The 144,179-nt window shown below is 49.0% G+C and overlaps 5 protein-coding genes across 6 annotated transcripts; 2 read left to right on the forward strand and 3 right to left on the reverse strand.

Moving 5' to 3' along the window:
- The first annotated feature begins 9,849 nt into the window (after positions 1-9,849).
- LOC122385233 (DNA-directed RNA polymerase I subunit RPA43-like) lies at positions 9,850-13,407 on the forward strand. The gene is made up of 4 exons (XM_043373365.1): positions 9,850-10,460; positions 11,841-11,983; positions 12,388-12,583; positions 12,769-13,407. The coding sequence occupies exons 1-4, from the start codon at positions 10,228-10,230 to the stop codon at positions 13,220-13,222; spliced, it is 1,026 nt and encodes a 341-aa protein (XP_043229300.1). The 5' UTR covers positions 9,850-10,227; the 3' UTR covers positions 13,223-13,407.
- Positions 13,408-13,554: 147 nt separating this feature from the next.
- On the reverse strand, positions 13,555-27,103 carry LOC122385218 (protein cycle-like). Of its 2 annotated transcripts, none has more exons than XM_043373345.1 (12): positions 26,997-27,103; positions 25,244-25,326; positions 24,757-24,849; positions 23,780-24,399; positions 23,379-23,488; positions 22,991-23,112; positions 19,985-20,120; positions 19,600-19,724; positions 19,347-19,444; positions 19,035-19,114; positions 18,576-18,707; positions 13,555-17,059 (listed from the first exon to the last, which is right to left on the reverse strand). In XM_043373345.1, the coding sequence occupies exons 2-12, from the start codon at positions 25,318-25,320 to the stop codon at positions 16,742-16,744; spliced, it is 1,911 nt and encodes a 636-aa protein (XP_043229280.1). In that variant the 5' UTR covers positions 25,321-25,326; positions 26,997-27,103; the 3' UTR covers positions 13,555-16,741. The 2 variants fall into 2 exon arrangements, with proteins under 2 accessions (XP_043229280.1, XP_043229286.1); XM_043373351.1 differs by having other exon boundaries at positions 18,585-18,707; positions 26,997-27,099.
- Positions 27,104-40,535: 13,432 nt separating this feature from the next.
- On the forward strand, positions 40,536-69,195 carry LOC122385240 (mucin-5AC-like). Its single transcript, XM_043373375.1, has 4 exons — positions 40,536-40,856; positions 59,445-59,510; positions 64,368-64,543; positions 65,984-69,195. The coding sequence occupies exons 2-4, from the start codon at positions 59,492-59,494 to the stop codon at positions 68,819-68,821; spliced, it is 3,033 nt and encodes a 1,010-aa protein (XP_043229310.1). The 5' UTR covers positions 40,536-40,856; positions 59,445-59,491; the 3' UTR covers positions 68,822-69,195.
- Positions 69,196-69,535: 340 nt separating this feature from the next.
- Positions 69,536-79,217, reverse strand: LOC122385248 (ras-like protein). The gene is made up of 6 exons (XM_043373387.1): positions 78,897-79,217; positions 74,894-74,942; positions 74,582-74,695; positions 73,797-73,939; positions 70,884-71,044; positions 69,536-70,507 (listed from the first exon to the last, which is right to left on the reverse strand). The coding sequence occupies exons 1-6, from the start codon at positions 78,964-78,966 to the stop codon at positions 70,436-70,438; spliced, it is 609 nt and encodes a 202-aa protein (XP_043229322.1). The 5' UTR covers positions 78,967-79,217; the 3' UTR covers positions 69,536-70,435.
- A 60,651-nt stretch (positions 79,218-139,868) lies between these two features.
- LOC122385257 (UDP-glucuronosyltransferase 1A5-like) lies at positions 139,869-144,086 on the reverse strand. The gene is made up of 2 exons (XM_043373400.1): positions 143,472-144,086; positions 139,869-141,662 (listed from the first exon to the last, which is right to left on the reverse strand). Exons 1-2 carry the CDS (start codon positions 143,472-143,474, stop codon positions 140,076-140,078), a joined length of 1,590 nt encoding a protein of 529 aa, XP_043229335.1. The 5' UTR covers positions 143,475-144,086; the 3' UTR covers positions 139,869-140,075.
- Between the last annotated feature and the right edge of the window lie 93 nt (positions 144,087-144,179).

The following is a 144,179-nucleotide window of genomic DNA, read 5'->3' on the forward strand; positions in this document are numbered from 1 at the left end:
GGAACCAGCCAGAGAGATAGGATCGAGAAAAGTACACCGAGCCTGATACGAATAACGCAAACCAAGAACCAACAACTTCCGCCCCGAAGAACAGCTTGATCAATGTTTCTCACAAGACTACAAATGTGCTACCCCTGTCAGAGCTCGGAATATGGAGTGCCAGTCTGAGTGAAATCGCCTGTTACTGAACCCAGCAGCCTGTTCTGTAGCGTGTTCCAGCCAGCCCTTCCCTATTCTGTCGTTCTCACCGACCGACCAGCTGCTCTGGGCCAGGTGGGCAAGTGACGTCACTGTAGTTATTTACCGGCTGCATTATGGAGGGAGAGAGGCACATGGCCGGCCTTCCACCGGTGAACGGGGATGACGGCACGCAGGCCACCGATCGATACACAACTCGATGGAATTAATTACCTGCGGCACAGCATCGCCGGCGCGGCGCTATGGACGGAAATACGAGCAGTCGAGCACTTCCTCGTTACACGAATGTGGTGGGACGGAGCGGAGGGGAGATGGACAGAGAGATGGAGGGAGGGAAGGAGATGGGCAGAGGAACGGAGGGAGAGTGATGAACAGAGGGACGAAAGGCGACAGAGGTGGACAGACGTGGACAAAGCAGCACATCGGCTCTGCTGACAAAAGTTCACCGCGACCAAGTCACAGCAACCGGTGAGGACGCTTAGGCATACAGTTAGCATTTTTATTTTTTAAGGAATGAAAAACGTTATGAATTTCTGAAGCTTTTTCAGTCACGTAATAAGAAAAAAATCTAGTAAATATTTTACGCAACAACTTTGCTCTTCATTTGTCGTCTTGGAAAATACAGTGTCCCAAACGTGTAAAACCGGTTTTCAAGAGCTGCACACATCATCGAGTTAGGAAACATTTTTGTGTTTTGTCCTTACATGCGGGTATTACAACCGCTTAAACCACAGAAACACTTGCTTTCGTCCATGCTCTTGCAAGGGAATGTGCTTTTTGAGCAGGTGTTAAGGACCAATTAAGGCACCAATATCGGACAACACTTGATCCATTTCGCATATTTATTGGAGGCTTCCGGGTAATGATTCTAACTGCTTTCGTAGAAAACAGTGCAGTATCAGTCATCGATGGCTCACAAGCTGCAGTGTAGTGCTCTGGCTTCCGTCAGACTGCGGGAATCGGGAATTATATCCTCCACAGTCCACGTCAAACAGAATCGACTGTTCCATCACACCGGCTCTCACTCTGGCCTTCAAGCTCAGTGTGCGCCGTGCAGGGCGCGTCGTAACTAAGCGTGGAGCGTTTACCTCTGATGTTCGTCTGGCCCGGCCCGTCAGCCATTCTGGATTAGCTAAACCCACTCATTAGTGGAGCCGGGCTGCACGTGGCCGAGGGGAGACGTGCTGAGCGCCGCCGGCGGAGGCTGAGAGGAGCTGCACGGTTCACTCTGAACGCCCGGCACACCTGGCTGGAGTGGGCCGAGCGGACGGAGACGTGGACAGATAGCAGCGTGAGGCAGGGTAGGGGCGGGACGGGCAGACTTGCAACCGAGACAAACCCAAAAATACTTCACGGATTCTTTCAAAGTACCGAAGGTAGTTCCGAAGACAGAGGCACAGAAGAGATGAAAAGCTGTTCAATATTTTCATTTTACCTCTTGTGGTATATGACTAACTGGAATACTGAGGTCTGAGGGACGCCTTACCGCTAGGGGCGCGGCTTTGATGTTTTATGCCTGCTGCAGAGTGCACATTGCAAACTTCCAGAGCCAGCTGACTCTACCGTCACCGTCAGAGCCTCCACTCCACTGACGGAGCCTGCCTCTGGTGATGGACACCGGCGGAACGACCGGTATTTCCTGAGCCCTGCAGACTCCGCGGCGGGTGGAGACCGCCTGTACCATCCCGACACTGTGGAAGTCCGGACGCGCCAGCGTTGCCGGGCACACCCAGAAAATGTCCCGTCCTGGCTAACGAAGTGTCCATTTCCGGCATGGTCTACACTCTGTCTAACCTTATTGCCTGCCCGTCGTCCATCCACTGACCCAGCCCGTCCGTCCACCGTCCGTCCACTAGCGAGCCCGTCTCTCAACCGAGCCCCTCTGTCCACCGTCCGTCCACCGTCCGTCCACCGGAGAGTCCACGGGCGTCCGCCCGTCCCTCGACCTAGCGTCTCGCGGCGGGGCGCCGCCTTTGTTCGTCGCACCGCCGCCGGCTTTGTCTCGTTTCTCACGCACGCGGCGGACCCACCGCGGCCAGATTGCCGCCGGTGCGCCGCGGTTGTCGACATCAAGTCACTGGCCGCGCTGGGGTTCACACGTTTAATGGTGTAAAAATGATGGAGCAATTTAATATTAGCTAGGGTCGCGCACTGCTCTGCTCCGAAAAGGACCGGTCAAGTGGGGTTCTCCGCCCGTTGTACGAATAATCTGAGATGGGATCGAGCTTAGCTGGCTATTCCACATCTAAACGCCGTATCCGGTGCAGAAACTCGCCCTGGCAGCTGTGCAAAATCACACTGCAGCGGTCTGTGCACTTAGCTACACATTGTACAAAAATTACTAAATGAGAACGGTTACGCTGCACCGAAATTGGGGGAGTGAGTGTTTCTTTAAAGCCGGTATGAGTGGGACCGGATTTGGTCGACATTTTGGCGGCCGCCTGTGGCCATTTTCTGGCCGGGTCCAATCAGGCGGCGCACGAGAGGCCAATTCGCCGCGGTCGGCGCCGGCCCGATGGTCCGTATGCACGGCGCCGGGAAGGGCGGCCGGTGGTCGCCGCGGGTCGCCAGTCAAGGCTGCCGACGGCACGCTGGGAGAGCCTGCCCCGAATGGCTTCCTGTCAGTCAGCGCCGCGGCCGGCACGACAGCCGAGCGGCGGCACGGCTGACACGCCCCGGTCGACGGCGAGTGTCAGACGAATCATACCGCTAGAGACCATTAGTCCGCCGGGAGTGAGAGACTTCAACGCCCGTCAGTGCTATCTTTGAATCGTGATTCAACGCATCACAAGACGCTATCACGCGAGTTTAATTGGCCGCCTCTGTTTCATGACTCATGGTGCTCAGAAGCCGCTCGACATTGAACAGTAGGATACCTAGCACTGGTTTTCTTAGAAGTCCGGACAGCCTCGCCATTTCAGCGTGGAAACCGGACGTGCATCAAACATTCTCTGAAATATTACCCAGCTATAACTTCTCATTCACATCCCACAGCAATGATTTATAACTGCCGACGGCCATTCGGGGAACTCGTTGGAAAATATATCTGGGCTGGAGTCGCAGTTAATGGCATCAATTAAAATGAGCGACATCGATGATGAGCCCGTTCCCATGTCAAACGGCCAGGACAAGGCCAGCTCGCGGGAAGTTTCCCCAGACGATCAACACCGAACATGACCTTCGTTAAGGACAACACAACACCGTCTCAGCTCACAAGTGGTCTTTGTCCAAGACTTATCAAACCCCACACCGTATGATTAACATGTTCGTCTCCACATAACGTGAGATACTGTAGGCATTCTTTCATCAATGATGGTAGGATAGTAGGCATAAATGTAATGAGCAGGAATGCTTTCGCCGCCCATGATCCATACCTCGACACCTCAACTATTCAACTGACACAAGGAACGAATGATAGCTCTTTCCAGGCAATGTTTCAATCCTTCGATCCCTCCCTTTCTCTCCCTCTCCCTCGACCCCCCCCCCCCCCCTCTGCTCAACCCCACCCTCTCCCTGACAGCGCACTCACCGCCCGTAGTACGATAGTGCTATCAGCAGCGGCAGCGCGGACCGCGGGGAGACTCACCGGTCTGGACGGCCGCGTCCCTCCCCTGTCCCCAGCACCTCCTCTCCTCACCTGTACGGAGCTCCTGAGCCGGCCGGCCGGCCCGACCACCGACCGCACCGGACCGCATCTCGACACGGAGGGTGTCACCAGTCACAGACACCACCAGTCTCCGATCACCAGTTCACCACTCACTCACAGAGTCACCAGTCAACCTCTCCGCACAGGGCGGCGTGGGCGCTGCGCTCCGCACCACGGTCGCTCCCCGCACCGTTCGGGACGCTCCCACCGACTGGCTGGGCGGCTGGCGGCGGCAGCGGCGGCGGCGGCGGTCTGGGCGCACGCACCTCGGGGCCACGCCGCCGCGCTGCCGCCCAGCCGGAGCGGACGGCCGGGCCGGGCCCGGCGCGTTCCGGGGCTGAGGAATGTGCTGGCCGGCAGGGTCGCCGCTCACCTGGCCAGTGGGGAGGGGAGGGAGAGTGGGAGGGGAGGGCAGAGGGGCAGGGGTGGGGAGGTGTGAAAGAGCCGGACAGGAGGAAGGTAAGAATAATGGTATACTGGAGGAGATGAGTGGTAACACACAACAAATGTGAATAAAGGAATGGCGAAGGCAAAGGAGAGCGAAAAATCCAAGCAGTTTGTACAAATAATGCAATATTTTTAATGTACAACAAAAAACACCTGTCATCAGACGTGTTTAGCGAGGGACAAACGCCGCGGAGCGTCCCTCCTCCCCCTCCCCTCAGCATGACCATAAATAGACGACACTCCGAAAGGATCAATGCCGGAGCGACCAAGAAACCTCCACACTTACTATACAGTATGATAATAGGGGGACAGAGATCAGACAGGAGAGCCTGACGCTCCAGAGCAGAGTTTAACGGAGACGACGAGGCTGTAGAAGGGCATCTTATAAAACAGGACTTTCTTCACATCCGTTTAGAATCTCTGTTGAACTTGAAATAGTTAACTTAACCCGCGCCCCGTTGGGCTCTGCCGAGCAAAGCGCCCTGTTGGGGGGGGGGGGGGAATTTGGCCCCCGCTAAGATCTCGAGAACCACGCAACCTAGCGACAAGCGGCAAACGGTGTTGATCCCTATCAGTGAACTACCTTGTGACCCAATTTTATTGACCTAGGTCAAACCGATGACGTCACAGGTCACGTCAAAGGTCGAATTTTCACCGTTTACAGGCATTTCAAGAAATGCGTTGTAAAATCGAGTAAAATGCATTTCATTGAAAATCATCGATGAGGAAATGTTCTTCAAACACATATTTCGCTATTTGAGGTCACTGATACCAGGTCAGGTCACAGAGGTCAGGTCACTGACGGTCACATTATGAATTTTTCATGTGATGCATGTATTATGGTCCATTTTATATGTCAAATACGATTATGTGGGTCAGGCAGCCTTTGGGGTCAGTTAAGATTATGTTCTGGTGAAGGTCAGGTCAAGGTCAGGTCAAGGGCAGGTCAAATTAGGTCAAATTTCAAAGTTGATATTTTTGCATAAAATGGGTATCGATTCGATGCAGCTCGTCACGGGGAGTTCAATGGTGGTCTTTGTTTTGCCCTACGTGGTCTAGAATCACTAAAAATTGAGTTAAAAAATTGACGTCATCATTTTTGAGCAGTTTTTTTTCGCTATAACTTGGCCAAAAACGAGGTATTGATCTGAAATTTGGGATAATATAAAGAAGAGAGCAGGGACTATCACATACATTCCGTTATTTTTCGAAATTCGGAAATACTTTTTTTGATTTTTTTGAGTTTTTCTTAAAAAAATCAATTTTTTGAATTTTTGAGGGTCAAAAACCCAAAATTTTGAAAAACCGAGATAGCAGTTTTGTAGCGCCGCTTTTTGTCTACTAGACCATATCGACACCTTTTTTTAAACCCCACATTTGTTCTCCGGCGAATTTCAGACAAGTTGGTTAGAGACCTTCAAAAAAAGGTACAATCACTTGATTTTTCTCAAGTTTGTCTGTCTTGGCAGATAAAGCAATACCAGAACAAGCCTACGAACACACATATTTGATTAGGATCGGACGATTGGACACTTTTAAAAGGAGATCTTTCGTGCCTCCCGGAAATTCACGGGAGAGCAGATGTGGGGTTTAAAAAAAAGGTGTCGATATAAAGAACTTTGAAATTGCTTGGTAACTGTATGTAGATTCGGTGAGCGTTTCAAGATTGCATGTTTTTTGCTCATTTTTGCTCGAGCATGACCTCAGTTTGACCTCAATAACTCCTGACCTAAGGTGACCTAAGACTTGAAATTTGGTGTGAAGGTGTCAAATTGATGCCCGGGAAGGTGCTGAAAAATTTGGCCGCGCTGCACGCCGCTGTTTTCTTGCTATTCAGGAAAAAAACACAGGGGGGGGCAAATTGCCCCCCCCCCAACGGGGCGAGGGTTAAAAAGAAAAATGCGTTCTTGCCTTTATGGAAGAGTAATTTAACAGGATATAAATTATAAATTGACATCAAATGCAGTGGGATGGCGCTCGAGCAGCCAGACTCGGAGCTGTCAGTTTGTATACGTTAATGTTGCCCAAATGGTTGAGAGGGTGTTTGACTATGTGGGTGTGGACGGATGTCCCCAAACTCTGATAGTCATTTTTAACGGCTTTCGGGCGTTATTTACAGAGATTGTACTCAAAGTTTCAAGCCAAAAAATAAATCAAACAAATAGTACGGTCGCCAGATCACTCGCTCAAGGGCTAGTCCACCCATTCACTGACTGATCCAGGGGTAGGGGCATACAGACTACAGCGTCATGCTTCTCCCTTCCCCAAGCATTACTCGTAGTCGTAAGTCGGACGGACTGGCCTGTTTTCTCCTAAAACAATATTGATAAGCCGAGATGGGCCCCTCACCGCACCGCCCCACTTATCAACCTTTGGTAACAGTCAATCATCGGCTATGGTTAGTTGATCTCTTCCAAGCCCTCCTACCACCAAAGAAATGACTGGACCTATAGGGCCTAGGGGTCTGAAAGTGGTGACCCTACCTGGTATGGCAGCACCGTGCTATCTGCTTCACGGGAATGGGATCGCGCTGATAAGGCGTGAGAAATGACAAACAAAGCGACGCCCAGTCGAGGTAAGAGGTCAACTTGGCTCCGGAACAGGATCCTGGAGTATAACGACGTCTTACTCGACATTCTTACAAGAACGCACGAATGAGGCATGGGGGCATGCCATAGGGGAAGCCGGGGGAAGCCCGGGCGCGGGGGAAGCCCGGCCACCCCGTTTCCGGCTAAATTATTCACAATAAAATGCTCAACTGTTTGTCCTTTCAGCGTGGCAGCTAAGGTAACGCCAGCAAAAAAGTTAAGGCTAACAAAAATTGCATATTGTTAAAGTTATAGAGCAAAAATGATATTTTAAGGGTTTTTAGCTAAAAAGTAAGATATGTTGCACTGTTAATGTTATAACATACAGTCCTAATATTTATACGAATGTTATATAAGGACCGTTTAAGAGTTTGTAGTGAGGGGTGACGAGGCAGGCTTTCTTAAGTATGACATTTTTTCGAACATCGCTGTTCTAAAATAAAAATTAACACATTGGGGTAACCCCGGGCGAGTGGCCAAGCTTACCCCCAACCGAGAGCAATGCCACTAAACCACTGCTTTCCATGAGATAAAAGGTACTGAGCAGGTTTGGTTTACACCTAGATCAAAGATAAATTTCGAAAATAAACATGTTATCATAGACAAACCCAGTCATGTCACTTAAGGTCAACTAGGGTCAAACTACGTTTTTGCAGATAACGCGACAGACAATGAAGCTAGAGCTGCAAAAATGGTGTCGTTGTGTTCTTCTTCATCAGCCGAGTCGAATGATATGCAATATGATGCATTAAGGTAAAAAGAAAAATAAATTTTAAGGAATTTTGAAATACACATTTTTTGTCAATTTTGCATCACGATTTTCATCGACCTATACTGTATATGTGGTAGACGCTAGCTAAAATACCAGTAGTGACATAAACTCTAAGATGTCCAGAGCTAATCAGTACCTTAATGTTTCACTTTCCGTTAATATTTGGAAGACACATAATGGCTTCATCAACTCGTTGTAAAGCGCTGGGGAGGTGGCCGGCGTTACCCCTATGCCGGGCTTACCCCAGAAAAATCAACACTTTTTTAAAACTCGATTTTCTCAAACTTATACTTATTTCACGAAACCGAATTTTTGGGACGACACGACCAATGAACTTAGCTAGCTAACAGGATATCAACATTTTATACAGCACGTATGGTATGTAATAAAAATGAAAAAGAGCTTACTATGCCGGGCTTCCCCCGGCTTCCCCTATCTGACACAGTTTTTAATTAGACTTAATCAGACTTATGTGCATGGAAGAAATGAGCAACTGACAAAAAAAAATGTATTTAATATTTATGTTTATCTGTAATGAAAGATCATAATGAGGTGTAGGTAAAAAACTATAAATTGGGAATCCAAGGGATCCAATGTGCCCCCCCCCCGTCCCAAATCGTTCCGCCGCCCAGGGGGGCGACACGGCTATTCGCGCAATGTATTCATTTATGGGCCGCGCGGGGCCTCGCGATGACGCGGCTGGAGGCAACTGCTCAGCGCGCTAGGATACTTCTGGCGGGGCCAGGCGCTGAACGGTGTGCACTGTGCAATGAATGGGTTATGGTCGGGCAGACAGAGATGAGGTAGGTATTGAATTTGAATTGACATCAGCAATCGGGTGGGGAAGGAGAACGTTTCTAATCGAGCTTGGGATGGGGAAAGCCGAAAATATCACGATCGGCTCATAGCTCCGACAGGGCCGGGTGCCGTACCATGTGTAGTATATTTAGGCGGGCAGACACAGATGAGTTATTGGATTTAAATTCACCTTACCATCGTTTTCTGGTGGGGTTTGAAGACTTTTTATTAGTCAAGCTCGGAGTGGGGCAGCCCACTGGCGGATCCAGGGGAAGGTATTTGGAGCAAATGTCTTCCCCCACAACCAGGGCAGCGCCCGAAATCGCTTTTCGAGAATAAAAGAATCAACTTTTCTGAGGAAATGTTGGTTAATCACACTGCACAGCAGTGCGCAAGGAATCGAAATCCGAGTTTTTTTTAAAATTAATTCCGAGAAACCTTTTTGGGGTAAGCCCCCGCAGTGTCCAAGACCGCTTCCTGGATCCGCCAGTTGTGAATAAGTCACGGTCGATACCGAGCTTCGGCGGGACCAGGCGCTGTATACGTTGTTCTTTCAATGAAGAGGTGGACAGACACCTAGCCTCACATCCTACTGCTATGCCCGTGCTTCTGTGGGTGAAGCACTAAAGCATCACGGAATCCCACAGGACCTGCGAGTCGACGAGGTGGCCGCTTTGGCCGCCGGGTACTGCAGCTCCCTGGAGTTGCCTGGGACCGATGGCAAAACAACAGCTCCGGCGGTGCCCCTATGGGCCGTAGTAATTAGTGAATTCAGAATTCCCGTAATGTAGAGATCATATCTTCAATAATCTCCATTACCATTTTATATTCCTTAACAGTATGACAGACCAATTATGCTTGCCTACGTTCAGGCATTACCACTGATGGTCATACGCCCAACACAACATGTGTTGTTTGTCAAACAACAATCGACGACGGGATCCCTTATCATCATCTCTTAAGCCATCGGTTGTCGATTCACCCACCCCGTTTCCCTAAAAATAGACGGTCAGATTCGGCCTGGGTCCTTACGACCCCTTTAGACTCGCCAGAGACGGGATCGGATCGCCGTTATTGCACCCGTCTTAGTGTCTTTAATACTATGACAGCTTCGACCACGGACGTCGGACGGGTGATCGTTCCACGAATGTACCTACGCACCATCCAGGCCTAGGATGCATCGAGGTTTAAAAGAATGCAGTCTGTAGATCAATCAACATAACAGTGGTGGTATGCAACCACATTAAAATATCTCCCCGGCTCCCGCAACGTTCCAACGCCCCTCCGTTATGCATTCGCCTTGTGTGTCCGCCGAGCCGGCTTGCCTCCAATGACGTCATCGGCCGGCCGGCGGCGTTCAAGGTCAAACGGCTGGTGTCCTTACCTGGAGTTCTATAGCCTTGCCGCCGCCTATGTTTTCAACTGTTATAGTGCTGTACTGTGCCTTTACGAATTTCAATCGTGCTTTTATTTCCCTGAGAAACAGTGTAGGGTAGACCGGGTAGACTAAGCAGCGTTGGACACGAAACAAGTATTATAGCGTAGTCAAATGGTCTGCGTTTTAGTGGTTTTAACCAAGGGGCATATATGGCGCAGTTCATTCGTTTATGAACCGCACAGAAACATGTGGGAAGCTGTGTGTTTGTTGGGATCGTGATCGCGTGAACTCAGGAAATGTTCCATTATTATCGGTTATGACATCTCGTTCTTTGTGATTACTGAAACAAATTCTGCTTTTATCTATTTGCTATTGCTTTATCGATTGGGACCATAGAAACATGAGCTTTGATCGTCAAAACACAGCAAAAGTGCCGAAGATTGAGACAGTCCCGTGCCCGGTCAACAATGAAAGTAATATCCCTTTTCTTCGTGAACTGGCTGGCAAAAAGGGCACATTTATTGAGAAGATTACTGATACAATGCACATTGGACTGCTGCCAAGCATGCTGGGAAAACTGAGATCAGGAATTGCTGACAACTTAAACAGCATGCTTCCGAAATATGTTCCTCAGTAAGTATGTTATGCATTTGATTGGACAATTATCAGTTAATTCACTTGAATGTAAATGTGCATTCAACTCAAATCATAACTAATAATAAGGCATTGAGTGAAGATAGTATTTTGTGGTAACCTTTATCGTCAACGTCATGTAATCGCAGTGTTCTAAAATTGGATATTGGTTGGGTGTGCTGATGAAGAAAAAAATCCTAACATGAGAAAAAAGGGAGTAAATAACTGAAGTATTTTTGCAAAATGGTGTAAATGCCAATTTTTATGCCAACTGATAAACCAGGATTGCATGTCAGGATCTTGACAGGGTGTGAAACAAAAGGATGCGGGTGCATCAACTGTCAAGTGACATGTAAACTGGCTGTTGGGAATACATGAAACTTTTTTCAGAGATAAAGTGAAGTCGGTCATTTATAGTTTAGGGATGAAAATATTATCCCCATTAGGTGTAATTTGCCACCAAAAAGTCTGAAAAATGGAACACTGTGTAATTGAGTGATAAATGAGTGTGTGCTCACCTTTGTGCCAGGAAAATGGTGTTGTGTGTGAAAACCCACTGCTCTTGTCAAGTGATGATAATTGTACATATATAGGTAGGATTCTGAATAGCCTGGCTCTGGTCAAAAGTGGAATGATTAATTGCAATTTTTATTAGTAGGAATTAAATCAAAGCATGTGTGGTCAAATCATGAAGTTTTTCACGTAATATTGGGCTTTAAAAAAAATATTTATTGCCACCTCATTGAAGCATTTCTTTGAACCTCTTTTATTTTTGAAAATAAAGTTGCAATTTGTAATGTCAATCATGACTGGGTACCAAAACTCAAAAATTAAATACAAAATTTGATCCAAAACTATTCATGTGGCCAGTCACTAGAGGATATGACATACATCATTACTAAAACCTGAACAGTTGTGCTAGTTTTCCCTGGATCTTTCCTTTGACCACTAAAAACATTAATAATTTGGTAGGTATTTAAATGTTGTAAATTACTCACTGGCCTTGTCGCTGTTCTCAGATAGGCAATCAGTGAAATTATTGGTGTGGTTGGAGTTGTGAGCTGTGGAGGTGGTGGGTGTGAGTAGAGGAGGGAGGTTTGTAGTACTTTCAAGCTAAGAAGGCCACCATTCCTGTGGAAAGGGCTAGATATAGATAGTACATGACCTGGAACAGTTGACCCATGGACTGAAGATTTTTATCCATGGTAATTGTAACCAGATTTGAATGCATATTGCATACCTATTTTAATAATTGACCCAAATCCCCATGATTTTCCCCTTCCAGGCAGCTTTTGTGCATCTATGATCAGGGGACTTTGAAGAATGATTGCAAGAATCTTCAGCATGTACACCAACTGAGACTTGACCATATGTTCGCAGGCTGAATGGCATTATGGTTGGATATGAGAACCTGGCCATGCTGGGGAGCAAAGGCCACATGATCCCCGGCTACCACCACATCCACATCAACATCCGCGCAGAGTTCTACGTCTTCAAGCCGGTGATCGGCGGAACACTCACCGGTGAGAGCCGCAGTCCGACGCCGCTCGAGCGACGGTCTGGGGAGAGACGATCGACCGACACTTAGGTCATTGCTTCACAAAGCTTGCCCATGTTGTGAGCTATTGTCATCGACCCCAGACGATGTTTATCTGGAATAGGAGCTCCAGTCAATTATTTTGATTCACCCACAGGCCGCTCTCCTTCATGAGAATATCTGCAAAATATATAATTACGAGTACAGCGCCTGATGCTGCATAACTGCTGAATGTCAACTGAACTGTGAACCTCAGATAAAAAGTCCTCTGTAAACTTACGTCAATGCACGTCTCACAATTTTGTAAAAGCAATAATCACCGTTTATATGGAGTAGCTGCGTGTGTTGATCTGTCCCGTCCTGCTGACATCTCGACCGCATTTGTTGCAGGAACGGTTCTGAAAAAGTCCAGCTCTAGTGTCACCTGCCTGACCAACAAGGTCTTCACCGTGTTCGTGGTCCTGCCCGCGCACATTAAGCGCTCACTACATAAGATACAAATCCACGACGAGATATCATTCACGATCGAGAAGATCGACCTCCTCTCACAGATACCGTTCGTCAAGGGCATTCTGAATGATGACAGGCAAGTTGTATTCAATACACATGCTGATTTCCACCGTACTCGTGATGCGTAAAACGTACCAAAAAATTGTCAAAATACGAAATATTAAGTCTAGTGTCGTATTGTCGAACCGCCCTGGCCTGTTCACGGAAGCCACCGCCTGGTGCCGCCATCTGTTCCGCTGACCCTCCCCTTTCTCCCGACAGTTTGTCGTCGGGTAGCTCTTCGCACGTGCGGTTCGATTCGGAGTCGGCCGAGCCCGACTCTGGCCTGTCGTCGATCGAGGACGGCTCTTTGGGTCGCAGTCCGGCCGAGTCTGCCGAAACGCCACACAGCCGCAAGCACAAGAAGCGCCGCCGTGACCGCGAGGAGGCCGAGGGCGAGGAGCCACCGGTGGCGGAGGAGCCAGCGCCAGCGGAGGAGGAGCCAGCGCGGAGAAAATCGAAGAAACGGCGGCGGGAGGATGATGACCAGGTGAATGGGGAGGAGGCGTCCCCGCGGAAGGCGAAGAAGCGCCACCGGAGCGAGTCGGAACCAGAACCTGCGGTAGAGGAGCTCTATCTGGCCGACCCGGTACCGCCCACCAGCAGCCTCAAAAAGAAAAAGAAGAGGAGGGAGCAAGCCGACCTCAACGGCAGCATCAGTGGAATGTTGCGGTAACGGCCGGTGCTGTTACAGTGTTTTTCAAATGTGGGGGATCAGTGCCTTGCTATGTGTTTAGAACGTGTATGGAACCGGGAAGGGGACTTGTTTCGATGCTGTTGCTGCCACACGTGTTGGTTCCGGTGTGGCGAGAACGGAACGACAAATCAGAGATATTGCAATACAAAGTTGTTCGTGTCGCAGTTAAGGTTTTAAAAACTGTGATGAGCTTTGTGAGGGCTGTGATGAGCTGAGTGTAAGTGAATCTCCGGCTTTGAAAGTGTTTCCTTGTACGAACGAGGTCGACGGTTCAGTCCGCTACCGCAGCGCCACCAACCAAACACAGCCGCTCTCTGCACACAGCATGGCACGTATATTGGCCTCCCGACCACAGCTCACACCCTACCGGCAAGTGTCGTGCCGCGCTCCAGTCCCCTCCCCCAGGTCAGGTCACCAGGTCAGCGACTGCTCCGGAGACAGGTCAGATTATCCGGAGAGGACCCGGACGGCCGGATAACGGTACGCAGCATCGAACCCGACAAGGCAATCTTATGGATAGTCTGTGCGGTATTGGATAGTTTGGTATGAAGGTGTATGTGTCGGTATCAGAGGCGCGAGGAGGTGGAGTCCACAACGACCAGCTTGAAATAATTGAACGGAGGCGCCAGATCATCAAAAAGGCGGAAACAGTGGCGAAACTGGAGTGGAAACTGAAGGCTGGATTATAACGGTAGTTGCTGAAAAGGACAAGAATAGAAACAGCCTGACCATGACTCATTCGAGACAGACGTCACAAATGTACATCGACAGGGCACTCGGGGAAACGAGCAGCTGGATGCGACATTGGGGACGTTTAGAAGGAGTGGTGGCCGGAGCAGCGGGAGGGGTGATAAGTGGGACCAGGGAAAGTGAGCGATCGAGAGGGATAACGTAGGGAACAGACGACAGGAAAGACCAATGCTTACTTGGTGCGCCGGACTTGGGTCTTGGCCAGGACGTCGGAGTCGACACTGCCTCCCGGACTCCCTGGATCTGACAAGTCGGAGCTGAAGGAGAGGAAGTTGAAGCACCAGGTCGGTCCGGTAGCTGGTGGATGAAAAAGATGACAGGAAATCAGCATACTAAGAAGAGCATCCGGATCAGAGGAGCCCACCCACCCGTGGAAACTGGTGAGCACGCGCGGGGGCGCCGAACGCGCACCCGTCCCGGCAGGCGCGCAGACATCAACCAAATGCGACAAAATATTGCACACTCCACTGACCATGGCTAGCTCAAAATGCGCACATGAACAGCCAACAGCGACCGGTACGATTAACATGGCGTGTGTACGACACAGACAGACATACATACATTGCACGGTGGCCGCCCCGCCAGCATCAACGCAGAGTACATGGACATCGATCGGATGATAACAAGATAAAATATACGTCGCGCTGTGTCACTGCCGCGCGGCCCCGCTGCGGGAGTAGAACCCTCTGTGGCGTGCCCACGACTCTCACAGTCGGCTCGGCGCTCGCCACCGGCAGGTACGTTGGTATAGACACCCCGGCCACTCGTCCGCGCATTTCCCCAGCTGCCCGACACCGGTCGGCGCTACCCCGCGTCACCCTCCCCACACTGGATTGATCTGTTTACAAACAACAGAGGCTGTACGGACCCGCGGAGACAGTCTCTTGTCACTGCCACAGCAGTCCCCACAGTAACGATTCGCTTCACCTAGCTACCACCGCAAGTCTATCTATTGAGTCAGCTCTGCGAGTCCGGCGGTGCTCCCTCGAACGCAAAGCCGTCCCAGCCGATTTGATATAGCTTGTGACGAGTGTTACACCCATCTCTGAAAGGGTGTTCAATAACACCCGTCTACGAATGTATTAGGGAGGTCCACATGTCTTACCCCGTCTCGGAACCCGTCTGAAGAGACACAGCGCGTCCCTTCCGAAACTCCGGAGGGGAACTCCTAGTCAGGCTGCTATCCGAGCAGACCCGCGTCAAAGTTCCGGTGGCAATGCCCTCCGACCCGCACCGAGGCCTGCCAGTCTGAGCTCAGCCCGCGAACCTGGGAAGATTGACTTTCTGAGCACGGAGCGATCACATGTGGCGTTTTCCCAGCTGCCGGCAAAAATAGAATCTGGTTGGTTGCCCGACGACTGGCTGAGGTGCTCCGATGAGCCGGATTTGTCCGTGAGGACGGACCACTGGGACCCCTACGCGGAACTGCCGCCCGAGGCCCTGGCCACCGCGGACACTGCACTACAATGAAAGCGCGAGCACCCGCCCGAGTTTGAACTACAGACTACGTACCGCCCCAGCTGAGCAATGGCATCGGGCCCCGGCCCTGCGATCACGCCGTTCCAGTAGAGGACCGGGCGAAACGGCCGGCGAATCCTACCGTATCACTTCCTCAAAATGATGGACTAATAATGACCAGTCCATGTCTATCGAATGGCGACACCCTTCCCACGAATAGCCGAAACGGTGCCGACAGGTATAAAGTATCTTATGTTTCACATACGATTGACGACGCTAGAGTCGATTGCCTATGACCATGTGTGGTACAGATACATATAGCACGTTCTCCCCATATACTCGATTTGTTTTACGGAATATCTAAACCTGTTTGCAACTTGGCGGCGAAATGGACAAAGAAGAAAAGTTGACTAAAATGGCAGCACAATAAAAGGCTGCTTAATTAGAAGACCGAATAATTGAAGCGAAGTATGTATGCGTCCCGCATATGGATAAGCAGTAACAAATATGCACTGCAATATCTCAATAAATATTTGATTCCTCAATTTTCAAAAGGACGATATATTTATTATTTAATCCCGTAAAAACTGCTATGCAGCATCCTGTAGCAAATTGGATTTCAATTTAGTATCGGGTTCACTGCGTCTTTGTTTTGGCAATCCGACCAAACTAGAGTAACTCACCACGAGGTGAGGTATTAGTAATACCTCACCTCGTGGTGTAATACCGTATTACACCCCCTAAAAGCTGCTCAATAAATACTCTGATCATGATTGGACTGACGACACCATCCCCCGAATGCCACCATACATCACTACACGGACCTAAACCATAACCTATACGCTCCCACTAACCAGACCGGGCGCTATCCTCCAGTCACTGCGCACAGAATCACACCGTTAGCACACGACGCATGCCTATCGAAAGACAACAATACCGTCCCGGGCCCTGCTGGCAATAACCCAGGACTGCGAGGAACGCCAGATGAGGTCATCAGCCGCACCCTCTGACCACGAGCTCATAATAATAATCTGCGCGTGCGGCTGCACTACCGGCGACCGACGGACGGGCCATTTGATTGTCGTTTGCCGCCTGAGAGTGATTGAGTGTAACTCCAGAGTGCCGGTCCTGACCTCACGGCGAACTGCGGTGACTCGCGGGCAGGTAACGTCACGTGGTAACGACGTCACAATGCAACAGCTAGCGCGCTCACCGCCGGGGCGGATGGGCCGCTGTGGACTGACCCTCTGTCTCCAGAGCAGCTCGGTCGACCGACACCCTCCACTCCGTCTAGGGCAGCGGCCACGGCAGTCCGGTGAAGTCGACCGGTCCGCCGAGACCGGCGTCCGCCTCCAGCAGGGACATGATCACCGCCATGGCTGCCTCGTCCTCCTGTGCGTCGGCGGCCGCCGGGCTCTGCGCCGCCTCGCCAGGGCCCGGCAGCCCGTTCCGGCCGTGCAGCGCCGGCGGCAGCGGCTGCGGCGGCGGCGGGGGCGGGGCAGGCCGGCCGGCCGGCGACACGCCTCCGCCGGCGCCCTCCTCCGAGGCGGGGTCGCGGTCCTGCATCACCTCCGTCAGCAGCTGCTGGCTGCTCAGCAGCTCGTCGTCCTGCCGGCGCACGGACAGTGAGGTCAGGCGGGGTCACAGCGGTCAGACATCGCTGGCTCAGTACAACTCAACAGAGAAAAATGTCACATTGTGATGTCAGCAACAGACATGGGCACGGATCCCAGACAACCATTCACGGAAATCGAGATGGCCATTAGATTGACGGTCTTCAAACATGAAAGTATGGTGGAAAATATGGCTAATAAAAGCCTCTCAATGAACCAACTGTTTTGCACTCCTTCAAAGATAACAGTTTTGAGAAACTCCCTCAAGATCCATCTCGGATCCATGATTCGTGATCATGGATCCGAGATGGATCTTGAGGGAGTTTCTCAAAACTGTAAACTCTGAGGGAATGCAAAATAGTTGGTTCGTTGAGAGGCATCTATGTTGCAAAGTTTTCCCCAAAGGCTGCTACCGGCACCGCCCCGCCCCACAAAAATTTTCTGGGATACCGGCATGCTACCACGCCCCAAGCAAAAAACCGCCAAATTACCGGCATACTAAAAAAACCTGCATTCTTGATTCTAGCTTACCTCTGCAAGAGATGCCACATTTTGGCAGTTTCAGTACTCCTTGACATTGTGTTTTTTGGTGTTTTGATTCTGCCTTTTCCCCTAGGGAATGTTGTCATGAACATTTATTTATTTTATTGTGCTATACGTATTACCTACCATTAGACTTACTAGTTTATCGTGCTTTTGCAACATGAATGAGTATTCATCCTTTTATAGACCACAGTAGATTCTTGACCATTCTAATTATAACCAAGCCTGTGAATTGTGTGAAATGCTGAGGTCCATGTGTTACCCCTACACTTAGCAATGGAACATCTACCACAAAATGTATCTTGCAGTGGCTAATATTGCTGTTTCTACAATTTGAGAGCCTCTTAGTGTCCAAAGTTTGAATCATTTGCTGATAATTTTTTTTGCACAAAATCAAAAATACCGGCATGCTACCGGCAAGGCATGCCAGATACCACGAATAAACCTGCGGTAGTGAAAAATTACCGGCATGCCGGTAGTGCGATAGGGAAATTTTGCAACTCTAGTTTTCCACCATAATTCCACGCTTAAAGACCACTAATCTAGTGGTCATATTGATTTTCGTGTTTGGTCGTCTGGGATCCGTGCCCATGTCTGGTCAGCAAACTGTTAAAGAAAAGCAATGACCAACTGCTGCTGAAGTATATGCATAAAACACTGAACTAATTGCTATGCACTTACAAAAAAAAAAAAACAGGAATGAGCCGTACGTAAAAGCACTAAATCGGAAGCACACAGGAAGTTACTTTGGCTTACACCACGATGGTCACAACAGTTAAAGCGAAATCCAGATTGGTACGATTAGCATAGCAATGAGATGCAAATCAAAGATGTGCTACGGCGGAGTATGCAGGAAGTTACCAAGCAAAAATATAAGTTAGATACAGAGTGCAAAACTTAAGCACGATGCTTATATAAGCACCAGAATCTATAAACTAAGTGGAAAAGAAGAAAAGTGCGAGCCAGACCCGGCTTACGGTGTCGAAGAGCGTCGAACCCGAGTTGGAGTTTTCCCTGATGTTCTCCAGCAGCGTCTCGACGTTCGAGGCGGGGCTGGCGGAGGTCAGGGAGGGAGACGGCCGCCGACTACTGTCCAGCACCTGGCAAAGAGAAGACGTATGGTTAGAACAGAGAGAGGGACGGAGGAAGAGAGGAGAAACAGGAAAGGAGGAAAGACATCCGATTTGCAGCCTGTCCCGTGACAATTCCACCGTATCAATAGAAAGAAGGGAATGGGCACCAGAAGGACTAACAATTGAAAAAGGCATTCATAAAGAGCCGACATTCTTCTGCTAAAGTTCCCTAAAGCTGTTATCAAACCGTGTCAGCAGATCTCAAAGGTTCGTTCGAGTCACTATTGTCATATATAGCACGGTCCGTCGGCACGAATTGCTATTCGACAACACGCCACTGACATCAAACCGTACCTCGTCCGCGATCCGCCGTCCGATCTTGCTCGCGCTAATGCTGTCAAACTTGTAAGCCGTCTCCCCCGATATTGAGCCACCTGAAAACGCAACAGGAAGCACGCGACGTCAAAATAAAATATGCATAAATTCTAAATTAAAGTGTAGATTCCCGAACACAAAGCACATGAACAAATTGCATTGCCAACATGATTCACTCACCCAGCGGTAGCATTACGATTCACGAATCACGTCAGCTGCATGGAACGTCACTTCCTCCTCCCGTACTTTAAACCCATGACGCGAGCAGCTAAGTTTGACTGCGTCACGAACCTGTCTCGGAGCCGTCCAGGTTTAGAGGGGAGAATCCGCGCAGCAGATCGTCCTGGACGGGGTCCCGTGAGCTGCGGGAGCCGCCCGGCCGAGACGGACTGCGGACAGGGTCAGACCAGGTCAGGTCAGAGCGATAGGCAGGAGCAAACATGTGAGCCATGAACATTCGTTAGATGTCGGACCCTCGCATCAATAATTGTGGCATAAGTCGGAAGCATTGCAAGATGATTGTAGAAACGCACGCGTCGCTTACCTCGGGTTCATGATTTGATTTGATGCTGAAATATACTCCAGCTCCTTCGTCCACGGGTTTTTGAACGCTTTCCACTTTGTCCGGACTGTGACGAAGGAGTTGTTCTTCACTCGAAACTTGTATACCTATAAACAACACAGATCATTATTTCTTATTTCGTTTCAATATGCGGCAAAGCAGTGGACTACAGAGAATGCCATCGCAACAGTTTGAAAGATAGAGTACTTCTATGCACGGTACGCAGGTGCATCACCGTGATATGAAGTGTTTTTACAGGCCTCTTCAATGACCCGGCATGTGATGCTTTCAGATCCCGTGTACCTGCTCTGCTGCTCTTGTAGTGTGACCCCTCTGACCTTCAGTGACCCTCCCCCCCAGCACTGACCTGCGTCTCGTCGGCCGGCGACTGCAGGCAGTGGCGGTGCGTTTTGGCTATACGAGCGATGTCGTCCGGATGACACAGCTCGTATATACTGGTACCGACCAGTTCGTGGGGCAGGTATCCCAGTGCCAGGGTCACCCTGAGAGAGTTAGAGAGGTAGGTAAGCTCCGGGAGAGAGAGAGAGAGAGAGAGAGAGAGAGAGAGAGAGAGAGAGAGAGAGAGAGAGAAAGAGAGAAAGAGAGAAAGAGAGAAAGAAAGAGAGAAAGAGAGAGAGAGAGAGAGAGAGAGAGAGAGAGAGAGAGAGATACGAGGGTAGAGTGAGGGAGGCGGCCGACGACCGATGTCACAAAGTATTATGTGTCAGCCAGTCAGTGTCGCCTTCAAGGCGGAGAAGGTGTCTATTTTAGTCATCTGTTGCTTCCGCTTACTCCAACCAGTCACATCGACTGCGCCACTTTGTCAGGAATGTAGCCAATGACGTGCAGGCAGACTCCTCTACGGGGCTTACAGAAGAAGGAATGACATCACACGCCTATTGGCTTAGCATGTAAGCTAATTACGGGTGAGTTACTCTCAAAACGGGTTCGCATTACGTTCTAGCCTAGAGCTTCGTCGTGTTGCTCGCCAAAGCTCGCGTTATTGAGTATATAGTCTAGTCAGCATTGATGGTCGTTGCCATATTGTCTGCTTAGTCGCGACGTGACGTGATGATCAACAACTGATGACGTCAAACAGTTGGTAATTCATTGCAGAGTGACTCTCGCTGAATCAGACCCCAGTGATGAAAGTGATCTTCTCCTTTATCAAAGCGCACACAGAAATCAGAATGTTGTCGTATCTGGTAACTAATGGGATGTGCACTGTGAGTGTGCATCGCTCTCGCGACATCAAACAAACGTTAGTCTCTAGTTTCCAGAGGAAATGAAGACAGATCGTACCTTCGGAAATATCAGCTAATGAAAGGATGACTTAATATGCGGATCAGGTTGTCCTTCCCACAGCCAGAGCTGATGACAGTCGCAGTAGTGAACATTCTCCAGATGAATTATCTCGGGAAGGATAAATGATAACAATAACAAGTCAAATGTATATTTAGACACATAAAGCTTTCGGTACGAAAATACCTTGATCACTGTGTTACAGAAATGAGGACAGAAAAAACACAGTGTACATTTCTGTAACACAGAGATCAAGGTATTTCCGTACCGAAAGCTTTGTGTGTCTAAATATACATTTGACTTGTTATTGTTATCATTACGGAGCGAGCGAAGCGAGCGTAGTCTTTCCTTACATTAACGGAAATTTCTGAGTATGAGCGGCCGGCCGGCCGGCCGGCCGGCCGTGCGGACGCTTTTGCGAGGCTTATATCTCAGCAACCACTTGACCGATTTACACGGGGTAATTTTTGTAGGGTAGCTTCATTCCTTCTACCAAGTATTGGACTATTCCCGATGCATGTGGGTGACCCCTTATGCACGTGCCACGCGCAAAACGAAGAGGTGTCAGTTTTGTAATTGTTCCAATATCTCGGTAACTACTTGGCCGATTGCGCTGAAAGTTGGCATGTAGGTAGGCACTCACTAGGCAATGCATATCCATGTGCCAGAGTTGGGTTGCTGTTGCACGTGCGCACGTGCAGGGGTCGTTTCCAGATCTCGAGAACGGCTGGACCGATGGCGCTCAAATTTGGTACACGGTTAGGGACCAGTTAGTAGGGTGCCGTGCACAAGTCAGTTGGGACCCATTCTGCACGTGCGCACGTGCAGGGTGCCGCTTCCAGATCTCGCGAACGGCTGGGCCGATTGTGCTCAAATTTGGCACATCGCTAGAGACCGGTTAGTAGGGTGCCGTGCACAAGTCAGTTGGAGGTACCCCCTCAAAATTTCGCACGTGCAAGGCTCACCCTCTCGCTCGCTCCGTTAGTCGCCCCAAAAGGCGCTATACTGGTTTATTACGGAGCGAGCGAAGCGAGCGTAGTCTTTCCTTAACTAACGGAAACTAACGGATTAACGGAAATTTCTGAGTATGATCGGCCGGCCGGCCGGCCGTGCGGACGCTTTTGCGAGGCTTATATCTCAGCAACCACTTGACCGATTTACATGCGGTAATTTTTGTAGGGTAGCTTCATTCCTTCTACCAAGTATTGGACTATTCCCGATGCATGTGGGTGACCCCTTATGCACGTGCCACGTGCAAAACGAAGAGGTGTCAGTTTTGTAATTGTTGCAATATCTCGGTAACTTCTTGGCCGATTGCGCTGAAAATTGGCATGTAGGTAGCCATCCCACTAGGCACTGCATATCCATGTGCCAGAGTTGGGGTGCTGCTGCACGTGCGCACGTGCAAGGGTCGTTTCCAGATCTCGAGAATGGCCGGACCGATGGCGCTCAAATTTGGTACACGGTCAGGGACCAGTTAGTAGTGTGCCGTGCGCAAGTCAGTTGGGACCCATTTTGCACGTGCACACGTGCAGGGTGCCGCTCCCAGATCTCGAGAACGGCTGGGCCGATTGTGCTCAAATTTGGCACATCGCTAGAAACCGGTCAGTAGGGTGCCGTGCACAAGGCAGTTGGAGGTACCCCCTCGAAATTTCGCACGTGCAAGACTCACCCCCTCGCTCGCTCCGTTAGTCGCCCCAAAAGGCGCTATACTGGTCCTAACTGTCGTGGATAATTTATATCTCGGTAAGGCTGGTTGAGGAAAAGACTATGGTACATACTACATAGCGTGCAAAGCACACCTCGCTTCTCTCATTGGAATGCACGATATATTTTACGCTCCCTACTCGCAGCGCTTCGGACTGCGAGGTGGGAACGAAACATATACCATGCATTCCAAAGGGTTGAGCGAGACGCAATTTACACGCGTGAGAGCTGTGCTTCAGCCTAATGACCTACGAAACTCCTACACTAAAGTCGAAAAGATAGAAATGTTTGAATATACCATCGATCTCTAGCCGACACCTCTCTGCCATGTCCCCGAACCCACACCGAATATCTGTGAGCTCACCTCTGGTCGGCGTAGAGGAACTTTCCGTCGGTGGTGTGCCGCGAGAAGAACTCGAGCGGCCGCGTGTTGGCGGCGTCAAACGGTGCTGTCACCATCTGAGAGTACAGCCGGCCGATGGCCACCTGACGGTGCAGAATGCATAGGTAGTGCCATGCCATGGTATGGTAGACCTATGGCACAGGATCAAACGGAAGGGTAAGACCTGCCTGGGCACCTGGACGCTGCCGGGACACGCCATTCGGTTGTTTACTACCGCAGCCATGAAACAAAAAGCGAATAATTGGCGTGCACTGCTGTCACGAATATAGGCATACTTCAGCGCAGACACTCGTGCTGTTTGCGTCCATGAATCATAAATGAGCAATATGTCCAAGCCGCCCCGACTCACCAGGCAGGAGAGGTTGCAGCCCTCTTCATCTGGCTCCTTCTCCACGTCTCCCGAGGAGGGCACCCACGCCTTTAGGTACCCGGCGCAGTGCACGATCTTGAACCGCTTGTCTGGCGGAGCAAAAAAAAAGTTAGAAAAAAAAAACTCTTGAAGCTATATCAAAACATATTGCTACCCATCCTCTGTGCACTTTTTCAGATGAACTGAACTCCCGAGTTGGTTTCCTCATTTCAACTGAAACCGTAAAGGCAAAACGAAATTAACGGTTAACCCAAGCCATAAAACCTCGTCAAGGCGGCTGAGTGTTGGTCAGTGAGTCCTCCCGGTGACCACTGCCACCCCTCTACCCGACCCTGTGCCACTCTACGACCGTTCCACTTCCAGCCCGACGATCGTCTCACCTCCGGCAGCTGAGAATCGCCGCTGTCGCCGCTGCCCGGACGCCGCGTCCGACTCATCCATGGCAGCCGCACCGCCGCCTCCCTGCCCGCACTTCATCCGACAGAAGAACGACCGCATCGAGCCGGGACACAGGCTGTTGGACTCGCTGGAAACACTGGTAGGAATCGGCAGTAGCGTCTTGGAGTCGATTAGCTGACTGCGGGCCGTCAGGTCGGACGAGGCCAGCTGTTCTTTAACCTTGCCAACATCGCGCGGGTGAAGGATGTCGAACAGACTCTGGCCGATTAAGTCGTCCTGCGTGTAGTCTAGCACATTCTCCACAGACTTTGAGACGTAGAGTACCCGTCCGCGGTCGCAGCCGACCACGAACACAAACCCGTCGGCGGCCTGCAGTATCAGGCTCTTCATGTCTTGGTCGGTGACGAAGGCGGGCTTGCACTGGCCCTCGACTGCCGACGGCGTGGAGTTACGCAGCATCTTCATGTGCTGCACCGTCATCCGCAGCACGGTCAGCTTGTCCAGCTTCCTCGACTGGCACATGGGGATCAGCTGAGAGAGCTCCGAGATGTAGCAGTTCATCTTGTCACGGCGACGCTTCTCAATCTCGCTGTGGTTTTGTCTGTGGCACAAAGGTGTTTGGAGTGTGAACGGAAATTGCGACGGAATTTTTCTATTATAGTAGTACGTTGTATCACATGTGAACAACCGAAGATCTATCCAAAAAATCACAAAGTTAAGTTATTTGGGAATCTAGCACCACATCGCCCGACTTTTTCCTTGCATGGACAAGCAAAAAAAAACATGCCTCATTCATCATTTTCGAGATAATGTAACCACAAACGATATCAAACGCCATATCATAGGCAATAAGAAATTGAACAATAACCCTCAGGGATCACTCAGTGCACCGCAGACACTACGTGAGCTCCGTCAGCCTCCAGCACCGCCCAACTGAGTAAGAAGCATGGCTGCCTACTTTTTCGACGAGCTGCCTCCGGAGTCGGAGGACACGCGCGAGTACTTGCTGCTGCTGCCGATCGAGAGGTTGTCGTCGTCATCGTCACTCTCTCTGCGGATACAGACGGCATTGGGTCAGACACGTCATCCCTGACGGGCCAACATCAGGTCAGAAAAGACATCGTTAACGGTTTTACATCGGGTCACACGCGATATCACTAAAGTCGCCAGCAGAATAGGTACGCAGAAGAAAATTGAAAACTCGTAAGTCGTAGGTACTACGTAGGATCTGCAGGGAGTGCGTACGAAGTAAACCATCCAAACAGGAACGTTTTCAGCAACGTGCTAGCACATGCCTGACCGGATTTACGGTAGATCAACGATTACGATAGTTTTGATAGTTTCTCCTAAAATGTACGTTTAAGGCAAGGCTGCAGGCTGAACAAAGCAAAGCAGCTATAAGTCAAAGCTTCAACACATCGAGCAGCATTCATCAGTGAACAAACCTGCTGAATAGATGATGATCTTCTAGTTTCCTTTTGGTGCCAGATCGGTCCGATGAATTTGACCCGTTTTCACTCATCTCGATCTGTGAAGAATTACCATCAAAATCAGCTGCATCCCTAGAGCATGGGTGGATATCAGTAGTAGGTATCCCTGCCAGCGTGTCAAAACTGTATTAGGGCAGATTTAGGATACCAACATTTTATAAAATGGCAACATTTGAATGATTGGTTGGCAGGGAAAGTTAATAATTGAGCATGTGAAGTGTAAACTTTCGCTTTAAAATTAATGCTTTTTAACATATCTGAGGAGATCTTATCAACGCCATTGGCATTTAGCACACTACCTACATATTCTGTTGGCCTTTTCTGCACTGTATTCATTTGTTGTTGAGCTTTTCTGTGAAAAGCTACAAACTTTGTGCATACATGCATGTTATACCTAATGGAAGATACTAAGTTCCAGCATTCTAAGCTCTGCAAACCACAAGTGAAGATTCTCTTGGCTGGCACATCTAGGATCCAAGGTTCCTGTCTTTCCTATTCTTTTGTGCCATCTCCTTTTCTTGACACTCAGACTCAAAACTAAACCAGGTGATTCAGCCAGGTGAGCTAACAAAATGTCACATATTTATATGACTGCAGTACAAAACAAATGTCAATGAAATATGGGCCCAAAACTTTTGCTTTCCTGCTTTCTAAATTTTGTATTGAACATAGCTAATCTGAAATAAGTGAAGCATTGCATTCATTTAAGGTACTTTCACTTCACACTTCTCACCAAGCTTTAAATCTTGAATATGGCCTTCTTATACTGATATTTAGCTAATAATGGTCTCAGCAATACACAGCACCACAGGATTCCTAGTATATCCCTCATATTTCCACCTCATTTATTGCTGGAAAAATTAGGAAAGCAGTTAGGTACCCATCAACCACCTAAATCATGTGAATCATTGATCAATTAAGAACATTGAAATGAAAAATGGTATGATCTGGATAGTTGAGTTCAGTTTTAATAATAAATATTACCAGCTGCAAATTTTTAAGCACACAAATGTATTCATGCACAACATCAGCAGTAACATGAAAAAGAAGCTGCAAATATGTTAATTGTAAAATACCAGCAATCCTGACACTTTCAGTAGGCATCGGCAAAGCTGGCAGAAACTGCACGGTAGGTTGGAGGCGGTACCTATTAGGTTTTAGGTTGGTACATTGAAGGTTGATAGATTCTGGTTGGTATGCAGTAGCTTAATAGCAGGCAGGTTTTAGGTTTATAGGTTGGCAGTTAGAAGGTGTAAGCAAGGTAAGGTAAGGTTAGTTTGGGCCAGATATCGCAACGCCAATGCCAGCTTTCCTGGTACCATATTTTCAATGTAACTGAATACTTAAATGAATGGTTGGTGAAATTTGTGAGAACTTAACTTAATGAGTTATGACTCAGGCCTGAAGATAATAGACCACTGGAAATTTTACTTTGGTAAGGCTGGCCTAGTCCTTTTTGGAATATTTCCAGCACATGTGCAAGGGGAGTAGCCTTGAAAACATCACAAAAATACAACAAAACATGAGTTATCTTGCAATAACTGAACAGAAAGAAGCCTTTAATCAGCCAGTGAAGGTGGGGATGCACCAAGGATGAGGATGCACGAAGTCGGCACACAGTATGCGTCAGTTCTCAGCGTTAGTTTCCAATAAAAAAATCATAATCGATCGAGAAATAAACAGACTATGAGCTTTCCTATATCCTTACTCAAATGAAATCCCAATAATGTTAAACTGAAGAAAGTCCAGAAAATGAAAAATATCCCTTTTATGTAGGGTTACAACACATTACAATGTTATTTTATTTACTTATTTATTTTTGCATCGAAATATTCAAGGAAGTAGTATTCAACTTGCATTCATGTACTAAACCTGGGTTTGTTACGACATTAGAGTTTGTGATTATCATTGGATTGGATACTTTAAAAATTTAATATTACAAAAAGTTTGCTTGATTTTTTAGAATATGAAGATAGAATTATAATGAAATTCACTAAGTTGATCAAATTTTATCATTAATTTTGTATCTTGCAGCAACAGCTTTATTCACACTGCAAAACAGTGAGGAAATCTCGTGACGTCAATAAAACTCGATAGCTGCGTCTTGTATGAAGCACGCGCGCAGAAATGAGGTGAAGTAGAATAAACTAATATATTTTCAAAAATTTGATGCAGGCTCTAAGTCTAGAAGGTGAGTGCTGAGTGGTCCTCCGAAACCTGTGTGAGACGACCCCCCCCCCCCCTCCCCCATAGGCGGCGGAACGGGGAGGGCACCGGGGCACCGTGCCCCCCTTTGATTTTGGCATTTTAACATTAGGTAGCCCTATGGGCGTTGCATGGAATGATTCGACTGAGACGAATGATCAAATTTACGCTTTCTGGAAATGATGCGAGCTGCATAGTTAAAGATCTCGTGAACGGCTCGGGCTGCATGTGCCACGTTTTTAGCAGAGCCGTCACCGCGCACCTCCGGACCGCCGCAGTGACTGCAACGGCTCACAAGACGCTACCACCAGTAACCGGGGAGACTGCAATTCCGCAGCTAACAGTAGCACCAAGTCACGCGTTGGGCTTCATTTAAGGCGAATCATGGACGAATGGACAACTTATCTGCCGTTAAAATCTAGACTAAATCGCGTGAGCAATGAGCAATGAAAATGCCAAAGGTATACCTATAGGCTTACCGGATGAAGGCAAATGTCACAAGTAGTTAGATCGAATAGAACCAGACCTATGTACAGCCCTCAGCAGCCTGCGTGGTAGGTATTCTTTTTTCGACAAAACCGATAATAACTCAAAGGCTATGCTATCAGTCGGTCGGAACTCACTGCAAATAGATGCGCCATGCTCCACTTCTTCGATTAGATCTATCACTAAACAAACTATACGACTTGTGTGGCAACAAAATGCAAAAGTTTGTTTTTGGGGCAAATATAAACTTATGGACTTTGGACAGAAACTTATGGACAGAAAACCGACAAACAAAGAGGATTATGTGCACTTTTACTCAGCACACAGTCAAAGGACGAAAAGCGGAATAGTTATCGGTTTCTTTCTCAGAGCGCTAAGAATCTGCAGCGATGAATTCATTCAGGAAGAGTTCAATCATATTTATACTTCGTTCGAAAAACTGAAATATCCCAGAGGATTTTTAATCAAACAAAAAGAAAAAGCCGAAAAAATCAAAAATCGAAGAAACGAACAAAACAGAAGATACGAACAAGAAACGAACCAAGCGCAAAACGATGACACCAACAGAAGACTCGAACAACGTACGAACCAAGCACACGGAGATGAGACCGACAGAAGACACGAACGTCGCGCGAACCAAGCAAACGGCGACGATGCCAACAGAAGAGACGAACAACGTGCGAACAAAGCACACGAAGATGACACGAGAAGAAAAGCCAACAAAAGAAAGAGATGGATTTCGGTCCCAAATTCGAAAAATATTGATATCATAGTAAGAACACTTGAAAAGTCAGATATCAAAGTAGCTACAGTAACAGGAAAGAAAACTCAAGATTTAGTCAAGCACCATGAAACCAAAAAAGATACCAGTGATGAAAAAAGTGTAGTTTACGAAATACCATGCAAAGGGTGCCAAAGAACGTACGTTGGGGAGACGGGAAGAGGGGTGGAAGTTCGTTTGAAAGAACACAGAAGCGATGTAAAATTTCACCGAACATCAAATGCAATAGTACTACATATAGAAAAGTGTAACCACTTACCTGACTGGGACGGTACGAAGATATTAGAAAACAATATAAAGAAAGGTACAAGGAAAGTCCTGGAAGCAGCCCACATCATCACACGTGATACGTTTAACAGTAGGAGCGGATTTATCACATGGTCGTCAATGGCAGCAAAATCGGTGGTAGACCAGCAGAAGAAGAAAACACGCGGCTGATTAATTTCAAAGAATTTTTAGACGGTTACAGCGATTGTTATACTCATTTGCACAGTGATCAAGGTTCCATGAACCGAAAGCTTTGTGTGTCTTTTTGAATATATTTGAATGCATTTGTAATAATTTGGTTTATTATTTACATCATCATCCAACATAAACTTATGGGTTTTGCTGCCGAACTAGACGGAAAATGAATACGGTGATGATGCCAACCTAAGGTGCGGAGTCTCACGCGTCTTGCTGTTACGATTTCCGAGTGACCGATAGCATAGTATTCGCGTTATTCTCGTTTTTGTCGAAAAAAGAATACCTACCACGCAGTTTGCAGAGGGCTGTACATGCTCTTCTTGCAGCTCCCATGGGTCTCCACGGCCCTGGGCCCATTATCCTCCACCCCCCCCCCCCCCCATGTGTCTGCAGCAGACAGCAGTGCTGCCGTTATACATAGACCTGAGAACCGACCAACCCTCTTGTTGATCTACATACAGAAACTCACCTGCCCGACTGGCCCAGCCTCTTGGGGAGGAGATCGTAGCATAACGTGCCTTCATATGACACTATGGTCATTACTCTGCAATGGTTTTAGTGTCCTATGCAATTGCAATTCGTGAGGACCGGTGTCACGCCATACCATTACCTTCGGAACAGGCATATGCAAACGTAGATAGGTCACTTTGTTGAGCACCTTTCCCACACTTGCTGTAAAGCAACAGGAAGTTGCATGTGAGTGAGACACTTCGTAATTGCATGAGTCAGGCCGTGTTCGTCGCCAGGTATGTTTAACGCTGGGGCCGTGTTTGTTTATTGTCTCGAACGTAGCACAGAGCTATGAAACGGCTGCATGGCCAACAATGCAGGACGTTAGTTTGTCGTTCATGCTAGCATATAATTGACAGGAGTGGAAAGCTTCCTGTCTTTGTTCCTACTGTCTTTGTGGCCTATATATGTATGTTGATATGAAATGCATATGAACATTGTCTCGACTACTATGTTACACTGTTGCACTGTGTCGGTCAGTAGAGGCACCCGGTCGATTAGCTGAACCGGTCATCGGGGCCACCATCACCCCTTGACCCGTCACCCCGCACCAGCCCACGTGCCCGGGCGGCTATAATCACCACCGACGGATGTTGGCTAAGCGACGCGCCGGAGATGATTGATGGCGCACCTCGCGCAGAATCCGCCGACGGCTGCGCAATGCTCCGACGTCGCGCTCCCCCCCCCCTCCCCCCGCCGCCCCCGCGTGGGAAGACGAGGACCGCCGCCGGCCTGAAATGGTGCGCCACATCGGTATGCATGTCAGTGTGTTTCGACGGAGGTGGCTGAAGAAGGTGCCATGACCTTTGGGTGTGGTGGAAGAGTGAAGGGAGAATAAGCGGGAAGGGATGGCGTGGGAATGCACTGTTAAAAATATCAGTGTCATAGGTCATACGGGTGCGTGATTGAAAATAAGGATAATTCCAACATGGCTGAATGTTTGAAAAAGTTTTTGCTCTACGATAGGGGCAAGAAACTGTTTTACTAATACTCCTTCAGAAAAAAACATGGCTGTTTTGATCAAGACAGGAGATCAGGGTGATTTTTTAACGGTGATTTGCGCAACATTGAATGATTTCTAATGCTCCGGTCGGGCAAACCAAGACGTGAGCCTGTCAAACCGCGACGGATTTGCACATCATCGAGCGTTGCGAGATCTTCAAACAGTTAATGAATATCATTATCGCCCCCGCTTCCCTCTCTCAAACACCGTACGTGATACACTGAAAGACAGCCGGTAGGCAGTCACCCACCCACACGCCCTTTCATTTCACTGAGGCACTTCTAGGGCAAAGGCTCGGAACTCGGGAGCAGCCTATTTCATACACCACCGAAGATGAGCCGGTCCGATCGTTTCCACAGCTCATCTGTTGGATCGTGTCGGCAAATGTCGCCGTCACGGCGCGCGCGTGGGAGCCGGTTCGTCCGCGTCACGTGACGGGCGGTGTCACGGTGACGCTCTCGGCGCCGGGGTCGGCCGGTTGCGTCACAAAGGTCGCCGGCGACGGCCTCTGCCGAAGATAGTTCACTCTGTCGCTCGCTGGAAGATGAGTCTTCTGTCAGTGTTCACCGAGCCGAACACACGCCGCCGATGAGGAAATAACGGCCAGACTCTGATGGCGTCCCACGCAGCAAGCCACTGCGTTTAGTGACATTCGAATGGAATAGCGTTGCGAAATAGTAATCTAGAGATCAATAAAGCTTAATGGAAGCTTGATGTCTAACAAATGTCTGTGAAGCTCATGACACCTTACCTATTATTTTAAACAAGTAAAAAAACTTAATTCTTTCTGCGAATCGCTACTGCACCGTGGTTTCAGCAGAACCCGATATATCGTTTGATTATTTAATTCTAATAAGCACGCTAGTGCGCTAAAAGATAGCTGTCAAGAACCATAAGTATCATGAGTAAGACATTAAGATTCTTCGCATATAAGCGCCTTCCTTGACACACATTTTTAGTTAGCCGCCCAATTTACATCGACCTCTACCCCGGAGATTGAGTGGTCGACCTTAGCAGTATGCGCCGTAATTGAAACCCATCGAAGGTGGTCCCCCGGGCGTCATCGGGTGGTCGTCACTTCCACGCACCGAGAGATATAATGGAGGAACCGCGCTCACCGCCTGATCGAGGGTCGTAGTCTGTTCGTTCAGTGCTGCTCACTCCGCTGTTCAGTATCATGCTTATCGGATACCTACATTCCAGCGGCCGTGTATTTCTTTTGTTCGGTGCTTTGTACGAGTAGCTGCTAGCATTCATAGGAGAAGTATTCATAGCTGCTCACCTTTACAGAAGTATTAAATGCTGCTCATCCTCTTTGTTCCTGCAGCGCAGCAGAGATGGCAGCAGCCCACTTCAGTAGATACCCAGCTGGACGTTTGTTGTCGACTGCGAGCCGGGCGAGTGAATGATGACGATGGCCCAGTAATCTGACGTTCAGTTCACCCAGGCTCTAATATCCATCTGCCGAGGGGCCATCAGATAATTCGCCGCGAACGTGATTAATGTATTACAATGGACAAAGGCGGCCAGACAGGTGCACCTCAGAACAACCGAGCCGTTAATAGCTGAATGGGAAGCTGGAGCGAGCGGCTCCAGTAGCTGCATTGCCCTGCCAATTGTGTTATGGATAAGTCGCAAACAGGCATAGGCGGCGGAACGGGGAGGGCACCGGGGCACCGTGCCTCCCCCTTTGATTTTGGCATTTTAACATTAGCCCCATGGGCGTTGCATGGAAAGAATGGGACCAGTCGGCAGTGCCCCCCTTAATTGAAGGTGTTCCACCGCTACTGCAAACAGGCGTGGACAGATCACGAAAACTGGAATGGAAAGGTTCAGAAGCTAAGGAGATGAATTAAACCGCAGATGTAGAAGTAATCTGTCGAGGAAATGAAGACTAAAAAGAACATAATTAAGGGGCTGGATAATCTGAACATTATTTGCAATTATGTATATTATTACTGCTTTGACTAAGAGCATCAATCATTTCATATACCTAACATACAAACCTTTAATTCGATCGATGAGCTAAATCTTTGTATAATGATGTTTCAATAACGTAGCATTCACGATGATTTATTGACAGATAACAGCATCATTTTGCCTTGTACTTTGTAGTACTTTGGTTATGTTGTAAACTTGGCCTTCATCAAGCTGGAGGTCACTACTGGATGCGTCTCTAAACTCGATATGAACTTAATCGACCATGAACCCAATTAGCCTACCTACCCCACGATGAGCTGGTGGCTGCAATGTACAGATCGTCTGTCGGGGCCACAAACGGCCCATCGTAGCCGCAGTCGGCGCCGGGGCTCTCATGACGCCTGGGAAGGGCCGCCCCGTTCCAGCGCTGCGGTCGGCGCGGCGGACCGCGAGCTCACACATGAGAGGGCCTGACTGGGCCGGAGATATTCAAAGAATCAGTTGGCCAAACTGATTACCCCATGTGCCGACGAGAGACCACAATAAGCACAGCCGGCCAGGCAGGGTCAGAGGCCAATGGACGCGGCGGCCCAGAAAACTCGGCATCGACGAGTGATTACTACAAAACCACACGAGCCATTTCGCCGCACGAAAATGCGAACTGCTTATCAGTCAATGGACTTCAAGGCCTCTTGGCTAGATATTGGAACTGATGTTGCATATTGCTCTCAGTTTCAGTAATGTCTTTACTCTTTATGCACCGTTTTGCTCATTGTACTTCCAACCCGACCATCACTAATGCTTCTGCGCGTCTGTGTGTATGTGCCTATAGGTAACTATCAATAAATATACTACACGAAACTGATAACTATCGCATCGGTGAGGCTAATTGGAGCCGTGGTTTCAATCAGTCTGCACTTCTTCTCTCAGACCGGCGGTGTCAAAGGCCGAGATAACCGGCATCCCTTACATAAGCATTAAAGGCATTCACTGCATTCACAGGCGCACATGGCTACCGAATACCGATACGCCATACGGCACCCCAGGCCCAGACAAAAGACCTGGACCAGCGCGGGGCCGTCCTTACCGCCACCCCATATTGCACGCTCGGGATGTCAGACTGGCGCGGGGCCGTCCTGCCACCCCATACACCACCCCTCGCAAAGTCAGACCGGCGCGGGGCCGTGATCCCTGGAGGCGGGGTCACGGTGTCCGGCTCACTATCACGCCCTCTCTGAGGCCCGCTCCGACGCCAAACGACCCGTGCGTGAGCATTACCCGGTCCCCGGTTCACGGCTCACCCCTCCCCCACCCCCACCGTCGCCGCCGGCAGGGCCGGCACAGCGGTCCGTCATGACAGCTGCGAAATATACCAGCCGACACGGACATTGTACTACGATGGAGCTCGGACCGCTCCTCGCCGGCCGAGAAACCGTCCCGTCAGAGCTGCGTCCGAGCTTCGCCGGTATTCAGTCGACATGATGCATGTCTCCATTCATGGCGCACCGACGGCAATCGTGGCGTGAGTGTGGCGAAAGGTGGCGCCTGGGGCCGTCCGGTCACCGGTGTACCGGCGGAGTTCCCGGCTCACCGTGGGATTAGACGACTGAGTGCCGTACAGGAAATGCCGTATGCTGATATGGAGGCTGATGGCAGTGGGGTCGCCACTGTTACGCTTAATTAACCCGGCAGGCGGTGGGCCTACCAGCCACCTTCCACGCGGTGGGGGGGGGGGGGCACTTTTTTGCCCCCCCCCCCCGTATCTCCGAAACTACTGGACGGATCCGAAAAATTCAAACGGCGTTCGATAGCCCTGTCAAATTTGTCGAAGGAAACCAAATTTCATTGACCTCGGGGTCACCGATGACGTCACAGGTCAGGTCAAAGATAAAATGTTTCACCGTTCACAGGGCTTCTAGGGAAAGCGCTATAACACCGAGTAAAACGCATTTTGTCGAAAATCAGCGATAAGGCGTCAGTTGTCTAGTACATATGTTGCTATTAGAGGTCACTGGTCATACCAGGTCAGGTCACAGGTCAGGTCACCAAAGGTCACCAAGGGTCACCACATGAGCCCAACTTTACTAAGGTTATGTGATGCATGTTTTATGGCCAGTTTTTCATTTCCAACTCAATGGTGTTGGTTATAAGAGCATCAGGTACGGTTTAGGTCACTTTCTGGTGGAGGTCAGGTCAAGGTCAGGTCAAAAAAGGTCAAATTTCAAAGTTGATATTTTTGCACAAAATGGGTATCGATTCGATGCAGCTCGTCACGGGGAGTCTAATGGTGGTCTTTGTTTTGCGCTACGAGGTCTAGAATTGCTAAAAATTGAGTTTGAAAATTTGATGTCATCAATTTTGAACAGTTTTTTCGCTATAACTTGGCCAAAAAAACGAGGTATCGATCTCAAATTTGGTATGTAGATAGAAGGCGGTAGGGACTATCACATATATTCCGGTTTTTTCGAAATTCAAAAAACTTTTTGGATTTTTTGGCTATTATATTCAAAAAATCTATTTTTTGATTTTTGGGGGTCAAAATCCATAAAATTCGAAAAACCGAAATAGCAGTTTTGTAGCCCTTTTGATTCCACACCTTTTATATCTAAAACATTTTTCTGTATCTCTAAAGCTGTAGGCCTGACAGCCCTTCCCGCGAAACCTTTTTTTGGGTCGAAAATGGCAAAAATGACGTCACTCTTACGTCATTAGCGGCCAACCTATCATAGCCTTTGGAAAAATTTTTGGTCACCATGTGCGCTAGCTGCTCCCGGGAGGGTACTGAAAGTTTGGTGACGATCGGCGCAGCGGTTCTCGAGATATATCGAAAAAAGTAAAGGGGGGGGCAAAAAATTGCCCCCCCCCCCCACCGCCTGGAAGGTTAACCCGCGCCCCGTAGGGGGGCCGAAACGGCCCCCCTGTCCTTTTCCGTTGATATCTCCTAAACGGCTGGAGATATCGCCACCACACTTTCAGGGCCCCTCCGGGCATCAATTTTACACATTGTGACCAAAAATTTTTCCAGAGGCTATGATAGGTTGGCCACAAATGACGTCAGAATGACGTCATGTTCTGTCATTTTCGACCGAAAAAAGACCTTCGCGAGAAGACCTGTCAGGCCTCTTACAGCTTTGAAGATACAGAAAAATGATCAAGACATAAAAGGTGTAGTATTGACAGGGCTACAAAAATTCTATCTCGGATTTTTTAGATTTTTTAGTTTTGACCCTCAAAAATAAAAAAAACTTTTTTTTTGAGCCAAACAATTTAAAAAAATTTGAGTTTCGAAAAAACGGAATATATGTGATAGTATCTACCATCTTCTATCCACATACCAAATTTCAGATCGATACCTCGTTTTTTGGCCAACTTATAGCGAAAAAAACTGTTCAAAAATGATGACGTCAAATTTTCAAACTCAATTTTTGGCAATTCTAGACCTTGTAGAGTAAAACAAAGACCACCAATAGACTCCCCGTGACAAGCTGCATGGAATCGATACCCATTTTATTCAAAAATATCAACTTGGAATTTGACCTCATTTGACCTGACCTTGACCTGACCTTCACCAAAACGTGACCTAGGCAGGCCCCAAAGGCTGCCTAACCCACATAATCGTATTTGTCATGTAAAATGGACCATAAAACATGTATCACACGACACTTTCATATTGTGACCCCCGGTGACCTGACCTCGCTGTGACCTGACCTGGTATCAGTGACCTCAGATAGCAAAGTGTGTGTTTGACGAACAATGTACCATCGATGGTTTTCAATAAATTACCAATTTACTCGATTTCACAACACATTTTTTGAAATGCCTGTGAACGGTGAAAATCCGACCTTTGACCTGATCTGTGACGTCATCGGTTTGACCTAGGTCAATGAAGGTAGTTCCCAGGTGGGTCTATCGAACGCCGTTTGAATAATTTTGAAAAATGGTCGGTAAATTTCCGAGATATTAGGGGGGCCGAAACGCCCCCCCCCCCCCCCCCTACGGGTGGTAGAGTCCACCGATAGCCCTACGGGGCGCGGGTTAATAGTCAGTGGACCAAAATCGTCATACTACCCGCAATAGGCTCTCAGTATTTCCGTTGAACGTTTTTTTTTTAAATAGCTCAACGAGTTTGGTTATATGCATAACGCAAAAGACATGTTTATTGTTTATTGTTTGGACACACATTGCGCGAGAGGTGACGTGAATGCCGACCTACAGTATAACACGTCAATGGATGAGTTTTGTATTTACGATTCGTCTCCACTTTCACTTTGATTTTTTTCTCGTATGTGCACATGAATGCGTTTTTTTTTTGCGGCTGAAATAACGGCCTGTTCAACTATTTATGTTGTTATACCTAATTAGTCACTTTTAATGGCATCTAACAAGTAACAGGCCGACTATAGATGCACCCTACCTATAGGTGTGTAACTATGCAGTGTGTGCACGTCATGCAACTTACACGCGTACGTCTACATACGCATACGCATAGGTTGTACCTGCGTATACGCAAACGATTATCCACGCATACGTATACATGTGGTTAATGCTATCATATCACCAAACCATCAGATGAAATTTATTTATAATCACCGTGATGAAATTGACCAAAAGCTGCTCACTTTTTTCAATGAACCTGCTTTCGACGCTGTAACCCTTTCGCTGTCACGGTGCTTAACTAATTAATCCCATCATAAGATAAAAAATGCATTACATTACAGGCTGGATATCTTGTGTTAATACGAGCTTTATACATGAGACATGTAAACTGACAAGTAGTTGAGACAGAAACATAAACGATTACATGCATAGTTGTATCTGTTAAAAGCGAATTACATGCTTCACACAGGGGCGGATCCAAGGGGGGGTCACATGGGTCATGGCCCCCCCCCCTTGAGGCCCGGGGGCCCAAAGAGCTGCCAGGGGCACCACCGGCCTATCAGGGGTATCACAGTCCTGACAGGGGCACCACAGGACCGCCAGGGGCACCACAGGCCTAGCAGGGACACCACGGGCCTGGTGCCCCTGACAGGCCTGAGGCGCCCCTGCAAGGCCGGTGGTGCCTTGCTAGGCCTGTGGTGCCTTGCTAGGCCTGTGGTGCCCCTGGCAGGCCTCTGGTGCCCCTGACAGGCTTGCGGTGCCCTTGGAAGGACTGTGGTGTCCCTGGGCCCTGACAAGCCTGAGGTGCCCCTGACAGGCCCGTGGTGCCCTTGTTAGGCCTGTGGTGCCCCTGGCAGGTCTCTGGTGCCCCTGCTAGGCCGCTGGTACCCCTGCGCCCGGAGAGGACTGGTGCCCCTGAAAAGTCTGAAGTGCCCCTCGGCAGGCCCGTGGTGCCCCTGACAGGCCCAAGGTGCCCCTGCGAGGCCGGTGGTGCCCCTGGCAGACCTCTGGTGCCCCTGGCAGGTCTGTGGTGCCCCTGGCAGGTCTGTGGTGCCCCTGGCAGGTCTGTGGCGCCCCTGGCAGACCTGTGTTGACTGGTGCCCCTGCTAGGTCGCTGGTGCCCCTCACAGACCTGTGGTGCCCCTGGGCCTTGACAAGCCTGAGATGCCTGGCTATGACAGGCTCGTGGTGCCCCTGATAGACCAGTGGTGCCCTTGCTAGGCCTGTAGTGCCCCTGGCAGGCCTCTGGTGCCTCTGCTACCCCTGCGCCCGGAGAGGACTATGGTGCCCCTGAAATGCCTGAAGTGCCTCTCGACAGGCCCGTGGTGCCCCTGACAGGCCCAAGTTACCCCTGCAAGGTCGGTGGTGCTCCTGGCAGGCCTCTGGTGCCCCTGGCAGGTCTGTGGTGCCCCTGGCAGGCCTGTGTTGACTGGTGTCCCTGCTAGGCCGCTGGTGCCCCTCACAGCCCTGCGGTGCCCCTGGAAGGACTGTGGTGCCCCTGCCCCTAGGGGTGCTCATGGGCCCATCAGGCCCGTTGTGCCCCTGACCGGCCTGTCGTGTATACTTGCTAGACCTGTGGTGCCCCTGCTTCCCGGCGGGCCTGTGGCGCCCCTACAAGGCCGTAGGTGCCCCTGACAGGTTTGTGGTGTCCCTGGAAGGACTTTGGTGCCCCTGACAAGCCTGAAGTGTCAAGGACAGACCCTTTAGACGCCAGGGTCAAGTTCGTCGGACTGACAACGATTCACTTACCTGATAACGTTCCTGGTAAGTACTCACTACTCAGCGTCCACAACATATATACACATAGCACATTCATATATACCTACTTGCTTACAATTGGTAAATGTGGTTGTGGCTAAGAGTTAAGATATACTGACTAAAAATAAAAAATAAAAAGAAAAAAACTGAAAATGGGGGCACCAACAAAATGAAGTGGACGAAATCCGTTGAGTTTTTAATTTTGGGTATAGGTAGGGGCACCACTTCGATTCATGACCCTCCCCTTGGAGTTTTCCTGGATCCGCCCCTTCACATATCTTGAAGAAAAAAAAAACAAGAGAAAGGGTAAGGAACAAGGCGGTCAGACAGAGCGCTTTCCGCGTCATGATGTTCTTCAATTTATTCATGAACTCGGTGGGAGTAGAAGAACGTACATCAGAGCCATCACTATAGCGAACGAGGGCATCAGACACACTTCTAAACAAAGAAACTTTATTTCAACAGTTAGCAAAGGCCAGTAATTAGCAAAACATAGCATTTGCCTCTCTATGCCGTCTGCCGATGTTAAAGATCCTGTTACCCATTCACTCGAAGGCGTTTATGTATGCGGTTCACGCAGCGCCGATGATTCCCAATGCGCCGACAATCGGCCCACGGAATCCGTATACCACCCGGGAGAATTAACTTCACAAAGCCCTCGTCTGCTGACGCCCATGTGGCCCCCATTGTGTGCGGTAACTACCGGTGGGATGGGTGGGTGGCCGGGCGTGGGCGGGGGCTGTTTATACCTCAGTTAATGCTGCACCCACTCCCTCTACTGGCAGCTGAGGCTCCGAGGAGGCTGCCGAGACGCCCCGAGACAGTCACGAACACGTAGGTACTCATGTTCTACGTTCTCATGCTCACGGCCAACGGGCGGCTACCGCACCATTGTCTGAGCTGTGAAAAACACACTCTGCAGCGATCCTCTTACGAGGTTACAGGCAATGCTTTGTGATAACTTTGACGCTAATTAGTTCTAGAGAGTGTTAAAGCGGCATGTCGTGCCCTTATACAAACTTTTATCATTCTGCTGACGCAACACACAAGCCTGAGCCGCATATCTCATCCTCAACACAACTATCGCTCTTGAGGAGAATCAAACTGAAATATGGAGCTCAGATTTCAAGGAGGAAGAGAGTGAATAGAATGAGAAATACATGAAGAAAATGAATGTTTTGAACTTCGATGATATGTACAAGTCTTGTAGTTGTCGACATGCTTTATGTAGGTTCCTAAGCAGCCCACTTACAAAAAAAAGAAACATTTGACTTGCGATATCAAATGTCTTCATTAGCAGGTCCGATAGTCATCCCTCTCTGTAACTATTCAGTTTTCTAACGAAGCCCACCCGCAGATGAAGCGGTCATGTCGATCGTCCTCGGGACTTTTTATCCCACCGAACACACAGAGCCGTCCACCGCAAAAACGGCGGCATCGCCACCCCATTCATATCTGGTGTGTGGCACCTTACATGGGCGGTCAACGGGAGCATTGTCGTGTTTGTCCTTCACTCAAATAAAGCAAACTGGTGTAGAAGACAGCCATGGCCTATTCAAGCAGCTACCGGGTGTTGTTCGAGCTGTAAGCAGGTGGGAAGGTGGTTGGTGTAAACTGGCTGGGAGCTAACCGTTAAACATCGATGCGGTGAATTATTTTATTGATCGAATGCCTCCATCTCCAGCTCATCATACGGCGGTGTAACGGCGGTTTGGCCCGGTTCTGACCGCGACTGCTGCCCTGCGGGCTGCGAGGGGCTCTGACCCGGCGGGGCAGCCGACCGACCGCCGCCGTGTCGTCCCAGGTCAAATGTCAGCGTCGGGCCGCGGCATTGACCCTGCCGCTGCGCGCCGCGCCACTTTCACCCCTGAGCGAGCGCGCCGCCACGCCGCGGATGCTGCGGCAGTTGTGGCGTGTGCGCCGGAGTCGTCGCCGGCATCAGCTGTGAGCTCCGGACGAGTGGCGAGGCAGCGCGCCGCCCCCGCCCCCGCCGCCGCCCGTGAGCGCCGAGCTCGGACGGAGTTCTGAGGAGCTGACACCGGACTGACTGCGTTTGGCCGCAGGTGAGGAACTAAGGCATGAGATCATGGACTGACAAGAATACTCACAAGGGCGGCAGGATCCAGTCCTGTGGAACGAGCAGTAGCAGTCCTCCGGAGCTTACAGAAGCAGTCCTCATGGAACGCCCTGGAGCTAACAAAAGCAGTCTTCCGGGTAATGACGCGAGACCGCTCCCCCGGCCATCGCCTGCCGTTTTTTACCGTAATGCACACCCGCCGACATGGGTGGACGTTAAAATGGCTTTTTAGTTGAGTTGAAACGGTAGTGAAGATTGAAAATGCCCGTTTCTTGACCTAAATTTTAGGTACGATTTATTGTGAAAAGCCGAACCATCCTCCAATGCCTAAGCAAAAAGCATTTTGCTTATTATATGATGAGTTTCAATCTAAAATGCAAACGATGCCATTGTCCATGGCGAGCGACATTACGTTCTAATGAAACGGGCAAAGTTGTGTAATAAGAAATGAACACATTTTAAGTGACCTCTCCAGATGTGGATGAGAGCGAGACAAGCCGACCTACGTCTTATAGTTTAATGCAATGCATTAAAAAACATAATTCTATTTTAGTTTTGCAAAACCATCCAAAATTTGTTAAGAATTTAGAACGAATCATATACTGCCATTGGTATTTTAAATGTTATTTTTTTGCCGTACAATCTATTTCTTGATGACGCTTGCACAACATGAACAACAACTGTAAACGTTTCGCAATGCCACAAAGCTGTTACTGAATGAGCGATGAGCTAAATAACGCGTCGTTTCGCACTACCTCGGAGGGATGACGGCTCTCCCACACGAGTGATGAACATATTCCCATGAAGCAGCTATTATGTTTCCATCTGGATGCTTCAGTGCGTACTGTTGGACGGTTCGGCAAGTCCGACTGCCTTTATCTGCCCACTGCCATAGGTCTTTTACTCGTCAATTTTCCCCTTACGAAAACGGAAAAAGCCGGGCGTTGCACATGTCTTGTTAACCGATATTGGCTATCGCAGACCGCAGTCCCACTGGCACTCTCATACAGTTTACTGGAGAGGATACCCGTCAAAGAAAAAAACTTCAAGGAATGTTGATTTAATTATTGTTATTTTTTAAAAAAGGAACTAAGTTAAATTTTGATTTAAATATTTTTATCTTTCAAAGAACGAAACAGGTGTAGAAATGTCTATTCTAAATCAAAATGTTAACGAGTTGATGACATTTGTTGTTGAAGCTTTAGAGGCACAGGCACACTTTCCATATTTTCATTTATGTGGCTTAGAGGCACAGGCACACTTTCCATATTTTCATTTATGTGGCAGTCTTTTCGTTTTATGGTAAAACACATAAATTTATTTGGACTTCATGTTATCAATTCACAGAGGAGGTCGCAAACAAATTCATTCAAAAGTTCCTTGGCATGGGATAAGGATCATGTCCGTCTACTGAGACACCAAGTACATATGCCTCCAAATTTATCGCTTATACATATTACATATCGCAGATCGCAATGCTGTTGGCAGGTGCGCAAAGGCGCAATGGTCTTAGCTTTGTGGTGAGGATGTATCTCCCAGTAAGGTTGCAATATGCAGTCTGTTTTTGCGGATTTATTGGCGATGACATTAATCCTGGAAAGTCCTGCTTATCAAAGCCTTTCATAACGACTGAGAGTGGCTATTTATCTTCCCTGAAGAGCCCTAGTCAGGGGCTGAATAAATAGTCATTATATACGGCGTGAGTTACTGTTTGCAGTGACCATCTTTCCATTACACCAGACATTAACGCCCGGCTTACTGCCAAGGATATGGGAAGCGTTATCTCGACGTGGATCGCCGAGAAGTGGCTCACAGAATAAGCGCGGCCACTCATCACGCATGATAAAGGAGACGCGTTACCCCAGCGGCGGCTCCTCCGACCAGTAGCGCGCGGCGGGAGCGGCCTCCGACTCGGTGTGACACCTGACACCCTGCCTCTCCTCCTCTCCCCTCCTTCACTCCCTCCGCTCCTCTCCCCTCCCAATCGGCCGCCGTCGGTGTCGTCTTCATCTCTGTTCGCGCCGCCTCTTTCGCCACAGGCCAGGACCGACCTCGGACCGGTCTCCCTCTCAGTTTCTCTCGGACGAGTGATTCTCTCGGCCCTTCTGTGTCCTATGGCAGACGCTAAGAACTGACCGTCTAAACTTCAGAGAAGATGCCGTTTAGTTAACGCTGCTCTATGATTACGCTTATCACTTAGCACCTTGATGCAGCTGAGTGCGCTGAGAGCATCAGCTTTCCAGCTGGTGACTACTCGACGCGTTATCGCGGCAGCTGTTGGAGAAGTCGCCCGGCCTGTAGATCTGACTGAGCAGCAGGACGTCAATGCGGAAATTAGGGGTCGCACAGCTGTTCGAAGTCCCGCGGCGCGACATACGGTCGTGCATCGACCTTGAGCGATATTAGATAACGATTATCGACTACCGCGAGTGAAGGTGAGGTAAGTGCCAGTCACCGATGAGTGAATGTGATGGTCTGCATGTCTTCTTGAACACCCACGTCAATGCTGGCATAAGCAATCATCAATAAACCCTCATCAAACCTAGCTAAAAGTGACGATTCTACCGGCGTTGCGGTTTTGGGAGACTCTCCCCATGACTGGATGTTTGGCGCAAACATGACCAGCCACCTTCTCTGAATGACATTCCGTGTGTCACAGTCGACATTCAGCCCGGGTTCCCCGCCGTGTCGGTCCAAATCCGGTGGAGATGGTCCGGTCTGTGTCACAGGAGGTCGGCGGGCGGCCAGCCGCCGACGGCTCAGGAAATACCAGAGCGGTGCTGCCTCGGGACCATCGCTCGCGTGACGGCTCAGCTCAATCACTCCTCAGTCCGCGCCCGCCTCAAACGAAGCGGAACAGAATGGAGGCTTCCAACCTCTTTAGCGCCCTGTCGCCGTGAGCGACACTTTGCACTCACGACAGCTTGCAATTAACACATCACCTTTCGGCAAGTATGGCGAGACGGTAGCTGTTCGGTATTCTACATCCAATCCAGTTTCTTGCCGCCCATTGCGCACATCAGGGTCATCACGACGGAACTCGTCACGGTTGAACCGCGACTGATCGACGTAGCAGTGTTCTGTTCAATTACCGGGTTTTATTGCCTCCGAGACTGGTGTGGGAGTGGCGCAACTCGCCGCTGTGTAGCTAGCTGGGGCAGTGACGGACGGCGGACGTCTACTGACCGCTTCTCACAGGAGACGCGCTGTAGCACATCATCGGATTGCGTCACGGGTCGGTCTCCGGAGCGACCCGCCGATCGGCCCCGCCCCGCCCCGGGCGGGAGGCGAGCGGCGCTCCCCGCCCCGGGCGGGAGAGGACGGGCGGGACAAACGGGCGGGCTTCTGTGGGCAGCGACGGGAAATCGCAGACGAGACGGTGGCGTGTGACTGACACAGCTGTGTGTTTGATTTTGATTTGCTGGCTGCGAGGATGGACGAACCACATACGGATGACACCTTTGCGATTTATACCTTGGCAATACCTCGACATGACGCGTAATACCGGCTGCATAAGAGGTGTTTGTAAGTTTATTACGGAGCGAGCGAAGCGAGCGGAGTCTCATACTGAATTAAGGGAAAATCCTGAGTATGAGCGGCCGGCCGGCCGGCCGGCCGGCCGGCCGGCCGGCCGTGGGGACGCTCTTCAAAAGCTAATATCTTAGGAACGGGACATCCGATTGACAAGCGGTCTTCTTTACTGAATGTCACTTGGACGTAAAAGTTCTGTGGTGTGATGGCCACCATGCGTTCTTGCCAACCACCGCACGTGGCGCGTGGTAAAGTTGGACATTTTTTAAGAACCCCCAAAATTGCAACCTCAATAACGGCACAACGGTTGGGCCGATTGAATTGAAACTCGGTACACAGTTAGGTCTCCATCAGATAATTCATCTGCATGTGTTAAGGTTGGGGTGCTACAGCACGTGCGCACGTGCAGGGGGCGCTCCCAGATCTCGAGAACGGCTGGGCCGATTGCGCTCAAATTTGGTACACGGTTGGGGACCAGTTAGTAGGGTGCCGTGCAAAAGTCAGTTTGGACCCCGCTTGCACGTGCGCACGTGCAGTGTGCCGCTTCCAGATCTCGAGAACGGCTAGGCCGATTGCGCTGAAATGTGGCACATCGCTAAAGACCGGTTAGTAGGGTGCAGTGCACAAGTTAGTTGGAGGTACCCCCTCGCAATTTCGCACGTGCAAGGCCCATCCTCTCGCTCGCTCCGTTAGTCGCCCAAAAGGCGTTTTACTGGTAATTAGATGACATTTGTCACACCTTTAGACCGCACCAAGGCGAGAACCTTGCAGAAGACCGTTTGCCAATGGCGACACCGAGGTATGACACTTGGCAGAGTGTGGGTCACAGAAGACAACGGACCGGAAGATGGCCATTTGCGGCAGGGGCGCGTCATGCCATGTCATTTGTAAGTGCAATGGCACTTAGCTACCGTGACCGGGGCATGAATGGCGTGTGGCAGATCCTGAGGTGGTGGTCGCAGAGAAAGCCAAACAGCCATGGTGTTGCAGCTGTGAGCCGGACGGGGTGGGATAAAGTGCGGAACCATGCCCAGTGTGGGGTGTGTCATGGCCCCGTCAGAGCCTGTTAAACAAACTCGGGCCGAACATTTGCCACCGTGTGTCCCACAGCAGCAAGAATATCAGATATGCAATAACAGTATCAAATGCTAAAGCTCTAATACTGCACTCTCCGCGCAATACTCGCTGACACAAGATGACAACATGGACACGTGTAAGCGGACGTCTCAGCTTTAGCTGTCTTCCCGCTGTCTGTCGGGCCGCCGGGTCCATCCGCCATGTCGTCACCCCGTGGAAGAACCTCTGATCCCGCTCCATGTCGCCACCTATGGGAACGGCGCTTCTGACCTATCCCAGTGTCACTGCACGTGGGGTCAGGAACCCGGCGGTCACATCATACCCTGGTCACACCACCCACCGATCGTAACTGCAATAAGAGCTGCGTTGCTGGCTGTGGAAAGGTAAGGGGTGAGGTGGAGCTCAGCTTGCACGAAAGTCAAAAGCATTCATTGCATTCATTGCAAGCATAAACTTGCATATCACATTACATTCATAGGGCTATATTGTCATATAAGAACCAGAATGTAGATTTGGTACCGATACAATATTCGGATTCTTTACTCTTCGAACGTTGTTGTGATACCGCGTTGATTCGTAGCAATAGATGGAAATTTACAGAGGACCATATAAGTCTCCGATTTCTGCGATTCATTAACTGCGCTTGGTGTGAAGGCGTTATTAAGCGTTCAGGCTGATTGTTGTGGCCAATATAATGGAGTTTCGACGTAATCAACATTAACGCCACAGCACGAGGCCACGTCCGACATTCCTGAGGCGAAGGTCATTTGGCGCTAACGCTACCAATAACCAAAATGATCGCCGTAGATTGGCTTTCAGGTTTGTGACAGTCACTGGATTCCTCAGACAGTCTCTATTCTATATCCATGTGACAATGAAGAAACTGTTGGTGATACGCTTGTCTTGGCTTCCGGGCTAATGATATAGAACATTTGATTAGTTAAAAGTTTATCGCCTTGACCGTTTCTAAGTGAAATAATCTTAGTAGAAAGGCATGTGGAGTTCTCACCTTTACCGTTTCCAAATGAAATAATCTGACTAGAACGGCATTTGGAGTTCTCAACATAGCTTCAACATGTCTCCTAAACACTTCACAGCTCAGCGGGCCGGCTATTTTTGTTTTCCGTTGTCTGGGCCGAGGGGAGGCGCCCCGGGGCGAGACGAGTTGCGTGGCGTTCCTCTCTCCCGGCCGTGCTTTCCGTTTTCCGTCAGAGAATCCCACGGCGCCGCGGCGTTATTTACCGAGCCTCCTCGCCCAAACGGCGCTCACAAATCCCGGAAATGGAATACCCGGGGAGACCACCCTGCTAAGCAAATTGTCTACGATTACGGCGCGGCGTCGGCGGGCGGCGGCAGACGCAGCGCGCACCTTTCACCGCCGGCGCGCCGGCCGGCCCGGGAGAACCGGGCGGAGACGCATCTCCAGAGGGCATGCAAGACAGGCGACTGCCTCTCTCTCTCTCTCTCTCTCTCTCTCTCTCTCTCTCTCTCTCTCTCTCTCTCTCTCTCTCTCTCTCTATTCCGTTCTTCTTGTTCCATTGTGTTTCATCATTATTATTGTTGCTAAATACGTTAAGTACTTCTCGTTTAGCAAGCGGCGCCATGATTTAAGTGCGTAGCACTTTTGCGCCAATTGCATACTTGATTTGTTATATTCATCTGTTTGTTATTGAATAAATGGTCTCTCTCTCTCTCTCTCTCTCTCTCTCTCTCTCTCTCTCTCTCTCTCTCTCTCTCTCTCTCTCTCTCTCTCTCTCCCCATGCCGCTATAGGTATAGCGGCAATAACCATGTATGGCTATTCCGTGGCCTTTTATATCACGCATCTCTTTTCTGCTCAAATCACATCCAACCCTTTCCATCCTTTGATTTGTACTCGGACGGCTTCGATCAGCAGATGAGTCGATTGATGACGTCATTCAAAGTGTGAGCGCACTGCCCACATGACGTCAGCTGCAATTTCGCCGGTGATGCCGGGAACAGTTATCTCGTGAGTCACTGGGGGTTGCACCTGAGTGCATCATCAGTCAATGGCTGGCGCTAATGGAGAAGTCATGATTCATTATGCATGTGACCAGTTTTGGTGTTATCAATAAGATTGGGTTAGTTATTTGTTTCGAATGAGCTGATGATCATGCTTCCACATATGTCCCTGCAGTTTCGGATGATTTCAGTCGTCGGTCATGCCCGACCATGCAGCCTTAAAGGGACAGTATCATCGAAAAAAAAATCCATTTATGGAGCTGATTTTTTTTTACTAGCATTTCTTATTTTTTCTGAATCAGAAAAACATAGTTTGAGGACCGAACTCGGTGAAAAATATTGCAACCACATTTCATTTTCATGATTCATTTTCATGAGCGAACCACCACTATACAAGCATGGCCGCCAGTTTGGAAGCATGCAAAATTACTACAGAACTGGCGCAGATAATACATTATTGACGCTACGCTTACGCGGTCGTTCTTCTGATTGAGTTGTCCTTAGGGAGAGGTAGCCTTAGGTATTGTCTATAAAAATATAACGTGACAATTGGAGGGAGTGACAATTGGACGTGACAATTGACAATGGGAGAAAATATCACGTGACAATCACGTGATAAACGTCATACATTGGAGGGAGATTGTGATTCAAGCTGGAGGAATTCCTTTGTTGAGCCGCTAGAATCCGAAGGAAACAGCGGAAATTGCCTACGACTATTTAATGAATTTAACGGTGATGAATAAGTGCGAAAAACGTTTTGGCTTTATAAAATTTGATGAAATGACCAGGGTAAAAGTTTTATTACTGGCGGTCAATTCAAAACGGCGCAAACATTTAAACAGTGAAGATAGTGAAGCACGATTCAAAGTGTGGTACACCTTTCGTACTTTGAGCGGCGATAGCGGGATAACGGTGTGGAGCTTCGAGGATCGGTCTTCAGTTCCCGGACCAGAAAGGTGGGGCCTATGCAATGTCAAATTTCATCAAAATGGTGATACTGTCCCTTTAATTTAAATGATATGCCTACCAGTATTTACTTTAATGTGGCCATTTCTTTATAAACTTAAAGGAGGGTTAGGATCTGGAAGACGGATAATTCCACTAAACTTTCTTCATTTAGGCATATTTAACCCTCGCCGGCACAGGCCATTTTGAGTCCTTCGACGGCACAAGGGGGGGGGGGGGTTGGTACGACCCCCCTCGCGTTTGGCCCCTGATCGAGCTAGAGCTTCACGGAAAAAACGAGCGTGCTGCCCGTCACGAGAGGAAGCCGATGATACCCAATTTTAAGGTCCTAGGTCATCGGGTGACCTTCCAGGTCAGGTCAATGACCCGAAAACCGGGAAAATCGGGACCTGTTAGAAAGTCGTAAAGTGTGGCTGCTATGTGGTTTTCCGGGGTGCTGATCACGAATATCGTGTTAGTTTTGATCAGAGATGATGTCTGTAAGCATTTAGACCAGGTCGGGTCAGGTCAGGTCAGGTCAACCGGTAGGGGTTGTGACGGGTATTCGTAATACGTGTCAACCGCCTCGGACAGCTTCGTAACATGTTACGAAGACACCAAAACTACTTCGTAAATGTTCAAATGGTTGCTAAATTCGAATTCAGCTCCAAAAACTAGCCTAGAAACATCTAAAACTCGAAAAAGTGAACCGAGGTCACCCGAGGTCACCAAAGGTCAATGACCTGACCTGACCTTCAGGTGACCTTGACACCCACCCTAATACATGGGAGCAACATCAAATCACATGTTTGAACGTTTGAAACCACGAAAAGCTTGCAAACGCGCGGCTAATGCGAGCCGACACGCGCCGAACCGCGATTTCGGCCAAACATGGTCACAGAAAAGAGGTCACAGGTCAAAGGTCATTAGAGTCAGGGTCATGAAATTTTCAGGGTAGGTGTAAAATTGATCAATGCGAGGGTACTGAAAGTTTCGTCGCGATCGGCCGCTTTTTACGCGAGTTATTCGCGAAAAACCTTAGGGGGGGTGCATCAACCCCCCCCCTGTGCCGGCGAGGGTTAAGTTCCTGTCTCAGCACCACTCCTGTTACCTCTTTTGCACCCGTTGTGATGTGTATCCCAGCGACCATTGCGTCAGTCCCATGCACCTTGTGAGCTGTTTTACTGGCTGAAGCCAGCTGTAGTTCGAGCATTGTGAAACGCGCTAACGATCACCTGCCGTTAGATGTTCCGCCGTTCGCTATATTTAGCGTTTCACGAATAACTATCATTCAAGGAAATTGAATCGAGCGGCTCACGCAAATTGACGGTTGTAAATGTAAACGCTGTTCAACGGTTAGCAGGCTTTCATTTCACTTTGCTAGTATATTTTAATATCTTCAAGGGAAGTGTGAACGATAGGACGCAAAATGGAATAAATATGCCGGTGCTGCCGTTGGACGTTGGCCTTTCGTGCTAGCGTCCCCGATATTCCGAACCGTCGATCAGGCGATTGTAACGCCAGGGCTGTCTGTCAGAGCTAATAATTATCTCGAATTCCATCTCACTCTCTCGCGAACACTTACAGTGACGCACAAACACCCGCGCCAACACCTGCGTCCCTGCTGTCGAGGGACGGCTGAGCCTTGCACCAGCCAGGTGTATTCTGATGTATATTTATGTAGACTGACCTGGTCGATAGCAGGTCATGTTTCATCTTTGCTTCATCCCGTCGATTTCCGCTCGAGTGAGCATGCTTGGAGACGGCATCGCCCTCGTTCCCACCCCATTGGCTCGGAGTCGCCGCCGCCTGCCGCCGCCGACCGCGGCCCGTTTCTGTCGCCACAGCCACTGCTCATCACCCCTGCGCCGCCGCCGCTGCCGCCGCCGCTCACCACCTCCGGAAGTGTTCGACTTGCTCTGAAAGACGGCTGAAGATGAACGAGTGTGTACCGCCTCGTCTCGAGCCGCGGGCGCTGCGGCGGCGGCGCACAACGGTAGCCGACGGTCACGGCACGGCGCGGGACGCTCTGATGCAAGGAGCGCCGGCTGCGTGAAATGGGTCATGACCAGCGTGTGACCTGTGACCTGGGCGGTGTCGGCGGCGCGCCGGGACCACGCCACTAACGCCGCCATTAGCGCGCCGCCCGCCGCGCGCCGCGATACGTCAGGCGCGTAACAAGCCGCCGCGCGCCGCGCCACGCCGCCTGTTTGCGCCGCGTCTGCCGCCGGTGCGCCGGACCCGAGTGGTGTGGGCTGGACACGCAGCCCGCCGGGCGGAGCGGCGCCAGAGTGAGACGGCGCCCCGTGACAGCTCCAGATAGTCGGCCATCTCGGCCCGGCGCAGATGGACAGTGGACGGACAATGAATGGCCTGCCCCGAGGCGGATGTTTGTCCTGGAATAGGAGAGTGCTCTCGCTCTCGGGCGGAGACGCTGCCCAGTCGGCCGGCCGAGGGTGACGGGTACGCCCTGACTGACAGGTGATGGTTCCACGACCTCTAGCTCCGCGGACCGCCGGCGGAACCCTCGGCGGAACCCCCTGGAGGGCGGAGGACGCTCCCACGCCGGCGGCCACAGGCTGCTGACCTTGGCGCCCGAGGCTGACCCTAATCGGAGGCTAGGAGACCGGGAGGCAGCGCTGCGGGCGAGCAATGGCCGCGGGGAGGAGATGCACTTCACGGGCATGGTACCGGACGATACTTTTTTCTAATACGGATCCACACTCGAGACGGGCTCTCAATTCTTATAAGTTGATGAGTAGACATTGATATATAAGTACTCGCTTGTGGAATGTCCGGGCTGAAACAGAAGGATTAGTGTTTAAATATTGCAAAGTCTCAGTGACAAATTGAGTCATCTGAAACAACTAAGCATCGATCAGCGAAAAGATCAGAAGAAGTCGCCATATTAAAACTATCATCTACACTTGCTTTACTCTGCCTAGCTTACTTAGATACTTAATGCCACATTTTACTGGAACTTTAGAAGATGAAATCAAATAACTTAGGTACCTAATAGGAAACTTTTACACAAGGCGAATAGCATAGAATCACATGGAATAGTGACTCAGTCATCGCAGAACTAACCGTCCATTTTTAGGCTCCAACTGGTCACGATTTCCTTGAATGAGCTCAAATTAAAGGGACTATCCCACCTTTAACATGGGGTCTGAGTTGAGATAGCCAAGTTTGCGGCGAGGTTCAGAAACCACTATCTATCTAGGTTGCAACCCCCGCGGCCTCTTGGTGTTGAAGAAATTCGTTCCCTTCATTTGAAAATGGGCCTTGTGCAAGGCCCTATCTTCAACATGGAGCGACCGTTAGTGTGACGTCACCTCGTTTAGTCATTCTGATTTAAATGGGTTTGTTCGTTGAAAAATCGCTTAAAACTTGGTTTGAACTTTGTTGTGGTGCCTACAGAGTAAAAAGAATCAGCTTTATGGCAGTAATGTGGCCTGGGGAAGGAGGTAATTTTGGGCTGTGACGTCACATATTTGAAAGTTTGTGTTTGGAATATGGGAAGCCTCAGATGTTTAATGAAAAATAAATGCCAGAACCGTGTTCCTGGTCATCCAATCTATAAAGTCGGGCACAATTTAACTGGTTTTAACAACATTTTAGAAGGTGGGATAGTCCCTTTTAATCGCCGACAAGTCTGCGCGGGAGGTCAGTCCCGACAGCCTTCCGGGTGGCTGCGGGGCCCCGATATGTGTCCCGGCGTAGGCCACAGCTGTGCCAGACAAGGTTAGGTAGGTAACGACCGCCGAAATAATGAGGCACTCGAATTTGTCGGGTTAGACGAACGGTTTGTACCCCTAATTATCAAGCTCTCAAGGCTTCGAGACTCATTATTCACTGTCTTTGTCCTATTAACAAGGATTACAGCCGTGTCCTCCAATTCGGTAATTGTGTTAATTTGTTGCCGTCTAGCCAACCTCTGTCAACGTCTTTATTTCGGGAGGGGGTTGTAAGTTGGTCCCCTTACCGATGTTTCTATGACGAAGCTCCGGCCTCGTCACTCCCATGGCCGTGACAATGATTCGACTCAGATTGTCCTCAAATAGGAATGCAGTAGGGCTAGTGAGTCGCGCTTTAGGTCTGATTTGATTCATCCTGACAGCGGCGAAGTTCATGCCCAGCTTGTCATACTGCAGCAGATCTCCGTCTGGAGCGCCGCGCCGCGACTGCGCAGAGTTCAAGTTCGACAGTGGTCTGACCCGCCCCTGACCGCGATTGTTCTCCCCAGGGGGTGGAGTGATCGCAATTAAGGTCGGCTCCGGACGCGTCGCGGTGGTAGCTGACGGCTCAGCACGAGCGGCGGTAACCGAGACGGTTTTTGTGGCTCAGTTGCAGCGATATGATCGAGTTCTATCAGAATGCCAATGCTAGCTCGGCAATCCTCCGAAGCTGACTATTCTAATTTTGCTTGTGTTTCATTTTCGTCATGTAATCAATAATTCCCTAAACTCACGGCTTACATGTTCACAGTTTTCTAAAACCTAGCAATGTAAGTTTAGATTTAATAAAACCTAGCCTTTCCCCATCAGACTTACCACACATAGCATCCCCATCAATTTGCGATTAACACAAAATTCACGCTGGAAACAAAACCATGACTGGTAAGTCGCGCCAGTATTGATGTAACTTCCCACCAAAATATTCATGAGCCTGCTGCTTTAATGTGATTGACCAATTCCTAATAGTTCACGTCCCGTATAACATTACTCGGTCGAGTGAAATGCCTCATCTGTGGGAGTAGAGACGACGGGCTGGATGAATAGGGTAAGGTGCCTAATTAGCGACCCCCTTAATTTGAACCGTCATTGCTCACGCTCTGTGGGTGCCACTGTGCTACTGGCTTGATTTTCGGAGAGATCGTTCATTTTTCTATTAAAATATAGTCATTTTCTGCCCCAATATTCACTAACTTATTTGTAGTGAGCATTTTGGCAAACCATTGCAAAAAACGCTAATAGGGAACTCTTCCTGATTAGCGACCGGGGAGGGTCGCTAATAAGTCTATGGGTTTCCCCATATTAAAAATGGCAAAAAACACGACGCCTGAAAAGATGAAATATGATCTCAAAAAGGTAACATATTCGCAAAGCACTCAATCACTCGAACAGGAACGTTTATCCAACACATTTACGTAAGTAAAAACTGATCACGTTATGCACCGAAGGCGAAAAGAAGGCGGAAACCCAAATTTTGCGGGCTATCTTGCATGATATTCGAGGTCCGCGCTGAATTCGGCACCCATGCAGTCGGTGACGACATTTGGCATCCCCTGCCACACATTGCAAGCTTCAGCAACACCTCATTTTCATTTCTCTCTTTTCCTATTTCTTTCCCTTCTTGAGCTATTTGCGACCATGTCAGGCGCAAATAGGAAATATGAGTTGCGACACATTTTTAACCGCCATGCTGTGCACAGTTGAGCGATTCACTATGGGAAAACGGCAATCAATTAAAAAAGGAATGTCGATTCAGAATAAAAAAGGTGCATCATCTTAATGTGCATCGCTTTTCATCAGAGAGGACCCAAACACACACGTTTTGGATAAGAAACTCGTCATTTTTATTTAAACTCACCTGAAACGTCCCACCAGAAACATCGACGACCGGAAAATAATTCAACTTGATAACCAAAGTATGGCTGACCTTTTGACGATGTTTTTACCCCGTTTTCTCCTGCCAGTTTTTCTGTAGGGAGGTAGGTCGCAAATCGGAAAGGGTCGCTAATTAGGCACCTTACCCTACATCGCAGGAGGCTTGCAAAACCTGATCGATTCCGCCCGTCTGCCAGTTTCGATGACAGAGAATATCACTTTCGTATGTTTAACTTTGTCTGACAGCCTAGCTGCAGGCAAGGCGTCTCCGGGGAACTGACTTCATCCAATGAGCACATAAAAAGGACCTTCCTCGGTAGATGACAGTTTCCTTCCATTGACGCTTGCCTAACTGTTGAGTGTTGACATAATTCCACCAGAATCGCTTGGTGAAAGCTCGTCCATCTTCCTTGCCGTTTTGAGCTCCCGTGCGACGTGCCACGTCTTCTCCACCTATAGTTCGGAGTTCGGACTGTGCTTCTTCTAGCACTGGTTTATGGAGGTCTTCGACAGCTCAATGAAGCTCGGTCGTAATTTTAATGCAAACTGACGGAGCTCTGACTCGATGATCTTTTGCAGCTGCCTAGTGCCTAAAACTCTCAGCTCAGAATCCCATCAGCTCGGTAAAATTCGATTGGACGTATAGGACTGTAACAAATCCGTGACATTCACCGGTGCATGTTCCCTCAGCTGCGCCTCAGCTGTAGGTGGCATTCAGCCTGTCTCTGTGCTGTGTTCCGGTGCCACACCATACAGCGGACTACCCCTGTAAAAACGAAGCTGGTCGGGCGGCCGGTGGAGAAAAACGCCGCCGACGCTCCTTTGCAGGCGGCTGAACGTTCCTCTTCAGACGGCTGAGGGACAGCACCGTGACACTGGGGGTGGGGGTCACCGAAAACACGACACACAGACACACCAACCCGGGCTGGTCGGCTCTTAGATGTTGCTGCAGTCCTTACAAGGGAAACCATGACGCTCCGTTTAGAACTGATTTTATTCAACATCTCGGCGTCACTATGTATGCCGGCAGTCTTTAAAAAAGCATGATAATTTCATTCACCATTTTTGCATATTGCGAAGTTACGGGTAATGCAAAATTACCATTATTGTTTACATATCATTGGGCAATGATCTTATTTTAGCGAATATTCGCACTAACTGTCCGTTAAGAAGAAAGTTAAGCACACATTTCAATGCGCGATCTACTGCTCCGTCCAAATATCGTGACGCCAATATTGCGAGACGAGTTCCGGGAGGATGAAGGTGAAACACCGCACCGCCGACCTTCACTGGTGCACGGTACTGCCAAACTATCACCCCACCATCTCCCGCCTCTAGCAGTTCGTGCGAGCGATACCGTATAACAGCTCCGAGGGCACGACTCCGGTTCGATAGAATGCTGTTTATCATCTCTATCCTCAGCTGAAACACGAGCGCTGTTTTTGAAATGGGTAATCAGCCAGCGTTTGACTGCCTGCCTTTTGTGCTTCTGAGTGGCTAATTGGCGCCAGGCAGCACAACTCTTACAAGCAGCAAAGGTCATGGCAATTCAGACTACTTCTCGTAACGGAGCCTCCATTACGCGTAAACGCGCTGCCTTTTCATGCTAATTAGGCTCCGAACGACGACAGGGATGCCGGTGAGGTGCAGGTGTTGTCGTTAGCCTACACGCACTTAGAAACAGGTTATACTCCAATTATGTACTACTGTGCATGTTCAGCAAATGTATGCTATGGCGTGTTGGACTTTCTCCCCGTGTGGGATGCTCCTGTTACCGTTTACGATCGTGCAGACCGGTTCAGTCATCATGACCCTGGTCTGCTGGCCGTATCCCGGCCCGCGCTGGCGGCTCGCTGGGCTCGTCCATCCACACAATGTGCCATAATGGAATAAACAGGAGCCGCCGGCCGCCGCTCCGCGATGACTTAATAGCTGCCGATACAATCGTATCGTGTAATGATCTCGGCTAGCCGACCTCCCGTAGCGGCGGCGCGCGACGCGCCGCGTCTCCGCCGTAGCCGCCGACCAAAACAAGGCGCCGCGCCTCGGACGGGCCGCCGCGCCGGCCGCAGGGTCACACGACGGCGCCGGCGCGCTCCCACACCGCGGTCAGGTCGGGTCACCGGTGCAAGGTCGGGCCCGCGGCGCCCGTTAGGTGATGGGTTGGGAGCGGCGCGGGTGCCGCCGGAGCCGAGACGTGAGAGCGATCGGAGCGTGAGCTGGCAGTCGACAATGCCACCGATTGGACTCGGCGCTGGAGAGGGTTGATAGAAGGAGTGATTGGTGGTTGGAGAGTGGCACACAATGCCTGATGAGAGGGTGGCAGTGACATAGATTCCGTCTACACTGCTGTGAGTGAGGTCACCAAGAGACTGGCTGAGACCACACTCAGATGAAATCTGGATACTGGAGGCTTCTGTCTTCACAGTTTGGTCCATGGCCTGCACGACACTTGCAGTTATGCTGGACAGCAGCCGTTTATAAGTAGGCATCATGCAAACTCGTTATCACGATTCATAATTGAAGTATTATACGTTATCAAATGACAAGTTGATTTGATTAAATTTCCTGGATTAATGTTAGGGTTTTTGAAGCAAAATTATGGAAGACTGTGCATCTGGGCATTTGATTGTCGCGTGAAGCTGCGCTGTGGACCGAAAAAAATACCAGTAGCCGTCTACTCGCATGTTGACACTTTCTTTTCCTTTTGCCGTTGAGTCCACGAGAAACGCTCACATTGATCAACGGGAGTCTAGAGCATATTTACACTTTCTACTGTGCCTCATTCAATGTGCTTCTCGAGAGCCGAACTCCTGAATGTCTTTTGAGATCGTCAGGATTCGAACGGAAAATCGTGTGAGGAATCTAGAAACAAAACTTGGTGTTTTTCTTTGTGCCAGAAAATCCTAATTTTCTCTCGTTCAATCTCAATTCAGGGAAATCGAGTGCCCTCGAATTACGTGCTTTAATTTCATCACCACATTCACTTCGTTGACCTGCATTTCCCGTGATTGGAATGGCAGCAGACGCAGACGACGATCACCCATGAAAATCAGGCACCACTAATGCCCCAAGAGGCCGCTGGCGGCGGTCCTAACCACAGAGTGGTGACCGGGCGGGACCGATTCCCTGCTCGGGGGATGACGGATGACGGGCCGGCCGGCTGTGGTCACCGGCACTGACATCTGCCTGCGGGTCAGAAGTCAAGGTCGCCCGCCGACCACCCCGGGGCAGAGAGCTCACCTCCTCCCTCCTCCCGACCGCCACGCACCGCTATTTAGCAAGAAACCGCGGAAATGTGCGGTGAAAGTGGCCGCCGTGCCGCCGCCCGGTCCGTCTGAGACAATGCTGGCCGCGGTGTTTGCGTTGAAATGGTGGGCGCTGTGAGGTAACCCGGCGCCGGGTCACCGCGCCGGGTCACCACGCCGGTCAGGGGTGGCGACCCGCGCCACTGACCTGCGGTCTGCCCGCCCCTCCCCCGGTCACGGACATCCCAGCCGCCGAACGGAGCCGACATTGAACTCCGTCCGGCGACAATGGCAGATAACATTCCGGCGGTGAGGTCGTCCCAATGACCGCCGTTATGAGCCACATCTTCTGACCCGAGGTGTTCCAGTGTCGCTCGTGCCCGTCGTGACCGTGAAGCGAGGTTCTGTCGTGTCACCGTGTGAAGTTCGTCCCCGACCAGTCATCCTACACGGCACACCACACTGGACACTGAGTCTCTCCCCCCCCCCCCCCCGGCGCGGCGGTAGCGGCGTGTCATGGCGCGGCTGGTGGCGTAATACCCCCCCCCCCCGCCCCCGGGGAGGAGGTGCTGAGGGTTCCCATGACGATCCACCCGGGCGCATAGCTTCCCATGACCCGCGGGGCCGGCAGCCGCGGAGCCATGGAGCGGGCTGGTGTCGCCAACACGACTGGTGATATGTTCCTGTGAACGGGTGCAGTCTCCGGCAGAATCGGTGTTAGGCTGCTATGTAGCGCTACAGTCTCCATGGTAGCTAGTGGTTTTGTCTTGTGCGTCGCTGCAGTCTCCATGGAGTTTTTGTTCCCAGAACCCTTCTTCATATATCACACGATAGTGCCATATTTACTTGCAAGTAATGTAAGGTTGATCTTATACGAACAGAGCCAATGGAGAAGAAAAACAACAGAACCAATGGAGACCAAAGAGAAGTCACTTTATACCTATGTCTTTTCTTTTCTTTTTGTCTTCGGCGACATTAGGCGTGTTAGACAAACTAAAAAAGCAGACAAACCCAAGCATGGTCAGTTCCCAGCAATAATGGGCGACATTCCAATCAATGTGTCACCTCCTCCAATTCTGATTCATTCTTTTGCGGTGCATCCGTGTCAAGGTCGCTCCCACCCTCGTCCGACGCCACACGCGCGCACCTTTCGCCGCGATCGGTGTGCGTTTTGCGCCACTTGTAGCACGCCACGCCGCTTCTCGTCTTCCCATGGCTGGTCGGTAATGATGCGGCGTGGTGCGGCGACTCGCGGCCAACAATGGCGCATTGTGCTGCTCCGCGGAGTCGCGAGCCCGGAGGCGGTTTTTGCCGGGGGAGCCAAGAGACGACCCCGCTGTGACTATACCCTAACGGCCGGATGAGTCAAATTCGGCCACATCAGACGCTATTATGTTCGCGAAAGGACAAGATTGATGATAATCGGTTGCAGCGGGCACTGGTAATCGATGTAATTCATACTGGGATCATGATTATAAGGATTTCAAGCCTGATTATCCACATCGCCCAAAGTGCGGCACTGGGGCTTAGGTAGAGGCGTCATTACCGACAATCGGCCATTATATTCAATCCTGCGCTCACGCTACAAGCCGTTGAGCCGGCCTCTCTAGTATCTATCCCAGAAAGGGAAAGCTCATTTGACGGCATACCGTTCTGCTTCATTTGCGGTTTTAATGTCGGGATAACTATACGGCCGGGCTCGGCGGAGACGTATCATCAGACGAGGCCGGTACCTGCCGCCGCCACCGACCGATTGGTGGTCTGGGCTCGCATCGGCCCATCTCGGCCGTGAGGGACGCGGCACAAACAGGCCCTCAACGCAGCGCGCCGAGGGAGGGAGGGGGCTCACTGCAGGGAACATCACCGACCTTCACGGAGATTCCAGGGAGCGTGAGCACATCACTTCCTGTGAACGTGATCCGGCCACACTGCCTGTCACTGCGGTCACGTAAATTGGTCACTTGGGTCACTGCTAATAACCGTTGCTTGTCACCTTTGGTTCGCTATTGGTCATGTGATTCTGCAATTGGCCATTTCGACCACTACTTGTCATATGACTCAGCTCAAGGTCCCAAAGTGACATCCGTTATTCATATTTTTGTTGCATAATAGAGTACCTATGGCAATATGTGTGTAACATGTTTGCTGCCTTTCTGCTGTCTGACGATTGAATTTCTTTCAGCTCGATCGGGAGCAGCCGGAGGAAATCGCCTCGGAGAAACGGTCGGCATGGCGGCACAAAAACTAGGTAAGGACAACGATAAATGAATGTTGTGGCTTGCAAAAACTTTCACGTTAAATTTTCACTTATTCGCCCATCATCTGACTACTTATAAGTTTCCCTCGCCACAGTCTTTGTGTAACTGAAAGCGCGCATCACAACACATATCCATTTGCACATGATTTCAATTGATAAGATATTTGCACCGGCCACTGATTGTAAAAAGCATCTACACACCTTACCACACTTTTCCACACCTCTCATTTTCAGTAGCAGCCCTGAAACTTTGAACGGCGAACTGCGGTAGTTTACAATACTGTTATATGCCGTAGTCGGTGGTAATTAGGCAGTCGACGCACCACCTCAGCGGGCGGGGACGGCAGAATACGCCCCCGTTAGCACTTAGCACACCGTTGTACACGGCACCATCCCAGGACACGCCGTGTAGCTCCGGCGCTAATGACGGGTGGAGAAGGTTACCGCCGGCGTGGATGTTCAGCTGCCCAGCGAACAATACTCATTATGACGTCCGCATGAGTGAAAGGTTGCGTAGTTCTTGTAGGGGAAGCGGGGGTAACACCGCCACTGTGGGAAACACCGCCACCCCATCTGGCGGCGAAAGTATGAAATGTGAAGTGTAAAAATCCGTTATTTCCTATTGACCGCACGAAGGTAAGCGTCTTCTGATTTGTGTTCCGGTGTTTCAGTGTAATCGAAGCTCAATGTGGGCATTTAAAGAAAAATGCACATTCTCTTATAAAAATTCGATGAGTTGGGAGCACTTTTGAATGTCTTTAAGTAGAGACTCATTTTGATTTACTTGATTACATCGAAAAATAACTGATCGGCTTTGTCCAGTAAGATAAGTTTGCTTGAACCGTGTAGTACATTCTTACCGCTGGCGATTTTTGCTTGTGATCATTTATTGGGGAACACCGCCACCCCGTGGCGGTGTTACCCCAATTGAGGTTGCGGTGTTTCCTGTTTGTAGCGTGATAAGTGATGAAACTCCAAAGACACGCTTTATTTATGTTCGCAGATGTTCCTAAGTCGGGAATAAGCAGCTTATTTGATTTTTTACTTTATATTTTTCATGCATCCCGATCAAGCACTTGCCAGCTGTATAAAACTGGCAAACAGCTGATGAACCTATACCTATTTAGGTGTCCATTACCGATTATTTGCGAAAATTACCACTTACCGACAGGAAACTCATCGCACACGATCTCTGAACAATTAAAAGCTTTCGTAGGAATGGGTTGGGTTAACATCAACACCGGTGGCGGGGCCACACACTTGAGATGGCCACACAATTTGTAGGCAGCAAATATGCAAGGTATTTTTAAAAGTCTGAATACATGAAAACCTTTTAGGAGCATGCAAAATAAGTACCTAAAACACGTGAGAAAATGTTTAAATATTGTAACCAAAACAATAACTACCAAGAGACTTCACACATATTCTCTCATTTTGGCGAAAAGCTTAGGGGGGCGGTGTTACCCCCGCTTCCCCTAATGATGATGGTGCTTTGCGTGATAATAGTCGGTGTGTGCTTACCGTTAACTATTAAAACGGTTCTGCACGAGCGATGCTGCCAACAAGCATGCTTCTGAAACTTAGGCTCTTTTGCATTACACCTCTAAATGCAAATCTTCTGCCGTATTCCGAAATTTTTAAAAACGTCCCATAAAATACGTATGCCTACATTTATTCACATAAAATGCTAAATATACGTTAACCATTCATATTACCCGAGGTGACCTTATCAAATGAGCTCGAGAGGAGCATTCCAATTCGCTCAGTCAATCCTTGCTGGTTGGCGCCTTATACCATCAACGGCGCTCGGTACAGAGGGCAATCTCTCGGACTCACTGATTGTATTAGGCAATCAATCCACTTGTGGTATGGTCTATTCCCTGAACCGCAAAGTCATTATGCGGGCGCGACCCCGTCGCGGCTATCAAAATTTAACGGAGGCCGTGTGAAAGGCCAGAGTCAACACCGCTCCATCGCCGCACCCATCTCTACCGTTCTGTGGCCGTCAGTCGATCCAAGGCGGTCCGACCGTGACACACTGCAGACGGTCACTGTGACACTACAGACGGTCTCTGTGACACACTACAGACGGTCACTGTGTCGCATTTTGGGAGGCCATTGCAACATACATATTGCCGTCGAGGTGTGACTGATGGTTCTACGCTCATTGTTATGTAGCAGTAGTAGGTACCGTCTGCAACTCATCATAGCCCGTCACCATTGTCCTCCGAAGACCATCGCAATGTCTTGCCACAGCCGTCTCCAGTGTCGACCACGTCCACATCCCATCACCACCACAGCTCATCACGATCATCAGTCGCTGCCATCGCGAATCCTCACCACAGCCCATCACCAGTCCATAACAGCTCATCACCAATCCAAACCAGCCCGTCGCCACTCCACTCACCGACCAGTCCAAGCCAGTCCGTCAGCAGCATTCACCGCAATCCATCAGCGGTCCTACCGCATCCAATCACCGCTGTTTACCAATGTTCCCACCCTCCAAACCGCCCGGTCACGCCGCGGGGGTAATGCGACCGCCACCGCCGCCGCTGCCTTCCGATCAGGTGCCGCCCCCGCCCCCGCCCCCGCCACGGATCGCCGCCAATGCCGCCGTGGTGTCGTCATCTGTCATCGCCGCGCCATTCACGCCGGGCACGCGCCGCTTCCGCGCCCGGCGCGCCGCGTCTGTAGCGGAAAACGGGGGGACTGCACATACAGCGCGGGAACGACGGCGGGAACACGGTGACGGAACACAAAGCTCTCGGGTGAGGAGAGCAACGGCAACGTCTCTCTGCTGACGACCCGAGACGCTCCGGTTGCCACACCGGCCGCCGTGGCCCGCGCCGGCCGCTCATGATGATTATTGGGATTCCTCTGTGCTCTCGGATTGGGAAGGTCAGGGGGCAATCGTCATTTCACCACGCGCCTCCCGGAGCGAGCGACGGCGGGGCGCGGGCCACGGCCCCCGGCGGCTCGAGACGCATCACTCTGACGGTGTCGGGTTGTGTAAGGCTCGTCGGTGCGATGAACGGCCCACAGGGCTGGGCAGCCTCAGATGCGGGCTGAGATGTTCTGTTTAATCATCCCGTCACCGAACTGGGATTATTTCGTCCAAATGAGAAAATGATAGCACCCATGTATATCGCCACGGTTGCGGACATTCCAGTGACCCATTGGTTGTTCCCATATTAGCATAAGCGTTACACCACACCACTTCGTCTGCAGTTGGAGTCGTGCATTTACATTTTCTTTCCCGGAGTCTCTGGTTCCCGTCCAATAGCCGTCTACCCGGCGGCAGAGCCCCGGGTGCTCCGTGACCGTGCTCTCCTGAACCGCAGCGGCTCGGGTGGGGAGTGCGGTATGGAGACGGGGCGGGGGCGGGGCAGGGAGCGCTCCTAGGACGAGCAGCTACCTTGCCGCCGGGCTGATGGGCTCAGCAGATGGGCCAATCTGGAGCGTTTTGCCCGTGACCTGGGTCGGCTGAGGGGGTGGGGCCGAGCTTTGGACATGTGTCACAAACGGAAAACGACGGAAAGGACGCTTAGCGCAAAAAATTGACCTGTAATACTGACGAATGTGCCTCACAGACTGAACAATATGGCGACCTGCCTTCCAAAATGTTACGGGATCAGTTACACGATAGGTATTGTGACCTACGCACGTAAGTGCCTGAGAACGAGCTGAGAGTGAGCAGTCACAAATCGATCATATCAGAATCCATGGACTCGCTCAGCAATGTAATGGCTTCTCCCACCGGTATGAAGAAATCGACGACAAAATACGACCTGACCGCGACCTATATTTAAGCGTCGCGCGGCCCCTGACCTCTGACCCGGGCTGGGGTTCGCGGGACGGCGGAGCGGCGGCGAATCCCAGCGGGCCTGCCATGTTGGCCGTCCGTTTATCACACAAATTACACCGTTCGTCGGCCGCAGTGTGGCTCGGTCGTCACGAGCGCTCGGTACGGTACACACAGGGCTGGGCGGCTCGCCGGCTCTGTGACTGGCACTCCGCGGCGCCGACCGTGAGCGGGTGACCCCTGCCGAGATCCGATCGGCACCCGCCGCCGGCCTCAATGTCATGCGTGCACAGAACACATAGCCGGCCCGCTCGAGGCTCGTTCATTGATGAGTAATTGAGTGCTCCTACTCCGTGAATGGTTTCAAGTCTCTTGCTCAATTGAATGGAGTTGTGCGGCGGACTCGTGTAAGAGCGTGATTCCCGCTATCAGATAGAGACGTGTGTAAAAATTATCAATAAAAAAGTACCAACTCATCGCCTCATGAACGTCTCCCAGTTACAATTTATCTATCGATATCACGATGCTGCCTAGGAGGCGTTCATGAACGATAGCTAGGTACTGATTGGGATATGATACATCAAATAAAGACCTCTACATGGAAGCGGTTTGAGGAATTTTCAATTTTAAGATAAGGCAACGACAAAAGTCTGTGTCAACGACTACAACAGGCCATTTATCGCCCGGTAACATTTGATTGGACACAAATAATTTGAAGCATGCAAAAATGCGCCCACCGAACAATTACATCTACCGTTTACGAACACATGAAGTATACACAAGCACATCAAATTATCACAAATGCATCTGCCGACAAACACATAGCACATAACGCCTTATATGCTCACAACATGCGTCCCGTTTTACGTCTACCACCCTACCGTCCACTAACACATTATCCCCGACACAATGGACTCATTTCATGCCTTTACCCGAATGTATGTCATAATTCGTGATGCGCAACCCGTGAAAGACGTTGCAAAGAGCAATTCTAGTTTTAGTGTAGCTAGCGTAGCCCAATTCTAACCTTCTCCTTTGTTTTTCAGTGCTGCTAGTGATGACGTCACTGCTGACCCTGGTGACGTCACAACAGCCGCCGCCCAACTACAGCTACGACGCGCTGCCGGAGACGAGTTTCAGCTGTGAGGGCCGCGTGGTGGGCGGCTACTACGCCGACGTGGAGGCGGGCTGCCAGATGTTTCACGTGTGCGGCACGTCTCAGGTAACGGCGGTGGGAGTGGGGACGGGAGGTCGGTCGAACGAGCCGACCAACGGACCGAGAGGACGACGGGGCGGAAGGGACCGACGGAGAGACGACGGATGGGCTGCTGCTGCTGGAGGACCTGCAGACTGCAGAGACTGAGCTGGATAGCTGACGGCTGGTGGACGAGCGACATTTTACAGCAACCGAGTGAACTACAGTGACCGAGCGAGCTGCAACGACCCGTAACCCTGCGGACCACAGTGACCTCGAGAACCACGGTGACCCAGCGATGACCCCAGTGACCCAACAATGACCGCAGTGACTCAGCAATGACCGCAGTGACCGAACAGCAGTGACTTTATCTGTGACTTGTTGCAGACGCCGACTGAGCCGGCCCAGCCCCGGAGGGACAGGCGACCACGTCCGATTACCAGACTGTGACGGGTCACTGTCCATAGGGTGACATATGGCCACTGGCCATCCCAGATGGATAACCGTCCATCGGACCGTCAGCGATGACCGCTAAAAGACACGGGGTAGATTGGTGCCCTGAATAACTATATAACGATACCGAAAGCAAGGATTTAAACAAAATTCAGATTACAGCGACATTTTAAATGGAATAGGAATAGCCGGGAATCCCCGTCTTCATTCTTCAATGTTACAGACCGAGGAAATGTGTCCAGAGTAATGAGCAGAATATCATGTGACAATTATGTCGAGGATAAAATGTTGTTATATAAATTGTTGGTAACTTTTATTCCGTACGTAAACCACTTACGTTGACCTCTGAAGCTTCATTGAAAACTAATGAAGTGATTCCGATTAAAAAGTATCGATAACGTTATGACGTAGGCGTGTCGAACCTCCCTAAACGTAAAAAGGAATCCCCAGTCGTTGCACTTTTTCCGTAATAGTTATCATTAAAACACTTTATCGATGAAATAACGGCCGATAATGCTGAGAGGCTTCGAGTTATTAACGTTTCTTCTGTCGCAAGAACTCATCATCGATGTAAGTGTCGAGCTCCCCATCTGAAAGAAAGCGTAGCCGACAAGCTCCAGTAACCAAAGGCCCATCAATTTCACTAGCAGCGTCACTGCATTGTCAAACGGGCCTCAGTATTCATAACTTGTGCCCATAGTGCCGCGGTTCGAGCGGGGAGACCTCGGCGGCCACCCTGGCGCGAACGTCCGCCAGCATGACAATGGGCAATAAAAGGGCACTATTCACGACCATACGACCGACAACTCGGCTCGGCAAGAGGCCGGGCCGCGACCTGTTGCAAGCTTCGTTAACTAGTGTCAACAGCGTCAGTAATACCACGCTCTAATGCAGTGTTCTCTTGGCCCATGTATTCATTGTATGGATAATTGGAATTGTTCGTTGCATTTGGTCGATGTGAGTGACCCGACCCCATGACCTGACCTGACCTGATGCTGGGTGTCTCGTCGGCAGAGGACCAGTTTCCGGTTCCTGTGCCCGAACAACACCGTGTTCGACCAGCAGCACCTGATCTGCGCCAACTGGTTCCAAGTCAGTTGCGACCGATCCACGGTCCTGTACGCGCGCAACTTCGAGATCTTCAAAAAGGGATCGGAGAATGAAGTGGAGTTCAACGCACTTGATGAGGAGGATCTGCCCGAGCTGGGGGATTACGATTCTGGTTTCCAGGAGACGTCGTCCGGCGCCGGACGGTTTTTCGGCGGTGGTGGCGGCTCGCGGCGGGTCACGGCCGCTCCGGTGACGCGCCAGCCGGCCTCGCGCGCCCCGCGGAGGTTTGACCTGAGCACGGCGGCCACCACGCCCCGTCCGGCGGCTGCCACCGACAGCGTCAGTTTCCGTGACCAGAGCACATTCGCCACTGCGAGTACGGCTCCGGCGCAGCGCGCGCAGTCCCGCCGACCGCTGCTACCGACACCGCTGCCGCCGCTGGCCCCCGCTGAGACTTCGAGAGTCCCTCCGGCGCCTGCCCCAACCTCGACCCCGACCTCAGCCCCGGTCGGACAGGACGTGCAGCGGGTCACCCTGGGGGAGTTCCGAGCCACCTCTCCGCGGCCGGTGCCGACGTTCACAACTCCGGCTCCGCCACTGCCGACAGCCGCCCCCGCCGCGGCCGGTGGCTCGTTTAGCACACCCGTCCCCGTGTTCACGACCACCGGCCGGTTCCCGTTCGGATTCACCAGCGTGCCTCGCACCAACTTCGCGTTCGGCCGCGGCGGCTCGTTCTCGTTCGGCACGGGCGTGTCGAGCAGAGCGCCGGTGGCGCCGACGGCTGGTCCTCCAACGACCGCTGCTACGTCTCCACCCGAGCTGCCGGAGCTCACCAACGACCTCCGCGAGCAGGAGCAGCTGACCTCGGGTGATTCCCGCAGGCAGTTTGACGGAACCGACCGGAACCGGAACCGTTTGAGGACAGGAGTCTCCGTCAGCAGCACACCAAGGCCGTTCAGCTCCCGCACGCTACCACCGACGACACCGGCGCCGTTCCGCGTCGTGTCCGTCTCACCCGCGTCACCGTTCGTGCGCGGCACGTCGCCGACGACCCGACCGAGCCAGGCCCCCACTGAGTCAGCGACGACGGTCAGCCCGGCAGCAGGCGGCTTCTTCGGGGCCAGTGTGGTGCCGGATGTGGCCTCAACCAGCGGCAGGGCCAGATTTGGAAGCAGGGGACGGACGCAGCCGGATGCTGGTAGCTCGGGGAACTTCGGTGATATCAATGCCATAAATAATATCAACGACATCAACACTAGAACCAGGGATGATAACAGCGCCGAGATCGGCAGAGGCCGACTGGAGGTGACGACCGCGCCGCCCGGCGGTCGTTTCAGCGCCACAGTGCCGACTCGTAGCCCATCAACGAGATTCTCCGGCAGCAGAGTACCGAGCACAGCCCAGCCCTCTAGTGGAGCCAGGGCCAGCTTCCGCCGCCGTCGGCCGTCCGCCGCCACCGCTGCGCCGGCCTCAGAGGGCGCCATCGTCAGCAGGAGGCGCGGCTCGCGGTGGCGCGGCGGCTCCCGGGTCCGGCCCAGCGCCGAGCCGGTGACCGCGGTCAGCCCGGCGGCCGCTGTGGCGCCCTCTGTCAGTCCCAGCGCCGCTGCTCCGAGCGCTGCGGTCGGCGTGTCGAGCCCCAGCCGGCGGCCGGCAGTGGCCCGTCCCGTGCCGCGGCCCACCGCCTCCCCGCCCGCCGAGCTCACCAACGAGATCGACAGCGCGCCGACTCGCAAACCCACGCCGCGCTCGCGCAGCCGCGGCCGCGGCAGTCGCCGGTTCGACCCGCGCCTGCCTGGTGGTGACCTCAGCCCGACCCAGTATGTGAGGACTCGCGGGGGCCGGGGCCGGCTGGCACCGCCTACAGTGCCGCCGCCCACTCTGCCACCCCAGCTGAGCTCCATCTCCGACATCGCGGACGTCGAGGCGCTGACCGACCAGCTGAACCTGCTGGACGAGCAGGAGCTGCTGGAGGAGCTGGAGCGAGAGGACCGCCGCTTCAGGAACGGACCCGAGGCCAACAACAGGTCCATCGACAGCTCGTCTCGACGTCAGAAGCTGCCGGACCGCGGCACCACGCCGGCGCCGCTGCTGATCGCGCGCGGCCCGCCGCCCACCCGGCCGGCGCCGCGGCGACCCACAGCTCCACCCACGACCGCAGCTGCCGTCACCACGCCGCAGATCATCAGAAAGAGGATCCGAGTGCGTGGTAGGCCGAGTCGCCGGCCGAGGGTGGGCGGCCGCCGGAGGACCACCACCACACGGCGCCCCACCACCACTACCACAACTACAGAGACCCCTACTACACCCGCGCCAACCCCGCGGACCCGTCCGGCCGTCACCTTCCCTCCCACCGTCCCACCAGCTCCGACAACCACCCCTGCACCGACCACAGAGGTCAGCACACTTCCCACCAACAAAGAAGCCTCTAATATAGGCCGTCAGAGCGGCGGCTTCTTCCTGCGACCCAAACTACAGCTAAGCTCAGCGCTACCCACCGATCTACAAACCCGTCGTCTGAACGATGTTAACGAGCTGGCTGCCGAGCGAACCGGCCGCTCACGAAACACCAGCCCGATCGCCTTCAGTCGAGGGACGCGCTCCACAACACGTGCGCCGGAGGCCCGGCTCTCGGAGATTCTGTTCGCATCCAGCTCGCCAGGGAGGGCCGGAGGAGGCCGGACCGGAGACGCCGATTATGATTATCAATACTACGACTCCGACTTTAGACTGGAGCATCAGGATGATATTGAAGACGTGAATGATCTGTTCCAGACTCTCAGTAGGAAATCTAGGTGGACGTGAGATGTAATAGGGATTGGACTTGAGGGAGGGGAGGGGTGCCGTCATGAGGTCCCGCCGCGACGGACGTGTCAAAGCGGAATCGGTGAATAGAAGCCCGGTTTCTGAACTAACCGGGCACCGTCTTGTCGCCATTCGTGTTCGTTGTTAGGATAAATAAGCGTGCGGTCTCAGACGTCAGTATTTGGGAGGAGCGGTGTATGATAGTGTTCGTGGCACTGCGAGCGAGCTGAGATATGACTCGAGAGATCACCACTAGCGAGTGAACGGTTCTGTCATGCGACCCCATGGAACTCGCGACTGTGCGAGCGATAGCTTTAGTGTGCATGTGAAATGTGAGCGAATGTCGTGGTGTGACAAATACATTATGTACGAGCTAACTGTAATCATTTGGATTTTCTAGTGAAAAAGTCTCACCTTTTAGTGGCCAAAATTTCATGTCCCCTTAAATGTTCCTGAATAAGGAACACCTTGCTCCTACATCAATTTCCAAACTAGCACCACAGTTTCTTATAACTGTAGCTAACAACAAAAAATACACATAATTAGCTTCAGTAGCTTCACATACAAAATCAATGTTATAACTAGCCTATTTTCGGACTCGCATTCCTTGCGTCCATGTCACCCCAACAACTCGTAGGACCACCTACTCCCAGCAGCCGACTGCACACCCTCGTCCCAGCACCCACCCGCCTCATCGCCAAACACACAGTTATCTCACTTAGCAATCTTTATAAATTGAAATACTACATTTAGCACCAGTCAGAACACAGAGAATCCAGCTGTCGACCGCAAGAGACGCGGCGAGAGGGGAGAATCACAGGCATTAGACGGAGAGAGAAAGAGAGAGACGGTGCACAGAATCCAGAAACACAGAGACGGGCAGTCAGACGGAGACGGCAAAACCGATCAGAGTGCCGGACAGACAGAAGTAAAAAGAGACCGCCCCCAGTGTTAGCGCGTCGGGCAGCCGGCGGCGGCGCCCTCTAGCAAACAGGCTGCCGGCGGTGGGGACGGCGGCGGCGGCGGCCGCCGGCGGCTGTGAGCGGCCCGGCCTCCGCCGGCGGCCGCCGGGCACCGTCCCGCCGCCCCACAGTCGGTACAAAACGCCCGCGACCACCTCTCTGACTCAACTCAGCTCGAACGGCGCGGCGCGCACACAGAGAAAAACACACGCGCACGCGCGCGCGCTCCCGGCGGTCGCGACGCAGCAGGTCGCCGCGGCAGGTGCCTGGAATTGGTGACGCACGAGCCGGCACCAGCCGAGGAAAACATTCAAAAAAGCCTGCTGGCTGCAGCGGAGAGCAGGGCCGGAGAGACCCGACCGAGTGGCTAGCTGTCCGGGAGCTGGGGCGGCGCGCGCCCGAGACCGGCAGATGGCCCGGAAAGGCAGCGGCCGTCCGACAGTCGGGTATTACTTACAGAGCTAGACCACTTCTAACCGAGACGGACACAGCGGCGGGCGGGCGGGCGCCAGCCGGTCCACCGTCGGCCGGCAGACCGGACCAACAGGCGGACAGACAGACAGAGAGTTGGCGGCGCGGCGCGGCGCGCGCGGGACGCGCCTCCATTGTGCGTGACGCGGCCCGGCGGCCGGTCGGACGGGCGGCGCGCGCGCTACAGCAGGCAACACAACTTCTTCCGGCCCAGGTAGCCGACCTTGCCCTTCTCCCTCCCTCGCCGCTCCTTCTGCAACACCGAAACAGCACACGGTTAGTAAATGGCACACAGAATACGGGACACGGTCAGAAAATGGCACAAAGATCATGACTCACGCTTGGAACATGCCAAACCTTCAGTTGGCAATTGGACGAGCAACGTATCAATAAACCTACACTACCAGCAGTGCTGTTCTGGAATGGTTTCATAAAGACGCATCAATCACAAGAACGGTATCGTAGCCATTCGTATGGACTGATAGGGGCTTACGAGTGAGGTAGGGGCTAATCAAGCCTCACTCGAGTAAAAAGAAAAAAGCCCGAGTGTTCCACACCACAGTTCAGGTAAGGTTTGTGAATGGGACCAAGCTCTGCTGGAGCCCAACACTCCTCTCAGCACTACTCACATCCCGTTTAATCTCTCGGACTAATGTGTAGAAGGCGTCGTCCACCCCCATCCGCGTCTTGGCTGACGTCTCGATGAAGGGAATGCCGTAGTTTTTGGCCACCTCCTTGGCCTCGTTCATGTCGACGGCCCGCGTGGCCAAGTCACACTTGTTGCCCACCACTGAAACGGGAGCGCGGTGGGATCGCTGTAATGCTGGGACCACATATAGCCAGAGGGCAAAGATAGGCTGCACGGCCAAAGAAACGGACTAGGGTAGGCACTGTCAAAAGCACAGCCTAACGACAAACAGCACGACAAATGACAGCATCAGCAGAACGACAGGGAAGAAAAAAGACCCAACGAGGTCTGCAGTTGAGAATTGTTGCACACAATCCATAAAGAACATCTGTAACAAGTTTCTTCTAGTCGGCACTCAGCATCCGCTTCTTGCCCGTTGATTAAACAAGTACAGCCCACCGCTAAAGTAATGTGCGGTTTTACCAATCTCAACGGATGGCTTTGACTGGCGATTATTGAATGCGGAGTGATCGAAAAGAAGACGTCAATAGATGAAGTTGCAGCTGCAAGGGTAACGATACAGGTTAGCTACATTTAAAGTTTCATTGTAGTCTGGCTAATCATTCCTAAGCTTCAGAAGCAGAACATACCCAGGACTGAAACCGCACATTACTTATGCCGTGGACTGTACCCTAGCGGGACACTGTGATGAAATGTCACCGTATCGGGAGTAACGCTCGTCCACCCACCATCATCCCACTACCCACCAGCGGTCCACAAATACCGCCCGTAATCCCACCAGACGGCGGCCGTGCGACAGATCTCCGGGAAAGGATCCCGCCCGATCGGTCACCTGACAACCGCCCCTACAATAACGCATTAAGCACCATCGATTCCGCCGGCAGACGAGTTTATCCCCCGAGCCGCCGGCCGGCGCTCGTGTCTTCCTGAGCTGCAGGCCGCGACCGGGCCGCCCCCGCCTGCTGCCGCCCGGGGCAGTCCGAGGGCGCGTCACTGGGCAGGCGGCTCGCCCCGCCCCCCGCCCCGCCACAGGGAGCACCAGCTGACTAGGGGATAATACCCCCGGCGATTAGCCTGGTCGAACAAGCCGTGGACGTTCGCTTAACCCTCGCCGGACCTATTGGTTTTCTACATACGCGCCGGCCGAGGGGGGGGGGGGCGGGTACGACCCCCCTCGCCGTTTCGCCCCTGGTGGAGCTAGCGCGTCGCGGAAAAAAACGAGCGTGTGCGCCGTTACGAGACGCAGAGATTGGTACCCGATTTTAAGGTCCTAGGTCAACCGGTGACCTCTGAGGTCAGGTCAAGTGCCCCAAGGTACGGCTCAGTTTTTGGTGAATAACTTCGCAAAAAACGGCCGCAGAGCCGCGATTTTAGCAGCATCGTGTTCGCCTCGCTCAGGCGCGTCGAATGATATACTTTTTGTCCGGGTCAGGTCAACCTGGGGTGTTGACCTCAGGTCAAGGTCAGGTCAGCACCCCCAGGTCACGAAGTTAGCCGAAAGAGGTCATGTCGCATATCATTCGATTCGGCAGGTCTTCCTGAGTCCATTGGTGGCTTTCCCGACTCGCTAGCTCAATTTGATCAAGAGTTATTGACGAAAAACTAATATGACCTTGATGACGTCATAAATGACGTCACGCAAGGTCAACATTGCAAAAGTGACGCATCTAACCTTGCAAGGAGTGCATCAAATCACGATTCTGTGTGCTTGAGATAGTTGGAGATCGTTCCCGGCGCCAGAATAGCAGTTTGAATTTTTCCCCATTGACTTATAATGGTGAGGTCACAAAAATGACCTGACCTCATATGACCTTTAGGAAAAATCCGAGATATACAAGTTGTGAGACTCATAATGGATACTAGATCCTGCAAGTTTCATTTCCCTGTGACATCTCCTCTGGCAGTGAGGGCGTTGCGAAGTTGCGACATCTGAAGACCGTGCAGAGGTTCACTTATGACGTCATAGGTCAGTGACCTGACCTGACCCAAAAATGCGGTTGGTGTCAAAAGATCCGGCTTGAATCAAAGGTCAGGTATGCCAAGTTTCAGCTCTCTATCGCCAGCGTGCTCGGAGCTATCGCGAAAAAACCCTATGGGGGGGGCGGCACCCGCCCCCCCCCCCTCGGCCGGCGAGGGTTAATGCACTGTCCGGACATGTCTGTATGTCTGACTCAATAGCAGCCAAGCGTTAGCCTTTATTTTTCCCCGATGTAGTGCTTGACACAGTATATGCGCAATAAAATATATAATCTAACTTGCTTTAAATGACGAATTTCCCTGATTGCATTCGAATAGACACACTGGGACTAAAAAAGCACTAGTGCGCATCTTAAATAAAGCAAAGTATATGAGCGACGTTAATCAAGAGTAGCCAGGAAATTAGACGCTTAATGCATTGAATACGTTATCATTTCGAGGGTAATTTCACCATATCTGTCGTATGTCCATGCTTGTCGAGGCAGTAACCAGTAGCGAACGGACACGGCTAAACATTCCGGGCTCAGCTGCGTGACGAGATGCTCAATATTGCATCCAGCGGGGCCATATCGACCCGGCGCGGGGGCCGGTCAGGAGGGGGTGGGGAGGGGCCGCCCGCGACACTGGGTAACCCCGGTGACCTAGCGGTGGTGACAACGAACCCCTGGCCAGCAAGGGGGCCGGTGACGGGGACCATGTCCGTCCATCGACAGAGTTATCGACATGAAGGTCCCCATATCCACCTGGCAATAAAAAAAAAAACGACACAATACTCGACCAAAGAGCTGTCTGTTCCGCCCCATCGGGTTGAAAAAACTGTTAGCTTCCAAGACACAGATCAAAGCCCCTGTGTACATAGAACCCCTGTCCCCCGCCGCGAGTTCTGTCGGCGGCGCGCGGCCGACCCGATACTCACGGATCATGGGCACAATGTCTGCGTCCTTCACCCGTTTGATCTGTTCTCGATAGCTGCTAATGTCCTCGAACGACTTTGAATTGTTGACGGCGAATACTAGCAGGAAACCCTCGCCGGTCCGCATGTACTGGTCACGCATGGCGCTGTGGGGAGAGCGAGCAGCGCCTGTCAGGTCAGGTCAGGTCATCTAGAATGGGACGGGTGAGCCGATGGCTGCACTGAGGCGTCACGAAGGATCGACTTTTCGCTATTTCAAACAACATGCTGTGGCGACAAATGCCGAATTTCCATTATGGAAAGTCGACATGAGCATATCATAACAGCTTGCAAATTACAACTGCAAGTAAGCTACAAAGTATTTCCATGATACTGTGACTGGACATAGGCATTCTGTTCAATGTTCATCTCCAGCCCTTCACGAGCCCTACCGACGACTCCGATGCATCTAATACGTTCTTTTCTAAACGTCTGTCAGAAAGTCTTACCCGACCTGAGCTCTGTTCGGTCTCTGTTTTTATATCACCGTGCTGTCGGTTTTCCCCATATAAGGAAGTTATTGTTGGCGCTTCCTGGCCTCTCATTGGTCTAACGAATAGACCACTTGAATTCGACCAATGAGGAGCCAAGAAGCAGCAGCATGCTCGCAGCCTGATAAAGACACTGCGACCGAACAGCGCCCTGTTTCCAAAGGTAAGTTCCAACTCCCTCATCACCAGCCTAGGAGGTGGTGGCCCCCCTAATCCCAGGTCACTGCGCTGCACCTCTCTAATCCCTAGGTCACTGACCTGTACTCCTCCTGACCGGCCGTGTCCAGGATATCGAGCAAGCACGTCTCGGCGTCAATGACCACCTGTTTTCTGTACGAGTCCTCGATCGTCGGGTCATATTCGTCCACAAAACTGAAACAAAACCGCAGAAAAACGTTCATAAAACACATAAACATTGTGAGATCATAACATAGAGATGTTAATGTGGTGCCAGACAAGTCACAGCTTTATAGTGCAGTCAAAGGTACCTAGAGCATAAGGCACATTAGGATTTGAATCCCCTTTCCAATGTGCACCTGCAAACCTGTACCCTAGCATACTTATACTCACTGATTCTGAATAAGCTGAATGGTGAGGGCACTCTTTCCAACGCCTCCAGCTGCCAACAGACACAACGATGTCACGTTAGGGCATCAGCAGACACCATCCAGTGGCTCCTTCTTAACAGCTCTGGTGTCCCTGTCACACCAAATTATCATAACCCTGCATAAGAGCTCCTTTATGAGAACACCAACAACAGTACAACAGTGTTCAACTAGTCCTTATGAAAATCACACAGAGTGTATCCTTATCCCTGGCTTTGGCCCTAAACACTGGTCAAAAGCTGATACTGATACATTTCAACATTACCTTATATGCTTCTGCAATATCTCTATAGCTCATACCAGTAAAACACAAATACAACATTGTGTTGTGGCATGAGTCTGTAGTTGTAACATCCAACTATATTGTATTAGCAAGTAATCAGCTACAAAAATGGAGTAAAATCTAGACTCATCAAACAATACTATACAAAACAAAACAAGGTTTCTGCTCAACCATAATAGCTGCAAGCTTCTCATACATGTAAATAAATAGGTACCTATCTGATGCTGGTAGAGATTCAGCATGGGTTATATATTGTCATTCTATTAGGAATCCAACAAGGAAAGCAGGTAGGTACTGCTACAGTGCTTCATATCAGAAACAATTTTCTCCTGAGCTGGCAAATCTGCCGTGCAAAGGAAAAACCACGTATGTTACCGTTTTTTGAAAAACAAAAATGTTCAAGAGAGCCGAAAATGCGTTTTTCATTGTAGCAACCGTGTAAAAGCTCGCACAGACAAAAGAAAGATATCATTGAATTCCTCTCCGCCTTGCGATTCCGATGAGCCTTGTTGTAAATATATTTTTATAAATACTGCCCTAAAAACTCTAGGGCGTTGTTTTGCCACCATCAAATTTGATCAATCAAATTAAACTTTGCAAAGGAAAAAACACGTATGTCATTTTCCGTGTGGCTAAACCACGTATGTGGCGCTCAAACTACAGTCGTAATTGGCAAAACAACGTATGTGACTAGCAGTGGATGACATACGTGTTTTTGCCAACACCGATTGTTTTGACACCGCAACATACGTTCATTTCCAACATAAAAGCCAGCGTACCAATGAGGATTGTGGCCGTCGGATCCCCCGGAAGGGCCCTTGCCGCGCCCCCGGTCACCACGTCGGGAGGGCAGGTGCAGCGCCCTGCGGTGGCACGTCCCCGGTTGCGTCGGTAGGGTCGGTGCCGCGTCCCTCTCCCCCCCCCCCCCTCCAGGGCCGGTGGAAGAGTACTGGGTCGGTGTGGCAGGTGCCACGTTCCACTGTACGCATCCTCCGGTAGGACCCACGCTGTCCCCCGGTGTCGTCTGTAGTGCCGGTGCCGTGTCACCCGCTTTTGTAGGTAGCACCAGTGCCGCGTCCTCCTGTAGCGCCGGTGCCGTGTCCTCCGTTAGGGCCGGTGTGGCCGGTGCCGTGTCCCCGGCAGAGCCGAAGTGACGGTGCCGTGTCCTCCTTTAGGGCCGGTGTGACGGTGCCGGTGCCACGTCCTCCGGTGCTGTCGGTAGGACCTGCGCTACGTCCCTCGGTGCAGTCGGTAGGGCCGATGCAGTGTCCTCCATTAGCGCCGTTGCTGCGTCCCCCGGTAGAGCTGGTGTGGCCAGTGCCGCGTCCCCCCGGTAGGGCCAGTGTGACTGTGGCCAGTGCCGCGTCCCCCGGTAGGACTGGCGCCGCGTCCCCGGTGTCTTCGTTAGTACCGGTGTCACGTCCTCGGGCTGCATCGGCAGGGCTGGTGTTGCGTCCTTCGTTAGGACTGTGCGGCCGGTGCGGCGTCCCCCAGTGTTGTCGTTAAGACCGGTGCCGCGTCCCCCCGGCAGCTGGGCCGGTGTGACCGGTGCCGCGTCCCCCCGGTGCTGTCGGTAGGACCGGTGCCGCGTCCTCTGGTGGGGCCGGTGACGTGTCCACATCTACATAGGGCCCGTGTGACGAGTGCCGCGTCCCCCGGCGCCGCCGGTAGGGTCGTTGACACGTCCCCCGGTAGGGCCAGTGTGGTCGGTGCCGTGCCCTCCGTTATGGATGGCGTTCTTCGCCGCATGGATGACGCGCAGCGCTGCAAGATGCCGCACGATAGCCGCATGCCTGACGTGCGGCAGCCGCACCGCAACCGTACCGCATCAAAATCGCACTCGTGTGGGGCGGGCCTTAGGGCCGGTGTGGCCGTGTCCCCCGTTAGGGCCGGAGTGACGGTGCCGTGTCTCCGTTAGTTAGGGCCGGTGTGGCCGGTGCCGTGTCCCCGGGCAGGGCCGGAGTGACGGTGCCGTGTCTCCGTTAGTTAGGGCCGGTGTGACGGCGTCAGTGCCACGTCCCCCGGTGCTGTCGGTAGGACCTGCGCTACGTCCCCCGGTGCAGTCGGCATGGTCGTTGACTCGTCGTTGGCCGTGTCCTCCATCAGGGCCGGTGTGACGGTGCCGGTGCCGCGTTCCCCTGTGTCGTCGGTAGGGCCGGTTCCGTGTCCCCCGCTTTTGTAGTTAGCACTATATAGTGTCGCGTCTTCCGGATCGCCGATGCCGTGTCCTCCCCTAAGACCAGTGTGACTGGTGCTGCGTCCCGCGGTGTCGTCGGTAGGACCGATGCTGCGTTCCCAACTGCTGTCGGTAGAACCGGTACTGCGTCCCCCGGTGCCGTTGGTACGGCCGTTCCCCGTGCCGTCGGTCAGGCCGGTGCCGTGTCCCCCGGCAGGGCCGGTGTGACCGGTGACGTGTCCTCCGTTAGGGCCGGTGTGGCCGGTGCCGCGTCCCCCCGGTGCTGTATGTAGGACCGGTGACGCGTCCCCGCTGCTGTAGTTAGGGCCGACTCCTCGTCCCCGGGTGCCGTCGGTAGGGCCGACTCCACATCCCCTGGTGCCGTCGGTATGGCCGTTGCTGCGTCCCCTGGTTGCGTCAGTACGTCGGTGGGGTCGGTGCCGCTGTCGTCGGCTTACCGGAGTTAGTAGGCAAATCCACGTATGTTCTCATTTATGTGCTTGAAAAATGCAATTTAAGCAAGAATGTCCGTACATACGTGTTTTGACCACGCGAGCGTTAACATCTTTAGATACCCATGATGAGGAGATATCTGGCAAAACCACGTATGTTTTCATTGGTAAGAAATAAAAAATCATTTACACAAGAAAGCTTTGACATACGTGCTTTGGACACGATAAGTCCGAACATACGTGTTTTTGCCTTGGCTGTCTACTCTTGGATATGACATACGTTTTTTGGAAAATGTTTTTTGGAAATATAAGTATTTTCAAAAAACTTTTTGTGAATATAATTCGCATAACCAAATGCTCCGTTTCTTGGGCTATCGATTGGTATAAAAAACCATTTTTGACCAAAAAATGACATACGTGGTTCTTCCTTTGCACGGCAGAAATAATAAAAGATCTATATAGGCCCTTTTAGCACTTGCCACTCATTCTGGACAGGGAAAGGTAACCTGAAATTAATGACAGTAGTGGCTGTTATCAGTACAGCTAAATAAATGAGGCTGACAAGCTAGTGAGGACTACCCACTTCCAAGAAATTTTTCTATCGGGCAGCAAAGATCACTGCTGTTAGGTCGTAACACCTGTAACAGGCTGTGGAGGTTCTGCCATATAAATCCAAGCTATTCAAGATAGATTTAGAAAATTGCTTTAAACATCACCAACAAGACACACCAATTAAGGTATTATACAAATGAAATCTAATGCAATACTTAATAAGACAAAATAAAATAGTTAATGAGCTACCCCTATGCCAAGACTGCTCGTACCTACCATTACCAATCATGATCCTAAAAACTTCAACAAAACTGCATAAAAAATCTTAAAATTTTCAACATCATCTAATTTTTTCAGTAAAACAGTGCCATTTTTGATAGCAAAACACAATAATGGCAATATCGAGCACCTATTACAGGTGGTTTCAAACAATTAATTCTGTCAAAGAAACAGAGAAAAACGAGGCGACAACAACACATATTCATGTAAAAAGAAAAGGACTTACCGCCAACAACAACTAATTTGTATTCCGTCATCTTGGCCGAGTTATTTGACGTGCCCAATGGGCGGTTCATGAACTTGACGCACCCCACCTAGCTGCGCAAGCGATACGATTGGAAAACTAAAAACGGCAAGTGCACAGTTCTAATAAGAACCCTCTGGTATCACGAATCAAATGGAGGGAACATTACAAACTCACGATTTGTACCAAAGAAAAGATCAAACTCCTTTATGCTCCAACAACTTTATACTTCAATGACTCATCGTCACCACCCCAAGGCCGTTGCGCGGCGATTCCCCTCCCCGATGCCGGGCCAAGGATACATCAAATGAATGGTCAGTGAGCATTGGACGTCAAGACAACGCCTGTGCTAATCAAGAAAACATTCAGTACAATGCTTTCTGAGATAGAAACTGCGCTCATTTTTTCTGATAAAACACATTTTAGTTGAATTTGATTTCCAAAACAAGCATATATTCTTTCGGAAGCTCAAAAGAAAAACTTAAGACAACTTGGCGTTATAAATTGACGTCATTTTCTTCAAATCAAAGCTGGTAGCGCCACCTGTTTTCAACGTTGATTGCTGTAACTAGTGCTATGTTTAAGCACACATAGATGTCGCTTCAGCCACATTTTCTACCTCGGTGATTCTACGTAAATGTGGTAATTTTTATATTTGTTTCCTTAGCATGGCGATGGGATAGGGATATTAGATCCTAGAAGTTATCGTAAACGGGATCATAATAGCCTTTAAGTCCTAACCCTCGGCCTGGCAGGCAGCGGGGGGCATAGGCGCGGGAGCCGGGGGGGGGGGGGGCAGTGGGGGCAGCTCGCCCCCCCCAACTCTGGGGCCGTGGGGGCGGTGCCCCCACAGCTTTGAGACGGAATACCACACTTTTTTTGCAAATGTTTTCTTTTTTGTTGAGAAAGCCGAGGGGTGAAAAATAAGTGGCCTAAAACCGGTGAGAAAACTAGATTTGGGGGTACCCTAGGTTGATCTCTATTATGGTGTGCCCCCCCCCCCCCCCCAGTTGGAAAGTAGTTCCCGCGCCCCCGCCGGGGGGTCGATGCGACCCCCCTAAGGTTTTTCGAAGATAGCGTAAAAACGGCGGCGCGCAGCGCCGCCAAATTTGGCACAGCCTATGGGGCAGCCTTTTTGCATATGACCTGAAAATTTCAGGTCCGGGTGACCTTGGGTCAGGTCACCAGGTCAGAAAAACCGATACAAGGTCATAGTCAAATTTCAATTTTCTTTTTGCACCTGTCCAACTCACAGTTTTGGACTGATTTCCTTCAAACTTTCAGGATGTTCTAAGTTCACCAAGTTATATAACATATGGTTCGGGTTTTCTGAGGTCACTGACCTGAGGTCAGTTAGAGGTCATTACGTCGTAATGTTAAGCCTATGGCAAAATACTAAATTAGGAAAATACTGGAGATATCCGCTTCGTTCTATCACTTTTGTGCTTTGAAACCACAGTAGGTACTTAACAGCAGGTCACTTGGTGCTTCTTTGTTTGGTGTACTTATCCATGGGTCAGGTCAAATGAGGTCAACTGAGGTCAAATGACGTTTTTGCCAATACCTTGGCACACAATGACGCTAGAGCTTAAAAAAATGGTATCATTGTGTTCCTGGTGATCAGCCGAATCGAATGATATGCGACATGAGGCAATTTGGTTAACTTGAGCTTAATTGATTAATTAAAGTGTACTTAAAAATTAAGAAAAACTTTAAGTACACTTAAGCAAGCCAAAAAAGTATATCATTCGACGCGCCTTGACGTGCTGAGTTCACTGGTGCTTTTTTGCTCTATCTTAATTAGATCAAAAGCTATAGGGGAAGTTGGGGCAATGCCGGAGTTGGGGCAAAGCCGAAATTCGAGATATTTCGAAAACCGTACGACATGGATGCCACCTGTCAGTACTACCAATTATCGCATGTTTGTTACCAGTCGTCATTCGGAATACTTCGGCTGTGAGGGCGCCAAGAGCGTTTTCAAGGTACGTTTCCTTTGTACTACATGCGTCTTCGAAGCTGCATTTCCTACTCATTATGCTACCGTTTGTCTGGCCAATTCGGTCAAGTAATCTTCAGCACGTCTTTGCATAAGTGTGCTGCCTATTTGAAATTTATACAGCACGTTGAAAAGTTATGGGCCTGCAAATGAAAGTATGGCTGGCTGGGGTAATGCAATTACGCTAACGTGAAAACGTGAAAACGCTACGTGAACTTTACCGCTGTAGAATAGCAACGCGTATTTTTAGTCACACAAATTACACTTTTAACCGACACAACGGCCTGTTACCATTAGGAATGATTTACCTGGCCTTTTCTTATTATATTACACAATTATAACTTCCAGTGTGCACCAAGCGTCCTCAAGCTCTTAAAACGCGTGTCAGCTTTGACGAATTCCGGATAAAATTTGAGATAAAATAGCAAAACATCAATTTCGGCATTCCCGTAGATCATTTTCTCCCATCTTCGGCTTTCCCCGCAGTCCGGGGCAACGCCGAAAAAGTCACTTCTTTGATATTTTAGTTTGTGCGCTTAACGGTATGCGAATTCATCAAATGCGCCTGGTATGTTTGAAAGGCAAAAGACTGGCCTCTCGAATGACGCCAACAAGAATAGCTTATGTTGTCTACCTTGTGTGCTACGGGCGTCAGAAAAAAGTATTCGGCGTTCCCCCAACTTCCCCTAAGCGAAAAACTTTTGACCTGTTTTTAGCGAAATTTTTACATTTCAGTTCAGTTCAGTTCAGTTCATTGTATTTTTCCATATGTAAACAAGAACAACGAACAAAACAATAGAGGATTGGCGCAAAAGCAAAAAGCTTAAATCAAAGGCGCCTCTCCAATTAAGTTAAACAAAGAACACATGACCAAACCAAAGTATCAGAAAGCGTCGACCCCGCCCGAAACCCGCCGAGCCAAAAAAGCAAACAGTACCCGGCCCCAGGCGACGGACGACTCCAATCGGGCCAGCTTGCGTCATAGTGTCATGTTTTGTGTTTTGTAATGTAGTGTAGTGTTATGTAAGCAGTGTGTTGCATTAATATCAATGGTACTTAAATGCACTAACTAAACAGTTATGTTGTATTGGTAAACCGATTTGTCTCTACAATAAATGTCTGAAGGTGATGGGTGATTTGTGTGCCTTGATGCTTGTTTAAGTCTTTTGCAAAGAGAAGGGTATCAAGTTTTAATTTTGCTGAGAAATTGTCAAAATTTGGAGTGATGATTCGAACTGCATTTATAAGTTTTACTCTTTGTGTATGGTAAAGTGGGCACCAGAGTATGAAGTGAGTTGTGTTCTCATCGTGATAACCGCAAGCACATACTGGGCTGGGTGTGTTGGGGTGTTGTATATTGAACAGGTGTGCCTTGAGAGTCGTCATGCCCACTCTCAATCGTGTGTGTAGTGTGTTACGCGTTTTGTTGCCGAAAGAAAAGAAAGTGGGTGGCTCTGGTGCCCCAAATCGCTGCCAGACTTGACGAGCAAAAGCGGAGCGGGATGAGGTGTTACGCAATGTGTCTGGGAGAGTATTCCAGAGTCTTATTGTCGAAGGAAAAAAGGCTCTATAGAAAGAAGTGAGATTGGTAGGGGGGAAAGTAAGAGATTGAGCATTGCGAAGTCTAAGTCCCGTGGCGTCTTGTCTGGTTTCTGTCAATATGTCTTTAATGTATGAAGGGAGAGGAGGATGATTGAAGTAAAGTCTGTGAAAGAATAGAAGCTTATGAATTAATCGTCTTGTCTCAAGTCGTTCCCATCCTAGTTCGGTAAGTAATGCGGTAGTTGGTGTTCGATAAAGCGTCCCTGTTACAAGTCTGGCACAGCGGTTCTGAAGCGTCTGGAGTCGGATGGCGTCAGTTGATGTCAAATGTCCGTCGTAAACAATATCACAATAGTCGAAATGAGGTGTTATATAGGTAGAGTAAATGTTGTTCAAGACTGGTCTAGGAAGAAGCTTAGCCACGGGATATATCGGTCCTAGGAGAATGTTAATTGTCCGAATGACGTTATTGATGTGTGCGCGAAAGTGAAGGTCCGTCGAGAGTGTCAGTCCGAGATGTTTATGACTTGTCACGGTCGGTATGTCCTGCCCGTCAAATGCGAGTGCTGGAGGACAGCTGTCTCGTCGGTTTGTAAATGTCTGTTGTAGTGTCTTTTTAGCGTTGAAGGTGATGGCCCAGTCAGTCCCATATCGTTTAATCTCGTCCAGGTCGTTCTGCAAGGAGCGTCTATGATCCTGACTGTCGTGGGGATGGGAAGAATAAAGTGAAGTGTCGTCAGCGTAAAAGAGAGCGTCATTTTTGGTCTTGTTTGATAGATCGTTGAGGTAAATTAAGGCAAGAAGAGGTCCAAGCACCGAGCCCTGGGGGCAACCGGATAGTATTTTTTGGGATGATGATAGACTGTTTCCAACACGAACAACCTGTTCGCGATCTGTAAGGTAAGAGTTAAGCCAGGCTAGCAGAGAACCGGAAATATTGCACTCGATTTTGCATTTTAAAAGGAGTCCATCATGCCAAATTTTATCAAAATATTTCGAGATGTCAAGATAGATAGCTGTAAAGTTTTGACTTTTGTTTAGAGCAGAGTATAGCTGGTGAGTTAGATACAAGAGCTGAATTTGTGTGCTATGGCCCGGACGATATCCACTTTGTTTTTCTGAAAGTAAGTTGTTTCCATTCAAATGAGAATATATCTTGGAAAAAAACGATTTTTTCGAGAATTTTAGAGAGATTGGGAAGAAGACTAATAGGACGATAGTTTGTTGGATCTGAGCTAGATCCCTTTTGCTTGAAGATTGGAGTGACACAGGCTTTTTTCCAAAGTGAGGGGAACCTTCCTAGTTGAAGTGATTTGTTAAAGAGTTTGGACAGAGGCTCAGCAAGTAAAAGTGCACACATTTTTAATAATTTGTTAGGAATTTTGTCCGGGCCTGTTGCCTTGTTGATGTCTAAGGAATTTAGAATTTCGAGAACTTCGGGCTCGGTGACTTGGACATCCGTTAGCGGAGGAATAGGGGAACAGGAATAGGGATTTCAGGCATTTGCAAGTTGTGTGTGTCTAGTCGAGTCTGGGATGCAAAGTGGTCATTTAAGATTGTCGCTTTGTCAAAGTCGTCTGAGATTGGTATGCCGTCTTGATTTATAAGCGGTGGCATGCTACGATGAGTCCTTTTTCCGATAATACTGTTTAAAATTTTGTAATATGATCGTGGGTCCTTTTTATGGTCAAGAAGTTTGTCAATTTGGTTTTGTATGTGTCTATTTTTAAGTCTTTGGTTTGTCTCTGTGGTCTTGTTTCGCTGTCGTCTCCATCGTTCCCAGTCATCGTCCGTGTTACGTCTTTTTGCTATGTTGAAAAGCCTATTCCGCTTGCGTATTTCTCGTTTAAGTTCAATGGTAAGCCATGGTTTGTCGTGAGATTTTATTGTAATTTTTCGACTTGGGATGGCTGCTTTGGCTGCAGTTAATAGAGCGTCAGTCAAGTTATATGCTGCGTCGTCCAAGTCACAGTCCAAAAGTCTGTCCCAGTCAGTGTCCATCAAAAGTCGTGTCAGTTTGTCTGCGTCCATATGTCTGTAGTCCCATAGTTTAATGGAATATGTTACGCTGGAGGGGCGACTTATGTTAAGACAGGCAAATATTGGTAAATGATCAATTTTTGAAAAAGGAGGAAGTGTACCACTGTCAAGGACCATTTCTGGGTTTGATACTATAAGAAGATCGCGTAAATTGGTAACACTGGTGTCTGCATAACGTGTGGGTTGATTAATGAGCTGCTTGAGGTTGAGTGAATAAAGTTCATCCTGTAGGGTAATTTCAAATGGTGTTACGGGGCTATGGTTAAATAAGTCTGAGTTGAGATATGTGTTTCCAGCATTAAAATCTCCCAAAATAACAATATTGTCTGGTGAGTGGACTTGAGCTAGGGTTATGGATTCGTTTAAGTTTTCTAAGAAATTAGTATGCTGTGGTGCGGTCATATTCGGAGGAAGGTATACTGTGCACACTATTACACTAAATTTACCTAATTTTATCAGACACCAAATCCATTCATAGTCGTGATGTTCGAGATGAAAGAGTCGTTTAACCGGAATATTACTGCGAACGTACATAGCCACCCCTCCCCCATTTCTATTCCTTTATACCCTTTATATCCTTTATTCATTTATACCCCCCAAAGGCCAAAACCACCCTAAATATTGACCTTGAGCAACCAAATTTGCACAGGGGCGAGAACTCCAGGGGGCCCACTTACCTACCAAATTTGGTGTTTCTAGGTGCCATAGGAGCCAATCGCGAGGGGGGTCGCATCGACCCCCCCCTGCCAGGCCGTGTTATAAAAAATGCCCTGCCAGGGCGAGGGTTAATTAAAATAGGTAATGATGCGATTGTGCCTACTGCAACTTGCAAGTGCTGATCCGACTCGTCACCCGAAAAGCCGCACCCCGAGGGCCGAACTTCGAATAACTTTTGCTGCCCGACGGAGAGGGCGGATTCCCCTCGCCGTTTCGCCATTAATTGAGATAGAGCCTGGGAAGACAGCGGTGCGCTGTTTCAACATAAACCAATGGTGGGCAATTTTTATGTCTCGGGTCATTTGGTGACCGTGACCCATGGCCTCTGGGCCCATTGGTCAGGTGAAATGCCACAAGGTAGGGGTTCGGGTTTTGGTAAATAACTCCGACAAAAATGGTTTCAGAGCCGTGATTTGGGCACCATCGTATTCGTCATATTCAGGCACGTCGATTGATGCTCCTTCCTTTTTTTTGGAAAGGTCAAATCGACTTACGGTGATAACCCGGCCGGGCCTGGGGACGTTATCTGTCCACCGCACCTCGGGGGGGGGGGGGGGGGGACTGTATTTACCCCCCTCCCCCTGTCTAACTCCGTAAATGTAGAAACTACGGAAACAAAAATGTTACCTAACAAGAGGCCTCTACGAGACGATTCCCAACCACCGAAATTGTTTTTACCTCAGGTTAATTTTCAAGGTCAGAGGTCGAGGTCAAGGGCAAAAAACTGGAAAATGTGTAGTGATCTCAAACGAAATGTTCCAGAGGACGGCAGGATGCACCAAACAGTTTGAAACGGGTGGGAGACGACAGAAGAGAATTTAAGGAATCCGATGCGTGGTGCACCAGGAGCTGCAGAGAATCACATAACCCTAGTGGATAGAGAACCTAACCCTTGTGGATCATTGCCGGCGCCAAAAGAACAGGATCCACATTTTCCCCATTGATTTAGGCACCTAAGTATCCTTCCTCTAATGATAAGCCATAAGGTCATGTGACCGACCTGACCTTCGGTGACTACTATAAAAATGATCAGAGATATTTCAGCTTTGAGGACTCGAAAGCTTACTACCGCAACCTGTAAATTTAACCTCCCCGTGAAAAAAAATATTCTCACTGAGGGCCCTGCGAAGCTGTAACGTTTCTGAACCATACAGAGATTCACATATGACGTCATAGGTCAGTTACCCGACTTTGCCTGAAAATCACAAGAAATGGCTTGAAGTCAGGTAAGCCAACTGGCACCTCCCTATCATAAATGTGACCGAGCAATCGCGAAAAAACCGTCGAGGGGTGGCACCGACTCCCATTCCGGTAGTGGAGATCCCTAAAGGTCAACATTTGACCTCAGATCATGGTTAACGCCTTTTTTTTACGTAGGTATGTAGGGGAGAGTGGGGAAAGATGCCCAGGGTTTTACTATGTCATATATAATTCGAAAATGACGATCGGAAAGCAAAAACTTGTAGTTTCAACGAAAGCCGACATCATTTTTTTCCAAAAATATCACACTTTCGTGCTTGAAATATGATAACTTTTTTTTGCTATTAAGCATTTTCCTGAAGAAGTGAAAGGGGGCATCTTACCCCACAGGGTGGGAAAGACGCCCCCTGGCGTTGGGTAAGATGCCCCCTGCACTATAAGTGACATAAATGGGCACGTGAATCGCCTGAACGAATCAGTAGTCCCTTTGGGCCTGCAGTAGACACCAAACGTCATCGTAAGGGCCCTCAAAAGTAGTCGTAAGGGGCTTCAGAGGTCATCGTTAGGGCCATCATAGTCCAGCGCGGCCAAACAAGCTTCCGTTGTGGCGTTCGGAGACCACTGTGGGGCCCTTATAGGTCTTCATGATGCTTGAGGGCCCTCGAGCCCATCGTGGGGACCTCAGATGCCAGCGCGGCCCGTGGAGCCAACGTGGGAGCCCTCAAAGGATGTCATGAGGGGCCCTGGAGCCAATAATGTGGCCCACAGAGGCCGTCGTAAGGGCTCTCAGAGTCAGATGCCGCCCAAAAAGTCGCTGTGTGGGCCGAGAGACCGGCATGGGGAGCACCCGACCGTACTGGACTCTCAATAGTCCCAGATCGGCTTTTGTCTCTCATCACAGGTATGTAATAAATGATTTGACGGGCTGCTTGAAGGACAGCCTACGGATTTAGGGGGGCGTCTTTCCCCATCAGGATAGGGGGCATCTTACCCCAAGGTACCGAGGTAACATTAAATCAGTACAATTTGTTAGCCATAAAACTACACCCTGAAACAAACTGTTTGGGACACAGTACACGCATGTTAATTTATCACGACTATAGCAAGGGACGCAAAAATTATCTACCTTCTTTGATATTTACAATGTTTTGACACCAAAATATTTTTTGAAAGCAGCAAATAAAAAACATGCAATCACCAGCCAGCCGTTGTCCAACTGAGCCTCGCAAATTTTTGTGCAGTTAACAAGGCAGGCTTCCGCTTTACGCTAAGAACATTAATTTCCAGGTTCGATTCTTTGTTTCGCCGCTAGAGGGGGTGGGGCGTCTTTCCCACCCTGGGCATCTTACCCCACTCTCCCCTACGCTGTCCAAGAGGAGGGAAGGGTGCAATCCTTTCCCTTATCGTCTCATCCCTAAATAAGCTAGAACTTTGCAGAAAGAACTTTCTTTCAACTTTGATAAAATGCTGACCTTTCCCCTAGGTCATGGTCAGGTCAGTATCATTCAGGGCAGGAGGCTGATTGAAGGAGGTCACGCTGCGTGCCATCCGATTTACAGCTCATATTAAGGTCGACGGAGCCTTTCGTGACCTGCTAACTCAATTTGATCGGGAATTTTGACCGAAACTGACATAAGATAATAATTACATCAAATGGTCTCAGTTATGTTATGGTTTACTTGTCAGAAAGCCTTTTAGGCCGTTTTACTTTTCACACCAAATCCATTTAGAAAATAAAGCTCAACTACCCGAGCGTGCTCGGAAACCGTCCATTTCATTCCTGTAATCGATGCGGTATTATGGTGCTAGTAAAAATATAAACCTAGCCTAGCTCAAATCACCTGCATCGTCTAACTTAAAGTATTATGAAACATTAACTCATATCTTTAAGTTGTATTTGTTTTTGTGCGTGCGCATGCGATAATGTACATAATGGCCGTTTTCACGACGGAACTTTCGCAGAGGAACTTATTTGATACCTAAAAAGTACCTACCCTTAGAGGCCTTAACATCCCTCAAACTGAAATATTTTATGTTCAAAATAATTTTAGAAGTTTAAATCTGGGCATTTTTTGCCCTCAAATCACTTATTTATTTACAAACACAGCAATTTTTGGTTCTAGTAGCCCACCTTTCGACTATGAGGTATTAAATCAGCGTGGCAACTTGCTCCCTCTTTGCTCCCTCGGGTATCTAATTCCGGAATTCTTAAAAACAAGGAAAGTATATATCGAGTTCTCTTTTATACCTATTCAGTTATGTTTTAATGGTGATTAAAATATGACAAATTTTTTAATTACATTTCATATAAGAAAACACGCAAAACAATGAAACAAAAATAACTACGGCAGATAATTACCTTCAGGTATCTAATTCCGACCAATCAGCACCTCAGTAGGATATGACGTCATACAAGAATGGTGGTGAAGGCCGTTTGCAGTCCCGGCCGGTAGGTCACGTGACCGCCGGGCGCCTCGGGTCACGCGGCGGTCGGGAGTCGGACGCGGGGCGTGGTCGCGGGCGGACGCGCGGGGCATCATGCTTTGCTTTGCTTGCTTTGTCAACTTCATATAACTTACTATCGCATTCGTGTGAAAGCCAAACACTGCTCAGTGCCCTTAGAAATTGAGTTTTGGAAAGCTCAAGTCCCTATAGCTCCTCAGGTCGGCAACAGTTGAAGCCTCATCTGAACCCATGTGAAAAACGACGGTAAGGAACCTTGTGTTGCTTTTTCTTTTACCGTCATAATTATCTCAAACCATCACAATTTTGAGTTGCCACATTGTCTGCTTCACTACATTCGTGTAAAACTTGGGTGAAGGCTGGTGGCTCAAAGAAAGGTGAAGATATTTCTTTAAGTGCCTAATCCGTGAAATTGAAATATCCCGGCTTTACAAATCTACACTTTTCATTTTCTCCACGATACATTTTTTAAAATTGTTTAAATTTTATCTACATTTGTTAAAATCGGGGCTTTGGTTTTTTGTAAACTAGATCATAAAGTTTACTATAGTTTTGTGTAACCTGATGGCTGAAGAAAATAGTAATTTTGCTAAAATGATGTGCGGAAATTTGTTGCTTTCCAAATCAAATTACTCATACCTATATTTCATTCAAAATTAGGAGGCATTATTACTGTTTTTTCTTGTAACATGAACTGAGTTTGGGTACGGTGCTCCGGAAACGTTGTGGAACTTTAAGCTAGCTAGAGCAGTTTCCATAAAAATTGCTTAGATAGTTGACATGGCTTGTTGACAACTCTTTTGCTGTTTCTAAAAAAGTGAAAAAATATTTTCCTGCATTAAGCACACAAGGCATGTTATTCTCATAAGCTATCGAATGTGTGTGTGTGTTTTTTAAGCTGTTTTTTAAAGCTTTTAAGCTGTAACTTCAGTTACTTCACTTTAGAACATATTGCCCAGAATGCGTCACTGATCATGAGCTGGTATATCATATCATATGTAGCAAATACATAAATGAGAATAGTGTGTCATGAATTTTTGTGCATGCTTCTGGATCATCTGTAATTACATCAAAGGCTCGGCTCAAGAGTGTCCTGCCGACCAGCTTATGCCCAACCCTTTCTGTCCGCAGAACGTCGCCTGCGACTCCCGCACGCCGTTTGCCCCGGCCGTCCGTACCGGTCTTCGCGCTGCGAGCCGCGCTGGAGTTCGCGGCGGCGTCGTGGAGCTCCCATCGGGACGGCGTGTGATGCCCGCGTCGAGCTTATAAGCCGTGAGCTTCGATTGGCGGCTCACGCGGTCACCAGCTGTATGTACAGCCTCGGCCCCGACGACCCCGCTAATGGCCGAGACCGGCATACCCCCGGCATGGGTCCGCTGTCCGGCGCAGCGCTGGCCGCCCGCATGCTATGCTACTTTTGGCTGTATCGCTGCCCAGCGGGAGCGCGCTCCACGCTGCGGAAGAGGTACACGTTGCGACCCGACTGAGGACTGCAACCGGATGGTGACACGTCGGCCTCTGCGCCCTAGCCGGGGCAGGCGTGACCGACGTCACAGTGGAGGAACGCCCAAACAAGACCAGCCCACCGTCGGAGCAGCATGGACATATCATGTTCTGCCTGGACGTCGGACCCGGCGGCCGCAGTGCACCTGCACACGTGCGGAGAGGGGCGCTGGAGGCTACTCTGGAGCTTCTGCCATTCCGCGGCGCGACTGCTGGCAAAACGGCGGCGATTGAGGCGGTTGGGAACAGCTGCAGCAATGGTGATGGCGGTGATGGCGACATGGCGGTTTGGGACTTCATCTCAGCGCGGCCGCCGCCCAGGCGCCGCTGCGCCCGGCTGCTCAGCCACCTACCGGATGGCGGGGTGGCCCTTACGGCCCTCACGCCCGTTCGGTCTGCGGCCACGTTGTGGGGTGGCGGTCGCGGGGTTAGCGGCGTTGGACTTCGTCCTTTATCCAGACTGCACCGTACCATCTGAACGGATGGATCTGCCAAGAAAGATGACATCCAAGGCGGCTATGAGGCGATCACAAAGCTTCACCAAGAGCTTCTCCTTCATGGGGCCGGCCGGCCGTTAAGTCGCAACACCGGCTGCCGAGTGCCAACAGCTGCGTGCGCTGGCGCCGACGCGTTGTGGGCTGCGCTGCTGACGCCCAAGCTGCGATATCAACCATCTATGAATAAGTGGCAGCGGTGGCGGCTTGTCAGTTGTTAACGTGCCTTGACGTTGCGAATAGCCCGCGTTGGAATCGCATGGTTGGGAACACAACGCAAGTAAAAATGGGCTTCCTTGATGAACCTACTTTTTAAGCATTGTAGCCTTTGTAATTTTGGATGTTTTGCTGTAGATATTATTTTCTACATATATACTATATAGGCACTCACGTGCTTTAAATCGCGCAATGCAATTGAACCATGGTAAAGACAATAATAAATGAACTGAGAGCTGACATGCCCCATGCTTTGTGTGTGTATGTGTGTGTGTGTGTGTTTTTTTTGGCGAGTCGATAAAAGTGGTTTTGGACACTGGATGAGTTTTTAGGGGTGTGGTGAGGGGGGATGTAATTCCACAGACATTCTGTCAGATTCACTAATGCAGTAGGTCTGTGCGGTGTTTAGTTATCGGAGCATTCTTTGAAAGTCGTGAATAGGGCCACCGAGTACCTAAAGCCGTGATATTTCCCCCACAAAAACTTCTTTTAAATAACCGGGGATAGGTACATGAGCAGAGTAAATGCTATTACGAACGCCTATCACAATGCTGAGCGAATAGGAAAATCCATAGATGGAGAATTGTGCCGCGTTACGGGTGCTCGGGCGCACCCAATCCACCGTTACCCCAGCGGTGACCTTGACCCGCATCGTCTGTCTCGGCTCCAAAGCCAAACCGGCGTGGAATTGGGAGCGTTCGAGCACTCATGGTCCAGCGCAATTCTCCACCTAAATCCATTCCTGATACACATTTGCTTGCTCATAGTCATGTAACCCCGGTAAATTCACCCAACTTTCATATTGGTCGCTCCATAGACAGATGGCCACAGAGATCAACTTAAAAGGCCATTGTTGCATTCATTTAGTGGAGATCATTAAAGAGCCGTGACAGGCCACAAGTCGCGTGACATCATACGTGTAACGACCAATGACGACGGCCTGCAAAACCCAATGGAAGCGGCTAGCAGCGTGCAATAAAACAGGGCGCTGCTTTCTAAATGTCTGTCGTGCGCCATAAATGAATATATTCTTTGTAGCCTGGCAACGCAGTATCTTTTTTTAACTATTGTACTAGTATTTAATAATTTCATAATTTTATAATTGTGCTTACGCTTTATGTTGATATTAGTGATAAATCCTTAGATAAAGTAAATCGATGTGATATTTAATAGAAAAATAGCAAACTAACGCACCATTCATTCGAAAGCTGGGGAACCTACTAAAAAGAACTACTAAAATTCCTGAGGAACTTAAGGATCAAATGGGGATTAAATAGATGCCTGCTATTCCGTCGTGAAAACGGCCAATATGTGATATGTGTAATATGTAATATGCATGACCGAAATGGCTTCAAGACTTCTGGCATACCCGGTACGAGTAAAACTGCACTCGTATGTTACACACACCCGATATGCAATAAGTAAGTGAGCATCGGACGTTTAAGACGGAAATGAAATATAAATAACAAACCCTAGCTACGATTAGGTAGATAACGGAGCTAATTAATCTAATTTGCGTCGCTAAGAGGCAATTCTCGTATTTTCCCCATTTGGTTACCTATAACTCTGCAGGACTACCTGGTTGGAGTTTAGCAGAAAAACCGCTCCGCCTCGGGCTGTGTCGGTTCACAAATGAGTGCACTTCGTCGCGGCTCTAATAAAGGCCGGATTATGTGGTGCGCCGAGCGGATGTGACGTCTGAGTGATGACCGGACACCGTGGCGGCAGCACCGCGTCCAGATCCAGCTCCTCCGGCTAGAAGATGGCTAGAAGGATCAATGATGAAAGCTTCTCTGTTAAAAGACCTTTTTTACTTTGGTGGATAAGTACGCTGAAAGGTCTGTGCCATCTTATATTCACGTTGCTCGTGTCACATGTTAATAGCAGCCCACTGGAATAAGCATCTTTTTTAGCCTGAGGGCCTAAGTAAAACCTCATAAATGAAGTTTTCACGTCACATATTGTAATCTTCATGGGGTGTCTGGTGGCGGCCAGCACCATTCACTACACATCCGATTTTTCTTTTTACAAGGACGGACTCGAGCTACCAGCTTCGCGTGACAATGTAAACAGATAAAACACAGGGTGATTGGAGCAAAACGTTGATATGTTCGGTGTTGACGTGCATTATGTATTATTTGGCTCGTTATCTGGCTTCCCGTGACGGTCTCCTAGCGTCTGTTTTGAATGCATAATAGAATCTGAATCGTGCAATTTGAGTGCACCATACTTAATTAACTCGCTTTATGCTAAAGTGCGCGTCTGGTTTGTGCTCGGGTTTTCAGTTTATGAACGTCTTTATTGTTATGTCGCATGACTATGCACTCGCCTTTTACATAAGTTTTAGCTCCTCCATGCCGCTGCCTGGCAAAGTCGGTGACCAACCGCACCAGGCTGTCCCAAACATCCCCCGACACACACACACATGTGCCTCTGAACCTCAAGACACGCCGAGTCTAACTGTCGTAGCAGATCATTCCCTCGGGAACATCTGGCTAAATACACAGACTTTCGCGCATTATTTATCGTGTAACCTACTAGCATGGAGAAGGAATATTTTGTGACCTTATATTTGTGCTCATTAACTTTAAATGTACATATGACGGTCATTTGAAATCGAAATGAAGGACTTCAGGTTGCTGAGCATGTACATACCTCGAAATGTTTCATTATTTCCGAAAATGTGTAAGCTTTATTAGCAAGTAAGTAATATGTACAATGTAAATACACTGAGTTCGGAACATAAAAACACTTCCCGTAGTTTGAACAATGCCATTTTCTGCCTTCTTCTATGTAAATAATTTGTGGAAAGTAAACATTGAGGTGCTTATCGAAAGCCTGCCAGACTCTAATGGCCTCGAACTGAAGGAAATGGTCGTGGTGATAGTGAAACAATAGGTGAAACGACTTATTTTCCATCACGAATGTCTCATATCAGTGGACATCGGCCGTCTTTTGACGTGTGTACGTGCACAAACAGCAGTCGGCACGGGGGTCCCCCGGCGTCGGCGCTGCACTGATACGACGATGTTGTCGGCTCATGCAATCTTACATGCATATATGCTTGCAGAGGGCACAGTGCGCAATACAAGGCCATAGGCCCTGTCCGTTCATACAGTAAGTGCCGCGACGGAAGCGCCGTCGTCGCCGACGGGACGCCCGTCGATACACAGACCCGTGCCGACAGCGACGACGGACAACAGGGTCACACCGACACAGGGCGGTGTCTCAAAGGACGGCAGGGCGTGCAAACGGCACTGATAGCGGGCCGCGCGGGGAAATGCAGAGCACTGCCTCCACGGGGACAGTTGAAACTCGAGTGGCGCTCCTTCAAGGACGTATATTATTTGAAGCTGGAGTTCTGGGCTACATTTTTTATTAGTTTTTTTTTCGGCATTGAAGAACTAAGTTTTGAGCTGATAAGGAGTTTGTCGACTGTCGTAATTTCATAGATCCAAAAGATTTGAAGTTAGAGAGAAGCACGAATTATTGGCCACGCGTCGCATGCTGCAAATCGACTGTACTGCCGAATGAAAACCATCAAGCTCGTGGCGTCTTTTATCTGAAAATTGCCTACAATTGTAATCTTAGCCTACTAGCAATCAATATGGACGGACTGAAAAAGGTCATGACCGTTCTAAAATCCGCGAAAATTTTACATACCTACATAAGAGTGTAATTCAGTCGCAGAGCTTTGCCGATAGTTCAGGACAGCTTGTTGCTTTGAACGTTCCGATCATATCATATCATATATTTCATATCATATATTTAGGAATACATCCATAAAATGGGTTTTCAGCGTTCCACGTCATACCACAAGTAAAAGCATTTTCCTATCAATCCACATTTGCATCACCCTTTCTTCTTCGATCGTTTTTCTAAAGTGAGCCTGTTATTAAGCGGGTCTAATCACTCGATCTATTGCAATCTATCCGTCGTTATTTGGCATTTGACCTCTATTGACATGCATGAATGGCTGTCATGACAGATGGCACGTGCCTTATGAAGGGCAAATGAAGTCAGCTGGCAGCGAGCCTCACTGGCTGGGCCGATTGCTCAGTCATTTGGTCTGCAGTTAAACGGCGATAAGTCCAACTGATGTAAGACGTGGTCATGGTCCGTAGATGGGGTTATGTAAGCTTTGAAAAGTGAACCATGCAGTGCATACAGTTCATGGCCCGTCTTGGCACGGAACAGGTGGCTCGTGGTAAATGGTTACACGCCTTTAATCTGCTCCCCGAGTCGCCATGATTTTCTACGGCATTCGTTACAGGAGTAAGCGGAGTACGTTTGCTAATTGATTAGTAAAACTATAGAGCAGGAGGTTAGGAGCCAACCGATGCTCTTGTATTTATGTTTATGAAGCTATTTAACATTTTGCTCGTTAGTGCTTATAAATGGTGTGCCTTTAGTAAGACGTCAAATGATAAGTTACCCCACACCTGTCTCAGATTAGGATAAATTTACGGCTAAGGACGGTCAGCTAACTCGGGTTCATCCCTTTTCAGTGGGCCAAAAGACACGGTCGTTTTCTTCACATTAAATTAGACGTGAACACAAGCAAACATGAATGGATGTAAGTTGTGCTGCTGAAAGACCATCCGATGGCTGGTTTTTACACGCGGTTCGCAATACGCATCCAGTAGGTACCATTTGCACCGAGTCGTCTGGCGCCTGTTACTGAATAATGACTAGATTAATGCGTGCAATAGGTAGCGTATGTATTACATAGTTTTCCTGTCTATATAATGTCTATGACATCTATCTACAGCCCTCGTTCTTTTTATGTTAGCCGAGTGGGTTACGGGGAGGACACACTGCGCCCATACGAACAATGTATGCGCCATCGTTTATTACATTCCGAATCAGGTGCATCGGAAAGGATAGGAAAGCGACAGCCATTCAATGACTAGATAAAATGACGACCAGCCAAAATGCTGGCTTAACATGCATGCATGAAACAAATATCATTGTAATACAATTTAACGTCTGACGACTGCATAACGGCTATAAAACTGATTTATATTCAAGTAAAATAATTGTTTGAATTTTAAATGGGAAAATAGAGTTGAGCGAATACATTTACTAAGTTCGAATGAGAATTCGCGACGTATTTTCTCGGGGTGATGCAACATATAATGACCTTGGAAATAACAATGAGATCCTGTGCATCTTTGTCTTCTTTTTAAAACATTTTTACATCAACATTTGACACGCCCTGTAGCACGCAATGGAAAATTACGTAGCGATTAAATGAATGGTAGCATGCCTTTTGCTGTCGCCTGTCGGTACCGGCATCCTCGCGCTATTCACATGATGTTGTTGCAACGTCCAGTCCAAGGAAAGGATCAGGAAATCCTCAGCATGGACTCCACACTACACTTTGGCGGGGTGGCGATCTTGTTATTGACGCCACACCTTCATCCCGATCTGGGCGGGGCTGCCGCTCTGTTCCCACTTCTTATCGCTTGGCGTCGAGAGCGCCCCTGCTCGCGCCGAAAAACCGGCCACCTTGGATCTCCGATCCGTTGCCCTGGTCTCCGTCGGCCATTTTCGACTGAGTCTGGTGCGACTGCAGGTTTTTGATGGCTTCAAACTCTGGTCCCGCACCGCCGGGAGAACCATCCTCGTCAGAGCCAGCCTCCGCTGCTCGCCGCTTCATCGTGTCGAAGAAGCCAAACCCGTTAGAAAAGACGTCGCCATGGAAGCCACTGCTGTCCATCTCAGGTCGACGCTTACTGGCTAGCCGGCGCTTCATGGTGTCGAAATACCCAAGACCACCGTTGAATGTATCGCCGTAGAACCCACTAGAATCCATTTCTGGTCTTCGCTTCTTCATTGTGTCAAAATATCCCATTCCACCGTTGAATGTGTCTCCGTAGAACCCACTAGAATCCATTTCTGGTCTTCGCTTCTTCATCGTGTCAAAGTATCCCATTCCACCGTTAAATGTGTCTCCATAAAATCCGCTGGAATCCATTTCTGGCCTTCGCTTCTTCATTGTGTCAAAGTATCCCATTCCACCGTTGAATGTATCTCCGTAGAACCCACTAGAATCCATTTCTGGTCTCCTTTTCATTGTGTCGAAGTAGCCCAGGCCTCCATTGAAGGTGTCCCCATAAAATCCGCTGGAGTCCATCTCTGGTCTGCGCTTCTTCAATGCCACGGCCACCCTCCGGACGGGCGGGAAGGCTCCGAGGGCCTGGCCGAGGGCTCCGCGGGCCCTGTCCCGGTCGCCGGGTGCCACCCTCCAGTTGGTGTCGTCTCCTCCAGTCCAGGCAGACTGCCGCTGAGAGTCTCTCTGAGAGGAGAGAGGTCGCCGCAGGAGGGTCTGGGCGCCCAGCGGGACCGGCTCCTTCTGACCTGGGGACAGACGAACACAGTGGTCAGTTATACAAGTGGAGGAGGAAGGGTGGGAGAGGGAGGGAGAAAGAGAGAGAGAGAGAGAGAGAGAGAGAGAGAGAGAGAGAGAGAGAGAGAGAGAGAGAGAGAGAGAGAGAGAGAGAAAAGAAGAGAAAGGTTAGACAAATAGATGAGGCATTGCATCGACATAAACAGAATATAGGTACATAGGTGATGTCAAACATTTTTTATGATATCCTCTTTGAGTTGTATCTTTTTTAGTGCTTGTTGGAGGATCATTATTAATGTAAAAATCAAGTATTTCTTTATTATCATGACCTTTCCTCCTTTTCAAAATATGCTCAGCCAAAATTATGTTGTTTTAGCGTTTTCAAATATATCGGCCACAGGCCTTCATCAGTGAAATATCCAAGAGGTCCAATATGAAATATCCAAAAGGTGAAATATCCTTTTGGATATTTCACTGATGAAGGCCTGTGGCCGATATATTTGAAAACGCTAAAACAATATAATTTTGGCTCAGCATATTTTTGAAAAGGAGGAAAGGTCATGATAATAAAGAAATACTTGATTTTTATATCCTCTATGAGTTTAAAATAGTTCAAAATGAAAAGCTGTTAGCGTCATCGATACGCAGACACTGGGAAAATGCAGTGTGGTATTAAAATAACGTAGTGAATAAAATTACGTAAAATAGTTTTAAATCGCCTTTTTCAATTACCTATGGCATAAAAATTGAGATCAATGAAATACACTCCTCTCTCATGATTCATTTCGTGGACTACAATTGCGTTACCTTCACTTGTACATGAAATTTTCTACGAGAAAGCAGAACACACCTTGTCCCATCTATTCAACGATTCGCGGTTTTATGGATCGTTATGGCCTCCAGGGACCGTGTCACAATGGCCACTAATGTCCCGATGTGTTGGAATAAATAAACAAACACTACATAGTAGGTACTGTGCCGCCTGGGCCGGCGGCTAAGTAGCATTCCCCAGCGAACGCTAGGTCATCTATTATGACGGCTGACATTTGACCGCTATCGGCCACCTCTGACCGCCATTGACTGACTGCCCGTGCACTATCGGCCAAACGGAGATCAGTGGCCATTTCTGTCCACTCTGCATTATTACAGATTTAGCGGAACTGTCCGGGCCACGCTGCACCCTCTGTGGTCTGTGGTCGGTGGTCGTACTCCGGCGCCGTCACGACCAGAGACGAGGCCGCTGGTCGGGACACCCGGACCGATTGGTGACCTTCGACCTCCACTGTATAGCATCGAACTTCATAGAGGGGATGAATAAGCACAGTGGAAATGTTCCTCTGACACTCGAGGGTTTGCGTGAGTGGTAGCGGGAGGTGGAAAAGTAGGAGCATGGGAGATGGTTGGCAAGTGTGGATGATTGATACAAGATGGATTACTTTGAAATGTTTTGATGCTTTCGATAATCCTCCGTTTATCTTATACGGGATTTAAGAACGGAGACTTCAGCGAGCAACAAGCTGTGTGTGTGCGTGTTGTGTGTGTTTGAGTGTGATTATACGCCAGTGTGGAGACAAAAGAGCGGTAGCATGCTCCAATGTTTGTACAACAGCCGTCAAACAATGGAGCCGGCTCGGAGCAGGCCAATTAAACCCAGAGTGGGCACCTCCAACCGCTGTGAACTCGCTTCTCTCTGAGCTCCGGGCGGTGGGGCTGCACTGGAGAGCTGTGTCGGCGGCTACTGACTGAGGGTTATGTGTGCGTCGGGGACAGTATGGGAGATGATAGGTAAGGCAAATTCAGTACCGAGCGTGTTCTGCTTTTAGGATGGCTGTACCAATAATGGCTTGATAACAGTTTAAAACATACTGCTTTCTGAAAAATATGAAAGAAGTAAGAGCCGATCACCTTAACGTATTTCGAATTTGATTTTTTTCTCTCACTTGTTGATCCTATTGCTTTTCGCTTTGAAGGAAACTATAAATGAACTATTTCTACCGTTTTCCGGCAGATTGAATGAATAGAGCCGGTGATCAGGCACCTGGTAACCACCAGAGCATCAGAATGGGGTAAGTACAGCATGGGGTGCTTGAGGAGTATACTCCTCAAGGTATACCATCACATACCATGTATTAGCATATTCGCCCATTTTCAATGTGGTGGTCATCAGTTAAGTATAAATTGGTTTAACTTTTATTTATGATAAATAATGCAACTGAGCATCACCCCTGGGTAACACAGCGACGGCATTCCTGAACGATGTGATATTATGATATAATACGCAGATTTCAGATGCAGATTGTGCAACGTGCTTTCATATCATAGGCAAATGTCGGGCTTCCATTGAAGCTAAATCACGTTTTACTTTCAATGAAATCCCGAACGCCGACTAATGATAAAGCATGAATGAAGATTAGGTAAAGCATTTGATTTGATTTCAGGATATTTGTGTAAAAAAGTTCTAAAAATAAATGCGAGGGGAGCTTCCAGTCTTTTTAGGAGTGACCTTCGATTGTGAAATTGGACGGTGGCCCCTCTAGCTGACCAGATTTATCTTTTCACTTCCCGTCTCCCGTCTCTTATCTCCGTCCTCTCTGTCTCTCGTCTTTAACCCGCGCACCGACGGGGGGGGGGCGGATATCCGCCCCCCCCCCTGAGGTTTTTCGCGGATAGCGGGAAAACCGCGGCGCGTAGCGCCGCGAAATTTGGTATGACTATTCTCTCATCAATTTTACACATGGTGTGCAAGTTTGAACCTCCAACCAAGTTTGAACTTTTAAGGTCAGGTCACCAGGTCACTTTGAATGACCCAACCTCAAGTCACTTTTTTGCAACTTTGTCACCGTGCCAGAGCTACAGTAGATGTCGGAGGCCTTTGAAAGTCGCAGGATGTTATTAGGTCATTAGTAGCTACAATTTGTATATCTCGGAATTTTAATGTCGGTGACCTAAGGTCAGGTCAATTTCGCGACCTCCCCATTATAAGTCAATGGGGGAAAAATCAACTCCCTGTTTTTACCACTAAAACGGGTCGGAATGGCCCCATATACCATACATGACTTCACATACGATCAACCTTCACTACCTTGAGGTCTGTTTTGCTGTTGGGCAGCTGTAAGGTCATGTGACGTCATCAAAGGTCACCAAAGGTTTTTTTGCCAATAACTCCTTACAGGAACAAGATACAGCCGCGCGGATGGTCTCATTGTGTTCAGCTCGTCAAGACGCATCGAATGATATGCATGATGACCTCGAGGTCACGTGACCTGAGGTCAACCTTTGACCTTGACCTTTCGAGGTCAACATATATATCATTCGATGCGGATTGACGAGAGGATCACGATGATGCCCTTAGTTTGTTCCTATCTTGACTACTTCGAAAGTTATTCGAGAAAAACCCTCTCCATATCTAGCGCCGCCATTTTGACTTTTTCGACCCCTGTGACGTCATCTTTGACCTGACCTGAAAATGACCTTAGTAAAAATTGTAGACCTTGTCCGTGCGTATCCGATGCCGTTTACCGCTTGTCGCTATCTTGCTTCGTTCTCGAGATCTCAGGGGGGGGCGGTCATCCGCCCCCCCCCCCCCCCCGTCGGTACTAAGTTGGCGCAGACCCCCGTCGGTGCGCGGGTTAACTGGTAGCCTCACTCTCTGTCGCAAAAGGTCTCTGCCTATCTCCCGCCTCACGTCACCCCGCCTATGTATTGTTCTCCTGCCTCTCATTCTCCCGCCTATGTATTGTTCTCCTGCCTCTCATTCTCCCGCCTCTCGTCCTTCCGCCTCTCGTCCTTCCGTTTCCACCTGTCTCCCGTTATATCCCGTCCCCACCTGTCTTGGACAGCACTCCGCCTGTGGGACGGGGACTCAATGTGGCACGTGGGGGGAGGGCTTTAACGGGTCGCCGGCCTTCAAACACGCCTACAACATGACTTTTTAGGAGAGGAAATTTTCACAGGGCTGCTAATTCGAAGCAGAAAAAATATAGATAATGAAAATAAGTCGCCGCACACAATTTCCAGCCGGCCCGAACGGCAGTGTCAGAGTCGTCCGATTGCTGATTCGTAATGGACTGAGCATGTTAACAGGAAACCACAGGAAGAGGCACTTAAGACCTCTTTAGTGCACGTGCTCAGTGGTCAATAGGTATGTACAGTCCACAGCAGAAGTAATGTGGGGTTTCAGTCATGGTTATGTTCTGCTTCTGAAGCTTAGAAACGATTAACCAGACTACAATGAAACTTTGAATGTAGCTTATATGTATCGTCACCCTTGCAGCTGCAACTTTAGCTATTGACATCTTCTTTTCGATCACTCCGCATTAAACAATCGCCAGTCAAAGCCAACCGTTGAGATTGGTAAAACCCTACATTACTTAAGCGGTGGGCTGTACGTTGGGCTATCGAGCTGCGTGGTGGGCCGCAATTTAAGCTTACCGGCTTGTTAATTCAAAGGTTTTTAATATGCACAGATGTTTACCGATATCGTTCTATAGGTGTATTTAACCAATATCGCTTTAAAGCACATACTTTAACTATAATTTATGTAAAGGTCACACAAATATTCACCTAATCACTATTCACTAATATAACTATTTTGATTTAGCTCTTTTGATACCTACCACACATCATGACTGAAATATTATTTTTAACATTTCTTTATGATAACTAGTTTGATTGGCCGCATTACAAAGCAAGAATAATGAAATAAGCTCAGATATGCTACTAATGCATTGTCGAGAGTTTTTTTCATATTTTGTTGAAGGCAAGAGAACTGACCAAAGAGAACTAGTGATTTATGCGTAACATCGTAACAAATGTCTTCACTTACGAAACAAATTCGCACCGATCAATGCGTGGTCAATATGTCTCAGCCCAATCCTCCCTGGCATGTATTGCCCGCACGAAATAAAAGGAGGATATTGGTGGTGTTTCCTTATTAGCTTTTCCCACGTATCTCTGTTTCTGTTGCTCGCAATCGCTTGTTGTTTGGCTAGCTGGCATCTGTGTCTGAATCTGGCTTGTCTGAAATGCGTTGTAAAACTATGTGCGGCCAATGACCATTGACCAGTGACTACCTACTGCACTTCTGATTTCCTCCTCACAGCCTTCTGAGTAAACTTTGCATAGAAACTTACGCCCTGAAGATTTATGGCCAATCAAACGTGTCTAGACACATTTCAGGTAATCATTCTGCAGGAATATCGTATCAACCTTGAAGATAGAATTTTTCTGAAGGGTAAGGATCCTCCCCATTACACGCCTTTCTTCAGCGGCGCAGTTTAATCAGTTCACCCATGCGTCTCTGTCATGAAAGTATTTTCCTGCACCGTTTATAGACACCTTGGCTGACCCCATCGGTCCACGATTGCATAATAAAATCCTACGACTTAAGCCAGAGGGTCTTGGTATGACCTTTAAGCTAAGCGGTCTCCCAGCAAAAGACAACAGCGCGAAGACACCCTCTGCAGCCCCACAGGCGGTTTATGGCTCAAGGACATCGTTATTAAAACTTTAAGACAAACGACTGTCAGATAGCCTATCGCCCGATGCGTTCCAGCAGCAGAGTTGATATGAGAAATGTTTAAAATGTTTAATAACGTGTCTAATTCATGCAAACGGCAGTTATCACAGTCGTTCGGGCGTTTATCATGGCGCTGCGGTATTGCAGGAAGCAGTCGAATGTGGCACCATGGGGCAGTGACAGGGACATTCGCGTGGCTCAGTGACGATTTCAAAGCGCAATGACGGTCTCTTGTGACATTGATGAGGACATTTTCCTGCGGTGAAGTGACAATACGCATATAACAGAGGCATTCGTATATGCAGTAGCAGTGACAGTTCCGTGTGGTTCCACTTCCGGCAGAGAGCTCCGTGAATGTAGACTGATGCTCCTGTATTTTGTTTAACCTCTACCCGTGAACGGTTTCTGTCGTTGAGAAAACGAGAATTGCTTCAATTTGTCTTGGGTCGCACAACTTTAAATCGAACCATTTATCTGTGCGAGGCAGCAATGAAGAAAGGACACATTTCAAATCCAGTGTCCGCCTTTTACGGTGAACTATAATTTAGAGCGCTCACGCAGTATGATACGGATTTCGTCTGCAATTTCGTATTGATTTTAATAATAACATCAATTTTAGTAAACTATTTCACATAAAATTCGTGATGACCTACCAAATGCGCTACTACATCACCCATGCACGTAATGCTCTATGCGTTTATGCGTCAGTAACAATGAGCAGTTGTCGAAGATATGGCCGGGACATGATTTAAAATGGTGCAACATCAATCTTCTCTGCCACAATAAATATCGGAGTAAATTCCTGTGTTCAATGTGCAGAAACTGCTGTCCTAACCACCAGAATGCCAGTTTTTCGCTTACTCCTCGAACATCCGTTTAAATGAATCAACGAAACAACATGCATTAAAGTTGAACTTAAACCAACTACCTACATTAATTTTTAGCAAAAAAAAGATATGATGGTAAGTGACTCACTGTGAAAAAAAAAACTGTTAATGACCCTGTTACCTTGATCAGGCTTGGGATTATGATATACGCTTAAAATTTATTGTTCGTGCCTGTTCGTCATTTCAGACAAAGTTCCAACATTATCTGACCAAACGCAAATGTGTAAGCACAAACACAAACAATGGTTTCCCTTGCATACCATCAGCATGGACCTCCAGGCTCGTGCAGCATCCGATGCTGGTGAGGCAGAGAGCGGCAGCCACCAGCAGCCCGGCGCGCATCTGAAACAAAAGACGTCGCTGAAAAATCCACTGAAAACAACGCTGCTCAAACGCTGTCAGTGGTGTTCAATGAATGTCAGCTGCAGGGCATTGTTGGCGACGATTGTGCATGTACTGAAAGCTAGGATGTGTGGGCGTTCTCTCATCTAAAGCGCAGCTGTATGTGGCTAACAGTTCGAGACGCGCGCCATTCAGTTTCAATCGGAAGCTGTTCGAGGCCTGTCACGCTGTTAGCCGCAGTCGGTAAGACTGAGAAGCCGGCGATGGGTTGCGTCGGCGGCAGGTGGGCATTCTCAGCGGCTGTCCGACGCTCAAAGTGATCCATTTGTTGTGGCTCCGTGGAACACCGGATACCACGTGTGGTGCATGGTCGGTCCAGCCAGTGTCCGTCACACGATCTGGGAATCTGGCATCTGGGAGCTGAGATCTGGCGACTCCGTGCAGTATGGGATTACGGTGCGTGTCAAAAATTGTCCAATGCTAGCCCGGCGCTAAAAATGAAGGCCTCAAGCCAGACGGGGTATCTCAAGTCTGCTGTCTGGGTTAGAAGTGCCTCAGATAATTCTAGGATCCCGCAGGTTAGTTATGCGCGCCCCAAGTCCGTCGGACACTTACATAGGTCAGTCTCAACTTAACTTTAGAAGATGTGAACGTTTGTGCTAATTCGCCCAGCGGTCTACCTGGAGAAATGGATTAAAGCAAGTAAACTCAGCCTCAGGGCGACTCGGATCAGGGAAGGAGAACTAGCAGTGTCATGATGGGCACCAAGGCCGTATAAGAGAGGTAGAATCATCCCGCAATTTCCAATGGACCGGTCGCTAAGCATTAGCGTGACGTCACTGGTGGATACCGCGCGGCGCCCGGCTCCAAGCCGTACGTCGGGTACATTTGGCACTTTATCGTTGCTATTACTGAACGTAACGACAACTAATGACTCTTAATAACTTTTTTACCCACCTAAAGCTGATTTCCTTGCCGATACATTGCCGACCCGAGCCCCAGGGTTGACAATCTTGGGATATATGGGTCGGATGCAGGCGGCCTCGCGACGGGAGAAGGAACGATTGCAATCGTTGTGTCCCGCACCGCCGATTGCATTATCTATCTGCACCCGGAGGGGGGCAGGGGGCACGTGCCCCCATCGGATCAGGGGGCCTCTCGGGCCCGAGGGGCCCTGCGATGCCAATTGGCGGCTGAGGGTCCACGCTGGCATTTTCGACTCAGAAGGGCCCCACAGGGCTGGAAGGAACACCTTGTGCTCCGAATAGCCACACAATAGCCACACTTCTCTCCATAGGAGCCACACACCGGCTTTTTATTGTTCCTTGTCTGCATTTGAGGGCCCCTTGCCGGCCTCTGAGGGCCCATTGGCGACCTCTGAGGGCTACTTGCCGGCCTCTGAGGGTCCTTACCGGCCTATCAGGGACCAGCAGCTCTAAGGGTTCCACACACGCCTGTGATGACCCCCTAAACCAATGGTTGAAGGCCCCCACAACGGCGCCTGCGAGGGCCCTCACCGGCGGCTGTGAAAGCCCCAAAGCGGTGCCCAGCTGAGGGCCCCACACTGCCACCTCTGAGTTCAACCGACACCCCTGAATGAAGTTCCAAAAGCCCAAACCAGTGCTTCTTAAGGCCATATATCGGCGGCTCTGAGGGCTCAACGCCGGAGCCTCTGACGGCCTAAGACGGGACCTTCGCATCGGACGGCCACTCACCGGTGACTTTTGAGGGCCCCGCACCGACGACTCTGAGGGCCCCCACCGGCGTCTGAGAGTACCTTGCTGGTCTCTGATGACTCCACAGGGCTCTTGAAGACACCGCAGACCTCTTAAGGGCCCTTTGTCGGTCTCTGAGAGCCCCTGCCGGCTTATAAAGGGTTCGAGCCAGCAGCTCTAAGGGTCCCACACCCAACTGTGATGACCCCACACTGCAGTGTCTCTGAGGGCCCACAATGGCAACTGTGAGGACCCTCACCGGCGCCTCTGACGGCCACACACTAGCACCTCAGAGGGCCCACAGCGGCACCTCCGGGACCCCGCACCAATGCCTCTGAGGGCCCACACCAGTGCCTCCAAAGGCTTCATAACTGGCGGCCCTGAGGGCACTACATCGGAGATTTTTGGGGGCCTACCGAAGGCACAACACAATCCCTTAGTCTCGCTGAGTTTCCATCCCAATCCCATACCCGCTTCTATCCCAATTCCGGCTCTAGCAATCCCCCCCCCCCCACGGGTCAGCGGCGCCGCGGCGCGGGTTTCGGTGCCGGGGGCCAGCGCCATCAGTCGGCCACGCGCACTCAATGGTTAGCGCTTAGCACCGGCGGCTAGCGCACGCCCGGTGTGTTATCGGCCGTGAGCCGCTCCAAAACGGCTGCAGTAAGTGGTCGATATAGGCAGTTAGCAGATGAGGAGATGCAGGTGGATTGATAACCGGCAAGCTTTTGTATTTTACGAGGGCGAAGGGTCAAAGTCGGCCGGCTGCTAAGCCGTGAGCGGATTTTATCAGATGCCGGTTCACTATGACCTTTATCCTGGTCCTAGTCCGCTGACGCACTCTTGGAGAGCCGAATCACAGCCATGGGTGGAGCTTTTCCAGGAAAGTTGGTGGGGCAAAACGTTGTCAAACCTATAATGTCCGATTGTTCAGTTAGATAAAATAAAACAATGAATCAATCCTTTTCATTACGGAGATAATATTTTGCATTACACAGACATTTTAAAGCCCCTCAATGCGAAAAACATTGGTTTGCTGAGCAGTAAAGTCCTGCAAATTGGCTTAAGTTGGTGGGGCAAAACTCTTATTGGTGGGGCAAAATGGCAAGTTGGTGGGGCAGCCGCCCCACCAAGTGAATAGGAAGCTCCGCCCCTGATCACAGCAAAACTCCATCCACGACTGTATCTATACGGCTTACGCTTTTCTGAAAACGTCTGCGTTTGGCCTCCTACGGGCCCGGCCGGCCGCCGGCCCCGATTGGTGATCCACCAGTGACGTCACTGGTAGTGTTAAGCTGATTGGCGAATAATACATGGGGAGAACCGGGACGACATCCCCCTGATGGGCACTGAGCATTGACTAAGTCCATCTTATAAAGGCAAGAGTTGACAACCACCCATGATACCTATCGCCTTCGTTGTCAAGACGCCGCACCAGATATGCACAAAGCGCTATATAGATGTGCAGTGCGGTGGCTCAGGGCTCCCGGCTATGTTGTCATTTAGGCCAAATATAGCCGGTAGGAAGGATATTCCGGCAGAAGGGATGAGCAGAACCAAAATATTTTCCCGGTCGTCTCACGTCTCACGACCATGCTAACCAAACAATGCCAGAGTTAGCAAGCATGTAGTGCTTTAGAAGCGAAGGCGAGTCGGCGGAATCGGGCAACGCTGCTCATGCTTCATTCTCACACCTGTATGTATTGTACCACGGTGCACAGCGCTACATTAGCGTGAGCCTGCTAGATTAGTGTGATAAATGCCACGCATGAATTGTTGATGGACAACACTGACCATTATTCTATTTAATTGCTTTCCCATGTTGCATTATCAGCTATACGAGTCCTTACTAATGGTTAAATGAGGGGGCAATTACAGCTAATTATCCATGCATAACCATCTCTACCTGTAGGAATGGGTGTGCCGTAACATCGCGATCTATAGTGGGCACCGAAATAACTAAAGGCGATATATTTGTATTAATTACTTACGTATATTTATGGTACCTATTAATGGATGCATCTGCATCGTATTTCTCCTTCAGTGAAGAGTTCTTTGAGATGAGTTTTTTTACGCATCACGTATTTTAAAAAAAAAGGTTGACTGAGAAAACATGCACCGACTGTTTGCCGATCAATTTGTGGAATAAGTGCGTGACCGTGAATGATTTGTCTCATTTTCTAACGACAAAATTGGACGCGTCTTAGACAAAATTATGTGCAACAAAGCGACGAAATACTTAATGGTTCTGCCCTTCCTCCTGCCTCTGCTGCCCTTCTCGTAGTTCTCCTGCCCTCCCCTCCCTCCCCCCTCCACACAGCCGACTCGAGTGGCAAGAGAAAAGAGCGCATCCCCCCCCCCCACACACGCTGACTCGCGGCCGGAGAGAGAAGAGAGCGCTGATTAGGTCGTGTTGGCTGATGGTCAGCCCGCCAGACCAACACAGTACACCGAGAGTGGCACCGGGAGGGGGAGGGAGGGGAGGGGATACCGGAGCCGACCTCGGGGTCAGGGAGGAGCGGGGAGGACGGAAGGTCGACAGAACACCAGTGCCCGTCTTCAATGTCCCTCTGGACTGCTATTTGAGCAGCCTGTTTGAGAGCCGTGACGTCCTATGGTTGACCGCTGTTGACAGCCGGCGGCTGAGTTCACAGCGAATATGGCAGATGTTTGATAGAGCATCAGGTAATTAATTGGAAGTGACATCTAATGGAATTCAGAAATACCTGGAGACGTTTCAGTATCTTCAAAGAAAGGCAAGCTGAGTTAGACGTTATTGGTCCACCATTTCGTTCTTGTCCAAACGTATGTCGTTTTTTGTGATTTTTTTTAAAGACAAAGTATGTGTTGTGTTTGCGAAGAGGCCCCCTATACTTGGTTGAAAAAAGCTTTAGGGTGTTCACTAAAAATTGACACAAACTTTGAATGACTGCACATCAAAAGTGAAGCAAGCTATTACGATGCAACTTAGCATGGAGATAAAAGGGACATTTTTGTATCATACCGAGCATAAAATTTCATGGATGTAATGAAAACAGTCGCGTTGGAGGTCGTTTTAAATAAGGACCACCGAAAGCCAATTGGCACGCTTTCCCAAAATAGTACGTCAATGGGAGAGTCTGGCACGTACAAATACCTAATGAAAGCTTAAAATGTCGAAATAAGTTATAGTTATAGTTATAGTTATAGTTACATACCGTATGGTGGGACGAAAGTTCTAGTGGGTGTGGGAGTCAGAAAATCTGAAGTGGTGCAAATGTGAAGATACTGACCAAAGGAAAGGTCGGGGCCCCGAAAATGCACGTGGAGGGGCTTTTTGGCACCTCACGATGCAATGCTGCCGATCAGTAAGGTATCAACTGTGCCTAAGCGAAGAACATATATCACACCTGAGGCTAGGATGAGTTACAAGCGGCGTAAATGATTTCTCGAAGCGACTGGGAACAACATAAGGCAAGAAAAGTAAATAAACAATGGTCAAGCAAGGGCCACAAATTGCAGAAAAAGACCAATCTATTTAAGGAAGAAAAATCATGTTTTTATCAAAGGGCGACAATTAACTAGACAATGGAGTGTTCTGTAGTGATGTTATCAATGATACAAGAGCTAACGTCCATTTACACTGTAAAAAAAATTCACTAGCTAATTTTGAAATTAGGCATTTTTTACGAGTGCCTCCCTTGCTCCTCGTTACAACATATATGGACATTAGTAGTCAGAGCCATGCACGTTAACAATGCCGCTTGTGGAACAAATGCCTACGAGCGAGAACATGTTCAGGAACCTAATTTTGCGCAGTGTTAATGAACTACGCACAGCCTCACAGTGTTACCCGCCGTTGGCTTGTTCTCGGCCAGTTTTTAGCGTGTCCCTCAATTAGGTCATTTCGCTATTAGCTCAGCTGACGAGGCCCCGGCTGGCACCTACTAAACGGATAACCTTGCGTGCAACCCCGCTTGTTGTCACGAACGCCTGCAGCTGGTAAACGTGCTGGCAAGCTTGCGTGGTAAGCGGCTTCGGATGGCTATGAGGATGTGCCTCATAGCTATCCTCGTCGCATGTTACAACCTAGGAGTCTGTGGCTGCTTTCAGAAGGGTTCCCCCCCCCCCCCGCTTCCGGGAGCCGGCGTCCATTTTGTGTTGCGTCGCCATTGCTGTGTGTGTCTGCCCAACTGCTCTTTGGCTTGATTGAAGGTGAGGCATCTTGTATCATTTGCTGTGTGCTCAACAAAAAGGTTGTCCATTTGTAAACAAAGGTTATTATGTTGTTGAGCTTCTTAGAAGATGTATAGTATCGCATAATGTTGCCCGTCGTTGGCAGAAGTGCGCCGGTATCGTCTATCCAAGTCAGAATAGCTATATGTTTGGGACTTAAAGGGACACTCCCACCTTAACATTAGTTTTGAGTTGAGATAGCCAAATTGGTGGCCATGGCCTGCAAATACCGGTTTGGGCACTCACAACATCGACAAATGCTTTAATTCGGAGATATGGAATTTCAAACTTGCAGTTTTCGGATTCTAAGGGGCTAGTGCATTGGTATGCCCCCTTAGAATTTGTGACGTCAGCGGAGATCTAACGATTTTTAAATCTTTTACTAAAACGTTTGGTAGCACGCGGTGGTATATGCTGCTTTGCGCGCAACAAATGCCGCACTTTCAAATAAAGTCGCTAGGAACAGCGGAGATCCCAAAAAGTAAACAAAAGTAAAAGTCTAATATCTTGAAAACCGGTGAATATTTTTCGATGAAATTTGGTAGATATTCGTTTTCGCTCTTTCTGAACCGAGCGACATCACTTTCGTGTCAATTCATTAACTTTTTTGAAGGTGGGAGGGTCCCTTTAAGCTAGCTTGTGGCAGGAATATATCACTTTCTTCAACTTTAATTTAATCATTTTCCAGATTGGTATGCCTTATGATAATAACAATGTTAATATTCGTTTTTTTTTTCACCCATTACAGACTTCTCTGGTGAAGAATGGGGCCATGTATGTCCTGGCCTACCTGCACCCCGCGACTGCCGCCGGTGCAGAGCTAATGAAAAATCACAAATGTTTGATGGTGGTTATTTAAGAAACCTTATTGAAAATTATTCAGTTAGTTGTTGTTGTTGTTGTTGTTGTTGTTGTTGTTAAAGTTATAGTTATTGTCCTGGCGTTGTTATTGTTCTCGTTCTCGTTCTCGTGCCCGAATAAATGTGCTGCAGCGCTACTCAGTCTGTTTACTTGCGGGTGGCGGTCGAGAGTCGGGGGCACTGGTCGACGGAATTCCGTCGACGGAATTCCGTCGACCGTGCCTCGACCCCGAAGGCCAGTAGTGGTACTAGTTAACTAGTGCCACTACTGGCCTTGAGCTAGTACCATTACTAGCCTTGGGGGCTAGTACCATTACTGGGTATGGATTAGTAGGCAGTGGCTAGTTACCTTACCAGGCAGGGGCTGTTATGACACCTAGTAGACGCACTACCCACGCTATTTACGTGCGTGTTGTCAAACTAGGTGGAGCACGGTGGTCGTATGCATACGAGGCAGAGCCTTGTCGAACAAGCTTGTTACTCGGCAACTAGCCTAAAATTAGCCAAATTTACACGCTCCTGCAATGTTATTTTTGCGCTGAGAATTCCTCTACGAGGGGCTTGTAAGTTTTTTTTTTTTACAGTGTAGCATCCAAGCTAACGCTGGATGCCGTGGTACGTGTGTTATTTCAGAGCATATCATCAGTTCGCCTTTATTCCTCCAGGCCGGTCCTTTACAATATGATACTTTCTGAGTCAAGTGTATTATTTAGCACTAGAGGTTCAGGCAGAACAACATATGTAACCAGAAGGTGATCTTCTGGTCCGACCTCGCGCCAACACACTAATCAAGGGGCGCCTTGGGGGCTCCGGCCGATGAAAAAAATTGCATGATTGAAACAAGGCCCGATAAGCCATTTGCCACGACTGAAATTAACAAATGAGTATCTAATGTGTTTTGCCGAAGGCTATTACGTATATTGGTGTCTTTACAGGGGCGTCGCCGACGGGGGGGTCGGGGGGGTCGTGACCCCCCCACTCTTGAAAACTGGGGGTGTCGAACCCCCCACTTTTTGCGATGCTGAGTATGCTTTTTTAGCTTTTATGTCAGTGAAGCAGGCGTCAGCAACACCAACAAATACATCAGATTCAAAATCGCTTCAAGAGCTCCCTAAAGCCAATTAGCCAATTACCTAAAGTTCAATTAGCTGTGGGCGGGGAACACCAGCACAACAATGTTTTTAAGTAGCCCCCATCCTAGTAGGTACCTTTTTATCCTTCAAAGGATTGGACGCGCCAAAACTGCCCCGAGCGTTCGTCTGATCGTTTTAAAAAAATGGTCGCAGTCGATTCGTCGGATTACAACGAATCAATCAAATCGATAGACCCTTAAGAAACGCAACAACAAGAACGGAACCAGTCAATCGCACTAAAAAATATCATAATTCGTATGTTCCATCAACTACGAGACTTTGGAATCAACTTAAGGAAGAGAGCAGAGCTCTGAGGACAAAAAAGGCATTCAACAAAGAAATTTACAAAATGCAGGCAAAAGAGCACCCACTGAAATATTATTCCCTGGGTAAGAAAATAGGCAACTGTCTATTAACGAGGCTTAGAGTAGGAATGTCAAAACTAAATGCGCATCAATTTACAATACAAAGAGTAGATTCGCCGAGTTGTCACTGTGGCAACGAGTTGGAAAATGTTAAACACTACTTTCTTCACTGTCCATCATATGAAGAACAACGACAAACCTTATACAGATTCATCACCCATAATATTTGTGAAGACTTCGCCCTCAAACCAGACTCATATAAACTGAATCTCCTCCTACACGGCACAACCAACGACCACGAACAACTCCTGACATTAGCACAACAGGTCCAAAATTATATTACGTCAACTAAACGTTTTTAATGACATCATGTACACCCTCGTCTGTAGTTCTGGGAACCCCTGGCACTGCTGCTGCCGGCTGCTGATCCATCTTTATTACTGAGCGGGTAAAAGAAACCACACCTACACGAGCGGCGGTCAACAAGTAGTCAATAAATGAATAAGTAAGCAAACACATAGGTAATAAGGTAAAAAGTGTACGAAATCAAAATGCTGATTAAGCAAAAGGCGCCATGAATCAAGTGCTAAGGCACTTTTGCGCCAATTGCATGTTCATCTTATTTTTATTTCTGTCCATTTATGTTTGTAATAAAATTCGTTGTGTGTGTGTGTGTGTGTGTGGATCAGTACCTAACTACAAAACTACAAACTAGCCTCAGCCCCATGGCTACCGTCACAACTAGCTGTACAGTGCACATGTAGGGGAAAGGGAGTCAGATGCTTTTTCATAACGTGCTTTTAATTGATAGGGTAGTTTTTGGAGCTGATTTTGAACTTAGCGCCCATCTGAACATTTACGAAGTACATAGTTGTGTTGCTTATTCATATAACATGCTAGGAAGCAATCGGTGGTGGTCATCCACTTTAGGTTCTGGTCGATCTGACCTGACCTGATCTACCCCAAATGCATGGAGTCATCATCTTCGTTCAAAACTAAGATAACATTCGTAATCAGAACCTCGAAAAACCATCACAACTTACATTCGTTAAGTTCTAGCAGGTCCCGAGTTTCTCTACTTATTGGCGATGACCTGAGTCCTGAGATGACCCGAAAACTTGTAAATGGGTATCATCGGCTTTCTCTCGTCACGGGCAGCATGCTCTTTTTTTCCGCAAACCTGTAGATCGATCAGGGGTCGAAAGCATGCCTCAGCGTTAGTTTAGTATACGTTATACGTTAGCGACTGGGAAACCACCAATAGAAGGGCTACAGTGAAGCAGAAAACTATTCGATAGCTCTTTTAACGCTCTTTCCCTAGCTTCGCGTTAGATTTCATCTCAGGTCTATGTTTGGCCCATAAGAAGGCAAACAGCTAACTGGACAGATTCTGCCGAAACATCTGCTTTGCAATAACTTTCGATTCCGTGAATTTGTATGGTATGTATATATGTTGTCTTGTCACCACCGTCTTGATCTCTTTGAGACGCGTCACATGAGTTAAAATTTGACCATTCAGAATTAACATTAAAACGACCTCAGGTCAACGTTATGTCCTGATCGAAAAAGGACCTCCTGCTGCATATGAATGGATCCGACACCTTCCAGGTGCTGTCATCGCTCTACCGCGTCTTCGTCAAAAGTTGTAGAAAAAAATGCTGGTGGCCATCGATGGACATTTCCACTAATGACCTTTCGAGTCATCACTCGCCATAAGTTGCACCCTGTCCCTGGCAATGATGAGCTGATTTGTCATGGCTCCAAAGATATTTTGCGTTTCTGACGAACTTTTTCAAAGCAGGAGGCATTCGTGCTTTTTCTAATTTCTCATTATTTTCTAATGATGAGGTCACGTATTTGACCTGCCTTCAGATCATAGATGTAAATCCTCAGTTAGAATCATGAATTGCTGACACGTATAACCCCATACATTAGGTACCTATACAGTGTACCAAATTTCGAAGTTATGGGAGAAAAGCTACAAGAATGGCGAGAGGGAAAGTTTTTATAGAGGTATACCGTATAACTGAACTTGACATGGCGACCTGACCTTAAGTGACCAGTGATAATTTTTACGCAAGTGATGTAGGTAGGTATACCTACCTAATAGGTTATACCAAATTTGGCGGCGCTGCGCGCCGAATTGTTACACACGCACACACACACATACGCACGCACAAAACTGGGAAGTGTGGCAAAAAAAACCTACCCATCGGGTGAAGACTAGAAACCCGACCCCCCCACTCAAAAATCCGTGGCGACGCCCCTGTGTCTTTAAATTTGATACAAAATATCAACTGGCTGCTCATTACCGCCATGAATTGGCCAAAATCACGGTCCACTGGTGCCAGACCTTGTGAAAACACTTACAAGAAAATGTCCGAAAAATGACCTACGGGAATCAGGCAAATCTGTTGACGCTCTACGGTTTGCAGCAGATGCAATGTGCATTACAACAATGCCTCGGTTGTTTAAATCGGTACATTTTTACCGAAGATACAGCCTGCTAAACTTTGTCTCAATTTTTAGTGAACACCCGTAAGTTAATAAGTTGAAAGTAAGTACAAGAATGCTATGCAATTAATATACATATGTAAATAGTTAGGTACTAATAGCAGACAAGCTATTAGTACAGGCAGACAATAGATACCAGACAGGTACCTACACCTAAAATAACACAAAACCTTCGTGGCATGACTTGATGCTCGCCCCTGCGAATGCGTTTAAGAGTTATTATACGCATCATATATCATCATACACCTTATTCGTATACCTTATTTGGTGCGAATTTTATTTCAATTTACCTACATACAAGTGCAAAGGTAAACCCCCATTGAGGCAGAGTGTTTGTCGAATTATCCTAAATGCGAGGCTGAACTCAGCGGGAGCCGTTTGGCTGTAATAGGCTACAGCCAGACTGTGCCGCGCGGCACTGGTGCGCTGCGGGCCTGCCTACCTTCCCAGACTGAGCCGCCGCGGCGTCACTTCTGCAGAAAAATAATGATTAGAACTTAGACCCTACAGGGGTTTGGATTGACAATGGAAGTCGTCGGAAAATGCTATGAAGCTTGCACAGTGTACGTAAACGCTCGCATTTTACAGCATAATTTCCTCGAGTTAATTGCAATATTTTCGGCGAAGTGGGAATGATAGCTGAATAGTTTGCCAAAGTCTATGACATGACATATTCGCTCGTCAAAAATCAATTCACTTGCCATATTGGGTGGATGAAAAGCTTGTAAGCATCAAATACATTCGTGAACATTGATAGTAAGTTATGAGGCCCCAAGAGTGACCACAGAATTCGGTCAGTCCTTCATGCAATCTCCTGGAATCCATCAAAAGGCGCTGCATAACTGAACTAAATGTGCAAATTGCACACACTGACACACACACAAGGGACCGTTTTTGTTCGCCAGGCTGTGTGACGGGCGGTCTATATTCTCAGAGCTGCCTCGTCCCGCGTCCGATCACCGTCTCCGGCGATGGGCCCCTCCGGAGCCGGCAAGCACGTGCTGGAACGCCGCGTCATGAGCGGCGTGCCCTTCTAATGGCGCACTACCGGCTAATGGCTAGCCGTGTAGGCACGCTGAAGTCGAGCGCAAAACAGCCGCGACGGAAATGACGGAGCTCACCGGCGCCGGCCGGGGATCGATCCCGGGTCCGTCCGTCGGCCCGACGATCGGCCGTGTCGGTCGGACTGAGTCGGAGTGACCGCCGCCGGTGGGGAGGGAATTTACGACCGCGGCCCGCTGCCAAAGGTCGCCACCCGCCGACAGGGTGTGGGTGGAGGTGTATCGCCTCAATGGACGCTCCTTGCCGACGGCCGAGTGTGACAGAGACCGATCGGACTCCGTGGCGATCCGTCAGCTCCGGGAAGGCCACCGAGCTGGATTTATTCTTGTAGCGATGGTCCACTATATGGGGCTCCATAGTGGCTGAATGACCTGAATGCATTCGACAAGCGTAGACTCTTTGTCGCTCGGTCGTCATTCTGACTATTCTGTCGGCTGGAGCCCTGGCCAGTCAGTGGACTGGCAGAGCATGTTGACTCCGCCCGGGAAGGCCGTGTCCCTCCGCGGCCTGTGCCGGACGGGGGCGGGAGCGCCCGTCTGTTGACACCATCTGTCGACGCTTCCGGTGACAGTTGCAGGCACCGGCCGTCGCCCGGAGAGCTCTGTATTCCGTCTCGAGCGTCCCACGGTGGCTGTCTGTTGCCGGATATGGCGATGGTGGCACTAAGCAAACACCCCGCGTCCCTGACCGACCAGAAAGTACCAAAGCCCAAGGGATACGAGGACCGTCAGATGAGCCGAAAGACCAAAGGACCGGGCAGGTGTATAAAATGGCCATCGAGCGTGGCCCTCTAGAGTCTGGAACAAACCAAACAAACAGTGATACAACTTCTCGGGTATTTTTAGCATGCACCATATCAATCGGATGTCAGTGCAGAGTGCAGACAAGCTTTTCCACTGCTTGTGGCGGGAATTAGCATTCAGAAAGACCAAATGATACCCGCCACATGATCGTTACAAAAGCTGTCTGCTTATTACAGTTTTTGTAGCTGCAGATATTTGCTATAAATGTGTTTGCTGTATATGCTGAATAGACGGATGCGGCTGTATAGGAGGAATCATTTCACCTTTTCTGGATAAAAAGGAGCCGTTGCCAAGGCACTGCAATCTAGAGAAGGAAATATAGGAGCAACTTATAAATGGACACCGTTTGAAACAACGGTCTCGTGGGATCATCAGTTATGCCGTCAACGAAACGCAATTGGGATATCAGTAATACAGTTGGAGAGTGCCGCCGGCAGAAGAAATTATTGTTCTACGTGAGCCGATTTGAAAGGCAGCGTACATGTACGAAATAATCCATTCTGACTTTGCATTGCTGGAAGGAACAAAAGTTGATTCTGTCCGATTGTTTATGAGTTAAAAGCAAATAATGACTTGGTAACAGACCCGAAAAGTAAAAGTCCCGCATTTCAGTTCGTGTCGATTACTTTCTTTGACTCTTCATTCACAGACTCTGATATAAGGCGGTCGTGACATCACTCTTTGTCGTGCCAGGGATAACTTTTTTCTCACCAAGCGATTCACATGTCCCTGCTATTTGGGGTACCACTAATGTTCATATTAAGTCCACTGGAATGAGAAGGGTGAATGAAACTGAACTTTTGAACTTGTCATGAACCTGTTCGGCTCAAACATACATACTTTGATTCATCCTCAAAGGATGTAAGGCTTTGCGAAGGTTTCAATTATTATGTCACTGCAAGTGAGAACATCGCTAAGATAGCTAGTCTGTGCCTGTCATGTCCAGTTATCAGCTTTGGTATGGGTCAACGCGCCCAACTGCAGACTCCAGTTGACAAAGAATAACCTGGAGAGAATATGTAGAGTGGCACCATGGTCAAGGTCATCAAGGTCAAGGAGATAATGTTGATACGGTATGTAGCTGTCATCCCTTTTCATTCTCTGTGGTACACCATTAAGTTTTTGTTTGCCTGAATGAGAATCTGAATCAAATTTGAAATTACAAGACGGAGTTTCACCTCAGTAGTGCTCATTAAAGATCCAAAGCATTAAGCAAAGAGTGGTTTTATAAGCAGCAATAGGTTTTTAGTTCATTTATTTCCCACTAATCCGATAGACATTCCATTACCGTTGAGCCGGCTTCCTCCGTGAGACCAGTCACGCCAGTTTCGGCGCCCCCATGTTTCACACGCGCTCGGGCGTCACGTGTCCCTTGTATCAGTGTCTGAAGGCTCGGGTCGCCTGCCCGGGTCATAAATCCGTGACGTGATGAGAGCCTGTCCGTGAATAATGAACCGTGCACGAGCTGAGGACGGCGCCCCCGTCTGACGAGACGGCCTGCCGAGCCCGACACTTGGCTGGTCAGTGTTCCGATACACGCTACAGCAGGCGATGACAGGCGGCGACTAATGCACGTTACGGGGCATAACTGCAGCCTACGGAGTTTTGTTTTTTAGATAAACTATTTTTGGACAGTCGTGCGTGCTTATTGAAATAAAAACACGCTTGCATACTTTTGGAAGATTTTCGATAACAATATGGCAGATTTACGTCATAAATTAGGAATATGCCGATGCAATAGATGAAAGTACTTCGATATTAGCCGGTGAAAGACGTCACGCGAGGGGCCACTCTCAGCTAAATAGACGTCAATGCACCCACGATTGTCATGCAAATGTGCACTTTCTGGCAACTCATTGCATACAGATCTCGTTTCAGTTTGAATTGCGCTGAATGGCCGGGCAGTTGTGTCTGATGGGAGCGGTAGAACGGCTGATGCTGTCACGCCGCGCGGCGCACCGAGGCAATGTTCGGCGATGTGATTTTGTTTGCTCTCAAGCGGTCTTGATTCGATATGCAAACCGTCCAGGATCCGGGCCTCGTCCTTCAACAGGGGAGCGGTTTGGGCGCTATCCGGAACGATGCATTTTAGTTGCTTCATCCCCGTTTAGTTGTAGTTGTACCACGCTTTGGTGTTTAGGAGGGACTGGCCAAAGATCCTCGTTAAAGTGATAGCTGGCATTGGATCAGCTTGGTTTAGGCATGGCAGGTATTATGTATGCGGATCAAATCAAACTTTTGCCTCCACCAACAACATATTTTAAGTGTCAAAAATAAATGAGAATGTAAATATTTTGGTAAAACCTTCAACACCAAAAACATGAAGCGCATCCAAAAATGCGTTTGTGCCTTGCTTTTTCAAAGATTTCCTCACAATCGGTCACAGTTAGCGGTTTATTATTTAGCATGGGTCGTTAAAGTTATCATAATTTCTATAACAAAGCAGTAACTGTGTCAAAGTACTATATAAGCATAATGACGTGAATGAAAATAAGGCTGCTCGACAAAAATTGGCATACATCTGGAAATGACTAAATGATAAAGATAACGCAAAGCTAAGTTTGGGTATTTGTTGCACGCCTTTTGCTGCCTGTTCAAGGGAAAACGACCCACCGAAGACTCACAAAGCAGACTGAGGGCCAGAGTTCCGACAATCCCACTGTCTCCACCGAGAGGCGGCGTCTTCCGTCACCGACATCAGATGACATGCTGACATTACTGCTGTCCGTGGGCGACTCAACCGAATTAGTGACTCGTATCTGGTCCCGGCTCGCTGCTGCATATGGATGCAATTGCATTACGGATGGAGCTCTCTGATGTGCCTGCTAGAGCCACCAGGAAGCTTTAAAGGAAAAGAAGCCTGGCGTAAGCAGTAAGATGAAGTCAACTCTAGTTAACTATTGGAAACATTTGTCCTCCAAGTTTCGTACGATGTGAAACTCCGACTCAAGCTCCGACTAATAACGTAATGAATGGCTCGTGAAATTCTTTCTATCGACAGAAGGAGCAGAAAAGGGTAAATGGGCTCTTTGAGTTTCCTAATTTTGCCAGAACTGCAAATCAGACTGCTGAAAGAGACAGAAACGTATAGAAATGTTCAAATGTCATTATTTGTGACGAATTTCTTGCCCACCGATTTGAACTATGAATTTTCTTTCACTCGGTCACTCATCAATATTCGTCGAATGATCGCCTTCTTTGGGTCGTTTTCTACGGTTATTTATTTTTAGGTCACATGATGCGTTGAATTCAATATAAGATTAAAAACATACTTTAGCGTTGATTTTAGTCATGACCAAGCATTAACCCGCGACCGCCGGGGGGGGGGGTCGGATCCGACCCCCCTCCGTTTTTCTTGAATAACTCAAGAACCGCTTACGCTATCAACTTGAAACTTGGCACACCTTCTCCCCCATCAATTTGACGTCTTCTGTGTAATTTGTAAGAAAAAAAATTCAAATTTTTTTTAGATATATCGATTTTAGTGATGTAACTACATGGCGTTTTTAGTCAAAAAGTAGTAAATGTTTAAAAAATCGTCAAAAATCAGGCTTTAAAGCAAATTGCAAATTAAGGACATGAATAGATGCAGCTCAACCAGTTCTTTAAAATGACTATCTGGGATTTTCCATAAAATGCGTTTTTCACCCCTAAAAATTCAAAAAACTACATTTTTTGGAAAACAGCTAATAAAATCCAAAATTTTGAGAATTTCCAAAAAACCGGAATATATGTTATAGAGCTCTATTAGAACATTAGATGTCCCAAATTTCAACTTTCTATCTTGATTTTTGACCCCCAAATTGTAAAAAATAGCTCCAACATGCATAGGGCATGGTGACGTCATTAGCATTTTCGTGAATTAGAGGCACTTCTGAACATCGCATGTGAAAACAAATGGCACCACTAGATTCCTGGGACAAAGCTCGTCTAGAAAAGTGCATTTTTATGTCAAAAATAAAAAGTTGAAAAAATGACCCTTTTTCTCAGCCCTCGTTTAGTATAAACGATTTTTTTATGCTTTCAATGCACACTTATCACCAGCAAAGTGAATTGGGGTCACATATAACCATTACCATCGGATTCGGCGTGAAAAATAAGCCATGAAACATGTGTTGCACGCCCATGTAGCAGAAAGTGAAAACCGTGACCTTTCGTGACCTGACCTGACCTTGACCCGTACTTAGTATGACCTCTATACTTACATGGTACCTTCACTAGGCCTTTGAGGTCATTTTTGGTGAGTTTCGAGCAGCAGCTATCGATTCCGCTATCCGTAAGCCTAATCATGTAAAACCCCAGAATTTGACCTTTGACCTGACCTTGACCCGAAAGTTGACCTCAATCTTAAAATCTTAAGAGTGCTTTGGGAAGGTCTCGTAGAGACCTTTCGAACGCCGCCCTGGGGGCTCGATGCGACCATTGGTTCTCGAGATAACAGGGGGGGGGGTCGGATCCGACCCCCCCCCCCCCAGGCTGTCGTGGGTACGGAAATAGCCCAGGCGGTGCCGGGTTAACTTATGCGCGTCATATTTGGGATCAAAGTATCGTGGTCTCAGAACTTCGTGCTGTATCGCATTCACATGATATTTTGCACCACAACATTAGAAAAACTCGCGTCGGGCCGTTTCATCACATCCGTTTGAACCTTTGAATTGGCTGATTGTCGAAGTCAGAGCCCGGGTTAGCAGAGTTTGCTGCCCTGGTCTTAATCTGTGCCTTCCCACCAGTGAATTCCGCGGGCCGTCAACAGAAGCCAAAGTTGGGTGTGACCCATAACCTGACAGCTCGATGCGACTGCGAGTGATTCTGTCAGCCGATCGGCTTCCATTCTGAACTATGCGTGTGAGAAATAAAATATATTAAATGGCCTAGTACCCGGAACATCACTTTTCGCCACCACTAGTCCAATTATAGGTTACGAGTAAGATAAAATTAACGTATAATATAAGTTTTAAGTTAATATTTCAAGTTGCTGCAGTATCTCCTCTGTTTTCTCAACTGGGAGTTCGCTGACTAATGACGAAAGGAAGTTAACAAAGTTGCGCCAGCAATATGGGGGAATGAATGAACATCATCGAAATCTCGTGTCACGCTCCCATCTAACATTGTCTTCGGCTAATACTGCATCAGATATGTCAAGCAAAACATAATATCAAATATTAAATATCAAGGATCCTTCCGACCTTTGGGCATAGTTAGAGACTGTGCAAAAAGTTCACTAATAAATTCATGCATTTATTTATTGATTCGTTCATTTTTAAGTAAGTAATATATTCATTTAGTCAATTTCTAATTCATGCATTCATTCATTCATTCATGCATTCATTCATTCATTCATTCATTCATTCATTCATTCATTCATTCATTCATTCATTCATTCATTCATTCATTCGCTCATTCATTCATTCATTCATTCATTCAATGAGCCAGAAATACCTAAACAAACTGATGCTTTAGTCTGGAACTCGCTACTGGCACGTATAGCGTTCGGCATTTGTTTCAGTAATGCGTCAGCCGGTGGGCTTTTAGCCTGAACGTCCAGAAACTTTAAAATTTAACTCAGTGACATCATCAAGTCATTAGGCAAGCATCAATCGTTGTGGGTCTTTTCGGTAATCGATTGAAAATATGCTGTAAAATATGCTGTTGAGCTGTGCTTGGTGAAACATTGGTGAGCATAGGCGAATGGGTTGAGAACGGTATCAATTTCTGAAAAAGATAAAGACATTTTCTTGGACTTTGGCTTGTTTTATTTTCATAGCGAATTTCAACTTTTGAAACGGAACCAATACCTACGTGCTGTTGAACACATGCGCTCGACTACGCTACCGATGAAGATAATTAAAATGAAAGCCTACATTCGCGGTATCACTAAATAAGCTGCCCGACCATGCTGGCTCCTCCACTTGCATGGTGTGTAACAATCGTCGTCATGACGACATAAATGCACACTGAGGGCGTGCTGTGGGACCGTCACAATTTGTCGTGCCTTGTTGCACTTCACTGTGATTACACACAGCTCTCGCACGCTGAATGGCAGACCGTTTGCCCCACCGAGGTCACACGTTGCGTGTGATTTAACTATTATAGTGAGCGTACTCCACAGCTCATGACCAGATATTACATGCTAACTCTGCACGATTTGCATGCATTTACTCTGCTGTATTCAAAACTTTGTCGTAGAAACCTCGCTAGGCCTGAAACCTCCCGTGAGTGTTTTGAGCTCGATCGTCGGGAGCGTTTAGCGGCCGATGTGCTGTCTGTCGGTGGTTACCTGCTGATGGGTGCATCATTGCGAGCGGTGTAATATACCTACCCAACGATTACAGCCCGCCTACCTTCGGACATCGCGAGCCCCGCCGGTCCAGCATGTCTGCCATCGATACCGATTGTGTTTCAACAAATTATAGGTTATTGTGGCTGAGCTATATAGCGATATTGTGGCTTCGCTTATCGCTGTGCGTTGTGCTTGCATACATCAATGATGGAGCACAGTATTTGTGGTGGAAGACATGTTTGGTTAGCCCCGTTTATTGTATGAGGGAAGTTTTAAGTCAGGATAGTAAGCATTAAGTTCGACTCCGTTTTAGAAGCAAACAACATATAGCTAAATCATATTACAGTTCCAATGTAATAATCAGCATGCTGTCCACTGTTGGGGCATGTCGTTGCACTTTGATGCCCGGAAAGGGAAAGAGCAAGAAAATTCGCTTAGCTTACAATGAAATGATGGCAGTTGGGGGACAAAAGAGCACTGTAAAAGCCCAGGGAAAGTCTTACGACCATCAAAATAGTTTACATTCACAGATTCGATAAAAGCTGAACCTGAGCCTGTCGGAAAAATGGTTTCATTTTCTGAATTTATGCGATACAGCTTTCCCATAGTTGGGCCATAAGTGCCTTTTAATTTCATGTGTTAAAACCGTGCTTGGATGTCACGCAGATTAATCGATTTTAAGTCTAGCAGTTTATCAACGATTAGGTATGACAATTTTTTCAGTTGGGTAATAGGCACCAAAATGCCACTGGTATTTTATTCATAATCCATTCAATGTTCGCATAAATATAACATTTCGTCGCCGCAGTATCCCGGGGGAGAAATGAAGAGCAGTCCACGAATGGTAAGCTAGTGCCATCGGACGCTCCGTTTTCTCATTGGTGCCCGGTGCAGGACAATGGTGACTGCGGTCTAGGCAATGAAGCAGAATACGGGGAATGGAGTGGAAAAATTTCTGCAAGTGCGTAAAAGATTGTTCTTGTATTTTTCATTTACTTCGTCATTGGCATCCAATGCCGTACATCGTTAGGTATCTATGTTTTGTCATCACTACCGTTAAAAGAAAGCCTGTGAGCAGTGACTTCTAGATCCAAATAGGTACTTAAATCGAACCAGATCAAGATCCACATACTTCACTTACTTGAGACCACAGAATACATTTTATAAAGTTTGGGCCTTTGCTTTTGTATCGGGCTCGTGCATGACCGATGCATGTAGTCGGGTCGGGCATGTAGTCCCGCTCTCCTATCACAGTCAAATATCATTCGGTCTACCATTCGTAAACGTGACTACAGTGACAAGTGACCTTTGAGGTCAGATATGTGCATTGTACAATATGCCATCGAGTGCATGTCAATATACGAAACTGCCGCAATCGGTATGCTTGAGACAATCGATTGTCCACAGGACCTGACGGAAATGAAGTGTATGATTTATGTATTGTGGTGAGCGCGTCCGCCGATGGCTGTTGCTGCCGATTTGCCATTGAGCTGAGCGGCTCCGCGACCATGCCCCGTGTCCAGTCCTGCAGGACGATATAAGCCCGGACTGCAGGCACTCGGTGGTGGCCGACGCACTCAGTAAGCGGAGCCACTCGGACCGTCAGGTCAGCAGACATTTGTGAATATTTAACATCTCGGGAACGACCAGCGGCTGGAGTAATCGGAACACCAGATTGCCCACTGGGTGAAATACAGTGCCGATGGGTATGTGAACGGGTGACGTAATGGCTGACCGCGCGCTTCATCGGACAGGACGGGGTGAGGGGTGAGGCAGGTGCAACTGAGACAGCAAGCGTGATGCCAGTGTGACGAACATACACCGTTTAACCATGTGCTAAGTGAACACGACTTGTCTGTAAATATAGGTTTCATAACATTCGCCCCAGTGCAGTGGGGGGGGGGCATATGTTACCACCCTGTCGCGTTTTTTGCGTGTGAATAAAAAACCGCGGCGCTACTGCTGTACATCAATTTTGGACAATGTGTGAAATTTTTGACCCCAGCTCATGTCAGGTCAGGTCACCAGGTCAAGTTACCTGACCAAGTCTAAAAAAGTTTGCAATCATGTCAAACCTGCAGTATTTGTCAGAGATGTTTTAAACTTGGTGGATTGCATGATGTTATAGGCACCTATAATTTGTATATCTCAGATTCTTTTTTATATCCGAGACCTAAGATCAGGCCAGTGGCGAGACCTTTCCATTATAAGTCAATGGAGAAAAGTGAAAGTGCCTCTAGATCCGTGTGTACGCATAGGAACAGTCCAAATATTTCAGAATCACAATGATTTGGCCCACCCGTGACGACCAAGGTGTCTTTTTGCTGATAGTCTCTAGAAAGGTCATCCGAGGTCATTTTAGGCTACAAACAGATTTTTGCCAATAACTCTCGATTGGAAAGAGATAGAACGCTGGGATGGCTTCATTGTGTTTGTCTTGTCGAGACGCATCGAATGATATGCAACATGACCTATTTGGGTCACCATGTGACTTTGACCTGAGGTCAAAGTTTGACCTTGACCTTTGCAGGTAAAAAATATCTTTTTTTTCGAAGTAACTGAAGGAGATAAACACGAAAGTACCATTGCGAATTCTTTATCTTTGCGGGCTCAAAAGTTATTCGTGAAAAGGTTTTATCCAAAAACAGCTATTTTCACAATGCCTGGCTTATGGAGGCTTAACCGTTGACCTAACATCAATTTTGATGATGATCTTATCATAAAAAAGTTCAAAAGCTATCGATTGCTTTTCCATGTGTTTTTCTAGCTATCATAGTTCAGAGATAATGGCATGTTTTCTGAAAAATATAATGACATTTGGCAAGTTTTGACTTTTAATGACCTCCGGTGACCCCAGTATTGCACTAAGATGAAAAATGGCAGAAATACTTTCAAACGTACGCATTAAAAGCTATCGACTGCCTTTTACCGCGCCTTTCTAGCCCTCTTAGTTTTTGAGTTAGAGGTGAGTGGTAACATATGCCGGGGAGCATTCATTCTGGCCAGGGTTCATAATGTCCAGGGTACGATATGCCCAGTGTCGAAATGGCCAGTGCCTTGAATGGGCCAGAGTTCATAATGTCCAGGGATTGCATGGTCCAAATGCGGCCAACTGGCTGCAGATAGGGTATATTCAAAGAGGCCAGGGTTCATAATGTCCAGGGCACGATGTGTCCAGTGTTCGAAATGGCCAGGGTTCATAATGTCCAGGACACGATGTGTCCAGTGTTCGAAATGGCCAGGGTTCATAATGTCCAGGGCACGATATGTCCAGTGTTCAAAATGGCCAGTGCCTTGAATGGGCCAGAGTGCATAATGTCCAGGGATTACATAGTCACTGATAGTGACGTCATTATGTAAAAAACACGGAACCAGCTCAATGCGAAGCAGTGCAGTGCCGAAGGCAATGCCTTAGGAGAGATTACAGGCAATAGTAAATCAAATATTTTTAGGTTAAGTGGTTATGTATCTGGCTTCAGGCCGAAGGCCTGAAGCCTGATGCATAACCACTTAACCTAGAAATATTTGATTTACTATTGCTTGCAATCTATTCATGCGAGAAACTATTTCCTTATCCCCGGTAGGCAAACATCATTACCTTAGGTTAGGTTAGGTTAGGTTAGGTTAGGTTAGGTTAGGTTAGGTTAGGTTAGGTTAGGTTAGGTTAGGTTAGGTTAGGTTAGGTTTGGTTGGGTTGGGTTGACTATGTAATCCCTGGACACTATGAACTCTGGCCCAATCAAGGTATTGGCCATTTTGAACACTGGACACAGCGTGCCCTGGACATTATGAACCCTGGCCATTTCGAACACTGGACACATCGTACCCTGGACATTATGAACCCTGGCCATTTCGAACACTGGACACATCGTGCCCTGGACATTATGAACCCTGGCCTCTTTGAATTTACCCTATCTGCAGCCAGTTGGCCACATTTGGACCATGTAATCCCTGGACAATGTGAACACGGGCCAATTCAAGGCACTGGCCATTTCGAGCACTGGACACATTGTGCCCTGGACATTATGAACCCTGGCCTAAATAATACGCACCCACATATGCCCCCCCCCCCCCCACACACACACACACACACTATGGCGAAGTTGGCTGAGACCGCCACTGGGGCGCGGGATAACAGCGTTGTTTTATAATTTTCTTCGGCTATATAATAGTGTTTGAATGGCTGTTTACTTATTTTTCACGGGTTCGGAGCATACTCATTATCTCAGGATGCGATTCGTTTGAAAGGATTTCAGTAGATATGGTAGGAAGTGCACGATGCTGATAGCAAGCAAGAAGCTCATTATACATGCCCGCCTTTGGAGGGAGTGCTCGAAACCGTCTGTTCTTTGAGGGCGCCCAGGGAATCGTCGTACATATCTTGAACTGACAACCGGCCCTAATAAGATCACGCAGAGCGGCGCGACGGTCCCGTGCTCTTCTTGGACGCAATATGGAAATACTTGAGAGGGTTATGGCTGTGCAAGGCTTTGCTTTTCAATAACTTGCTTAGCCCTAGAAGCAGTAGCTGAAAACGTGTTTGAATAGATGTCGTTGCTGGAAAATGAATGGAACATCTGCAATACGCAAGCGTCATTTCCCAATGCAGTCGATGTGCTGTTTACGAATAAGAGAACTCTCTAATGCTTTCACCTTCCCAGTCTGAAGAAAAAACTGATTTTTTTTCATATAGTGTTGGGTAAAAGTGCGCAGAAGAACAGCATGAAATCACGAATTGCGAGCAAAAAAAGGTCTTAAGGCTGCTGTTCATGTTAACAATATTTTGGTCTATATAAATGTAAAGAATAATATAAGATAATTGAAATTGATCGCCAATCAACTGCCTGATTTACCGATCGCCTTTGATGCGGCAAACGGGAGATCGGCTTTGATCGGTATACTCATGCTTGATTGATAGTGCTCTCAAAAGAGCACTGCCAACCAGGAACAATACAAGTCTTCTCGCTTATTTTATTGTCTGAAACTACATAGTAGACTCATTAGGAATAGTGAAAACTAGGGTGACCCGCGTGCTCCGCAACGCGAGCAGTAGCGGCGGAACACCTTCAATTAAGGGGGGGGGGGGCACTGCCGACTTTTGGTCCCATTCTTTCCATGGAACGCCCATAGGGCTAATTTTAAAATGCCAAAATCAAAGGGGGGCACGGTGCCCCGGTGCCCTCCCCGTTCCGCGGCCTATGAACGCGAGGAAGGGTGATTTTTTACCCGTGGGTATTGGGTTGGTCTGTGTCGATTTAACATTTTTCACCAAATGTATTTTTTTTTAAATTTTGTTCGAATTAAAAGAAGAAAATATTGTTGTTTAAAACGATAATTCAGACTCTTGTTCAACTAACTACTACAACGATGAGAGGAGTCCAAGGGAACTTTACTACATATAGCCAAAAATAAATGCGTCCGCTGCGGGGTGAGCTGTTCTCACCTGGCTTGAAGTCATGCTGCTGCCAGCCAGTCTGGGATGGTCCGGGATGGTCCGGGATGGTCCGGGATGGTCCGGGATGGTCCGGTGGCCGTCCCGCTGGTCCGCCGCCGGTCCGGTGGCTGCCCGCCGTCGGTCCCCGCCGTTAAATACCGAGCACGGCCTCAGCAGGGCCGTCGGCGCGCGACCAACGAGTTGGTGCCGTGCCGCGCGGCCGTACCGGGGACCGTAGACGTACGGGACACGGGCCACACGGGTCACAAAGGACATGTCCGGCACATGGGGTCATGCTGGATCATACCTGGCCATACCTCAGCTGGTCACTGAAGGTATCCAGGGCCATACTGAATCAGCCCCTCAGATATACATAGTGTATTCAGCGTCATTCATGGCCTGGGTCATCCCGGGTGATCCTCAGATAATTAAGAGCGATTGACAGCAAAAGAAAGCAAAAAAAAAGCAATGTCCCTGGAGTTGTGCATGCTTTTTAATACTATTTTGAACAATACCAACTACGTATATATTGTCTTCATGTTTTACCGTTCGGCTAAAAATTATATTAAGCACTCTGCGTAGCATAAGATAGGCATATATTTTGCTGAACGAATTTCGTCGCCAAGGTATTTTTGTGTTCCACTGATCTCCAGAACGTTGGCTGTTTGGCGAAGTGTAGATGGAAAATTTTGTGATTGGGTCAAAACACATTGGGACACGAGAAATTTTATTATTGTCTGAATTCTCACAAATATTGTCGTGCCCAAAGACAAAAAGTGGCATACCCATCTGATGAAAATTGGACATGACTGATTATGATGTCCGTTTGCGAGGCCGATACTTTGTGACGCTGTGGGGCGTGGCTGTTACCCGCGCAGTCCCAACCCTGTCTATATAGGGGAGGCAGGCTTCAGGACAATTCGCATACAGTATAATACGGCACTGGCCGCAGTGGGGGCAGCTCAGTAACCACCTTGAAGCACACAGCTTGCATGTCCTCGGCTGGTAAAGTATAGCAGGACTGTCCGCTGGGACGGCGACTGCCGGGCAGCACAGCCGTCAAACCAGCAAACCAGGCCGTCAGGGGGTGATGTCAGGTGCGGTGGACGGCTAACGAACAGCCGACACGCCCCTGTTACACAGCGCACCAAGTGCCGCTCACTCAGCCGTAAACAGGGCGCTATTTATCGCCGCACAAGGCCCGTTTGCAGTCGCACCGACATACAATGCACACTTCACACCGTTCACTGATAGGCTTTGAGCGTTCCCTTTGGTGGGCGAGCAAACTCGCCCTCCACGGTTCAGTGTTGGCTAGCTGGAAGAATGTGGAACGGGACCAAGACAATAACCCATATAGCTGAGCTCATTATTCTGCAACAAAGGCTAGTTGACAATGTTTATGCACTCGTATAACTTGGAAAGATACCCATCGCCTGAAACAATCGCCCCTGGAAGTACTTGAGACATAGTTAGCGTTCAACTACTTACGATAAGTGACTTTTCTTAAGAAAATGAGTACTTTGACGATATAGATAAAAACACGTCTATCGAAGGTGTTTTTATCGAAGGTGTTTTTTTTTTTGCCATCTTGGCGAATGCCAAGATGGCAAAGTACAAAGCGTGCGCTCGGCATCCGGATAATCAGGGATAATTTTCCGGGATCACAGGGATTATTCGGTGTTTTAGGCTGACACCGTGCAAAACGGACATGACAACAAGTAAAAGAGCCATTCGTGAAGCAAAATCAATCTAAAAATGTGGCTTATTACATTAACCCGGCAGGCGGTGGGCCTCCCGGCCACCTTCCGCGCGGTGGGGGTGGGGGGCATTTTTTGCCCCCCCCCGTATCTCCGAAACTACTGGACGGATCCGGAAAATTCAAGCGGCGTTCGATAGCCCTGTCAAATTTGTCGAAGGAAACTAAATTTCATTGACCTCGGGGTCACCGATGACGTCACAGGTCAGGTCAAAGATAAAATATTTCACCGTTCACGGGGCTTCTAGGGAAAGCGCTGTAACACCGAGTAAAACGCATTTTGCCGAAAATCAGCGATAGGGCGTCAGTTGTCTAGTACATATGTTGCTATTAGAGGTCACTGGTCATACCAGGTCAGGTCACAGGTCAGGTCACCAAAGGTCACCAAGGGTCACCACATGAACCCAACTTTACTAAGGTTGTGCGATGCATGTTTTATGGCCAGTTTTTCATTTCCAACTCAATGGTGTTGGTTATAAGACCATCAGGTACGGTTTAGGTCACTTTCTGGTGGAGGCCAGGTCAAGGTCAGGTCAAAAAAGGTCAAATTTCGAAGTTGATATTTTTGCATAAAATGGGTATTGATTCTATGCAGCTCGTCACGGGGAGTCTAATGGTGGTCTTTGTTTTGCGCTACGAGGTCTAGAATTGCTAAAAATTGAGTTTGAAAATTTGACGTCATCAATTTTGAACAGTTTTTTCGCTCTAACTTGGCCAAAAAAAGAGGTATCGATCTCAAATTTGGTAATTAGATAGAAGGTGGTAGGGACTATCACACATATTCCGGTTTTTTTTCGAAATTCAAAAAACTTTTTGGATTTTTCGGCTATTATATTAAAAAATATATTTTTTGATTTTTGGGGGTCAAAATCCTAAAAATCCGAAAAATCGAAATAACAGTTTTGTAACCCATTTGATTCCGCATCTTTTATGTTTGAAACATTTTTCTGTATCTTTAAAGCTGTAGGCCTGACAGCTCTTCCCGCGAAACCTTTTTTTTTTGGTCAAAAATGGCAGAATTGACGTCACTCTGACGTCATTAGCGGCCAACCTATCATAGCCTTTCGAAAATTTTTGGTCATTATGTGCGCTAGCTACTCCCGGGAGGGTACTGAAAGTTTGGTGACGATCGGCGCAGCGGTTCTCGAGACATATCGAAAAACTAAAGGGGGGGGGCAAACAAATGCCCCCCCCCCCCACCGCCTGGAAGGTTAATGGTCCCTGCAATACCAAATAACTACCGATGATCCCGGATAATTATCCCTCATTTTCCGGATGCCGAATACACGCAAAATGTGCATCTCGGTCGGTAGTCGGTACTCTGCAGTTCCTCATATAACGATATGTCTTCAATCGACAAACGCTTGGGGATTCGACGTGAACGCTCGCGGATTATGATTATCTGCACTGAGTGCACAAGAAATGGTGCAAGAAAGGAGCAAGGATTAAGTGGTAACCTGTATTATCATGGCCTGTTGTACACTAATGAAACTGTTTACCGTACGAGAAACAGAACCAGCATATAGTTAGCCAATGGCCACTGCAATTTGTACCTAACGACAGATTACAGACTCATATCTATAAATAACGCTACATAGTCCCTCAGTACTGTTAGAAAGCTCTGGATGGGAGTGTTGCAGAATGCGATTTAACATCCACCGAGGGAGCTGTCGCTGATTGGTCTTCCCATTCCAATATCCACTTTGATGTCATCTCGGCCTCATGGCTCCCCTCCGCCTCAGTTTGCATAGTTTGGTAGCCGGTCGGTTTCGGCAACACGTTTAGTCATTGGGTCTCGTTCTACTGTGATTTGAACTTTGAAGAGATATATCTTATTCATACGGTGCCGGTTTTTATGGAATCGGTTTCTCTTTATCTATTCCAGTTCTCTTCGAGTTAATTATTTAACATTGTTACAATCTGTGTTGTAAGATCTTCATAAATGAAGAGTCTATGTAGTATATGTAGGCTTGGATATTAGGTACTGCGGAAGATCGATAGAGGGAACCTATATATTAACAGACAAATGTGGTATGACCTACAAAGGTAGTTATGTTATTGAATGATTGATCGGCATTTCCGACGTTTGCGTTAAAATAGTGTTTTAGGTCCTATAACAAAAGTAATTGCGGATAACTGTAGGTAATCTAAACATAATGGCCCTATCAGAGACGCTTCCGAAGCCTTGTGAAGGAGAGACAGCCATCCATTATTGGCTAGTTGATGGGAGGTTAATTTGCTCTTTACAATTTTGTTCTAAAATATTCGTCCATCAGCCTGCACTTACAAGTGCCGCTGCCAATACAAAACATTATGATATATGAATATCAATTATCATACATTTGTAGAAAACTGCTTTCATCGCCTTATGAATCGTCGCATGGGAATCAATGTGCAGGGAGGAAATATTGAAAGAGGCGGCTGGGCTGGCATTTATGAAACTTCCAGTCGGTCTGACTAACTCTAGGTACCAATAATATTTTGACAATGAGGTGTTGAATAAACGATAAGCATACACTGACCCATTATGTGGTTCAGCGGGATCTTTGATTCGGTTCCTTTTTCTGCATTTAATTTAATGGGCCTTCCTTTTTCACATTTTATCAAGGCTCCGTTTCAGCTGCCTCGACCATGGGATAGTTCCCATCAGACTATCCCATATCCGATCCAGCCCCGTCCATGGCCCGTCCCGCGATATCATTTCAGTTCCATTACTTCATCCCAGCTCCATCCATATACCTATCAATTTGAACTTCATTCAGCTCTATGTAAGTACAATGCAGCACTGCAGTATCAGGGTAATGAAATACTTCCGTACCCGCCCTGATATCCGTTCCACCTGCCATATAGTTTCGACACATCTCCACCCAGCATCCACCCAGCAGCTCAGCCACAGTTCCGTCCTGTCTCGCTCCACCCCACCCCGCTGGTCCAGCGACGCCTGAGCTCGGCCGCGGTGTCTCCGCCGCTCGCCCGGCCTTGTGAAAAAGCCGACGTCGTTTAGACTCCCGTCTCCAGAGAGGTGCCACCTCGCCTCCCCCGGGACAAATGTGACCGATGAGGTGCGGCGTGACGACGTTCCAGCCGGGCTTAATTTGCTTACGGTCGGCGACTCTTGAGCCAGGTAATCGTTCATCGGATGAGCGGCGCGACCCAATCAGGCGCAGGGCTGCGCCAGAGATGTCGCCAGTTAGGCTGCTCCCGGACCATTCAGACGGCTAAAGGTAGACGTCAGAAGTGAGCAAGCCGACGGTGAGCCGTGTTTTCGTCACTGATTCGGTACAAAACACTGCACTGCCGCGACTTGGCGCCACCTTTGACAAAATGTGAGATGCATGAGAAAGGCCCCAAACATGTGAATAATCCTAAGAAAGTTAACATGGCGGGTGATGAGCCAATTTATGCCCAAAATTCATTTTGTATTCTATGCATTTTCAGCATCCCTAGAAATATTTCTTATTTTTGCCCTTTACAGTGTCTTGTTTCAACAATTTTATACGACATTCATGTGGTATTTCACAAATTTTCAAGCCCAGCAGTTGACTCATTGTGCTCAGTTCATCTTCTTTCTCTCTTCACAGTTAGCACGAACCTCTTTTCGAGGAATTGCTGTTGAGATCGGCCGGCAATTTTCTTGATAAATGATACAGACGTGGATTATTGGGTGATTTGCTGCACTGCGAAGTAAAATTGTACTTTTGCCTGCAACCCTGTCTCCCCTTTTAGAATATCTGTGATCATAAAAACAAATAATTCCGGAAAGTTCTTTGATATATTTTTTTTAAGTCATGCATTACAAAAAATGTTATTCTCCCAAGTTTCCTCAAATGATACCTATTCGCGCGCTTAACAAGGTTTCAGAAGTGAATATATATTTGAAAGACTCTGAAAGGTGGCATTGCAATCCTTCAACGTTCAGGCTTTATTTTTCATCCGCTGGAAACAATCCATCCTAAGGTACAGATGACCACGGAAGCAGCTGGACTTGAGGAGCGAGTCATCCATCATCTTTCACTTGGGCACACCTCACACCTCGGCCACTATACCTGGTCCTGTAGGTATGTAAGTGGCGCAGGAACACTAGGACAGAACATAGACTCAGACAGACACATGACACCGGGGGTAGAGGCTGAGATCCGTTAATCGGCCTATCTCCAATGACCCGCGCACATTACGGCTATTTGAACAGATCGGTGCCTGGTATTTTTCCAAGTACGAGCCGGTATAATTTAGCAGCATTATCTCTTTAGCTCTGGTTGTCTGCCGCGGGGCTGAGGCTCGACTGCCGAGCGCCACGGCCGCGGCTCCTCGGATCGATGGAGCATAACATACCGCACTTACCAACACACAGGCAAGTGGCGACCGAAAAAAAGAATGTAGTTAGGCCATCATTGGGCAGGTCGTTAGATGGTTAGTTGGTATATTTACACAAGACGGTAATGATGCATGAACAGTTTTGTAGCCGTAACTGCAGGTTGTTTGAAGCACTTATTCGTTAGACCTATCATTAAAAGAAATTAGAGTACCTATTATAAGGTTGCAGACTGCAGTATCCGAACATGTTTGCACATCTAAAACGAGCTCCTGTTTATCCGTTGAGTTTGGTGGTTTTCGCGAGGGAACCGAATACATAATGACCATCTGGCTCCCGCATCGCACACCCTAGCGTTCGCGCTATCTGGGCAGAAGAGAAAAGGCGCACGAAGCTTCATTAAAAGTTTTCGACACCGCAACGCAAGCAAGAATATAAGAATAGAAAAAGACGGTGTGCATCGTGATTTATGCAAAAACTTTGCTAGGCTACGTAGGCAAATAGAACGGCTATCACGACATCAAGAGCTTTACTCTCACTGATGATAGAAAGACAGCACTGATTTATTTGTCCTTAGCTGTGGCGAATGCAACAGAACATATTTTAAGCTGCTTAGAGCAATATGCGGCTTATTGGGACTGAATAGACAGTTTCATGATGACGGCTGTCGGCTGCTGCGTGTTCCACGGCTGCTTCCACCCATGTATCCCCGATAACGATAATCCAACAAAGAATGAACTGATTTCTTTACTAGACTAACGGAATGCTTAGTCCCTCTGCGGACGATAGGGACACCTTATCTTTGAACGAAAAATGAAGCACGGCAACTTTTAGCACTCTGTCGGGAAGAAATGTAGGTACTTAAATCAAATCATCGTAATTAACTGCGCCGATACTTCGAACGTTGTTTTGAGCATTTTAATCTAGGAAATTGCTGTTAGGTTAGAGGCTATAACTTCTTTCGAAAGAACATGCCTATTATAGAGCGCTGTTCTCTTTCTCAGACGTCTGCACCGACGAATACGACGGTCAGCGCCCGGTACCTCCCTGCAGGTCAGGTGACGTCGTCGGTCGTCGGCTCTGTCCGTATAGGTGTCGCCCCGGATACAGAGGGGCAGTCGCAGGTCACTTGCTCTGAGCAAGTGCTAGGCGACTGACAGCTCACAAATTACAATGTATCGGCAAGTTGATATATTTGACACAACAAGATACCAACGTCAACATACACAAATCTTAGAGATATTAAAGGGAATGGATCCTCCCACCTTTCAAAAAAGTTAATGAATTGGCATGAAAGTGATGTCGCTCGGTTCAGAAAGAGCGATAACGAATATCTACCAAATTTCCTCGAAAATATTCACCGGTTTTCAAGATATTAGACTTTTACTTTTGTTTACTTTTTGTGATCTCTGCTGTTCCTAGCGACTTTATTTGAAAGTGCGGCATTTGTTGCGCGCAAAGCAGCATATACCACCGCGTGCTACGAAACCTTTTAGTAAAAGATTTAAAAATCGTTAGATCTCCGCTAACGTCACAAATTCTAAGGGGGCATTCCAATGCATTAGCCCCTTAGAATCCGAAAACTACAAGTTTGAAATTCCATATCTCCGAATAAAGCATTTTTCGATGTTGTGATAGCCCAAACCGGTATTTTCAGGCCATGACCACCAATTTGGCTATCTCAACTCAAAACTAATGTTAAGGTGGGATGGTCACATGCATGGGTGAATCAAATGACAACTGACAATCAAACCCTTGAACAAGAAACAGGGGCAAGTACTAACTGGGCATCTCTCGGGGTCAAATCTCCCATTTCAAAAGCGTTGAGAAAACCTATGTTTCCGCAGTCGACATTCCAGAAAGGTATAAAATACCCTCCCCTTTTCAGCCACTTCTCGCACTGGATAAAAACAAACACCCTTGATTTATTTCGTACACAAAAAGCACTGATTTGGCTCTCGAGCCGGACGTTTCTCATCTCTCGGTCCTCCCTTTCCCCGCTCAAAAGCTTATTCGGTCTCTCTTGCTCCCGATTTGTCGCATGCACCGGCACGTTGCAGATAAAATCAAACATACAAACAGAACTGGTAGAGGACATCGAAAACCTTAACCCTATTAGTGGCAGGCTCCTGGCTACCCCATATTAGTGGCAGAGGGGGGGGGGCTGTTTACGACCCCCCCTTGATATCTCGAGATCTAACCAGCCGATTTTCAAAATTCAAACGGCATTCGATTTGGCTCAACGAGATCTACATTTCTAAAAAAAAATTAAAAAATGTCAATAGGGGGGTAGAGGGGGGTAAAAACGGGCAAATTGCAGATACATTTTAGACTGTTTATCACGGCCAGGTTTCTGAACCAATCTTAACGCAACTTTTGCCGATCGATAGAGAATGAACCAGGAATTCACATGGATCCTAAAAATATGCATTTTCAAAAATCATAGGCGGATACAGATCATTGAGATTGGGGGTACACAAAAAGTATAGTAAATAAGGTTTTGTTGGTACTGTTTCTAAAAAGGGTGGCAATGGTCTTGTTATGTTACAATTTTCTTATGAGAGAACGACTAAAATTGTATCGGTCATGCATAGGCGATGTCAGGGCACCTATGTTGGGAGGTAAAAAATAACCCCCCTTTTTGGACGCCTGGATCCGCCTATTATAGCAAAAACGTGTCAAAAGAGGATGCACAATAACTTTGTATATGTTATCACATGATACCTTTCATTCACTGTTCGTAAAACTGGTGCAGCATCGTGATCTTCGCCCAAATGACTCGCTTCACGAATAGGACCCCCAATTGCCAGTGCTCTGGAGCCGCCCCTGGTAAAGTTATGAACTTGAAATTTTCAGGGAATGTGCCCAATTTAGTTTTAGGAAAAGTCAGAAAATTTCAGCATCGTAGCTTCAGCGGTTTCGGAGATATTCCCGAAAAACCTGAGGGGTGGATAAAAACAACCCCCCCCCCCTGCCACTAATAGGGTTAACAGCCAGCAGAAAGGAAGTACTAAAATAATAGCCCGACACTCGAGGCTATAAAAGTTGAAACTAAGCATTGCTTTCGCTAAAGTTGTGTCACGCTGACGCCGTTCCTTCCTACGATTAACTCTTGGCATTGACTAATGCTAATGCAATTAGCTACAAGGCGTTTGCAGCTATACCGACGTTGGTATTACGGGAGAGGGAGACTGAGAGCCGATACATTGCCGGTCGGTGGGTCTGGGCAGTGGCAGCCGTCCTCCGTGGCCTGGAACTGGGCGATGATGACGATGTAGGTGATGATGGTGGACGTGACGGCCAGCAGGGTGGCGCGCCGCACCTGGAAGAATCCCAGGTCGCCGATGGTGTCCAGATATCTGAGCGCCGCGGCGCGCTGCAGTCCGGCCTGCTGCGCCAGCCGCGGACGGCGCCACTCCAGCTCCAGCAGCAGGTCGCAGCGGCGGCCGGCCAGCGCCAGCAGGCGCTGACAGGCCTCGCACGGCCCCAGCAGCGAGACCACGGCGCTCAGCAGGAACAGTGCCGTGTCGACCACGAACGCCGAGCTGCCGCCGGCGCTGAGGGCGTTGATGAGGCTCATCAGCAGCGCTACCTCGGTGAGGACGCCGTACAGCATGGACAGCAGCAGCACCGCGGCCATCGCGTCTGTCAGCTGGAGGAAACTGGAGACGTAGCGCTTCTGAAACTCGCCGTTGCGTCTCAGTCGTTCCTCGGCGTCCTCAGGCTCGTAGATAACCAGCTCCTCCAATTCTTCATTCGCCAGCTCCAGACCTCTGGCCAGCACAAATGCGATGAATAAAAACTTCATCGGGATCAGCAGAAAAGCCTGTATGAGACAGCCAAAGCCTGCACCTGTCACGATGTGGTGAACACATGTGGTGCTGAACTCATTGCAGACACTGACCTTGCCATCAGCGTAGATCGCCACGCCGACGTTCCCAATCGAGATAAGACCCACCAGCGCCCAGATGGTAAGCATCTCCAGGTGCTGCCTGGCGGTGCAGCCGGCGCCACGCACCAACTCGCCCGCACGGTGCAGAACCGTCATCAGTTCCGAGAAGGACTCCTCCGCGCAGCGGCGCCTTCCAGTGACGTACGCAATGACCAGCGTCAGCCAGACTTCGGCCAGGATCGCCCCGAAGAACCCTGACGAGGCGGCCGCCCTGGACCAGCTCCCCGTGGAGCCGACCATCTCCTGGCCGATGTCGAACTGGCTCCGCACGGACACAACCGCCACCCAGGTGAGAAGGCCGCAGAGGAGGCCGGCGTACAGGGCGGCGCCCCAGCCCGGCCGGCCGGCCAGCCCCGCCAGTCGCAGGAGCACCACGAAGGCCCGGCTCCCGATCGGGAGAAGCTCCTCCTGCTGCTGCTGGCGCTCCGGGGTCTCGGGGGTCTCGGAGTCCACCGAGCGACAGAGCAGCCGTCGACACCGCATGGCACTGACACGGGAAATACTGGGCCGAGTGTATCGGTTGGGGCAGGTCTGAGGGTATAGGTTACAGCCCGAGGCTAGTCTTAGGGCAGCGACCTGAAGAGAGTAGATAGGGTCTTGGACTGGGCGGACGACGAACGGGTTAACTCAGGCTGGACTTAGATGGACAGACGCCCTGAGGCGGGCTGGACAGGGTCGTAGGCCAGCAAAACGGACACTGAACCTGTGTGTGGTCGCTCGTGACCTGGTGGTTCCTCTAAGCTAGCCACCCACCTTCGCAGGCCGTATTGATTCATCACCACCACATAGACTCCCCAGTGCATGAGTAGGTCGGTGGGGTGACATTCTGTTTGACGCCTTTGTGGACGCGCCATTACGGTAGATTCATGTTGCTTTACTCGATAGCATTTTCTATTTACACTGTTGAGGCTCATAGCTCGGCAAATATTTGAACTCCACCAGATCGATGGCGTAAGGGAATTAGAAAATATTGGTATCAGCCTGTTGTTACCCTGCATCTTGCTAGACACTCGGTGTTGCCTCTGGTCGTTACCTGTCGAAATGACCGTTTAATGACCGTTTCTGGTGCGAGTGTATGCATGGTATGCGAATGTTTGTAGTCATTTCCGTGTGCCTGTTCCAACTTCCCATTGTATTACCATTCAGACGCGAGTAAGTGAAAAGCCATGTAATCGTGGATCTTATTCAAATAAATCTGTTCTGTTCTGTTCTGTTCTTAAAGATGCGACTCTAAATTGTAACAAATTGTTAAGACCTGAAAGGTACAGAATGCAGTAAAGCAAAAATATGTTTGCGTCTGTATTCAGGCAGTTTGATTTACAATCACCATGACGTCGGGTACCTGGCCAACATGCTTTTAACAGACACTGGGCGGGCTTTCTTAGTCATTGGACAGTGGACAATGGACTTAACTTTCTTAGTCATCAAAACACATTACAGCGAGTATTGCCGGACCAGAGTTCCCATAGATCCGAATGAGCCTTACGGCCAAATCAGTCGTCTTTATCCTTGTTGTCCTGCCCGACATTCACCCCACCACTGTTGTGCGTCCAAATCCAGCCGCAGCAGCAGCGGATCATCCACCTCACCACGACCACCAGCAGCTTCAGCGCCAGCAGCAGCACGGCCAGCAGAAAGGCCAGCACGTCCAGCGAGTAGTACTGGAAGAAGCTGAGCTCGGCGCCGACGGAGCGGAGGTGCGGCGCACCGCCGTGCCGGATGACGTGCTCCACCCAGTGGACTGCCAGCTGCAGCGGCGGCACCGGCTGCTCCCTCAGCAGCCGCTGCCGGTGGAGGACAGCCGCCCGGGGGCCACCGGAGAGCGCCGTAGCCACGGCGGCGCCCAGCGTCTCGGTCGAGAGGGCGTCCCAGGTCAGCACCTCAGCGATACCGAGGCGGGCCGCGCGCGCGGCGTTACACTGCTGGTCGCTGGAGACGGGCAGCACGACCATCGGTACGCCGTGGCACACCGACTCTACGACACTGGCGAAGCCGCCGTGCGAAATGAACAGCCGACACTTGCTGCTGCCGAGAATGTCCTGCTGCGGCAGCCACTTGGAGGGGAGTATGTTGACAGGCAGGCCAGTGCGGTTCGTGGTGTCCCACTTGAGAAGAACCTTGTAAGGCAGAGACCCGAGCGCGGCGAGGATAGCCGCCTTCTGCTCCGGAGACATGTCCTGAGGCCTGACCACAGAGCCGAGACTGAACAGCACGAACTCGGAGTCTCCGAGAAAGGCGGCGACCTCGGCAGGCAGCTCGTTCGGAGCGGTGCAGTGCAGACCTCCCACCTCAATCACGTTCGGCAGCAGGGGCTTGTGGTAGTCCATCACAGGATTGCTGTTCAGCAAGACGAGACTAGCGTTTCTCTCGATGTCCAACGCCCTGGGCATCACGCCGTCACCGAACTCCTCAGCAACCAGGCGGTCGCTGTAGGTGGCGTACACGGTTCTTATCAGCGTGTCCATCCAGACGGTGCCGATGACATTCTTCACCCGCTGTGTGAAACTCATCCTATCAGTGCCCGCTGTGAAGGGGATCGAAGGGTTCAGGGCCGGCAGGGTGGGGCTCCCCAGCGGACTGGTCAAAAACGGTACGTAAGAGACCGGACTCAGCAGTATGAACGGAGCGTTCAACGCATGCGGGACGAAGTAGAACGGATATCCGAAGATGCCCAGGATGACGACGTCGAACCGCTGCCGCAGCAGGTGGTGCAGCTCCGAGCTGTTGAGGGCTGCTCGCGGGCCGTCGGCCAGCAGCGCCCGGTACTGCCTCCAGCCGGCCTGGACGCCCTCGGAGTTGATCCGGAACATGTTCGGGAAGTTCTCCTCGGCGAACTGCTGTGCCAGCCGCTCGGGAACCACCTCCTCCACACCGGGCACCGGCACCGACGGGCGGAACGCGCTGAAGAACACCACCCGGTGACCGCGGCCGGTCAGCGCCGCGCCCAGCGCCAGGAACGGCGCCTTCTGCGAGCGGGCGCTGGTCGGCAGCAGCATCAGCACGCGCGCGCCGTCGGCGACCAGCGCGCAGCACCACCAGCACAGCAGAGCGGCCGCCGCCGCGCGCCCCATGGACAGCGTCTGGAAAACGATACAAGTACAAACAGTCCGACCGGTGAGTCATGGTATGATAGTGGTAGTGCTTGGTCGGTGACGGAACCGGTTGTTGAGGTGTCGTAGGCTTGCATATGTCTGTCGGTGTAGTCTCATTCTTTCTTTCTTTTTTGCAATTAGGTACCTACCTACCTAATTATTTATTAACAGAAAGGTTCGTACACGGAATGTATTTTTACTTTAATTAGCTATATTTTACTTCACTTATTGATTAACACTTTAAAAAGGTGGGTTTGACTTATACGGACATTGGATAATGAATTAAAAGGCGTATTGTCAAAATGCCAAGTACCTATATACATACATACCTAATATCATATACCTGCCAACTATTTGTTCGGCTGGCGCCTACCTAACCCAAGATACCATAAGCACATGTATGTATTACCCAGAAATAATTGATAGGTACAGACTACTGACTAGGTAGGTAGGTACAGACGTTACCATATATGACACGTCTTATAATCTATACATTTATCGTTATTACCTATTAGCCGTTTTCACGAGCGGCTATCTGGCAAATGCACCTAATTTGACCAAATCTGCACCAATTTTTTAATAAATATCTTCATATCATGAATTACCTAATTTCAGTGTTTTAATCGAAAATAGTTTAAGATAGTTTGAAAAATGAGGCATAGGTATACCTAAGCATCTGTCCAGCCTAAACTGATATCTTTTAACCCTCGCCCGTAAACGGCGATCTGCCACCTTCGCCCATGCAGGGGGGGGGGGTTGGTGCGACCCCCCCCTTGGCGTTTGAAAACGGAGCGTCGTAGAGCTTAGCGGAAAAGACCAACGGATTGCTCTCGCCGAGATCTCGCGATTGGTGGTATATTTTTTGGTCCTAGGTCAACATTTGACCTACTTTTGACCGGTCAAAGGTCAAATTTTCGGAAAAATAGATTTTTTTCAACTTTCGGCGGCGATTGCGGCAAAACGGTGGGAGATATCGACTTGAAACCTTCACTATCGTGTTCCTTGATCAATTCTCTATCGTTTGGTATGTATTTCGTTTCCCTAGCTCTAAAAATGGCGCGTTGGGAGCGCCGGAAGTCGGCAAGGTCACAGTCGGCGGCAGAAATTCGAAAAATCAAAATTTAAATTTTTGAAATCTGATTGTATTTTTGGATTTGGGAGGTCCATTTGCTCCCTATAGAAGCTAATATTGCTGCATATTCCCATTGAGGTGACAAGAATTAGCAAAATAGTGGTTCGGGCGCTTTTCAAAAATAGTACCGGACGCTGTTCCTCTTGTGACGTCATAGCTCCGTGACCTGACCTGACCCGGTCAAGTTTCTTATACCATATGATAGCCAATACTTGCCCCAACATGCATGGGAAGTTTCATCACGATCCATCAACCGATCTCCGTACCACCGGCAGGAAACCTCGGGCGTTGGCACTCAGTTTGTGAAAATCCGGCCGGAGGCTGTTCCCTTTGTGACGTCATAACTCCGTGACCTGACATGACCCGGTCAAAATTTTTTTTATCAAAAGATGCGCAAGGTTTGCCCCATAAGGTACCCAAAATTTGGCGGCGCTGCGCGCCGCCGTTTTTGCACTATTTCCGAAAAACCTCAGGGGGGGGGGGGTTGCACCAACCCCCCCCCTACATGGGCGAGGGTTAAGTTTTATGTAACACACTGAACCTATAACTTCACCAACTCTGTTTTAAATCTGCACCTAATCTGCGCCAAAGCTATACCAGAAGGCCGTCGTGAAAACGGCTAATGCTATACCGCTATCCGACTTGTAATTAAATGATTGGCTTACCATGGTAGGGTACGTCCGTCGCCGATGTTTCACAATGCTAGCTCAGCGCCAACTGCTCGGGTTGCATGTGCTCTTGAGAGACAACTTATCATCGGTTGCACGGAAGAGATGTTTGAGTGTCGAACAGTGCACGATAAGATTAGCGCAAGCTCAACCGATCCGAATTCACTGATAAGTAAGTATCTGATGGGCCTATATGTTATGGATTTGGTCCGAAAGGTAACCTCTAAAGGTCAACTTGACAATTTCGCCTGTGACAGGCACAGCCATTCTATAGGTAGCTCAGGAACTACCGCTGGCGGACCTCATAGAAAGGCGGTCTTCGACGCTGCGGGGGGGGGGGGGGCATGCCCCAAAAAGTCTCTCGGAGCTCATTGAATTTCGATTCCTTACGCACGCTGTGTGGTTTAAAACACTTTCCCCTAATAAAAAGAGTTTAGTTTTCGTTTCATTCTCGAAAACCACAAATTTTCGTCGACTTCGGGCGCTGCATGGGGAGGGGACATTTGCTCAAGGAAATCGCATACGGTAAATGGACTGGTGGTGTTGTCGTTTCGATTGGCCCAGTTATACATATTTCTTGAGTTGTAAAATTGCTGCAGTGGGCCGTTTGGAGGTCACCGAGGTCATCTGAGGTCACCACCTTCGCAACAACTGATAAAATTGCAGGTCACCATATTACCAACCGGCTAATGAAATCGCGTGCAA

This window comes from Amphibalanus amphitrite, unplaced genomic scaffold (assembly GCF_019059575.1).
Source record: "Amphibalanus amphitrite isolate SeventyFive unplaced genomic scaffold, NRLGWU_Aamphi_draft 000015F_arrow, whole genome shotgun sequence".
NCBI classification, from domain to species: Eukaryota; Metazoa; Arthropoda; class Thecostraca; order Balanomorpha; family Balanidae; genus Amphibalanus; species Amphibalanus amphitrite.

Excerpts from the sequence above, each read along its gene's own strand:
- LOC122385233 (XM_043373365.1), top strand. The coding sequence starts at position 10,228 with ATGAGCTTTGATCGTCAAAACACAGCAAAAGTGCCGAAGATTGAGACA. Across the intron at positions 10,461-11,840 it reads CTTCCGAAATATGTTCCTCA|GCTGAATGGCATTATGGTTG; the intron begins GTAAGTATGTTA and ends ATATGTTCGCAG. Across the intron at positions 12,584-12,768 it reads GGCATTCTGAATGATGACAG|TTTGTCGTCGGGTAGCTCTT; the intron begins GCAAGTTGTATT and ends TTCTCCCGACAG.
- LOC122385218 (XM_043373345.1), bottom strand. The coding sequence starts at position 25,320 with ATGAGTGAAAACGGGTCAAATTCATCGGACCGATCTGGCACCAAAAGG. Across the intron at positions 24,850-25,243 it reads GATCATCATCTATTCAGCAG|AGAGAGTGACGATGACGACG; the intron begins GTTTGTTCACTG and ends CTGTATCCGCAG. Across the intron at positions 19,445-19,599 it reads AATCAAATCATGAACCCGAG|TCCGTCTCGGCCGGGCGGCT; the intron begins GTAAGCGACGCG and ends CCCTGTCCGCAG.
- LOC122385240 (XM_043373375.1), top strand. Across the intron at positions 64,544-65,983 it reads ACGTGTGCGGCACGTCTCAG|AGGACCAGTTTCCGGTTCCT; the intron begins GTAACGGCGGTG and ends TCTCGTCGGCAG.
- LOC122385248 (XM_043373387.1), bottom strand. The coding sequence starts at position 78,966 with ATGAACCGCCCATTGGGCACGTCAAATAACTCGGCCAAGATGACGGAA. Across the intron at positions 74,696-74,893 it reads ATTCAGCTTATTCAGAATCA|TTTTGTGGACGAATATGACC; the intron begins GTGAGTATAAGT and ends GTTTTGTTTCAG. Across the intron at positions 73,940-74,581 it reads GCCGGTCAGGAGGAGTACAG|CGCCATGCGTGACCAGTACA; the intron begins GTCAGTGACCTA and ends CTCTCCCCACAG.